This window comes from Grampus griseus (assembly GCF_964374135.1).
Source record: "Grampus griseus genome assembly, chromosome: 6".
NCBI lineage: Eukaryota > Metazoa > Chordata > Mammalia > Artiodactyla > Delphinidae > Grampus > Grampus griseus.
Window position 1 is genome coordinate 21041859 of NC_139000.1, and position 133195 is coordinate 21175053.

Below are 133195 nucleotides of genomic sequence, written 5' to 3' on the forward strand. Positions count from 1 at the left end.
TCATTATGTGGACCTAATATTCAGCATCTGTCTCTTGGTCACAGTGGGCAGAATGGAAATGTGAATCAACATGGCCTGGACTTTTTTTTCTTTATAGTTTTACTCTCAAAGTGTGCATCGCTATTCACTACAGTTTGTCTGCTGTTTAGAAACTTTGCTGTCTTTGGAGCCCATCACAGCTGCGTTGGTGGTGGAGCTCACAGCTGCCATCCCTGGAGGCATCCAGCAGGTTCTTTCGGTCAGAATCTGCAGTTCTTTCTCCGGGCACATTTTTACTTGATTCCCATTGTTCTTTCAGGACTTTCTTTTTCTCTAGGGTTTCATTTGCTCTTTTTTTCCTTACTTGCTTTCTCTTCTCTGCCTCTCGTTTTTCTTTGTAAACAGGACTGTTTTCACCATTGTAGAAAACATCCACTTTCTCTTGCAGGATTCGCTGAGCTAGGTCTCTGTTTTGATCGACGGATCTAGTCTGGTGGCATGTGCAACTCTGGCCACATTTCTGCATCTGTAAAATGGAGGTACTACCACCTGACCTCAGGACTGGCCTCCCGGCGCCAATGTTCTGGGTGAACTGGCATCACCACAGGAGCAGGATTGCAAACGCCCCAGACTTCTTTTAGAGTCAAGTGGATGGTGGGAGTACCTTCAAGCTGACAAGTGTGGGTGGCCTGAATTAGCAAGATACAGGGCTGTGTAAAGACAACTGGGCAATATCTTTCCTACCTACAGCAAAGCCACCTACCATCATAGCCACCATCATCAAAACCACCAATTAGAAACTGATTTCTTCAAAACTGAGTTATTTGTAGTGAGGTGGATGGACCTAGAGTCTGTCATACAGAGTGAAGTAAGTCAGAAAGAGAAAAACAAATACTGTATGCTAACGCATATATATGGAAACTTAAAAAAAAAAAAGGTACTGATGAACCTAGTTGCAGGGCAGGAATAAAGACATAGATATAGAGAATGGACTTGAGGACATGGGGTGGGAGGGCAAAGCTGAGGCGAAGTGAGAGTAGCATCGACATATATACACTACCGAATGTAAAATAGTTGGCTGGTGGGAAGCAGCAGCATAGCACAGGGAGATCAGCTCGGTGCTTTGTGATGACCTAGAGAGGTGGGATAGGGAGGATGGGAGGGAGGCTCAAGAGGGAGGAAATATGGGTACATGTGTATGCATTTGGCTGGTTCACTTTGTTGTGCAACAGAAACTACACAGTATTGTGAAGCAATTATACTCCAATAAAGATCTATTTAAAAAAAAAAGAAACTGATTTCTTTTTATTACTCATGACACCTAATTTGAGAAGTGATGTCAGAATCAGATACTAAGGGTGGAGGATGGTTCTGGAAGGATGCCAAGAGACCTTTCAGATACATTCATAATTGGATATGTTGATTTTAAAGCACCAACCATGTGGTTTTAGAAGCTGTGGCCTGGATTATATGAAATTTAAGCCATATGTTAGTTCTGGTCTCTGGCCTGGAATTTCCTCACCTTGTTTTACACGTTTGAAAGTCCTAAGGAAGGTAGTTTAGAATTTCTTAGATATTTTTCTAAAAATGATTAAAAGTGAGCCCTTGAACAAATCTTTCTGGAACGTATGTGTATGAACACATGCTCTAATGTCATTTTAGCACAGGTCATTAGTCTAGACTTGCATAGAACTGGCCCAGTATTAGCAGGCACTGATGAATCAGCTATGCGGGGTGAGGGAGGGGTCAGGGTGCCACTTGGAGAGAAGAAGGGGGCATTGGCTGGCTGTAGAGTGTCCTCTGAGATGCCATAATTAGTGAGTAGATGGGGTCAGTGAATCTGCAAACTAGCAGAGGTGAGGTCAGGGGAAAGAGCTGGTTTGGATGAGGACTGTAGTTAATAATAGCTACCAATTAACTGAGGACAGACTATGTGAGCTGAGTTGAGTGCTGAATATACAGCAAAACTGAAGAGGCGGTTGGTTGGACTGGACAGTGGCAGTTGTGCAGAGAAGTTTCTAAAAGCCTTTTTAGTTGGATATGTTGTCAGTCTTTTACATATGTCATCTTACTACAACCATAGAACTAAGGTACTGTTACTGTTATTTCCATCTTATAAAATGTGAAAATTGAGTCTCAGAGGTTAAGTGAATTCTTAAAGGTTATACAGCTAGTAGTTGCTGGAGCCAAGATATGAAATTTGTCTGTCTGATGCCAGAGCTTGTGCATGGTGTATTGACTCACTGTGTACAGCACGTAAGAGAAGACCTATGGGGTGATGTGTATCTTGAATTCTTTTCTTGAATTCTCCTTTAGAAAAAAAAAAAAAAGCCTCTAAGTTCATCCCACTTTGTCTTAACAGACATTTAACAGGAACTTTGCCCTGACTGGAAATCTGCAAGTAGCTCTTAGGTTTAAGATTTGAGGATGGAATGAGAGCTGGTAGGTTCAGCATCCATCCAACAGTGAATCTGGGTGGGTTGCCAGATGGTTACACTCAGGCCCACATCGCACACATGATGCCATTTCAGCAGAGGTGGCTTCTTTCAAAGGCAGGTTGTTCCATGTTTATAGACTGCTGACCCACAGCACTGGGAAAAAGTGTGGGTATTTTAGCAGAACCACAGAAAACTCAGTGTATATGACCTAAACATTGTTGACAAAGTTGTTAGCATTTCACTGTATATAAAAGAAAATTCTAAATTGAAACCCAAGATGAAATTATAGTGATAAAGTTAGCTCTGATTCAGATGGTTCTGGTTTTATTCTTGGACCTATGGGTGGGTAGGCATTGTTTATGTGGGGAGTTGTGTTCCTAGAAGTCACTGTATATATCAAATTGCCCCAAGTGGGGACTATAGACTATATGCAACCCCCCTGATAGGTTTAAAGCAGGACTTTGGAGTAAGATTTCATAACTGAGGGAGCACTGAGGTTTGTAGTTGATTAAGCACAACTGCAGACTGCATTACAGAGATTTTGAGTTATTGTTACTTCGGGGCCTTTGTCGATCCCTCATCCCCTGCCAACACACACATGCACACACACCCAAACACACAGACACACACAAGGTTTTTGCTGCTCTTGTTCTTTCTAGCAAACTGATTTACCACTTCTAATTTTAATTTCTAAGAATGGGATTTTTTTTTTGGTGTGTCCCTCTACCCCATCTTATTTCCTCTGTTGATTTCAGCTTTTTCAGTATTGATCGATCGTTGCCCATCCCTATTCCCATGTATACAGAGTCAACAAGATGTAATGGTGACTCTGATATTAGTGCTGAGGGATTAACATATCTCTGAAGGAGAGGACTGTGTGGTGCGGGGAGATTTGAGAAGGGTCTAATAACAATGCTGTTGAAATAAAAGGTGGATGGATCCAACCAAGAATATGTAAAAACTCAAAGCCAAAGCATGGGCAGTAGAAATGGACAGCAGGCATTGGGTTTTTTTCATATGCTTACAACCACTTATAAATTTTTGGCTTTGGGACTTCACTGGTGGTCCAGTGGTTGAGAATCTCCCTTGCAATTCAGGGGATGCAGGTTCGATCCCTGGTTGGGGAACTAAGATCCCACATGCCACGGGGCAACTAAGCCTGCACACTACAACTAAAGAGCCTGCGTGCTACAACTACAGAGCCCATGCACGCTGGAGCCTGTGCGCCACAATTAGAGAGCCCATGCACCGCAACTACTGAGCCCATGCACTCTGAACCCTGTGCGCCACAACTAGAGAGAAACCTGCATGCCGAAACGAAGAGCACTCGTGCCACAACGAAAGATCCTGTGTGCCACAACGAAGACCTGATGCAGCCAAAACTAAATAAATAAATATTTAATTAAAATAAATAAGTAAATAAATTCTTAGTTCTGGTGAGCCCACACTTGAAGGAGGTCCAATTTAGTAACCAGCTGCAATTTGTGCCACACCTTGGAATATTAGGAGAGAGTGTAACTGAGAGAACTGCTCTTTTGCAGTGGGGGTAAAATAAATAACATAAAATTTACCATCTTAACTCTCTTTAAGTGTGCAGTTCATTGGCATTAAGTACATTCACACTGTTGTGCTACCATCATTACCATCCATCCACAGAGAGCTCTTTTATGATGCTATGGAAAAGTGAGAAGCTTTCCATCATAAAGATGTAGTGTGGTGTTGTCCAGAACTTTCTGTGATGATGGAAATGTGTCTCCCTCCCACTCTCCCTATCTGACCCCTCTAGGCAGTCACAAAGTACCGAGCTGACCTCCCTGTGCTTTACAGCTGCTTCCTACTAGCTATCTATTTTACAGTTGGTAGTGTATATATGTCAATGCTACTCATTTCGTCTAACTTACCCTTCCCCCTCCCTGTGTCCTCAAGTCCATTCTCTATGTCTGTGTCATTATTCCTGTCCTGCCCCTAGGCTCATCAGAACCTTTTTTTTTTAGATTCCATATATTTGTGTTACTATATTTGTTTTTCTCTTCTTGATTTCACTCTGCATGACAGATTCTAGGTCCATTCACCTCACTACAAAATAACTCAATTTTGTTTCTTATTATGGCTGAGTAATATTCCATTGTATATATGTGCCACATCTTCTTTATCCATTCACCTGTCAATGGACACAGGTTGCTTCCATGTCCTGGCTATTGTAAAGAGTACTGCAATGAACACGGTGGTACATGACTCTTTTTGATTTATGCTTTTCTCAGGGTATATTCCCAGTAGTGGGACTGCTGGGTCATATGGTAGTTCTATTTGTAGTTATTTAAGGAATCTCCAAACTGCTCTCCATCGTGGCTGTATCAATTTACATTCCCACCAACAGTGCAAGAGGGTTCCCTTTTCTCCACACCTTCTCCAGCATTTATTGTTCGTAGATTTTTTGATGATGGCATTCTGACCGGTGTGAGGTGATACCTCATTGTAGTTTTGATTTGCATTTCTCTAATGATTAGTGATGCTGAGCATCCGTTCATGTGTTTGTTGGCAATCTATATATCTTCTTTGGAGAAATGTCTACTTAGGTCTTCTGCCCATTTTTGGATTGAGTTGTTAGTTTTTTTGATATTGAGCTGCATGAGCTGCTTGTTTATTTTGGAGACTAATCCTTTGTCAGTTGCTTCGTTTGCAAATATTTTCCCCCATTCTGAGGGTTGTCTTTTCGTCTTGTTTATGGTTTCCTTTGCTGTGCAAAAGCTTTGAAGTTTCATTAGGTCCCATTTGTTTATTTTTATCTCCATTTCTCTAGGAGATGGGTCAAAAAGGATCTTGCTGTAATTTATGTCATAGAGTGTCTGGCCTTACATTTAGGTCTTTAGTCCATTTTGAGTTTATTTTTGTGTATGGTGTTAGGAAGTGTTCTAATTTCATTCTTTCACATGTAGCTGTACAGTTTTCCCAGAACCACTTATTGAAGAGGCTGTCTTTTCTCCACTGTATATTCTTGCCTCCTTTATCAAAAATAAGGTAACCATATGTGCGTGGGTTTATCTCTGGGCTTTCTATCCTGTTCCATTGATCTATATTTCTGTTTTTGTGCCAGTACCATACTGTCTTGATTACTGTAGCTTTGTAGTATAGTCTGAAGTCAGGGAGCCAGATTCCTCCAGCTCCATTTTTCTTTCTCAAGATTGCTTTGGCTATTCAGGGTCCTTTTTGTTTCCATACAAATTGTAAAATTTTTTGTTCTAGTTCTGTGAAAAATGCCATTGGTAGTTTGATAGGGATTGCACTGACTCTGTAGATTGCTTTGGGTAGTATAGTCATTTTCACAGTGTTGATTCTTCCAATCTGAGAACATGGTATATCTCTCCATCTGTTTGTATCATCTTTAATTTCTTGCATCAGTGTCTTAGTTTTCTGCATACAGGTCTTTTGTCTCCTTAGGTAGGTTTAATCCCTAGGTATTTTATTCTTTTTGCTGCAGTGATAAATGGGAGTGTTTCCTTAATTTCTCTTTCAGATTTTTCTTCATTAGTGTATAGGAATGCAAGAGATTTCTGTGCATTAATTTTGTATCCTGCTACTTTACCAAATTCATTGATTAGCTCTAGTAGTTTTCTGGTAGCATCTTTAGGATTCTCTTTGTAGAGTATCATGTCATCTGCAAAGAGTGACAGCTTTACTTCTTCTTTTCCGATTTGGATTCCTTTTATTTTTTTCTTCTCTGATTGCCATAGCTAAACCTTCCAAAACTATGTTGAATTACAGTGGTGCGAGTGGGAAACCTTGTCTTGTTCCTGATTTTAGAGGAAATGGTTTCAGTTTTTCACCACTGAGAACAATACTGACTGTGGGTTTGTCATATATGGCCTTTATTATGTTGAGGTAGGTTCCCTCTATGCCTAGTTTCTGGAGAGTTTTTATCATAAATAGGTGTTTTTTGTCAAAAGCTTTTTCTGCATCTATTGAGATTATCACATGGTTTTTATCCTTCAATTTGTTAATATGGTATTTGTTAATATGTATCACATCACGGTTTGTTAATATGTATCACATTGATTGATTTGCGTATATTTGCATTCCTGGGATAAACCCCACTTGATCATGCTGTATGATCCTTTTAATGTGCTTTTGGATTCTGTTTGCTAGTATTTTACTGAGGATTTTTGCATCTACGCTCATCAGTGATGCTGGCCTGTAGTTTTCTTTTTTTGTGACATCTTTGTCTGGTTTTGGTATCAGGGTGATGATGGCCTCATAGAATGAGTTTGGGAGTGTTCCTCCCTCTGCTATATTTTGGAAGAGTTTGAGAAGGATAGGTGTTAGCTCTTCTCTAAATGTTTGATAGAATTTACCTGTGAAGCCATCTGGTCCAGGGCTTTTGTTTGCTGGAAAATTTTTAATCACAGTTTCAATTTCAGTGCTTGTGATTGGTCTGTTCATATTTTCTATTTCTTCCAGGTTCAGTCTCAGAAGGTTGTGCTATATTTTCTAAGAATTTTTTCATTTCTTCCAGGTTGTCCATTTAATTGGCATATAGTTGCTTGTAGTAATCTCTCATGATCCTTTGCATTTCTGCAGTGTCTGTTGTTACTTCTATTTTCATTTCTAATTCTGTTGATTTGAGTCTTCTCCCATTTTTTCTTGATGAGTCTGGCTAATGGTTTATCAATTTTGTTTATCTTCTCAAAGAACCAGCTTTTAGTTTTACTGATCTTTGCTATTGTTTCCTTCATTCCTTTTTCATTTATTTCTGATCTGATCTTTATGATTTCCTTCCGTCTGCTAACTGTGGGGGTTTTTTGTTCTTCTTTCTCTAATTGCTTACACCTAAGTGTAAGGTTAGGTTGTTTATTTGAGATGTTTCTTGTTTCCTGAGGCAGGATTGTATTGCTGTAAACTTCTCTCTTAGAACTGCTTTGGCTGCCTCCCATTGGTTTTGGGTCATCGTGTCTGTCATTTGTTTCTAGGTATTTTTTGATTTCCTCTTTGATTTCTTCAGTGATCTCTTCGTTAGTAAGTAACATAGTATTTAGCCTCCATGTGTTTGTATTTTTTACAGTTTTTTTCCTGTAATTGTTATCTAGTCTCATAGTGGTATGGTCGGAAAAGATACTTGATACGATTTCAATTTTCTTAAATTTACTGACGCTTGATTTGTGACCAAAGATATGATGTATCCTGGAGAATGTTTCATGAGCACTTGAGAAGAAAGTGTATTCTCTTGTTTTTGGATGGAATGTCCTATAAATATTAAGTCCACCTTGTTCAATGTGTTATTTAAAGCTTGTGTTTCCTTATTTACTTTCATTTTGGCTGACCTGTCCATTGGTGAAAGTGGGGTGTTAAAATCCCATACTATTATTGTGTTACTGTCAATTTCCCCCTTTATGGCTGTTAGCATTTGCTTTATGTATTGAGGTGCTCCTATGTTGGGTGCATAAATATTTACCATTGTTATATCTTCTTCTTGGATTGATCCCTTGATCATTAGGTAGTGTCCTTCTCTGTCTCTTGTAATAGTCTTTATTTTAAAGTCTGTTTTGTCTCATATGAGAATTGCTACTCCAGCTTTCTTTTGATTTCCATTTTCATGGAATACCTTTTTCCATCCCCTCACTTTCAGTCTGTATGTGTCCCTAGGTCTGAAGTGGGTGTCTTGTAGACAGCATATATACAGGTCTTGTTTTGTATCCATTTACTCAGTCTGTGTCTTTTGGTTGCAGCATTTAATCCATTTACATTTAAGGTAATTATCGATATGTACGTTCCTACCAACATTTTCTTAATTGTTTTGGGTTTGTTATCGTAGGTCTTTTCCTTCTCTTGTGTTTCCTGCCTAGAGAAGTTCCTTTAGCATTTGTTGTAAATGGTTTGGTGGTGCTGAATTCTCTTAACTTCTGCTTGTCTGTAAAGGTTTTAATTTTTCTGTTGAATCTGAATGAGATCCTTGCTGGGTAGAGTAATCTTGGTTGTAGGATTTTCCCTTCATCACTTTAAATGTGATTTTCCCTTTATCACTTTAAATATCCTGCCACTCCCTTCTGGCTTGCAGAGTTTCTGCTGAAAGATCAGCTGTTAACCTTATGGGGATTCCTTTGTATGTTATTTGTTGCTTTTACTTTGCTGCTTTTAATATTTTTTCTTTGTATTTAATTTTTGATAGTTTGATTAGTATGCGTCTTGGCGTTTTTATCCTTGGGTTTATCCTGTATGGGACTCTCTGTGCTTCCTGGACTTGACTATTTCCTTTCCCGTGTTAGGGAAGTTTTCAACTATAATCTCTTCAAATATTTTCCCATACCCTTTCTTTTTCTCTTCTTCTTCTGGGATCCCTATAATTCGAACGTTGGTGCATTTAATGTTGTCCCAGAGGTCTCTGAGACTATCCTCAATTCTTTTCATTCTTTTTTATTCTGCTCTGAGGCAGTATTTCCACTATTTTATCTTCCAGTTCACTTACCTGTTGTTCTGCCTCAGTTATTCTATTGATTCCTTCTAGAGAATTTTTAACTTCATTTATTGTGTTGTTCCTCATTGTTTGTTTGCTCTTTAGTTCTTCTCGGTCCTTGTTAAATGTTTCTTGTATTTTCTCCATTGTATTTCCAAGATTTGGGATCATCTTTACTCCCATTATTCTGAATTCTTTTTCAGGTAGACTGCCAATTTCCTCTTCGTTTGTTTGGTCTGGTGCATTTTTACATTGCTCCTGCGTCTGTAACATATTTTTTTGTTGTTTCTTTTTTTGATGGGTGGTGCTGTATTCCTGTCTTACTGCTTGTTTGGCCTGAGACGTCCAGCACTGGAGTTTGCAGGCCATTGGATAGAGCTGGGTCTTGGTGCTGAGATGAGGACCTTCAGGAGGCCTCACTCCAATTGATATTCCCTGGGGTCTGAGGTTCTCTGTTAGTCTAGTGGTTTGGTCAAAGGCTGTTTTAAACAGGATTTGGGTAAATCAGTGAATTTGATGAATATGTTAGTCAGGTAGATGAATCCTTCCTTGCATTAGTTGTACAAAACCAGCCTAAAATTGCAAAACTAAAAAAAAGTTTTTTAAACTTCTTTAAAGAAAAGTTAAGAGAATTTTGGGGGGGAGTGAAAAAAATCTTGAAAATGTTTCTATATCTGCTTGGATTCACCCAGATGCCAGAAAAGGATTCCTTTGGCAAATTTCCAAAAGCAACTGAAATGCTACCTTTACTTAAACTACATTTGGGATATATTTTCACTAAAAATGATTAAAATCTTAAGTTTCGTCCAGGAGTTAAACTTTAATTATAGAGAAATTCATTAATGTAGAGTTTCTTGTTTTCTCAAGATGCCAGATAAATGAAGAATATTAATGAGTCATAATTGTCATGAATGTTAACAACCTGAGTAATTCAGAAAAGAATTAAACTCTCTGCAACAAATATACATGGGCTTATCACTATACTATAAAGCAGATAAACTACAAAAGCTATTAATCAAATTACTGCATACCTTAATTTTTTTTTTTAACCTACACAGATATCTGTCCCCCTTGATCAACAGGAAAAAAATAGTTTCCAACATAATAACAAAAAATCATTCTAGGAATAAATAAGGACTTCTAAGCAAGCAGGATAGAATCAGAAGCTTAGTTCTGAACTCTCCTCATATCTATTCATAAAAACAGATGGAGCCGACCAAGAAATAGACTCACACATATGCTCAACTAACTGTTTACAAAGGTGCAAAAGAAATTCAATGGAGGAAGGATAGCCTTTTCAACAAATGGCACTGGAGTAACTGGACATCCACAGGCAAAAATGAACCTCAACCTAAACCTCACACCTTAAATAAAAGCTAACACAAATTGGATCAGAGACTTAATTGTAAAACAATAAACTAAACAAAACAAAACAAAAACTGGTATAAAACTACAAGAAAATCTCTGGGATCTGGGGCTAGGCAAAGAGTTCCTAGACTTGAAACCAAAAGCAAGATCCATAATAGGAAAAATTGGTAAAATTAAAAATTTTTGCTCTGCGAAAGCGCATGTGAAGAGGATTAGAAGACATCTATAAACTAGAAGAAAGCATCTGCAAACCAAATATCTGACAAACGACTAGCATCTAGAATAGATAAAGAACTGTGAAAACAGTAAAACAAGCCAACAAAAAAATTCAATTAGAAAATGGACAAAAGACATAAACAGACATTTCATAGAAGAGGATATACAGATGGCAAATAAACACATGAAAAGATGTATAACACTAGTCATTAGCCAAAACCACAATATTACTAAACACACATCAGAATGGCTAAAATAAGAAACAGTGACAACATCAAATGCTAACAAGGATGTGGAGAAACTAGATCACTTATATATTGCTGGTGGGAATATAAAATGGCACAGTCACTCTGGAAAAGTTTGGCAGTTACTTAAAAAATTAAATGTGTAATTACCATATGATATAGCAATTACATTCCTGGGTATGTTTCCCAGAAAAAATTAAAAGTTATGTTCATAACATCTTTATTTGTAAAGGTCAAGAAATGGAATCAACCTAGATGTCCTTCAGCAGATGAATGCTTAAATAAACTATGATAAACCCATGGACTACTACACAGGAATAAAAAGGAACAAACTATTGATACATGCAACAACCTGGATGCATCTCCAGGGAATTATGCTTAGTGAAAAAAGCCAATCCCAAAAGGTTACATACTGTATGATTCCATTTATATTTTTAAATGACAAAGTTCCAGAAATGGAAGACCTCGTAATGGTTGTCAGGGGTTAGGGAAGGGGTGGCAGGGTGGGAGAATAGAGGGGCTGGTAGAAACAAGTACATACACAGGTGATAAAACTGTACTGAACCTAATACACACACATATGAGTAAAAGTAAAATTGGAAATCTGAATAAAAGTGGACAATTGTACAGATGTCAATGTATTCATTTGCTAGGGCTACCGTTACAAAATAAATACCACAGAGTCTTAATTAAGTCTTAATTAAGTCACTTAAGTTAAGTTAAGACTTAACTTAAGTCTTAATTAAGTCACCCACTTAAACAACAGAAATTAATTTTCTCAGTTCTGAAGGCTAGAAATCCAAGATGAAGGTGTTGGCAAATCCGGTTTCTTCTGATGCCTCTTTCCTTGGCTTCCAGATAGCCACCTTCACACTGTGTCCTCACATGGTCTCTCCTCTGTACACACATCTCTGGTGTCTCTTTCTGTGTCCAAATTTCCTCTTACAAGGACACCTGTCAGAATGGATCATGGCCACCCCAACAGCCTCGTTTTAACTTAAGCACCTTGTTAAAGGCCCTAGCTCCAAATACAGCCACATTCTGAAGCATTGGGGGATCAAGGATTCAACATATGAATCAGGGGGAATGCAATTCAGCCCATAACAGTCAACAGCCTAGCTGTGATATTATAATTTTATAAAATGTTAACCATCAGGGGAAACAGCAAAGTATGCAAAGAATCTATTATTTCTTACAATTGCAAGTGAATCTACAAGTACATGGGGTGGCAGGGGTGGGGGCAGATAAAATAACTAGGATAACAGAAGGTAAGATCAACAGAATTAGGTGATGAAGTAGCCCCATGAACCTGAGATGAGCAGGCAGAAGCTAAAACACTCACATAAACAGGACTCACACAGGATCAAAAACTGGGCAGGTGAGGAGAGAAAAAAAGAGGAGTTCTGATAATTATATAACCTGGAACAAGAAATTACCAACAATTACTCTCAAAAAGAAAGGATCCCATTTAAGTGAAACTGGATGAGAGAAGAGTAAAGTCTCTCAGGCTTCTAGAGAAGACTACAAGACCATGGGGACCTACTAAGAGGCCTTAGAAAGAAAACTGCTGGGGGCCTTCCCTGGTGGCCCAGTGGTTAAGACTCGTCACTTTCACTGCCGTGGGCCTGGGCTGGATCCCTGGTCAGGGAACTAAGATCCCACAAGCTGTGCAGCGTGGCCAGAAAAATTTTTAAAATTAAAATAATAAAAATTTTTAAAAAGGGGACTTCCCTGGTGGCGCAGTGGTTAAGAATCTGCCTGCCACTGCAGGGGACATGGGTTCCATCCCTGGTCCAGGAAGATCCCACATGCCACAGAGCAACTAAGCCCGTGTGCCACAACTACTGAGCCATGCACCTAGAGCCCGCGCTCCACAAGGAGAAGCCACCACAAGGAGAAGCCTGAGCACCACAACTAGAGAAAGCCTTGGCGTAGCAATGAAGACCCAACGCAGCCAAAAAAAAAAAAAAAAAAAATTTAGAAAAAGAAAACTGTTGGGATTAAAATCTAAATCAAACAAAGAGGCATCACTAAGGATAAAGGATAAAGATTCCCAAAGGAGGCCAATCTCAGAGAATATCACAGCAGAGACTAGATAAAGAGGACATATTTATTCCTGTATGTTGAAATATAATATACAATTAGAAAAGAGCAGAAATAATAAGTGAACAAGCTGCTCATATTTCACCTTTTCACAAACAGAAGACATTTATGTAACCAGCAACCAGATCAAGAAACAGAATATTACCCGCACTCCAGAAGCCTCCACTTTTCTCCTTTCTAGTCACTAATTCCTCAACAGATCATGCTTGCTAATGTCCACTGGCCAAAGTAAGTTATGTAGCCAAAATTAGACTCACTGCAGAAAGAGACAACACACGGGTGTAGACACCAGGAGATGTGATTTATTTGGGGTCATCAATATAACACCCTACCACATATTATACTGATGGTCATTTGGGCACCCTTCAGTTTGGGGCTATTACAAACAGTACTATGAACATTCTTGTACATTTATTTGGTAAGCATTTATCTTCAAGTGGAATTACTGAGTTATAGGATATGCATATGCAGCTTTAGTAGATACTGCCAAACAACTTTCCAAATTGCTTGTATCCATTTATATTTCTATACCAATTTACACTTCCAATAGCAGTGCATGAGAATTCCAATTACTCTACATTCTCACTTGGTATTTTTCATTTATTTCATTTAGCCATTCTAGTGGGTATGTATTGGTATCTCACTTTGATTTTGAGTGGCCATATTTTTAAATACTTCACATAAGAAACCAAGGAGAAAATTTCAAACCTTAAAACTAAGAAAACTACCTTGGTCCACTTCCACCCCCATCACAGAAACCTCCTGAAGTACAGGTAAATCCTTCTAACTTATACATGAACAAGAGAAAAGAATACAACATAGCCCTATGAAAAGTACTGTGAGAAAAAAGATTAAAAAGAACCAAATTACGTACCAGTAGTCAATGAAGGAACATCACAAAAATATGGCCACAAAGCAGATGAAAACTGTAATATAATATTTCAATAAGAATTGAAAGAAATTAAGGAAATGATAGGATGCTATGAAAGAAAGCATACATCAGAAATAGAAAAGCTAAAAAAAATGACAATGGCTAAATAACAAGAGCATTTAAAAGGAGAAATGACAGAGTTCAGTATGGAATAGAAAAGGAAAAAAAAAATTCAAAAGGAAGACAAAACTAGAAGGAACACTAGGCTTAATAGATAGACACCATGGAAAGTACATTAAAGAGACTAAAAGAGAAAAAGAAAAAAGTACAGCAAATATAAAAAATAAAATAAAAAGAATTTGAATAAAGTATAGACATAAATGATAAGCAAAGAAGATTCAACATTATGTAACAGAAGACCTCAAGGAAGAAAATAAAAATAATGGAAAAGAATAAATATATAACTGATGAAAATATTTTTTTAAAAAATTTGAGCCAACATAATAAAACATCCATTGTGTATCTGGAAAAATTAACAGAGAACAGCCAACACTTAAGATGTATTCTAGTAAAATTATTTGCCTTTAAAGATGAAGGGAGACTTCCCTGGTGCGTGGTCCAGTGGTTATGCAGGGGGGCTGGGTTCAATCCCTGATCAGGGAAATAACATCCCACATACTGCAAGTAAGCCCACGCACCACAACTAGAGAAGCCCCGCAAGCCACAACAAAGAGCCCATGTGCTACAACAAAGACCCAGCACAGCCAAAAAAAAAAAATAAATAAATAAATAAAAGGTGTGTGGTGGGGGGGGGGAATGTCCTTTGGGCATCTAGGAAAAAAGATAAAGACACTTAAAGAAGAAAGAAAATCATATCGGTATTAGACTCTGACAACATTTTTTATCAGAATACAGTACAGTAGGACTCAGCAAACTATGGCTTATGTACCAAATCTAGCCCACTGTCCAGTTCTGTAAATAAAGTTTTACTGGAACACAGTCATGCTTGTTCATTTATATATTCTCTACGGCTGCTTTTGCACTGACATGGCACAGTTAAATAATTGTGACAGTGACCTATGGCCCACAAAGCCTAAAATAATTACTATTTGGCCTTTTAAAGAAAAGTTTTGTCAAATCTTAAAACAGAATAACATATTTAAGATACTTGAGGAAAGGGGAATTCTCCAGTGGTCCAGTGGTTAAGACTCTGCGCTTCCACTGCAGGGTGTGCAGGTTCAATCCCTGGTCTGGGAACTAAGATCCCGAATGCAGCGCAGACATAAATAAATAAATAAAATAAAATTACTTTTAAAAAAAAGAGAGATGTAAACATTAAAAGAAAAAAAAAGGTATTTGAGGGAAGAAAATGCAGGCTAAGTAATTATATTCAGCCAAAATGCCCTTCAAGTTTAAAAGCCACAGATGAACAGTTTTAAATATGAAAGACAGAAGATATTACTCACACAAGCTCTTTATGTGGATTCATTGAGCTTCAGACTATCAAATGATGATTATAGAAGCCTTAGCACAAGGACTTACGTTGTACACTGAATATATTCAACTGTAGAACTAAAACCAATGATGGGCAAAGGTGACAGAGTAGTTTGTGACTTGTATGGGGTGAACAGACAGAACTAAGAAATCTTAGGGAGCAGGAATTGACTGGTCTAGGCACTTGATTATGTATGGAAGACAGGACTGAGAATAACGGAGGCATCACAGATAACTCCTAAATTTCTGGACTGGGAAAATGTATGGAAATAGTACCACTCACTAAGCTAGGGAACACAAGAAAAGACAGATATGAAGAGAAAGATAAATCAAGTTTTGGGCATGCTGAATGTGAAGTGTTTGTGGCAGATCAAATGACTGTGTCCAGTTGGTTGTTGTATACATCTGGATTTCAGCAGAGAGGCCCTGAGTGGATATCAGATTCAAGAGTCATCAGCCAAGGAAGGTGTGAATTGATCAGAATGGCGTGTAATTTACCATGCAAGTAGCAAGGCCAGTATCTGAAAAAGAGCACCAAAAGAAACATGTCCTTAGAATTCACAAGAAAACAGCATCAGCAGTTTCACTAAATTTGGCTACACTGAGATTCTCCTGCATTTGAAACCGATGATTAAGAATTTTCTACTTTAAACTATCCAAAATAAAGTATTTAAAAATAATATGAAGAGTGAATAAAAACAAAATAAAGCCTTTAACTCCCCACTTTAATTATTTTTAATGGCATACGAAGTTGATCATATTGCTGTCTACTGGACCTTGCACTCAAGTGAAAAAATGCCAAGAGAGTAAAAAAGGTATAAAAGATGAAAACCACTATAAAATTACACATATGGAATGAAGTATGTATGTATGTATGTATGTATGAAAGACATTGGTGGAGGAAGAGGCTGTATTATCAGCTGAATTGTGTTCCCTCCAAATTCATACACTGAAGTCCTAACCCCCAGTACTTCAGAATGAGACTGTATTTGGAGATTGGGCCTTTAAAGAGGTAATTAAGGTAAATGAGGTCATTTGGGTGAATCCTAAGGATATAGACTGATGTCCTTACAGGAAGAGAGGAGATTAGGTCACAGAGGGGCACATAGGAAGGACCATGTGAAGATACCTAAGGAAAACAACGATCTACAAGCCAAGGAGAGAGGCCTTAGAAGAATCCAACCCTGCCAACATCTTATAGCTTCCAGAACTGTAAAAAATAAATAAATTTTTGTTGTTGAAGCCACCCAGTCTGTCGTACTTTGTTTCAGCAGCCCTTAAAAATGAATACAGGCTAGAGAGAGAAAGTAGTCCTAGTTGGGTAAGAGTTCAGATATTGATAATATTCCACTAAGTATGAAGCCTTGTAACAGAAAAAGTAGAGCTTTTGCTATGTGGTGATTATGGCTTATATGCAACAATAAAATTTTTTAAACAGTTAAGTATTTACAAGGGAAAACAGGGAAGATACTGACAAGGGAAAAGTGAAGGGACACAATATTGGCAAGTAGAAAAGGACGGAAGAGGTTAAAGTAGTGTCAGTTTTGAGAAAAATCAAGAAGAGAGAAATCCAACCGAGATATGTCCTATTCCTGACATTTTAATGAACTAAAAAGGTAAATAAAATAACCCAAAAACAATTCAGCCAAGGAAGGGAGAGTAATGGAGGCAACTCTGGATAATTCTCTAGAACTCAAAAGAATTTAAAAAAAAAATTTCAGCTAATGGAATCCTTGATGATTAACAAATAAAAAAAAGTTTTCAGGTATCAAACGAAAAGATGTTTGCAATGGGTATTAATGGAATTCTTTGAAAGTTATTTTTGTGTTTTTTGTTTTTGAACAAACAGGTAATCATTACTAGCAGCTGCACTACTTCTTGCCCTGCATCCAGAGCTACAGAGGCCCAAGAGGAAGTAAGGTGGAGGGGAAAGCAATTCTCCAACTTGAAGCCCTGCTCCCTTGTGCCAGGCTGGTCAACATTCAGGCAGATCAGAGGGGGAAAAAAGCTGGAAGAAAACTGCACCATTTGTGGTAAGACTTTCAATGTTTTAAAAAGTTTCTTAAATGATTTAATGTCTTCTTAAAGTTTTTTAAATTTATATTTAACATAAAGTTGCACAATTTATCTTTTGATGCTACTTTTCTTTCAGTACAAAAGGACCAATTACTGATGTCCTAGACCACATCCCTTTGCTTTCTATATTACTTTAAGTGTGATAAAGTGTTTCTTTTTTTTTTTTTTTTTTTTTGCGGTACACGGGCCTCTCACTGCTGTGGCCTCTCCCGTTGTGGAGCACAGGCTCCAGACACGCAGGCTCAGCAGCCATGGCTCACGGGCTCTGATAAAGTGTTTCTGAAATACATCTTCTTTGTCACTAGAGACACTGGTTTTACCAATATGCAATACTCAAAAAGCTCTCCAACGGTTTAAGTGTGAGACTCTGCAAAACAAACATGAATACTGCTGCATAATTTGCCTTTCTCCAGAAAAGGGTATTACACTTTGTTGACACTGCATACAAAATAAAATGCAAAAATTTGCATTTTCAGTACTTTTGGTTTCTTGACCTTTATTTGAATTTGAGACTAAGCTTTACCAAACAACAGAATTTACACTGTAACTAGCCAACCACAGTCCTCATTATGGAATCTGTGCAGTGCATTTGTTACCTAGGAAACAGAGGAGAGCACAGGCAGAGTGCAATTTCAGTACAGCAAAAGAATTCTCCAATCATGCTGGTAAATAAAGTCCATAAATCAACTAATCAGAAGCAAAGTCAAGAAGTACCATGGAAGAGTTAAGCTCTATGGAAACTTTCTTCAAGGCAAAAAAGAAACCTGTGGGGTTTCTTCAGGCGACTATGTAGGTCTCTTCACTAAATATTATGAGCAGGTTTCTTTACAAACACAAACTGTCAAAAAGTAAACTGTTCAAAATAAATGGCTTCTCTCCAATCTTCAGCTTCTCTATTTTTGACAGTATTTAAGAGAAAAAGCTTCTTTAGAGCCAGCCTCATACATCTGGTAGCAGAATATTAGTCCAAGAATGAATTCTGCATTTTCGGCAAGCAGCAAGGGTATGTACTGCTCTTAAACAACGCAGGACGATAAAGGCTGGAACGAGAGGTCACTGTCCGCACCTCTCACAGTCAGGCCTACTTTCCCAAGCTACAAAAAACTTTAGGGAAAAGAACTTGAAAGTCCCAGATCTTTTATAAAGAATAAAATTGTTAACTTTTCAGCTTTCCCCCTGGTTATTACTAATGATAATACTAGTCGTTTGAGGGTTCCAGGTAACATAAAGTGAACATTTTAAGTGTCTTTTTTTTTTGCGGTACGCAGGCCTCTCACTGCTGTGGCCTCTCCCGCCGCGGAGCACAGGCTCCGGACGTGCAGGCTCAGCGGCCATGGCTCACGGGCCCAGCCGCTCTGCGGCATGTGGGATCTTCCCGGACCGGGGCACGAACCCGTGTCCCCTGCATCGGCAGGCGGACCCCCAACCACTGCGCCACCAGGGAAGCCCCATTTTAAGTGTCTTTTAATGGTACCACACTAATAACTAACAAACAGGAAAAGACTAGAAAAGTCTATGGATTTTAAAGCCTATCAAATTTAACCGTGGAGAGCTTAGTGTTGTTAAAAAAAAAAAAACTGGTAAATATCAGATTCCACTGCTCAGCTACTGATACATTTAAAACCCAACTTTACGCAAATTCAAAATTTCTGGAAGCATTTGTCATAGTATCAAAAGCAGCAGAAAAAAATTTCAACGATGAGATGTGAAAAATAATTTACATGCCTTCCTAAACACCAACATACCAGACGAAAAATCAGATGAAAATATGAAAGAGTCTCTGGAATGCTTCTGATTAACTAAAATAGTACCGTTAATTATAGAAAAACAAAGCACAAAACAAAACAATTAATATCTACATATCACAGTCAAACAACAAAACAAAAAAACCAGGTGTTATCTTTTAGCCAGCCTAAGTAAACACACCATGCCAATCCCAGAAAACTGTTAGACACAGCTACAACTCTGTCAAGCAATTCTCAATGCAGGCCACACTCTTAATGTTTAGTTTACACAGTGACTCCATTAAACCTTAATGCTACAACTGACAGCCATGTAAACAAATACATAAACATGCAATTCAATTTGTTAGCTTATCTTTTTTAATACTGGGAAGAGCTGATGAAGAGTCTGTATCTAAAGAGCTGAAACTCTGGAAGTGTTTTAGAACTCTATACCACCATTCATGGTAAAGTCTGAACAAATTTCAACACTTAGCCTCTTTGGGCCATCCTTATTAGAAAAGGAAGAGGTATCTTGCTCAAGGGCCTACCAGCACCTGACACTGAGCTCTGTGCAGAGTTTAAATTCATTTATCTAATCTAGAACAGAAGTCAAAACAGGAACTAATCAAAGAGGCTGGCATGACCTTTGTTAGATGTACCCTCTTCTAAGTTTTAAGTAAAGTGTACAAAAATGTACACTCCAGGCATTTACAAAATAAGGCATGAAATAATATTAATGTGTTAATGTAAAACTAGGACAAGAATCTAGGATACATTTTTCTCCTAGAAAAAGACCACTATTTTAGGCATACTAAACTGTCTCCTCTTTATAATGACAAAAATCAGTTTGCCTAGTTAACACTATATTAAATTGTATATTGTTTTCTGACAAATTTCTACATGTTACTTGACAAAAATTTAAATAGCAAATATTTTTTCCACCATAATAATTTTCCTTCATGTTTGGATGATAATACTTTTATTTTTTAAGAAAGACTACATTTCCTACATATAGCTGTACATATAACTGCGTGTCCCCAAAACTGTGTTTTCTTTTTTGATCTCCTTGGTAACCATCAGATTTAAGTTTGTCAATATGGATTCTCAAACAATAAGCAAAAAAAAAAAAAGTCTCCAGAAATGAGCAGTAGATAGAGGTGAATGCAAAGATATAAATCCACACCTGCGTTAAACTCTGAATCTGGAAGGGCTTCCTTGGTGGTGCAGTGGTTAAGAATCCGCCTGCCAATGCAGGGGACACGGGTTCAAGCCCTGGTCTGGGAAGATCCCACATGCCACAGAGCAACTAAGCCCGTGCCCCACAACTACTGAGCCTGTGCTCTAGAGCCCGCGTGCCACAACTACTGAAGCCCACGCGCCTAGAGCCCAAGCTCCGCAACGAGAAGCCACTGCAATGAGAAGCTCGCCCACCACAACGAAGAGCAGCCCCCCCCCGCAAGTAGGGAAAGCCCGTGCAACGAAGACCCAATGCAGCCAAAAAAAAAAAAAAAAACCCATTAAAAAAAACTGAATCTGGAAAATTAATTTTCTGGGTGCTTATGCAACTTCATTTATTATCTGAGTATCTACAAATACATAGCAACTGTTCATAAAAAACATATAAATAATACAAATCAGAAATATCACTTACAGTGCTTTTCAAAAGTTATATCCACCATATACAACACAGTCGTTGGGTTATAAACAGAGAATACATAAATATATATAATAAAATAGGGAAAGCACAATCACAGGGAGAGATGATCAGTTCTAACGTTCATGTTCTCCCCATATGTCGTGAAAGATCTCATATCTTAAACCAGCAAAAATAAAGGTTTTAGCCTGGACAGAAAGTTAGATAATTGTTTATCGCACTCCAGTCTAACCTCCACTGTGGAAGTGACTTACTTGTTAACTGTTTATTTAATAGGTAGAAGATTCTGTCATGTTAAACCTAAGGAGTCTGGGAAATAACAAAACTTTACCTCCAAAAGTTATACATATATGTAACCATCACAACCATATTCATCTTTTATTTCTTGCCTTTAAGTCCTTATCAGAAAGAAAGAAGAAAGAAAGAAAGAAAGAAAGAAAGAAAGAAAGAAAGAAAGAAAGAAAGAAAGAAAGAAAGAAAGAAAGAGAAAGAAAGAGAGAAAGAAAGAAAGCCATCAGAATACTAAAAAACACTGATTTTGGTCAGCCCAACCTTCTCCTACCGAGGGAAATCTATTTCTCGATGTATTTGATAACAAACACAAATCACTGTGCGCAGCCTCAGACGGGTTGGGGGGCGGAAGAGCCCTTCGGAGAAAGCCCTTCTCCGTCAGAAACAATAAATAAGGGACGCAAGCGATGCACGTTCCTTCACACACGCCCCAAACGCACCTTGGCGTGCCTCGCGGGAGGGAAACAAGTCTGGCAAAGCACCGAAACACCTCTCTCCCTCTCTCTCCATAACCTCCTCAAGACTTGAAAACTAAGAGAGCAGATCTTTTCTTTCCCCTTTCCCGCCCTCCTTCCCACCTCCAACAAACCCCAGAGAGGGAGCGGGCGAGCCAGACCCACGCAGCGCGCCCGCGGCCGCGGCGGCGACAGGAGACGCTGGGCGGCGGGCCGGCCCCAGAGAGACAACCCAGAGCCGCGGCCGCCGCTCGCTCGGCCGCCGGGGGTTTCTACCCCCTCACGCCCCCGAGGCCGTCGCCGGCGACGTCCGGCCGCCCGGCTCTCAGCCCTGACTCTCGGCCTTCTCGCGCCACCCCCCCCACAAGCCCAGAGGAACAAAAGGAGGGTTCAGCCGGGTCACTGCTAGGCCGCCGGCGGGGGGGAAGCGGCGCGGACGCCAGTGCGACCGCCCCCCACACAAAGGGGCTCCCGGTCCCGGGCGCAGCGTCGGCGCGCTCGTCCCCGCCCCGCGCGCGGGCTCTCACCCACCTGCAGGTGTCTGTGCGTCTGTCCATAGGAACGCGGGCAGCGAGGGGGCCTGTAGGAGCCGGGCAGCAGGGGCTGGAAGGGGCGGGACGGAGGGAAGGGAGGGAGCGCGGCCACAGGGCCGGGGAGCGAAGGCAAGTAGAACGGGAAGGCGCCGGACGGGCGACGGACCGAGGGGCTGGGGGCGGGGGCGCCAGCCTGGCTCCGCCGACCGGCGCGCGCCGCTCCGTGCGCCCCGAGCTCCGCGCGCCCGACTCCGAACGCGGCGGGCAGGCGGGGGGCGGGGCGCGGGCGGGGGCGGGGCCGGCGAGCGGGGCGGGGGCTCGGACCCCGGCCTCCAGCCGGCACCGGAAACGCGCTGTGGTCCGGGAGACCCACAGGAAGTGTGTAACGGCCCTCCCACGACGCGCACCGAGCTAGCGGCGGAGGCTGTCCGGAGGAGGTGTGGACCGACCCTCCTGCTACAGACACGCGACCACGAGCTCGGTCTCCGCAGCCCGACAGGCGTGGGAGCCACGATCCCCTCAGCGTTCTCAACTGGGCAGCACCCCCCCTCCTGCCACACGCCCCAGGCCCGCGGCCCCCGCTGCCCTTCGCAGCTCCGTACAGCTCCACCTAAACGCCAGAATCAGACCTCCTTGCAAGACCCTGGGTTTGCCAGGCGTGTGATACCTGTTTTAACGCGCTGAGTGGAGTCACTTCTACATCCAGGCATGTGCAAGAACACCTCCGATCGACAGACGTACAACCCACAGTCACCGCTACCCGGTGGAAGTTTCTAATACAGCTACAACCACACGCACCCATCCCGTGGAGGGAGCCGGTCTGCTGAATAACACCTAAAACACACTAAGACCGGGAAGCATATAATAAGACCACCTGCACAGCTCGGCACAAGGGAGGTAAGGCTGGACCAGGCGCCCTCCACCTTTATCTTATCCACCAAACACTTTCATAGTACTTACACTAAGTGCTTAGCGAATATTAATTTGCTTAATCCTAAGAACTCTATGAAATGGGTCTTGTTAGCATTGCTGTTTTGCACATGAGGAAACTGAGGCACAGAGACAGTAAGAAAGCTGCCCAAGATCACATAGTAGGAGGAACCCAGATTCGTCCCAGGCAGTCTGTCTCTGTGCTCCTTTCTACTTACAGCCCTATGCATCTCCAAAATAATAATAATGGCAATAACTATCATTTAAAGCATATCTGATTAGCCATATGTAGTGCTGACATCTTGGCCTCATCCCAGCTGTGACAGGGAAACCTCATTCCCTCCTACCCTGGGGTAAGTGAGGGGAGAAAAGAGTATGACTGAGCAGAAAAAGAGACTAACTTCTGAACAAAGGAGAAAGGATTCCTAACACCTGTGTCTATCAACACTCCTCCTGGCTGAATTTAAAAATCTTTAAACATTTTTGATAAATAATGTGTCCAAAAAAAAGAAAAAAAACCAGGGACTTTCCTGGTGGTGCAGTGGTAAGAATCTGCCTGCCAATGCAGGGGACACCAGTTCAATCCCTGGGCCAGGAAGATCCCACATGCCACAGAGCAACTAAGCCCATCCACCACAACTACTGAGCCTGCGCTGTAGAGCCTATGTGCCACAACTACTGAGCCCACATGCCACAACTACTAAAGCCTGCACACCTACAGCCTGTGCTCCGCAACAAGAGAAGCCACTGCAATGAGAAGCCCGCACACCGCTACGAAGAGTAGCCCCTGCTTGCCACAACTAGAGAAAGCCCACGTGCAGCAACAAAGACACAATGCAGCCAAAAATAAATAAATAAAATAAATTTATTAGAAAAAAGAAAAAACAGTTAATCGCCACATGTTTCAAGTACATAATCCTGTGGGAAAATTGAAATCCTGTGCATTGCTGGGAGAAATATAAAATGGTGCTGCCACTATGGAAAACACTATGGAGGGTCCTCAAAAAACTAAAAATGGAATTACTGTGTGATCCAGAAATCCCACCTCTAGGTATATATATCCAAAAGAATTTGAAGCAAGAACTTAAAGAGGCATTTGCAACCCATGTTCACTGCACCATTATTCACAATAGCCCAGAGATGGAAGCAACCAAAATGTCCAAGGATGGATGAATGGATAAACAAAATGTGGCATATACATACAGAGTATTATTCAGCCTTAAAAAAGCAACCCTGTCACATGCTACAACATAGATGAACCTTGAGGACATTACACTAAGTGAAATAAACCAGCCGCAAAACAACAAATACTGTATATAAGGTACCTAGAGTTGTCAAAATCACTTATATAAGGTACCTAGAGTTGCCACAATCATGGAAACAGGGTATTATGGTGGTTGCCAGGGAATGAGGGGATTATGGAGAGTTGTTGTTCCATGAGTATAGAGTTTTAGTTTTGCAAGATGAAAAAGTTCTAGAGATCTGATACACAACAATGTGAGGATAAACCACTGACCTGTACACTTGAAAATGGTCAAAGGGATAAATTTTGTATTATTTGTTTTTTACCACAATTAACTATTTAAATGCAGTCCCATTTGTTTAAAGGATATTTCCACCTTGATGAGTTTTTTAAATGATGCAGGCTTCCAGCTATGATGAGGTACCTTGTTGAACAAACTAACTCTCCCACTAAAAGCTATAAAAAGCTGCATTAAAAAAAAATAAAAGCCTGTTTAAACCTGTTATACAGCAATCCACGCAGCCAAGGCCTGAGATTCCCAAGAGCCCAGCAAGAAGGGAAACATGATGAAGTGAATCCTCCATCCTAAGCCATGTTTCCTCCTTATGGCATTGTTGATCTGTGTCTAGGAGTATAGAAATCTGAGAGAGGCATCCTAGAGCTTTCAATAGTCTGATTGGGCTGGAGATACAAATTTTGGAGGTCAAGTCTATCAGGGTAACTAGGGCTTGAGATGCTAAGATCCCAGAAGAAAGGCAATCACAGTAAAAGGAGTCAGTCATTCTACATATTTTCCCTCAAAGCATTTGCTGATTCCTAGCCTGTTCATGCAAGGGGCAAGAAGCCAGGAAATCAAGCAGAAAGCAGTTGTTAACAGGAAAAAAAAAAAAAAATCTAAGCAGAAGTTTTTGGCTGTCTTACTGTGCTGGAAAGAATTAAATAGAATTAAAGTTCTTAGACTTATAGTAGTAGAGACTGGCTAGGATGTGACTGCCTTATAATCATTTGGTACTTTCTCAGATAAATATATGGTCAATTGTGTACACTTTTAAGTTGCACTAACATTGCTTTTGTGCTTTTCATGACTAAACAATATTTTTCATTAACCTTACAGTAATGGAAACCTCAACTTGTATTATGGAAAAGTTTTTTAATGTATTATATTTTTTAATTTCTGAAGTTCTATTTTTATTTTATTCTGCTGTTTTTCAACAAATGATGCTGGAACAATTGGATTTCCCTAGTCAGAAATATGAAATTTGATCCACACATTGCACATGTACAAAAATTAACTTGAAATGCTAAATACACCTAAATGCAAAACTTAAAACTGTAAAACTTCCATAAGTTTTCAGTTAGGCAAAGATTTCTGAATTATACCGAAAGCATGATCCAGTAAAGAAAAAGATTGATAAGTTGAACCTCATCTATTTTTTAAAAATTTTATTTTTGGCTGTGTTGTATCTTTGTTGCTGTGCGTGGGCTTTCTCTAGTTGCAGCGAATGGGGGCTACTCTTCGTTGCAGTGCGCGGGCTTCTCACTGCGGTGGCTTCTCTTGTTGTAGAGCATGGGCTCTAAGTGTGCAGGCTTCAGTAGCTGTGGCATGTGGGCTCAGTAGTTGTGGCTCACAGGCTCTAGAGCGCAGGCTCAGTAGTCGTGGTACATGGGCTTAGTTGCTCCACGGCATGTGGGATTTTCTCAGACCAGGGCTCGAACCTGTGTCCCCTGCAATGGCAGGCAGATTCTTAGACACTGCACCACCAGGGAAGCCCAAACCTCATCTATTTAAAAAAATTTTGTTATTCCTGTATCACTGGTAAGAGAATAAAAAGACAATCTATTGAAAGGGAGAAAATATTTGCAAATATCTGAAAAATTACTTGTATCCTGAATATATAAAGAGCTCCCAAAATTCAATAATAAAACAAACAATGGAATAAATGTGGGCAAAGATTTGAGCAGACACTTCATCAAGACGATATACGCATGTCAAATAAGCACATGTAAAGATGCTCATCCTCATCAAGGATATGGAAGTTAAAATACAATTAGATACTACTACATACTTATTAGAATGGCTAAAATTTAAAAGGCTCTACATATCAGGTGTTGATGAAAATGTGAAGAAATGAAATCCTATACATTGTTAGTGAAATGTAAAATAGTATAACCACTTTGGAAAAAAGTTTGGCAATTTCTTAAAAAGTTAAATATATGCACACCATATGATCCAGTCATTTCATACCCAAGAGAATACAGGGACTTGGTACATGAATGTTCACAGAAGCTTTATTTGTAATAGCCAAAAGCTGGAAACTACCCCAATGTCTATCAACAGGTGAATGGATAAACAAACTGTGGTGTATTCATATAATGGCAAACTGCTCAGCAGTAATACAAAAGAATGAACTATTGATATATGTAATGATAAGAACAAATTTCAAAGTAATTACGCAGATTGAAAGAAGCCAAACAGAAAATACATACTGTATGGCTCCATTAATGTAAATTCCAGGAAAATGTAAACTAATCTATAGTTATAGAAAGCAGATCAGTACTTGCTGGAAATGGGATCAAGGATGGGCATAAATGGCTACAAAGGGGCAGAAGGAAACTTGGATATGTTCATGTGTTTGGATAGTTGGTGATGGATAGGTTGACAGTGCAAAGAGTAAACATATAGGTAAATTTAAAGACTTTTTTCTCATTTTTTTAATCTTTAAAAGGATAATTCACTGTTATCAAAAATATTAAACAATATACTGTAGAGTTTAAAACATATGTGGAAATAAAATGTATGACAAAGTAGTACAAAGGATGGGAATGGGAAATGGAAATATTTTGTGAGATTCTTTCAAGGAAGACAGAAAGAAATAGAAGACCAGAAAAGAAGAACAAAGATATACAGAACAGATGGAATAAAGCAAATGGTAATTAATAACTTCCCAAAACAGAAAGCACCAGGTCAAGATGGGTTCACTGATGAATTCTAACAAACATTTAAAGAAGAAAATTATACCAGTTCTCTACAGTCCCCTTCAGAAGACAGAAACAGAAAATATTCCTAATTCATCCTGTGAAACCAGCATTACCCTAGTACCAAAACCAAAGAAAGACATTTCAAGAAAACTACAGACCAACATCTCTCATGAACTTAGATGCAAAAATCCTCAACACAATATTAGCAAATTGAATCCAACAACATATAAAAAGACTTACATAGCACAGTTGTCTTAGCCTGTTCAGCCTGCTATAACAAAAAGAGACTAGGTGGTTTAAAAACAACAGAAAGTTATTTTGCACAGTTCTGGAGGCTGGGAAGTCCAAGACCAAGGCACAGGCAGATCTGGTGTATGGTGAGGGCCTGAGCTCTGATTCACTGGTGGCACCTTTTTGCCATGTCCTCGCTTGGTGAAAGGGACCAGCTAACTCTCTCTGAGGTCTCTTTTATAAGGGCATTAATCCCAGTCATAAGGGCCCCACCCTCATGATCTAATCACCTCCCAAAGGCTCCTTGGGGGGTTAGGATTTCAATATATGAAATTTGTGGGCATAAGAACATATAGGCCATAAAAACAACCAAGTGGGATTTATCCTAGGTTTGCAAGGATGGTTCAACTTTCAAAAGTCCATTAACGTAATCTACCACATCAACAGGCTGAAAGAGAAAAATCACATGATTATACAAATAGATGCACAAAAAGCATTTGACAAAGTCCAACACCCACTCATAATAAAATATTTCAGTAAGCTAGGAATAGAGGGGAACTTCCTCAATTTGATAAAGAATATCTACAAAAAACCTACAACTAACATCACACTTAATGGTGAGAAACTAGAAGCTTTCCCATTAAGATCATGAATAAGGCAAGGATGTCCCCTCTCACTACTGCTTTTCAACATCATACTGGAAGTGCTAGCTAATGCAATAACTTAAAAGGAAATAAAAGGTATACAAGTTGGGAAGGAAGAAATAAAACTCTCTGTTCACAGATGACATAATTGTCTATATAGAAAAGCTATAAAAATTACCAAAGAAACTTCTGGGAACTAATAAATTATTATAGCAAGGTTGTAAAATACAAGGTTAATATACAAAAGTCAATCACATTCCTATATACCAGTAATGAAGTGAAATTTGAAATGTAAAACACATTATCATTTATATTAGCACTCAAAAAATTTAAATATTCAGATACAAATCTAACAAACTATGTGCAAGATCTATATAAGAAGACCTACCAAACTGTGATGAAAGATATCAAAGAATAACAATAAATTAAGAGATATTTCATGTTCATGGATAGGAAGACTCAATACTGTCAAAACATCAGTTTATCCCAAGTTGATATATAGATTCAACTCAAAGCCAATCAAAATCCCAGCAAGTTATTTTGTGAATATGAAAAAACTTATTCTAAAGTTATATGGAGAGGCGAAAGAACCAGAATAGCCAACTCAATATTGAAGATCAAAGTTAAGATTGACATTACCTGACTTCAAGACTTACTATAAAGCTAAAGTAACCACATAGCGTGGTATTAGTGAAAGGATAAATAGATCAATGTAGGAGAATAGAGAGCCTAGAAATATACCCACATGAATATAGTCAACTGACCTTTGACAAAGGAGCAAAGATAGTCTTTTCAACAAATGGTGCTGGAACAACTGGATATACACATGCAAAATAATAAATAAACAAAGGCTTTACACCTTTCACAAAAATTACTCAAAATGGATTACAGATCTAAATGTCAAATGCAAAACTAAAACTCCCTAGAAAATATCATAGGAGAAAACCTAGATGACCTTGGGTATGGCAATGACTTTTTAGATACAACTCCAAAGGCATGATCCATGAAAGAAATGACTGATAAGCAGGGCTTCATTAAAATGAAAAACTTCTGCTCCGCAAAAGACAATGTCAAGAGAATGAGAAAGCAAGTCACAGATTGGGAAAAAATATTTACGAAAGACACATCTGATAAAGGATTGTTATCCAAAATATACAAAGAACTCTTAAAATGCAACAATAAGAAAACAACCTGATTTAAAAATGGGCCAAAGACCTCAACAGACATCTCACCAAAGAAGATATAGAGGAAAGTAAGCATATGAAAAGATGTTCAACATCATATGTCACGAGGGAATGGCAAATTAAAGCAACAATGAGATACTACCACACACCTGTTAGAATGACTAAAATCCAAAAACCTGGCAATACCAAGTGCTGACAAGGATGTGGAGCAACAGGAACATGCTGCTGGTGGGAATGCAAAATGGTACAGCCACTTTGGAAGACTATTTGGCAGCTTTTTTTTTTTTTGACAGTTTTTTTTCTATTTGGCAGTTTCTTACAAAACTCACTCTTACTGTACGTATATTTTCCTTCCTACAGTTTCCTATCCTAGAAACTGAAAGTCCTCTTTGTCTTGTTCCTTCACAAAAAATTTTATTGTTCATTGTTGTATAAGCTCAAGTTCTAACCACATCTTTGAGTTACTCATGTCTGAATGCTTCCATGTTTATGTGCAATGCATATGTAAATACTTCTATTTGTTTTTCTCTTGCTAATCTATCTTTTGTTAGTCTAATTTACAGGACCCCAACTGAAAACTTAAGATAGGTAGAGGAAAAAGACTTCTTTTCTTCTACTTAAGAGGATTATTTAAGAGGCACTATTTAAGGGAATTCCCTGGTGGTCCAGTGGTTAGGACTTGGCACATTCACTGTTGGGGCCAGGTTCGATCCCTGCTCGGGGAACTAAGATCCCACAAGCCGTGTGGCACAGCCAAAAAAAGAAAAAAGAAAAAAAAGGCACTATTTAAGAGGATTTGTTAAAATATAGGATTACTAGCAACAAACCATCTTTAAAATGTCTGAATAACTTCATCAAACACTAAAAAGCCAAATGGCATGGTTTCCCTCCATACCATTCTATTTCAGAAACGGGTCAAATGGATACTGAACCACACACAAAATGGCCATTCAAAACTTCTGGGAGACTCTACAACCTCAGTGCAGTTAATGGGCAAGATCCAAGAGAAGGGAACACATGAATTCATTAAGGCAGCTGGGGGATGTGGCAAGAGAGAAAGCTTTAGCAATGTAGCTGTGGTACCTTTATTTCTGATAAAATAGTACAGACTGCTCACTACTTCTTAGTGATAATAAGCGAAAGCAGGCTGCAGAGGACCTCATCCAACTCCCTCAATTACTGATATGAAAACCAGGGCCCTGTGGAAAGATTTTCTTCTGATATCCTAAGGCCTTTTAATTAGCAAGTTCATGTTTTAGTAACCAAACTCCAGAATTCCTGCCTCACAATATTTTCTAGTTTTTATTTTCCCAAAGCTTTGAAGCCATGTGGAAAATGCAGAGAAAGAAGAAAAGTCTTTAGAAAATTTCAGTAGAAAAGGAGTCTGCTGGCAACATCTGACAGGGATCCTAATGTGGCTGGAAATGAACAGGAGAGGCCAAGGGAGTTGTGAGCCTGCCATATCAAAGTCAATCTATCTGGGCTTCAAGGAGGGGGAAGTGGGGTCTTCAAGTTCTATCCAAGGCCAATGTACTGGGAGGTTGTTGGAAAGGGCTTGTTAATTTTGACCTTGGGCTAGTCCTTTCCTATCTCTGATCCTCTGTTTCCTGATTTGTAAAATACAGATTAAGTGCTCCTAATGTTATGATTCTACAAAATGTCAGAATTAGCTAAGTTGCTTAACAGCACAATAATATTAAAGTGAGTGGAAGGTGAGAAGTGAAAGAATTACACTGAACAAGTATTTTTAACTGATTAAAAGGAAAGATAGGAGCTTAAAAAAAATAAGTTTAACTTTTTTAAAAAAAGAAATGAAACAGAGAAGGACCCTGTGGGGCCATCCTAGGTACAAAGCCTTTCTGTATCCCCTATTTCTTGTTTGTAGGAAATAGGCTTCATTCAGCCTCCTTGACCTTCACTGAGTTACAAAGGGCAGATTCAAACAGTTGCTAATCAGGGAAGGGAGGGAATGCAGAAACAGGGGAGGAGCAGTCAAGAAACAATAGTGCAGCCTTGGGGCAGGGTCCTGGTTCCTCTTCAAGGAATATATATAACAATATCTTTGCATTCTTCTGTAAGAACTAACGCCCCCACCCAGGTGGAGGATGGTAACTTCAGGCTGAGCACAAGATTTCTGAAACACCTCTCTGTTACCTCACCACCAACCAATCAGGAGACAGTCACACAGCGCTCACCCCAAATTCTGCCTATAAAAACTTCTCCCTGAAAACCATTGGGGAGTTTGGGTTTTTTGAGCACAATCCACCCATTCTCCTTGCTTGGCCCTGTAATAAACCTTTCTCTGCTACAAACTCCAATGTTTCAGTTTGGCCTCACTGTGTGTACTGCATAGGAACTTGTGTTTGTAACAGAAATACAAACAAACTATTGCATTAGTTTACTAGGACTACAATAACAAAATACCACAGACTGAGTGGCTAAAGCAACAGAAATTTCTTACAATTCTAGAGACTAGTCTGAGATCAAGGTGTCAGTAGGTTTGGTTTCTTCTGAGGCCTCTTTCCTTGGCTTGCAAATGACTGCCTTCTTGCTGGTCCTCACATGGTCATTCCTCTGTGTGTGCCTCCTTGGACTCTCTTTTGTGTCCAAATTTCCTCTTATAAGGACACCAGTCAGACTGGATTATGGCCCACCCTACCCTAAAAGCCTGGGTTTTACTCACCTCTTTAAAGATCTTATCTCCAAATACAATCAATTCTGAGATTCTTGGGGTTAGGACTTCAACATATGAAGGGGGCATACCATTCAGCCCATAACAGCCATCTATTCTAATGTTCTCATTTCAAAACACTGTGACCAAGTGCACACTTCTGGGGAGGAATTATCTTAGGATATTTTTACATACTTTAAAATAGGATATATATACTGCAGTTAGTTGAATTACATCAATAATATTTTCCTATAGGTAAAATACCTTACACTTAGAAAGGTAGTTAACAAAATATACTTTTTGTTTAATTTGTCTTCACAAATAGTATTTATTAAGTAGTTTATTATGTGATTTCTATGAAAATGTAATATAGAAGATTTTCTTTAAAACAAGTTTATAAAACTCTAAAATATCATTAGTATACAATCCTAAACTGAAAAGTTTAAAACAGACTAGTCTCATTTTACGTGGGAAAAAGATATGAAAAAAGTAATGTTGCTGCTTGACCCCAATTGATTACTAATAATACTTTTCCCAGAAGATGATGGTGTATGAGATACAGGACTCAGAGGGCAAAACTCACAAAATAAGAAAAATAGAATATCTTAGAATTCTACTTAATGATGCTTATGTTTGGTTGGCTAGCTGTTTTAATTACAATTTCAAGTCTTATAGATACAGAAATTCTATTTTTTCCAGAACAAACATGTATATCCTTATAATAGGGATGAAAACAAACATTCAATTTTAACTATTGAACCCTTTTACTTTTTGAGCTTAGCGGTCAACATTTTTTTTCTCTTCACAGCCTGGCATTCATCTGATTCATTAGCTTCTCCAATTTGATTGCTAGGGCCATGTTTCCTTTAATCTTCAATCTTCCTGACATGAATGCTATTGTTGGTTTTAGTTTCCCTAAAAAGAGAAAATGAGAGAGGAAAAATCAGTCATTAGTGCCCTTAGGGATGTACCGCTTCAAGAACATGCTTATAAAAAGAATCTCTGAGTTCTATAAACCTCTGAAACACAGAAATTTCTTTTATAGCATCTTTTTATCAGTATCTTGGGAATCCCAATTCCTAGATTTAGATTTTAACAATATCTTGTAATATGAGAGATAATATAAAAGCAACAATCAACAAAAGATTATACCAAAAAGCGGAAGAGGTGACATGTACAGTACACTAAAGAATAGATGGCCCTCAAATGAACTGTAGTAAACAAATACTATCTATTTTAGTTATTTTCCAATCTATTATAGTTCATTAAACTCTTAATATTTCAAGTTTAGAGTCAAAAAATCAAATGGTATAAATGCATATAATTTTCTTAAGAAATGACATTAAAAGTATAGTGTATGGACACAGAAGTACATCTTAGCAGTATTTTAACCACAGGAATGCCAGCATGTAAAATGGTGGGCATTAAAACAGAATTGTAGCTAATAACAACATATAATAAATAGGAGTGCCATGAAAGGAGAGAACTTTGTTTTTATTTGCTACTCTCATTTCCCAATCTTTTCACTGTTAGGCTTCAGCTAAAAAACTGGCTCCTTGCTCTCTCACTCTACAGTGAAACCCACCAGTCCACAGCCCCACTCATGCATACACAGCTTCCAATCAGCTTTACATAGCCTTGCTTGTTAAAGATGAATGGGCAGCAAATGGAGACCAGGAAAAAAAAATCACCCCAAAACCAAAAACAAATCAAAGCAATTTGGGGGAAACAGAGACTGCAGGCATAGAAGAAACAGAAACAAAATAAATGAACAAATTAAAAATTCTGTAATTCATGTCCTCATTGATAAGACAAGCTGTGACAATGTGTCAACAACAGGATGCTGGAAGAAAAGGGGTGAGGAGGAGAAGCACAGGAAATGGGTATTGAAAAGAGAGGAAGTGGGAGAAGCAGGTGAAGGGGAATGGAATGGGGTAGAGTGAGGAGGAAGAAGGGGGCAGTAAGAGAAGAAAAAAGAAGCTGAGAAAACATGAGTGAACTCTTGGAAATTAAGATTTTGACATATCCACAATATCAGAATGTAATAGAAAGGAGACACTTGCAATCTTCTGGTCACAGCAGTCTCTCTATTGCAAAATTCCCCCTACTGCTATTACAAAAGCCTCTCTCTATGAACCAGCACCCCCCCACCACAATAATCTTTTGAAATAAAGTTTTCCTTACTATATATACATATATATTTTGTTAAAGGAAAGAATAATGCCCTAAATATAACATGATTAAATCAGAGATATAATGTTTTCTTCAGAAAGTGGGAACTGAGAAAACTGAGATAGCTATCAAAGAAATAATATAAGATACATTCCCAAAGAGCCCATCAAGTATTCAGGAAGATGAATGAAAAAAAGCCTTGTATCATTGTGAAATTTCAGAACACTACAGAGAAAGAGATCATTTTGATTCCAAAACTTTCAGAAAGGGGAGTGGTGGATACAAAAGATTAAGAATAGTATCAAATCCTCCATGGTAATCTTAGAAGATGGAGCAATGACTTCATTTTCTGAGGGAAAATGAATTGCAACACAGAAATCTCTACCCAGACAAATAATCAATGTGCTGGGATAATACAGGTAGTTTTAGATACGAAAATTGCCTCTTATGTATCCTTTCTAATGAAGCTACTGGAGGATGGGTGCCACCAAAATGAGGATGTAAACCAAGAAAAAGAAAGAGATACAGGAAACAGGAGATTCAATGCAGGAGAGAGTTACAGAAATTTCTAGGATCACAGCTGTGTAGCAGACTTAATGAGCTATCTGTTTAGAACCCATTTCTTTTTCTTTTCTTTTCTTTTCTTTTTTTTGGCCATACCACACACCTTGCAGGATCCCTGACCAGGGATTGAACCCAGGGCCCCAGCACTGGAAGCGCGGAGTCCTAACCACTGGACGATCAGGGAATTCCCCATGAGTTATCTGTTTGGATTGTAATAAGAAGACAAAGAGCTCCAGAAAAAAGTACACTGACAGGTAATCTGACACAGGGAGAATGAATTCTTAAAACTCAAAAAAAAAAAAATTAAACAGATAAAAAAATCCAGTTACAATGGGAAAAGGACCTGAATAGACATTTCTTCAAGGAATATACACATATGACCAATAAGCACATAAAAAAAAGTTGAACAGCATTTGTCATTAGGGAAATGCAAATCAAAACCACAATGAGATATTACCTCATACTCACTAGGACTGCTATTGTTAAAAAACAAAAAACAAAAACAAGTGTTGGTGAGGGCAAGGATACAGATAAATAGAAACCCTCATACGTTGCTGGTAGGAATGTAAATGTTCAGGTGCAATGGAAAACATTTTCACAGTTCTTCAAAGAGTTAAACATAGAATTACCATATGACCCAGCAATAAAGAGAAATGAAAACATAAATCTACACAGAAACTTGGACACAAATGTTTATAGCAGCATTGTTTATAACAGCCAAACAAAATATCTTTCAACAGATAGTCATAGAAAGAAATGAAGTACTGACACATGCTACAACTTAGATGAACCTTGAAAACATTATGCTGAGTGACAAGAGCCACACACAAAAGGTCACATACTGAATGATTCCATTTACATAAACTATCCAGAATAGACAAATCCCCAGAGAGAGAAAGCATATTAGCAGGTCCCATGGGAGGGGGGAGGCTGGAATGGGATGTTACTTAGATGGTATACGGTGTTCTTCTGGGGTGATGAAAAAGTTTGGAAACTAAAGAGAAGTGGTAGTTGCATAGCACTGTGAATGCAGTAAGTTAAACACCACTGAACTGTACACTTTACATGGTTAATTGTATGTTATGTGAATTTCATCTCCATTTTTAAAGAACAGAATTAAATACTGATACACGCTACATCCAGAATGAAACCTGAAAACAAGCTAAAAGAAGAAACACACTGCAAAGAAGCCAGTCACACAAAAAAATTCCATATATATGATTCTGTTTATATGAAAGTCCAGAATAGGGAAATCTACAGACACAGGAAGTAGATTAGTGGTTGCTTAGGGCTAGGGGCAGGAGATGGGGGATATGGGATTAACAGTTAATGGGTACTGGGTTTCTCTTTTTGAGGTGATGCAAATGTTCTAAAATCAGCTGTGGTGATGGTTGCGAACATCTGTGAATATGCTAAAAAAAAGTCAATTGTTTACTTTAAATGGATGAATTATATGGTATGTGAATTATATATCAATAAGTAAAAAAATAAAAAAAGCTACTGACATAGAACAATAAGTCAAATTGGTAATTAAAAATTTTCCCACAAAAAAATCCCAGGCCCAAATAGCTTCACTGGTTAATTCATAGGATATAAAATTTACACAAAAGTCAAATGTATTTATGTATACTAGCAACAAATAATTAAAAAAAAATTAACACAATAATTTCATTTAGAGTAGCATTAAAAAAGAATGAAATACTTAGGGGAAAAAAGCATGAACCATAAAAGAAAAAAATGACACATTAGACTATCAAAACCAAAATTTTTGTAACTCAAAAGATACCACTAAGAAAATGAAAAGATAAGTCACAGATTGAGAGAAAATATTTTCAAGTCACATGCATCTGAAGTTTATAAAGAACTCCTACAACTTAATAATAAAGAGACAAGTCAATTAAAAAATGAGCAAAGCGGGCTTCCCTGGTGGCACAGTGGTTGAGAGTCCGCCTGCCGATGCAGGGGACACTGGTTCATGCCCCGGTCCGGGAGGATCCCACATGCTGCGGAGCAGCTAGGCCCGTAAGCCATGGCCGCTGGGCCTGCGCGTCCGGAGCCTGTGCTCCGCGACGGGAGAGGCCACGACGGGAGAGCCCACAGCGGTGAGAGGCTCGTGTACCGCAAAAAAAAAAAAAAAAAAAAAAAAAGAGCAAAGGGATTCCTTGGTGGCGCAGAGATTAAGAATCCACCTGACAATGCAGGGGACATGGGTTCGAGCCCTGGTCTGGGAAGATCTCACATGCCGAGGAGCAACTAAGCCCATGCGCCACAACTACTGAGCATGCGTGCCACAACTACTGAAGCCCGTGTGCCAAGAGCCCGTGCTCCGCAACAAGAGAAGCCACCGCAATGAGGAGCCCGCACACCACAACAAAGAGTAGCCCCTGATTGCCACAACTAGAGAAAGCCCGTGCACAGCAACAAAGACCCAACGCAGCCAAAAAGATAAAATAAAAAGGAGCAAAACATTTGAATAGACAGTTCATCAAATATAAACAGCTATTAAGCACATGGAAAGATGCCCGATATTATTAATCATTAAGAAAATGAAAATTCAAAGCACGAGATACCACCACACACCCGCTAGAATGGCTATGATAACAAAGACACTGCCATTTGTGACATAATGCATAAACCTCGAGGACGTTATGCTGCATGAAATAAGCAAGACACAAGAAGACAAAAACTGTATGATCTCACTTATATGTGGAACCTAAATAAGTCAAACCCACAGAGGCAGAGAGTAGAATGGTGTGATGTTGGTCTCAGGGTACAAACTTTCAGTTATAAGGTGAATAAGTTCTAGGGATCTAATGTTCAGCACGGTGACTATAGTTAATAATACTGTACTGTATACTTGAAATCTGCTGAGAGTAAATCTTAAGTGTTCTCATGACAACAAAAAAAAGGTAACCATGCAAGGTGATGGATGTGTTAGCTTGAGTATAGTAATTTCCTAATGTATACAAATACCAAGTCATCATGTTATACACCTTAAATATATACAGTTTTTATTTATCAATTATACCTCAATAACACTGTAAAAAAATAAAAGGCAACTAGTAAGTGCTGGTGAGGATTTGGAGAAACCTGAACCTTTATACAATGCTGACAAGAATATAAAATTAGTGCAGCCACTTTAGCAAAGCTTGGTGGTTTATTAAAAAGTTACATATCAACTTACCACATAACCCAGCAATTGCACTCTTAGAAATCTACCCAACAGAAATGAAAATATATATCCACACAAATATGTGTATGAAAATATTCACAGCAACATTATTCACAATACCCCAAAACTTGAAACAACCCAAATATCCACCAGCTGGTGAGTGGATAAATACAACGGAATACTACTCAGCAATAAAAAGGAACTGAACTACTGATACATGCTACAACATGATGGATGAATCTCAAAAGCCTTATGCTAAGTAAAAGAAGCCAAATACGAAAGACTATATACTTTATAATCCCATTTATATGAAATGTCCAGAAACAGCAAATCTATAGAGACAGAAGGCAAGTTAGTGTCTGGCTGGCTGGGCAGTAAAAAGGGGGATTGACTGCAAACGGACAGAGAATTTTGGAGGGACTGATAGAAATGTTCTCAAACTGGATTATATTTACTTATTTATTTATTTATTTTAAAATCTTTATTGGAGTATAATTGCTTTACAATGGTGTGTTAGTTTCTGCTTTATAACAAAGTGAATCAGTTATACATATACACATGTTCCCATATCTCTTCCCTCTTGCGTCTCCCTCCCTCCCACCCTCCCTATCCCACCCCTCTAGGTGGTCACAAACCACCTAGCTGATCTCCCTGTGCTATGCGGCTGCTTCCCACTAGCTATCTATTTTACGTTTGGTAGTGTATATGTGTCCATGCAACTCTCTCACTTTGTCACAGCTTACCCTTCCCCCTCCCCATATCCTCAAGTCCATTCTCTAGTAGGTCTGTGTCTTTATTCCCATCTTACCACTAGTACCACTAGGTTCTTCATGACCTTTTTTTTTTTCTTAGATTCCATATAAATGTGTTAGCATACGGTATTTGTTTTTCTCTTTCTGACTTACTTCACTCTGTATGACAGACTCTAGGTCCATCCACCTCACTACAAATAACTCAGTTTTGTTTCTTTTTATGGCTGAGTAATATTCCATTGTATATATGTGCCACATCTTCTTTATCCATTCATCTGTTGATGGACACTTAGGTTGCTTCCATGTCCTGGCTATTGTAAATAGAGCTGCAATGAATATTTTGGTACATAACTCTTTTTGAATTATGGTTTTCTCAGGGTATATGCCCAGTAGTGGGATTGCTGGGTTGTATGGTAGTTCTATTTGTAGTTTTTTAAAGAACCTCCATACTGTTTTCCACAGTGGCTGTATCAATTTACACTACCACCAACAGTGCAACAGTGTTCCCTTTTCTCCATACCCTCTCCAGCATTTAATGTTTCTAGATTTTTTGATGATGGCCATTCTGACCGGTGTGAGATGATATCTCATTGTAGTTTTGATTTGCATTTCTCTAATGATTAATGATGTTGAGCATTCTTTCATGTGTTTGTTGACAATCTGTATATCTTCTTTGGAGAAATGTCTATTTAGGTCTTCTGCCCATTTTTGGATTGGGTTGTTTGTTTTTTTGTTATTGAGCTGTATGAGCTGCTTGTAAATTTTGGAGATTAATCCTTTTTTTTTTTTTTTTAACATCTTTATTGGGGTATAATTGCTTTACAATGGTGTGTTAGTTTCCGCCCCACAACAAAGTGAATCAGCCATACATATACATATGTTCCCATATCTCTTCCCTCTTGTGTCTCCCTCCCTCCCACCCTCCCTATCCCACCCCTCCAGGCTGTCACAAAGCACCAAGCCAATATCCCTGTGCCATGCGGCTGCTTCCAACTAGCTATCTACCTTACTACGTTTGTTAGTGTGTATATGCCCATGACTCTCTCTCGCCCTGTCACAGCTCACCCTTCCCCCTCCCCATAACCTCAAGTCCGTTCTCTAGGAGGTCTGCGTCTTTATTCCTGCCTTATCCCTAGGTTCTTCATGACATTTTTTTTTCTTAAATTCCATATATATGTGTTAGCATACGGTATTTGTCTTTTTCTTTCTGACTTACTTCACTCTGTATGACAGACTCTAGGTCTATCCACCTCATTACAAATAGCTCAATTTCGTTTCTTTTTATGGCTGAGTAATATTCCATTGTATATATGTGCCACACCTTCTTTATCCATTCATCCGATGATGGGCACTTAGGTTGTTTCCATCTCCGGGCTATTGTAAATAGAGCTGCAATGAACATTTTGGAACATGACTCTTTTTGAATTTTGGTTTTCTCAGGGTATATGCCCAGTAGTGGGATTGCTGGGTCATATGGTAGTTCTATTTGTAGCTTTTTAAGGAACCTCCATACTGTTCTCCATAGTGGCTGAACCAATTCACATTCCCACCAGCAGTGCAAGAGTGTTCCCTTTTCTCCACACCCTCTCCAGCATTTATTGTTTCTAGATTTTTTGATGATGGCCATTCTGACTGGTGTGAGATGATATCTCATTGTAGTTTTGATTTGCATTTCTCTAATGATTAATGATGTTGAGCATTCTTTCATGTGTTTGTTGGCAGTCTGTATATCTTCTTTGGAGAAATGTCTATTTAGGTCTTCTGCCCATTTTTGGATTGGGTTGTTTGTTTTTTTGTTATTGAGCTGCTTGTAAATTTTGGAGATTAATCCTTTGTCGGTTACTTTATTTGCAAATATTTTCTTCCATTCTGAGGGTTGTCTTTTGGTCTTGTTTATGGTTTCCTTTGCTGTGCAAAAGCTTTGAAGTTTCATTAGGTCCCATTTGTTTATTTTTCTTTTTATTTCCATTTCTCTAGGAGGTGGGTCAAAAAGGATCTTGCTGTGATTTATGTCATAGAGTGTTCTGCCTATGTTTTCCTCTAAGAGTTTGATAGTGTCTGGCCTTACATTTAGGTCTTTAATCCATTTTGAGTTTATTTTTGTGTATGGTGTTAGGAAGTGTTCTAATTTCATACTTTTACATGTACCTGTCCAGTTTTCCCAGCACCACTTATTGAAGAGGCTGTCTTTTCTCCACTGTATATTCTTGCCTCCTTTATCAAAGATAAGGTGACCATATGTGTGTGGGTGTATCTCTGGGCTTTCTATCCTGTTCCGTTGATCTATATTTCTGTTTCTGTGCCAGTACCATACTGTCTTGATTACTGTAGCTTTGTAGTATAGTCTGAAGTCAGGGAGACAGATTCCTCCAGCTCCATTTTTCATTCTCAAGATTGCTTTGGCTATTCGGGGTCTTTTGTGTTTCCATACAAATTGTGAAATTTTTTGTTCTAGTTCTGTGAAAAATGCCAGTGGTAGTTTGATAGGGATTGCACTGAATCTGTAGATTGCTTTGGGTAGTATAGTCATTTTCACAGTGTTGATTCTTCGAATCCAAGAACATGGCATATCTCTCCATCTATTTGTATCATCTTTAATTCCTTTTATCAGTGTCTTATAATTTTCTGCATACATGTCTTTTGTCTTCTTAGGTAGGTTTATTCCTAGATATTTTATTCGTTTTGTTGCAGTGGTAAATGGGAGTGTTTTCTTAATTTCACTTTCAGATTTTTCATCATTAGTGTATAAGAATGCCAGAGATTTCTGTGCATTAATTTTGTATCCTGCTACTTTACCAAATTCATTGATTAGCTCTAGTAGTTTTCTGGTAGCATCTTTAGGATTCTCTATATAGAGTATCATGTCATCTGCAAACAGTGACAGCTTTACTTTTTCTTTTCTGATCTGGATTCCTTTTATTTCTTTTTCTTCTCTGATTGCTGTGGCTAATACTTCCAAAACTACGTTGAATAACAGTGGTGAGAGTGGGCAACCTTGTCTTGTTCCTGATCTTAGTGGAAATGGTTTCAGTTTTTCACCATTGAGGACGATGTTGGCTGTGGGTTTGTCATATATGGCCTTTATTATGTTGAGGAAAGTTTTCTCTATGCCTACTTTCTGCAGGCTTTTTATCATAAATGGGTGTTGAATTGTGTCGAAAGCTTTCTCTGCATCTATTGAGATGATCATATGGTTCTTCTCCTTCAATTTGTTAATATGGTGTATCACGCTGATTGATTTGCATATATTGAAGAATCCTTGCATTCCTGGAATAAACCCCACTTGATCATGGTATGATCCTTTTAATGTGCTGTTGGATTTTGTTTGCTAGTATTTTGTTGAGGAGTTTTGCATCTATGTTCATCAGTGATATTGGCCTGTAGTTTTTTTTCTTTGTGACATCTTTGTCTGGTTCAAACTGGATTATAAGTGATGGTTGTACAACCCTATACATTTACTAAAAATCATATATACTTAATAATGGGTAGATTTTATGGTATGTAAATTATACCTTAAAAAAACTGTTCTAAAAAATAACTTTTAAACAAACTACTAGTAAGAACAATTTTATATGTATGTGTGTGTGTATATATTTCTCTTCCCAATATATTAATCAGGTAATCTTGTACAATATATTTTCTTTCTATTATAATGCTTTACTATACAGTGGCCTCTACTAGCCAAAAAGAGAGATTTTGAATAGTTGATCACTAGTTGCTTTAATTTTTTATATTTATAACATATCCACTCTATAGATTAGGTCACAGAAATGGCTATGGCTTCTTAAAAGAGTATGTTTAGGATATAAGGTCTAAATTGCGCCCATTCAAAAGACAGTAGATGGGATAAAGAATAAGAATGAAAAGACGTAAGAAGCAGAAGCAAAGTTATTTGCTCCCAATCTGAACTGCTGCTATAAAATAAACCTTATAAGGGACTGTCCTGTCAGTCCAGTGGTTAAGGCTCTGCGCTTCCACTGCAAGAAGTGTGGGTTCGATCCCTGGTTGAGGAACTAAGATCCCACGTGCCACTTGGCGTTGCCAAAATAAATAAATAAAATAAAATAAACCTTATAAGAATATATATATATTTTTAAATCACTCATTTAGCTCACTGACCTCCCCTAGCCTATCCAGGAGCCTATCCAGAAAGATATAAATGGAAAGCCCATTACAAGTTTATGCTACACAAATAAAACGTAAATTAAGGAGGTAACTTGATTCTTTCACCTTTGGAGGGCAAAATAGCATAATTTAGAAGTGCATGAGCTGGCGAGTTAGCTTGGATTCGAATTCTAACTCCAACATTGACTCACCCACCAAGTGACTCTGGGTTAATTATTTAATTAAGCAATACTTCAGTCTCCCTTTTTATAAAGTAGAGAAAATCTTTTATCTCAAACCATTATTGGGAATATTGCTTAACTCAACAGTAATCATATACGTATTAGCTATAATTACTGTTATTTCTGTTTTCAAATTGACAATAATTTTTTTTATTTTTAAAGGTCTTTAAGTTCAAAATATTGCATATTTATAAGGTTCAAATTTACAAAACGTTTATTTAGCATCCAAAGCACTATGTTTAAGCCCTATAGAGAAAGAGATTTTGAAACACTAAACAAACACTAAAGAAACTATTAAAATGATTAAAGAGGGACTTCCCTGGTGGCACAGTGGTTTAGAATCCGCCTGCCAATGCAGGCGACACAGGTTCGTGCCCTAGTCCAGGAAGATCCCATGTGCCACAGAGAAACTAAGCCCGTGTGCCCCAACTGCTGAGCCTGTGCTCTAGAGCCCATGTGCCCCAACTACTGAGCCTGTGCTCTAGAGCCCACGAGCCACAACTACTGAAGCCCGCATGCTTAGAGCTCGTGCTCCGCAATAAGAGAAGCCACTGCAATGAGAAAACCGTGCACCGCCACAAAGAGTAGGCCCCGCTCGCCACAACTAGAGAAAGCCTGCACGCAGCAACAAAGACCCAAGTCAGCCAAAAATCAATCAATCAATATATTTATTTTTAAAAAATGATTAAAGCGATAACTATTCATTATCATTAAAAGACGTTATAATGTACTAAATACTTTTAATGTACTTTTAAGTACACTAGTACTTTTAAGTACTAAGTACTTATAATGTACTAAGTACAAAGTGAAAAAAGTTACCAAACAGCAGTAATGCTATAATCTTGTTTTTATAAGTACACTTATATATTTATATACATTCATAAAAATATATATATGACTTTAAACCAAAAATCAACTGATGGTTATCTTTCAGTAGTACAATAAAAAATAATTTTATTTATTTTCTTTTTTCCTAAGCATATTTTCTAATTTTTGTATCTTGAATATTTAGCACTACCGTTTAAAAAAAGGTGGGGGGAAGTTGAAGAAACCTCAATCATTAGTAACATCACATACAAACTGGCTCAGATAGTATGTAGGCCATTAGCATCCTGGGTTAGAAATGGAAAGTGAGACTTACAGGGCACAGAATACATTATGATCTTCAATTTATGAAGATTAAAACAGAATAAAGAATAAATAACATTTATAACTCATTAAATAAATCTTTAGGATCTTCAGATTAAAATGTTACAATACTTTTGTTTAAAGTGCTGCTTCTGGGACTTCCCTGGTGGTGCAGTGGTTAAGAATCCGCTTGCCAATGCAGGGGACATGGGTTCGATCCCTGGTCTGGGAAGATCCCACATGCTGAGGAGCAACTAAGCCTGTGCGCCACAACTACTGAGGCTGTGCTCTATAGCCCACGAGCCACAACTACTGAGCCCGCGTGCCACAAATACTGAAGCCCACGCACCTAGAGCCCAAGCTCTGCAACAGGAGAAGCCACTGCAACAAGAAGCCCACCCACCGCAACAAAGAGTAGCCCCCTGCTCTCCGCAACTAGAGAAAGCCTGCACGCAGCAATGAAGAACCAATGCAGCCAAAAATAAATTAATTAAAAAAAAATTTTAAAGTGCTGCTTCTAATAAGTACATGTGTTAATTAACTTACTATCTAGAGTAGTGTTTTAAGAGTAGAAAATAGAAAAAAATTACCCTTAAAATTTTTCTGGCACATTTAGAGATACATGGGCAGAGCAGAAAATTATGCAGACCCTCTTCTTAGTGATGGATTCCACAGAAAGCAGGGTCACTGGGCCATGGGAGATGGCTGCAGTTTCCTATTACAATAGTTGGCAAGACTGAAGCATGATCTTACTCTTGATAAACAAGCTGCAGCTAAGTTCAGCACCTCTGGTAACCAATGTGTTATTGGAAATGATATCTTAGTCCAACTAGTAGAAATGAAGCCTACCTAATAGAATTTTCCTTGAACAATCAGTAAACAAGTGAAGTTAAAACTCACCTGAAAACATTTTTACAAAATCATCAGTAGACATACTCATCACCACATCTGCCCGATCAGAGGGCTCTCCATGTCCGACATTGCCACCCTTGCTTTTAAGATCAAGAAACCATGTTCCACCATCTTCACCTACACAGAAAAGAAAGATACAGAAATAAATGTTAAAGAAGCCCTGTTTTTCTTAAACTTAATAACTGTACAATTAGAATAATCATATATAATGCCGTTACCCAGGTTGAAATCCCCAGGCCTCTAAGAAATTCAGCCAGTATTTATTAAATACTTATTATGGGCCAGGCACTTGGCTAGGCTCTGAAGACTCTTCAATAACATGGTTCTTACAAAACAGGAAGTGGAGGGTGATGTGGAGTCAGGAAAGCCCAGCTGAGATTTAAAAGTTAAGTAAGAATTTGCTAGATGGGGGACTTGCCTGGTGGTCCAGTGGCTAAGACTTTGTGCTCCCAACGCAGGGGGCCCAGGTTTGATCCCTGGTCAGGGAACTAGATTCCACATGCTGCAACTAGAGTTTACGTGCCACAGCTAAGAGTTCGCATGCCACAACTAAGAGTTCACAACTAAGGATCCCACACGCTGCAACTAAAGATTCTGCACGCGGCAACGAAGATACCATATGCCTCAACTAAGACCCAGTGCAGCCAAATAAATAAATAAATAAATAATATTTGCTTGATGAGGACCTGAAAAAAGGAACAGAAGGACTGGAATGTACAAAGAGAGTGGATGGTGGCCTCAGATAAGCTTGTTAGGCAGTCCAGATGCAGAGCACAGTAAGCCATGTAAAGGGTTCGCTGATTTCATCCATACGCCATGGAAGGAGAATGACATTAGGTTTGTATTTTAAATAGATCACCCTAACAGCAGTGTAGAGAAGATATTGCAGAGGGATAAAGAGGATACAGAGGACAATTTAGGAAGGTACTGGGGTTGTTCAGGAGCTTGAGGATGTATGCCTGGGTCAGGATCGCAGCAGTGGAAATGGAAAAAAGTCCGCATATTTGAGAGAGAACTTCAAAGCAATATCACAAAACTAGGTAACTGATTGAATGAAGAGGAAAAGGTAGGGAGGGTGCAGAAGAACGATCTGCTTTGCTAGTTTCTGGCTTGGGAAGCTGGGTAAATATTGCTGTGTTTTTTATTGAGAGGACTACTGAAGAAGAGCAGATTTAACAAGTAGTGCCAAAGGCAGGTATTGGGAATGGTGAGTTGTTACGGACATTTTCAGATTGAGGTACCTTTGTGACAGCCAAATGAAAATGTCAACTGAAGTCTGACTGGGCTAGGAAGACAGATACATAAGGAATCAGCCCCTATGGTCACTAAAGCTATGTGAGGGGTTGGGGTTTTCCTAGACAAAGTCTGTAGAGTATAAAGAGTGCTAAGACAGTGACCTGAAGAATATCAACATTTAAGGAAAGGATGGAGAAGCATCTAGCACAGGAGACTGACAAGACATGATTACAGACGCAGAAAAAAGCAATGGAGCGTTTCCAGAAGGAAAGAGAGGTCAACAGCATCAAATGTTGCAAAGTGGTGACAAGGTAAGAATGACAAATGCCCACTGGTGACACAGAAGCCACCAAGGACCTTGGTGAGAGCAAATTCAGTGGAATGGAGAAAAATGACACCAGAACAGAGTGAATTGTAGATGAAAATAAGTTTGGCTCTGAAAGGGAGAAGAAAGATGGGGGGTGGGGGGTGTGATTGGGAAGGTTGTTACTGTTGGTTTTTTTTAAAAGATAGAATAGACTTTGGGAATGTTAAAAAACCACTGGGAAGGAGGCTTCAGGATGAACAGGTGGAAGAGACAGCACACATTTCCTGAGGAGACCAGAGGAAATGGGATCTAGAATTTTGCTACTCAAAGTGTGATCCATGAACTGCAGTACCGTCATCACATCAGAAAAGCAAACTTCAGACCCTACCTCAAACCTACTGAATCAGATTCTGCATTTTTAGCATGCCCAGCAGTGATCAGTATGGACATTAAAGCTTAGGATGCACGGATGTGGAGTTGAGCTCTGCCTGTTGGGAGAGGAGGAAGAGAGGTCAATGCCTACAACAGTATGCTATCAGATGGCAGGAAGGTGAAGCAATTCCTGTCTGTAGGCTTCTCTTATCTCTGTGGAAGAGGAGGTCACCTTATCTGCTGAAACTGGCAGGGAAGTGGTGAAGGGAGAGATGGGAGACTTGAGGAACACTGAGAGGTTTAAAAGAGTCACTGTGGAAAATGAGGCAATAAGCTGACCACAGAAACACAGAATGCTGACATTGGAGAGGAGGAGTGATGAATTTTTACTGATACAGATTCACTGGGTGGTGTGATTCCACCCCCCACCCCCTGCCATTTCTCCAGCAAGACTTAGCAGCCTGGATGCAAGTGTGGAGCAGCCAGAGAGTTTGATTATCCAGGACTAGGATTATGACAGTTGGTGACATAAGCACAAGGTCAGGAAGTTTAGGATACAGGTAAAAGAGTGATTGAACCAATGGACCATGGGTTCTAAGAAAAGTAAAAACAGGAAGATGCAGATGGATTAAGATAAAATAGAGGTGACAAAGGATAAAAGAACTGATAATGTCAAAGTTTGCATACAATGGGACTGTGTTAGCTAATTCTTAAAACTCTTGTCAACATGCATTAATACTATGCTGAGAAGAAAAATACTGAGAGATTTTAAAAGCTGACTGCATTCAGACTGACCTGAATAATCTCAAAGGTGAAAAATGGCAAGGGAGTTCCCTGGCAGTCCAGTGCTTAGGACTCGGCACTTTCACTGCTGTGGGCCCCGGTTCAATCCCTTGTCAGGGAAGTAAGATACCATAAGCCCGTGGTGCAGCCAAAAAAAATAAAAAAACAGGCAAGGTGCGCATGGTTGATAAATGACTGTATTATACTATCTGTCATGATCCATATATCCTTCTAAATAGGATTTTCTCTCAATTACATACACTAAAGAGTTATTTACCACTGGAAGTATCTGTAAGGGAATTTTATTTTACATATGTCCATATGCACTGATATTAACTTAAAAATACAAATTGGTAGAACAGAGAAGAACTACAAAAACAAGTAGAGGGCTTCCCCGGTGGCGCAGTGGTTGAGAGTCTGCCTGCCGATGCGGGGGACACTGGTTCGTGCCCCGGTCCGGGAGGATCCCACATGCCGCGGAGCGGCTGGGCCCGTGGGCCGTGGCCGCTGGACCTGCGCGTCCGGAGCCTGTGCTCCGCGGCGGGAGGGGCCGCAGCGGTGAGAGGCCCGTGTACCGCAAACAAAAAAAAAACAAAAACAAACAAAAAAAAAACAAGCAGAAAACAGGTCTATCACCTATATGTGGAAATACCAGTTTAAAACAAATAAATATAATTATGGATCAACATATATGAACCCCATGGTAACCACAAATCAGGAACTTAATAGACGGACAAAAACCAAAAAGAAAACACAAAAATACAAATCAGTAGTTATTTGCTATTCTTAAATGTCTACATTCTCGGGTAAGGGTCTGGATATAGCCAACTATTCCAGGTTATTACTACTGGAGGCTGATATACTTCCAAGGGAAATATCCTACTTTGTTTCATAAAAGCTCCAGATTACCAGAAGTAATCCTTACCTGAGAGTTCAAACTGATAGATTGCTTGGGTGGCTTTAACAATATCATCACTGAGAGAGTCCTTAACAATTCTAAATGTCCCTTCCACAGCTCCAGAACGTGGTTTTGGTGGTGGCTGCGCCTCCTTTTCTTTCAATTCTGGAAGAGCACCTATAAAATGTTATTGATATAAGTACCTTTAAAGCCTAGGCAATGTAAGGTCACACACAAAATTAATTCATTAGCAAACAGACTTGCTACCAATTAGACCCATTTAACCAAAATGACCTTAAATACATTCAGTGGCATCTTGAAGCATAAAAGCATAAATCAAACTGATGGAATAACAGCCAAATATGTCAGTTACGATTATAAATGTAAATGGTTTATACTCTTCAAGTAAAAGACTACCTCTCAGATTAGCTTTTAAAAAAACCCACTAATTTATACAGTGTTTATAATAAACAGATTTAAACAACCTATCAGAGTTTTAGTGGTAACAATTAATCACTCCTTTATCATTGTCCCTGAGTTCCAAAAACAAATGAGAAAAGACAACTGTGGAGTCAGAGAGATGGAGATCAGAATATCAACTGTGTAAATGGGTGGAGATGAATTGGCGACTGTAGCTTAAATCAACAGCCAAGTGAACTTCTCAATAACTTTACCTCTAAATTAAATATATTAACCTAGTCTTTTCATCCCTGGATTGAACCTGCCTCCTCCCATTAAGGAATGAAAATGCCTCTGTAAGTAAAGATCGTGTGAAAACTGAGGATAGTCTACTCTGAAAGAAAGAAGGCTCAAAAGGGTCCAAACCACACAAACTCGTTTCTTCTCCCAATCTCAATCAGACTGGTCCCTCCCACTAGATGAAGAGGTAGGTCAAACCACGTATTAGTCTCATGAAGGCCCCACTACCTAGAAACGCAAGGTCAGGAGAATAGAGGTTGCAACATTTTAAAATTTGTATTCACTGGGCTTCCCTGGTGGTGCAGTGGTTGAGAGTCCACCTGCCAATGCAGGGGACGCAGGTTCATGCCCTGCTCCGGGAAGATCCCATATGCCACAGAGCAGCTAAGCCCGTGCTCCACAACTACTGAGCCTGTGCTCTAGAGCCATGAGCCACAACTACTGAGCCTGCGTGCCACAACTACTGAAGCCCACGTGCCTAGAGCCCGTGCTCCGCAACAAGAGAAGCCACCACAATGAGAAGCCCGCACACCACAACAAAGAGTAGCCTCTGCTTGCCACAAGTAGAGAAAGCCCCACATGCAGCAACGAAGACCCAATGCAGCCAAAAATAAATAAATTAATTAAAAAAAAATTTGTATTCACTTAAACCATTGGCCATAACCATTCAGCATATGATGAGCCAGGGGAGATCTGCAGTGCATAGGACTGTTCGAATCCCATAGCATGAAGCTGTCCCCCAATACCAACCTCTGTGTCTTTATTTATCCTCCTGGAATTATTTGTGGGCAGTTTGGCTGCCCCCAGAAACAGTTGAGAATAATTTGTTATTTAAACTAACTCAAAGGACAATCTGTACTCTAGGCTGAAGATTAACTCTCCACCTATCTCCCAGCTCAAATTATACCCAGCCATCTTGTCCAATATAACTCACAAAGGCTATTAAATAAAATCTAACTGACAGCATAAAGATACTCCAGAGTATAACATAACCAATTCGAAAGTATCCTAAATTTATTGAATATAAACTACCTTCCATTATGATGTTTCCAGACACAAATAAACAGTAAAATCCTTCTCACAAAGTTCAGCAGATATTAAAGATGAAATACTTAAGATCCAATGGAGCAAAGAATACATTATTATTATGGTATTTTGAAGACACTTTAAAAATCAGATATGTATTTCAATATTTAATGCTGACAGTGTAGTGAGGGAGGTACTCATATAATGCCAATATTTATAATTCTGGAAGGAAGTTTCATAGTATGTATCAGGAACCCTCCCACTGATTATCAACTTTCAGTGATCCACTATAAGAAAATCCTGTAACATTTATAAAATGAAACAATTACAAGCCACTAAAATAAATATTACATTCATGTGATACAATACTAAGTTGCCAATTTCAAAACTTTGTTTTTGAAGACCTGGATAATATTCACAATATAATGTTAACTAAAACAAAGAATATACAATTAAATATAATATGATCCACTCAGGTAAAGTATTTATTTGTAGATATGAATTTTAAGTTATATTTTCAAAAAATAAGAGACTGGAAACAAATAAGCCAAAATACAGACAGTATTTATACTTGGATGGTGGGTCACATGTGATTTAAAAAATTTTCTTTATGCTTTTCTGTACTAAGCTTTTCTATACAAATTAATTTAAAATGGTATCAAAATTGATTAAATTACATTACAAAATCTATTGGATGTGGCCAAAGTTACATTAAGGGGGTAAATGCACAGTCAAAATTATTTTATTATTTTTAAAGGAATAAAAATGAATATTAGCCTAACAAGCAAGAAAAGGAACAAAAACGTGCAACCTCAAAGAAAGCAGAAAAAATAATAAAGCAAAAATGTTTAAAGTAATGAATCAAATGGTTGCAGAATTTTGTGAATATACTAAAAATCACTTAACTACATACTTTAAAATGGTGCATTTTTGGTATATGTAAATTATACCTCAAAGCTGTTATAAAAAGAAATAATCAGTAAAGAGAAAAGCAGTAGAATGAAAAATGAAATAAAATTTAAAATCTGGTTCTTTTGAGAAAAACCAATAAGATACAGTAAAATATGGCAACTTTCTGGAAAATTTAATCAAAGAAAAAAGGAGAAAAAAAACTTTAAAAAGAGAAAAGGGATAAAATAAATATGAAAAATTTTAAATTATAAATGAATACTACATGTCAACCCTTAAATAAATTTTAGAACTTCAAATGGACAGTTCTAGTTTTTTTATTTTAGAAAAAGTCAATAATTGAATGACAAAATAAAAACATTTTCAAAGAAACAACTTCAGAAAAGACTCAAATAACCAAGTAGGTGAGATATGTCAAAACTTCAAGGAAAAGAACATAGAAAAAAGAAGTTACCCAATTGACTGCCATACTCAAAATATAACAAAAAATAAAATATAGAAAATATATAATAAAAATGTAGACATTAATCTAAATAACTGATAAAAAAAATCTTAACCAACATCTAATACCTTACTTATGGGTAAAATCTAAAGATTTTCCCATTAAAATTAAGAATAAAATAAGAATACCTAAAATAGTTTCAATAAATATTTCCAAATTCTCCTGGAAGTTCGAGTCAGTATATTAAGAAATATGCCAGAAATAATCCTGTAAGATACTATTATTATATGTAGACAGTAAGTTTGGGCATTTAGGAAATTCAAGATAATTACTCAATGATAATTATATCAACTAACATTTATAGGGGACTTACTATATAAATTTCACAATATGATGCACTATCTATTATACTTAATCCTCATGATACTCACATAAGGAAAGTGAGACCTGAGAAAACTGTTTCAGAGAGCTGAAGTGACTTGTCCAAGGTCACAGATATAAGTGACAGGGACAGGACTTGTACCCAGATCTGTCTTATCCCAAAGTCTAGGCGTTCAGTAACTGTCTATTAGAAACTATTAGAAGTCTAAAACAAGATAAAAACTCATGAAGGTGACCAGATATAAAATAAATATAAAAAGTTAGTTTCCCCCTTCTTATTTATAACGTGTCTTGTTTAAGAAAGCATTTCAATATGTCTAATAAAATAAACACAATTCAAGAGTAAAGTAAAAAGGAGTGAGGTTTTAAAATGGCAATTGGAATACTCAGTGACACACCTAAGGTTACATGGCAGTATGTGGCACAGCAGGAATTCCAACCCAGGCAGTCTGACTGGGTAATGCTTCCTCTTCATTTTCTTCTATGTCTAACTATGTAATTTTATATAGCCAACATAAAGGCTGAGCAGAGAACCAAGACCTAAACTCAGCAGAACTGGACCAAGCAGAGGCTGCTAAAAGTGAGGAAAGCAAAGACACAGGCTTCCTTCAAGTTTCTGGAGGCAGAAAATATATAGGAATGTATTTGGTTTTAGTAGGTATAATACCAGACAGAACTAAGTTTGTCATATAATAACTGCTGGAACTCCTACTTCAGGTGATTTGTCTATTAATCAATATATCATCTTTATCATCTGAGACGCCAAGGAGATGGCAGCAAAAACTACAGTGTAGCCTTGAAAGACACTTGCCAAGAGATAAACTGCATCATTTATCACCTGAAATATTTAGACATAGTATGATGACTCTGCACAAGACAATAAAACTTTAGGAGACAAAAAAAACCCCAGTAATATATTTGAAAGGTACATTCAGTACACAACAAATATGGAAACTTTTGGGAAACAAATGAAACCAAGTTCCCCTAAAACAAGTTTACCAGGTTTACGATTAGTCTCTCTATCCAAAACTTTATTCCCTTTTTTAAAAATAATATTTGTCTTCCTCAGTCAAGCAGTAATTTTTTTTTAATTTATTTATTTTATTTATTTTATTTTTGGCTGCATCGTTGGGTCTTTGTTGCTGTGCGCTGGCTTTTCTCTAGTTGCGGTGCAGGGGCTTCTCATTGCACTGGCTTCCCTTGTTACAGAGCACGGGCTCTAGGCACGCGGGCTTCATTAGTTGCAGCACACAGCCTCGGTAGTTGTGGCTCGTGGACTCTAGAGCGCAGGCTGCTCAGTATTTGTGGGCCATGGGCTTAGCTGCTCCTCGGCATGTGGGATCTTCCCACACCAGGGCACGAACCTGTGTCCCCTGCACTGGCAGGCGGATTCTATTTTTTTTTCTTTAACATCTTTATTGGAGTATAATTGCTTTACAATGGTGTGTTAGTTTCTGCTTTATAACAAAGTGAATCAGTTATACATATACACATGTTCCCATATCTCTTCCCTCTTGCGTCTCCCTCCCTCCCACCCTCTCTATCCCACCCCTCTAGGTGGTCACAAAGCACCGAGCTTACCTCCCTGTGCTATGCGGCTGCTTCCCACTAGCTATCTATTCTACGTTTGGTAGTGTATATATGTCCATGCCACTCTCTCACTTTGTCACAGCCTACCCTTCCCCATCCCCACATCCTCAAGTCCATTCTCTACTAGGTCTGTGTCTCCATTCCCATCTTACCCCTAGGTTCTTCATGACCTTTTTTTTTCTTTCTTAGTTTCCATATGTATGTGTTAGCATACAGTATTTGTTTTTCTCTTTCTGACTTACTTCACTCTGTATGACAGACTCTAGGTCCATCCACCTCACTACAAATAACTCAATTTCATTTCTTTTTATGGCTGAGTAATATTCCATTGTATATATGTGCCACATCTTCGTTATCCATTCATCTGTCAATGGACACTTAGGTTGCTTCCATCTCCTGGCTATTGTAAATAGAGCTGCAATGAACATTTTGGTACATGACTCTTTTTGAATTATGGTTTTCTCAGGGTATATGCCCAGTAGTGGGATTGCTGGGTCGTATGGTAGTTCTATTTTTAGTTTTTTAAGGAACTTCCATACTGTTCTCCATAGTGGCTCTGTCAATTTACATTCCCACCAACAGTGCAAGAGTGTTCCCTTTTCTCCACACCCTCTCCAGCATTCATTGTTTCTAGATTTTTTGATGATGCCCGTTCTGACCGGTGTGAGATGATGTGTCACTGCAATTTTGATTTGCATTTCTCTAATGATTAATGATGTTGAGCATTCTTTCATGTGTTTGTTGGCAATCTGTATATCTTCTTTGGAGAAATGTCTATTTAGGTCTTCTGCCCATTTTTGGATGGCATTGTTTGTTTTTTTGTTATTGAGCTGTATGAGCTGCTTGTAAATTTTGGAGATTAATCCTTTGTCAGTTGCTTAATTTGCAAATATTTTCTCCCATTCTGAGGGTTGTCTTTTGGTCTTGTTTATGGTTTCCTTTGCTGTGCAAAAGCTTTGAAGTTTCATTAGCTCCCATTTGTTTATTTTTCGTTTTATTTCCATTTCTCTAGGAGGTGGGTCAAAAAGAATCTTGCTGTGATTTATGTCATAGAGTGTTCTGCCTATGTTTTCGTCTAAGAATTTGATAGTGTCTGGCCTTACATTTAGATCTTGAATCGATTTTGAGCTTATTTTTGTGTATGGTGTTAGGGAGTTTTCTAATTTCATACTTTTACATGTACTTGTCCAGTTTTCCCAGCACCACGTATTGAAGAGGCTGTCCTTTCTCCACTGTATATTCCTGCCTCCTTAATCGAACATAAGGTGACCATAAGTGCGTGGGTTTATCTCTGGGCTTTCTGTCCTGTTCCATTGGTCTATATTTCTGTTTTTGTGCCAGTACCATACTGTCTTGATTACTGTGATTACTGTCTTGATTACTTGATTACTTGATTACTTCAGACTATACTTTGTAGTATAGTCTGAAGTCAGGGAGCCTGCTTCTTCCAGCTCCATTTTTCGTTTCCAAGATTGCTTTGGCTATTCGGGGTCTTTTGTGTTTCCATACAAATTGTGAAATTTTTTGTTCTAGTTCTGTGAAAAATGCCAGTGGTAGTTTGATAGGGATTGCATTGAATCTGTAGATTGCTTTGGGTAGTAGAGTCATTTTCACAATGTTGATTCTTCCAATCCAATAACATGGCATATCTCTCCATCTATTTGTGTCATCTTTAATTTCTTTCATCAGTGTCTTATAATTTTCTGCATACAGGTCTTTTGTCTCCTTAGGTAGGTTTATTCCTAGATATTTTATTCTTTTTGTTGCAATGGTAAATGGGAGTGTTTTCTTAATTTCACTTTCAGATTTTTCATCATTAGTGTATAGGAATGCCAGAGATTTCTGTGCATTAATTTTGTATTCTGCTACTTTACCAAATTCATTGATTAGCTCTAGTAGTTTTCTGGTAGCATCTTTGGGATTCTCTATGTATAGGATCATGTCATCTGCAAACAATGACAGCTTTACTTCTTGTTTTCCGATTTGGATTCCTTTTGTTTCTTTTTCTTCTCTGCTGTGGCTAAAACTTCCAAAACTATGTTGAATAAGAGTGGTGAGAGTGGGCAACCTTGTCTTGTTCTTGATCTTAGTGGAAATGCTTTCAGTTTTTAACAATTGAGGACGATGTTGGCTGTGGGTTTGTCATATATGGCCTTTATTATGTTGAGGAAAGTTTTCTCTATGCCTACTTTCTGCAGGCTTTTTATCATAAAGCGGTGTTGAATTGTGTCGAAAGCTTTCTCTGCATCTACTGAGATGATCTTATGGTTTTTCTCCTTCAATTTGTTAATATGGTGTATCACGTTGATTGATTTGCGTATATTCAAGAATCCTTGCATTCCTGGAATAAACCCCACTTGATCCTGGTGTATGATCCTTTTAATGTGCTGTGGATTCTGTTTGCTAGTATTTTGTTGAGGATTTTTGCATCTATGTTCATCAGTGATACTGGCCTGTAGTTTTTTTTCTTTGTGACATCTTTGTCTGGTTTTGGTATCAGGGTGATGGTGGCCTCGTAGAATGAGTTTAGGAGTGTTCCTCCCTCTGCTATATTTTGGAAGAGTTTGAGAAGGATAGGTGTTAGCTCTTCTCTAAATGTTTGATAGAATTCGCCTGTGAAGCCATCTGGTCCTGGGCTTTTGTTTGTTGGAAGATTTTTAATCACAGTCCCAATTTCAGTGCTTGTGATTGGTCTGTTCATATTTTCTATTTCTTCCTGGTTCAGTCTTGGCAGGTTGTGCATTTCTAAGAATTTGTCCATTTTTTCCAGGTTGTCCATTTTATTGGCATAGAGTTGCTTGTAGTAATCTCTCATGATCTTTTGTATTTCTGCAGTGTCAGTTGTTACTTCTCCTTTTTCATTTTTAATTCTATTGATTTGAGTCTTCTCCCTTTTTTCCTTGATGAGTGTGGCTAATGGTTTATTGATTTTGTTTATCTTCTCAAAGAAGCACCTTTTAGTTTTATTGATCTTTGCTATCGTTTCCTTCATTTCTTTTTCATTTATTTCTGATCTGATCTTTATGATTTCTTTCCTTCTGCTAACTTTGGGGTTTTTTTGTTCTTCTTTCTCTAATTGCTTTAGGTGCAAGGTTAGGTTGTTTATTTCAGATATTTCCTGTTTCTTGAGGTAGGATTGTATTGCTATAAACTTCCCTCTTAGAACTGCTTTTGCTGCATCCCATAGGTTTTGGGTCGTTGTGTCTCCATTGTCATTTGTTTCTAGGTATTTTTTGATCTCCTCTTTGATTTCTTCTGTGATCACTTCGTTATTAAGTAGTGTATTGTTTAGCCTCCATGTGTTTGTATTTTTTACAGATCTTTTCCTGTAATTGATATCTAGTCTCATAGCGTTGTGGTTGCAAAAGATACTTGATACAATTTCAATTTTCTTAAATTTACCAAGGCTTGACTTGTGACCCAAGATATGATCTATCCTGGAGACTGTTCCATGATCACTTGACAATAATGGGTATTCTGTTGTTTTGGGATTGAATGTCCTATAAATATCAATTAAGTCCATCTTGTTTAATGTATCATTAAAGCTTGTGTTTCCTTATTTATTTTCATTTTGGATGATCTGTCCATTGGTGAAAGTGGGGTGTTAAAGTCCCCTCCTATGAATGTGTTACTGTCGATTTCCCCTTTATGGCTGTTAGTATTTGCCTTATGTGTTGAGGTGGCAGGCAGATTCTTAACCACTGTGCCACCAGGGAAGTCCCAAAACTTTATTCCCTTGCTTGTCTCCTCTGACCTTAGCGCCTTTGTTGTCCAGTCTGACCTCAATCCTATGCTAATTGAACACTAATCAACCAGAGTCAGATGACTAAAACTGCTGTCGATAACATCACTGATGTACTAAAACTGCTGCTGTAGATTGCATCATTACTGTACAAACTCAGAGCAAGATGAATTAACAGGCTCCTGAGCCATGGACACCCTGGCCAGAGAATCATAAACCAGAGACATTCTGACCCCCAAAACTATGATTAAGAAATGTCACAAGAACTCCTTCACATGAAAACTAATATAAAACAAGGGCAGAAAGTCATATATAACTGGCTGAGATGAAAAAACAATAAAATAAAATGAAAAAGGAAATGGGAAACATGACAAACAAAAAGTATAATAGCAGAATTAAAATAAACATTAGGAGCAATATGGAAGAGAGATGAATGTGCCTAAAATCTTATCAGTAATACAGAGTACAAACTTGAAAAGGTCTCTCAGAATGCAGAAGAAAAGAACAAAAGTATGGAAATAGTAACAAAGGATAGTGAAAACTACAGGGGAAAGGGACAGGGTAGCCAGACTAAGTGTTTCTGAGGGGAATCCAGAAAAACTGGAATAGAAGCAATTAAAACTATAACTAAAGAAAAGAAGAAAAAATAAACTGGAGGTTGAAAAAAAGACTGAGTGAACTCCCTGTGTTGCAATGGGCAGGAAAAATCAATGAAGAGGGCTTCCCTGGTGGCCCAGTGGTGAAGAATCCGCCTGTCAATGCAGGAGACATGGGTTTGAGCCCTGGTCCGGGAAGATCCCACACGCCAAAGAGCAACTAAGCCCGTGCACCACAACTTCTGAGCCTGCGCTCTAGAGCCTGCAAACCACAACTACTGAGCCCGCGGGTCTAAAGTCCATACTCTGCAACAAGAGAAGCCACCACAATGAGAAGCCCGCACACTGCAACGAAGAGTAACCCCCGCTCACCGCAACGAGAGAAAGCCAGTGCACAGCAATGAAGACCCAACACAGCCATAAATAAATAAATAAATAAATTCATTGAAAAAAATAATAATTACATATATGTTATACAAAATAAATACACAAAGCACAAATACCAGAAAAAGTACAAGGCTGTCAATATTTTCCTCCCCCTTTGGAAATGAGGGATACACATTGACCTCTGGGAGAGACACTGTGAAATCAACATACAATAGATCTGGATATGGATGTAAAAAGTCACCTGAAAGAGCTAAGTTAGATCTCAGGCCAGAAATACTGAGCTACTACGTATATGACTATATTAATGTATCTACAGAAAATGTCAAGTAGAATTGCAGTTGACTGAAACATCACTTCTCCACTTAATTTTTTGTACAGGGAAGAGAGGCTTTAGCCAAAGGAATTTGAGAATTCTGACCTCAAAGATGAAGGCATCCCGCCTGCAGAGATGGATATAGGGATTGCAGTCAATGCACCTGACATATTCTGATCCCAAAGACAAAAATCACTCCTATCAAAGCCCGATGTCAGTAAACATTCTTACATTCTGCTTATCTAACCCATCTTATTCTGAGTCCATGGTCATGAAACAATCTTCTGACTATGATTCTGTTCTCTATGTCATTATGCCCAGAGGGAGAGAATGAGCTGCTCACAGCAACTCCATGTTTAGTCTGTGAGATGGCAACTCCTCATTATAAAATAAATTGGATTACTGGGGGGAAGATATGCTAATACTTCAAGTATTCAGGAGTTAGGAAATTAAGTTTACTGGTTAAGGATATGGACTTTAGAATCAGAAAAATACGAATTTAAATTCTGGCTCTGCCACCTGCCAGCTCTGTGATCTCCAATGTAAAATGAGGACAATGATACCTGCCTTGTAGGATTGTAAGTATTAAATGAGACAATGCATCCAAAGTACTTAGCACAGTGTTTACCATATGGTAGGTGCCCAATAAATATTTGTTGAAAAACAACATGAATGTATGTGATTGATAAGTGGTTCTCATTATTTAAACTTGGTATTTAAATAAGCTTAGTTTATACGCATCTTCCTCTAAAACACAGATCCAATCTTAGGGTACTGGGCAAAAATCTGGATTTCGGACTTGCCTATCTTGAAGATAGACTCTTCTAGACTTTGATAAGCTCTCTAACTAATTTCTGCCATTCTGTATGAGGCCTTTTGAGGAAAAGACTGACAGCCTTGTTTTAATACTCTGATATATCCATGTGGCAACCAAGTCAAAGATCTAATTTTTAAATTTTTTTAAAATTTAAATTTTATAAGGAGTTATCTCTAGGTGATGGGATTATGAGTGACCGTTTTCCCTTCTATATTTTTCAAATTATCTATAATACAAAAGAAAAGTTGTCTTTTTTATTATTTAATTTTTTGAAATTGCCTCCAAAAATTCGGACAAAGAGAAGATAAAGATAGAAAAGATGAGATTAAGCTAGAAGTAAAGTTTGTCACCGAAATGCATTATGGTAAGGTTCTATAAGTTTCCTAAAGGTACAGAAGAAATGTTTTCCTAAACTTTCTAGCCTCCACCTAAAGAAACTATGGTCACTAAGGAGATTCACAGAGTCTATAATGTAAAAATAACGTAAGGTCCCAGAAGCACTGCTATTCTTGTTAATAAACCATGAGAGAGGTCTCTCCTGGCGGTCCAGCAGTTAAGACACTGCACTCTCACTGTGGGGGGCGTGGGTTCGATCCCTGGCAGGGGAACTAGGATCAGTGCAGCCAAAAAAAATAAACCACGAGAGAAATTCTTCTCATGGGGTTTCACTGAAGAGTGTTTCTTCTGACATCTTTCAGTAAGTTAGTGGCATCATGCCAGAACACAAAGATTAAAATGTAAACTCTGGACCAATTCAAGAAAGCTATTGTTTCTAAACTACAAAAACAAAACAGGGCTTCCCTGGTGGCGCAGTGGTTGGGAGTCTGCCTGCCGATACAGAGGACACGGGTTCATGCCCCGGTCCGAGAAGATCCCACATGCCGCGGAGCGGCTGGGCCCGTGAGCCATGGCCACTGAGCCTGCGCGTCCGAAGCCTGTGCTCCGCAATGGGAGAGGCCACAGCGGTGAGAGGCCCACGTACCGCAAAAACAAAACAAAGCAAAACCCAAACCTCCTTTGCAGATAATTTCTCCCATAAAGTAGTCACACTGCACAAACTCTGAGAATGGTGTAAGATGTATTTTGATGTGACACATTTTTCCTCAAAATAAAGTATCAACACAAAACACCTAAAAACAATGCCAAGGAAAAGAAATAAAACCTTTAAAAAGGTGTATTTTAAAGACAACTTTTTTTTTAAATCAAATGAAAAGAATATATCAAAAACTTCTTACTGGTAGAAGGAAAAGACAACCTTCTTTGCTAGAATTAACTAAGACATTACTTGTCTAGTTTAAATTACAAAATAGGGAATTCCCTGGCAGTCCAGTGGTTAGGACTCAGCACTTCCACTGCCAGGGGCCCAGGTTCTATCCCTGGTCAGGGAACTAAGATCCCACAAGCCTCATGGCACATCTAAAAAAAAAAAAGAAAAGAAGAAAAAGCTTAAAAGCAGAAGGCGGAAATGTTCAGTTCTACATCTGGAAGAAATACATAAGTTAGTAACTTTATTTTCCTACAGAAAATATGGTCTACGTCTTACCACGTGTTGCTGGTTCCTTGGTAACTGTAACTGGCTGTTCATCCAGGAAGAAATCTGGTAACAAAGGATGGCCTGAAAAATTGACCCCAAAAATAATTAGGTTAATGTAACAACTTCAGTATATTAAGATTTTAACACCTGTTTAATAAACGTTACATGTTTTTATTTTATTGATCATTCTGGTGCTGTGGAAAAGACTCCCATGAGAAGTGTCAAACTATCTGACCTTCATTAAGCTAAAACACTTTTCCTGTAATCCAGTTATCCTCCTCTCCCTCAATAAATTTCATCTTTAAGATCCAACCAAAGAGTTGCCTATTATGTTAAGCCCTTAACTGCTCTCCCAAGAGCTTTTGCCCCTTCTCTCCTATCCATGCAACCCTTCTGTGCTACATCCCTCCAAAATGCTCTGGACTCATTTCCTACCTGGCGCCCCAGAGAGAAGGTGGTTCCTCATTAAGAAGAACTTGTTTCCCATCTCTGTCAATGTGTGTCTGTCTTTCCCTCTCAGAAGATTAAAAAAACTGGAGGGCAGAAATGCACCAGTCTTTGTTAGATCCTAACACTTAATCATAATTCCATAATCATATTAAGTTCTCAACACTCGATAGGATTTTTAATTTAAACCAAATTTAAAATTTTGTGCATAGTGCCATTGTGTCTTTAAAACCTAAAGTGATACTTACTGAGTACTATGATTGTACCATAAGCCAGGTACCGTGCCCAGCACATTATATACTTTATTGCATTTAGTTCTTACACAAATCCTGTGTAGAAATTATCTTTCCCTTATTTTAACCAAAAAGGAAAGTGAGGCTCAGAGAAAACAGGTGACATGCCTAAGGCCGCCCAGCTAGTGAGCAGCTGAGCAGAAATGGGAACTGGGTTATCTCCTCCCAAACTCCACTTGTTCCTAATCACTATACAATATTGCTTCCCTCACAGGATTGCTATGAAGGCTAAACAGATACTGTATATAAAGGTGTTTTTTAAAACTGCAAAGAGCTATTTAATTCAATTCAGTTCAAACTGAAGAGACAGGGATGATACAAATAGAAACGTGGTTTCTGTCACCTAGAAGCTCAACCTAATGAATAATATTTAAAATACACTTTTGCACAAATAAATACAACTCCCATTTGGGGCTATATTGTCTATTATATAGTATACTTTATACATAAATTAAAAATGCATCATCATCACCATCCTCACCTACAGTTACAACGGTAAGAATTATTTTTGAACAAGGGGCCTTCTGAGATCTTCTCAAATACCCCCTTGTACATGGGGTAGACCCTGTTCATTCACCTTCACCATTCATCATGAAGTTACTCTCAGACTGCACTTAAGAGACAACATTTGGAAAGCCCATAATCTTAAAAAGTTTTTGTAAAAAACTCACCACTGTATCATCTGTTACCATATCCTTGAAGAAAATTTTTACTGTGTGATTTTAAGGCCAACTTTGAAAACTAATTTTCATTTTTGGTTTCAAGATTTGGAAATGGTTAGAAGCTGATGTGACCTTCTCTATCTGTGCATCACTTAAAAAGCCTTCAACTCACTTCTATTTTCCCTTTCTCTGTTTTTCCAGTTGTGTTGGTCTGGGTTTTTCCTTTCACTAGGAGCACAGCTTTTAAAAGAGCATATTAATTTTATAATCACATAAACATGCACACAAAACAGATGTATGTCCACTGCAGAAAATGTGGAAAAACACATCACTACTTTTGAAAACTATATGCATTACCTGGTGTAACGGCATAGACGTCAAAATTTTTTATTCCTTCTTCTTTTAAGATATTTTCATCAATAATAAAGTTGCCAGTAAAACTTTTTGGCTTTTTGAAAATGCAATATGCAGCATCTGCCATGATATCAACTTTTCTACATTGGCTTTCAATACCAGATCCTCCCAGCATATCCATAGCAGCAGTGTATATGGCTGTAGAGAAAACAAACATACACATATGTAACTCTAAATCAAGTAATAGGACTATGGGAGTAACAAGCAAGACAAATAATCTCTTTATAACTCAGGTGATGAGAAAAAGGTCCAGAGAGCTTAAAGGATTTGCCAAATGTTTTACTGACATAACTGGGTAGACAACACATATTCCTTGCTCTGCACAACACTGCCTTATACAGTACTCCTTCATGAGACTATGGCAAAATTCAATTAGATTTCTGACTAAGAATGCTCAAAGAATTTGCATACCATTCTTGAGAGACAAGAAAGCCAGTGAGGAATAAGCAAGAGCACTGAGCTGTAAACCAGGTGACTGACATTTTTAAGCCAACTATGCCGTGACTTTCGGCAAGCTACTTTAACATCTTTCGGCCTCAGTTTCTTGTTTCTAAAATATGGAGCTCCTTTCCTAAGCTTATTTTCTCTTTTTCCTCTACTAGAATATAGAGACTCTGCTTTTCTTGTTCATCACTGTATCCCTAGCTCCTAAAACAATGACAAATATACCATAAACATTCAACAGATAATGGCTGGACTTGGGGGTCCCTTTTAAGTTCAGATACTACTTTCATTTAGGAAATACTAGAAAATAAAGAAAATTAAAAGGAAGAAATTTTGTTTTTGGCCACACACTGTGGCATGCCAGATCTCAGTTCCCCGACCAGGGATCGAACCTGTACCCCCTCCAGTGGAAGCGTGGAGTCTTAACCACTGGACCGCCAGGGAAGTCCCAAGGAAGAATTTTTAAATTATCTATAATCCCCCTGCCCAGAGATAATTACTATTTTTTAAATAAATTTACTTATTTGGTTTTAGTTTTGGCTGTGTTGGGTCTTCGTTGCTGTGTGTGAGCTTTCTCTAGTTGCGGTGAGCGGGGGCTACTCTTCATTGCGGTGCATGGGCTTCTCATTGCCATGGCTTCTCTTGTTGCAGAACACCGGCTCTAAGCGCCGGGCTTCAGTAGTTGTGGCATGCAGTCTCTAGAGCACAGGCTCAGTAGTTGTGGCTCACAGGCTTAGCTGCTCCGTGGCATGTGGGATCTTCCAGGGCCAGGGACCGAACCCATGTCCCCTGCATTGGCAGATGGATTCTTAACCACTGCACCACCAGGGAAGCCCAGATAATTACTATCAATATTTGCATATAATTCCCACTGTTTTCAGTGCATATAAATTTTAATTTTATTTATTTATTTATTTATTTTTGGCTGTATTGGGTCTTTGTTGCTGCACACGGGCTTTCTCTGGTTGCAGCCAGCGGGGGCTACTCTTCACTGTGGTGCGTGGGCTTCTCACTGTGGTGGCTTCTCTTGTTGAGGAGCACAGGCTCCAGGCGAGCCAGCTTCAGTAGTTGTGGCACACGGGCTCAGTAGTTGTGGCTCACGGGCTCTAGAGCACAGGCTCAGTAGTTGTGGTGCACAGACTTAGTTGCTCCGCAGCATGTGGGATCTTCCCGGACCTGGGATCGAACCCGTGTCCCCTGCACTGGCAGGCAGATTCTTAACCACTGCACCACCAGGGAAGCCCCTAATTTTTAAATTACATGTTTTTTATGAAGTAACTTGAAACTCTACCATTAATACATTATTAATTACACATTGTCAAAGTTGTAAATAGTAACAACTCAATTTACATATGTATTTTAGCTTACATTTAAAGCAATGAAAGTCAATTTGTTTAAATGTACTTTAGGTGTCAGAGTTTCTAGTAATTTAGATAAACTCTCCATTCCACTATTAAACCATCCTGAAATCATTACATACTGGAATAACTTACACATTTCAGTCCACAAGATGAAAAGTATATAGCTTTTAAGAGCCACTGACCCTTTTCACTCATTCAACAAATAGTTATTGAGCCTTACAAAAAAAGGAGGCACTCTTGGAGGTATTGGAGCAGATGAGTGGACAAAACAGACAAAAAGTCCCTACATTCACAGCAATTACATCCTAGCACACATCGCTCTTTCAAAGAGTGCACATTAACTTGGGGAATTTCCTAATAGCATTTAAATAGAAGATACTTCTCCATATTGTAACTAAAATTCCTTTACTAGGAATAATTTTTTTTACTTTACCAATAGCGCAAGAGCTCTGGCCTCACTCTTAACGTGGTAGCTTATTAATAAAAAATAGCAGGGACTTCCCTGGTGGCACAGTGGTTAAGAATCCACCTGCCATTCTGAGGGTTGTCTTTTGGTCTTGTTTATGGTTTCCTTTGCTGTGCAAAAGCTTTGAAGTTTCATTAGCTCCCATTTGTTTATTTTTATCTCCATTTCTCTAGGAGGTGGGTCAAAAAGGATCTTGCTGTGATTTATGTCATAGAGTGTTCTGCCTATGTTTTCCTCTAAGAGTTTGATAGTGTCTGGCCTTACATTTAGATCTTGAATCGATTTTGAGCTTATTTTTGTGTATGGTGTTAGGGAGTGTTCTAATTTCATACTTTTACATGTACCTGTCCAGTTTTCCCAGCACCACTTATTGAAGAGGCTGTCTTTTCTCCACTGTATATTCTTGCCTCCTTTATCAAAGATAAGGTGACCATATGTGCGTGGGTTTATCTCTGGGCTTTCTATCCTGTTCCATTGATCTATATATCTGTTTTTGTGCCAGTACCATATTGTCTTGATTACTGTAGCTTTCTAGTATAGTCTGAAGTCCAGGAGTCTGATTCCTCCAGCTCCGTTTTTTTTTCCCTCAAGACTGCTTTGTCTACTTGGGGTCTTTTGTGTCTCCAAACAAATTTTAAGATTTTTTGTTCTAGTTCTGTAAAAAATGCCATTGGTAGTTTGATAGGAATTGCACTGCATCTATAGATTGCTTTGTGTAGTATAGTCATTTTCACAATGTTGATTCTTCCAATCCAAGAACACGGTATATCTCTCCATCTATTTGTGTCATCTTTAATTTCTTTCATCAGTGTCTTATAATTTTCGCACATAGGTCTTTTGTCTCCTTAGGTAGGTTTATTCCTAGATATTTTATTCTTTTTGTTGCAATGGTAAATGGGAGTGTTTTCTTAATATCACTTTCAGATTTTTCATCATTAGTGTATAGGAATGCCAGAGATTTCTGTGCATTAATTTTGTATCCTGCTACTTTACCAAATTCACTGATTAGCTCTAGTAGTTTTCTGGTAGCATCTTTAGGATTCTCTTTGTAGAGTATCATGTCATCTGCAAACAGTGACAGTTTCACTTCTTCTTTTCCAATTTGGATTCCTTTTATTTCTTTTTCTTCTCTGATTGCTGTGGCTAAAACTTCCAAAACTATGTTGAATTATAGTGGTGAGAATGGGCAACCTTGTCTTGTTCCTGATCTTAGTGGAAATGGTTTCAGTTACTCACCATTGAGGATGATGTTGGATGTGGGTTTGTCATATATGGCCTTTATTATGTTGAGGAAAGTCCCCTCTATGCCTACTTTCTGAAGCAACTGACAAAAGGATTAATCTCCAAGATTTACACGCAGCTCATGCAGCTCAATAACAAAAAAACAAACAATGCAATCCAAAAATGGGCAGAAGACCTAAACAGACATTTCTCCAAAGAAGATATACAGATTGCCAACAAACACATGAAAGAATGCTCAACATCATTAATCATTAGAGAAATGCAAATCAAAACTACAATGAGATATCATCTCACACCAGTCAGAATGGCCATCATCAAAATATCTAGAAACAATAAATGCTGGAGAGGGTGTGGAGAAAAGGGAACCCTCTTGCACTGTTGGTGGGAATGTAAATTGACAAAGCCACTATGAAGAACAGTATGGAGGTTCGTTAAAAAACTAAAAATAGAACTACCATATGACCCAGCAATCCCACTACTGGGCATATACCAAGAAAACCATAATTCAAAAAGAGTCATGTACCAAAATGTCCATTGCAGCTCTATTTACAATAGACAGGACATGGAAGCAACCTAAGTGTCCATCATCAGATGAATGGATAAAGAAGATGTGGCACATATATACAATGGAATATTACTCAGCCATAAAAAGAAACGAAATTGAGATATTTGTAGTGAGGTGGATGGACCTAGAGTCTGTCATACAGAGTGAAGTAAGTCAGAAAGACAAAAACAAATACCATATGCTAACACATATATATAGAATCTAAAAACACACAAAAAAATGGTCATGAAGAACCTAGGGGCAAGACGGGAATAAAGACGCAGAACTACTAGAGAATGGACTTGAGGATATGGGGAGGGGGAAGGGTAAGCTGTAACAAAGTGAGAGAGTGGCATGGACATATATACACTACCAAATGTAAAATAGATAGCTAGTGGGAAGCAGTCGCATAGCACAGGGAGATCAGCTAGGTGGTTTGTGACCACCTAGAGGGGTGGGATAGGGAGGGTGGGAGGGAGGGAGACACAAGAGGGAAGAGATATGGGAACATATGTATAACTGATTCACTTTGTTATAAAGCAGAAACTAACACACCATTTTAAAGCAATTATACTCCAATAAAGATGTTTAAAAAAAAAAAAAAGAATCTGCCTGCCAATGCAGGGGACATGGGTTTGAGACCTGGCCTGGGAAGATCCCACATGTTGCTGAGCAAGTACACCCATGTGCCACAACTACTGAGCCTGCGCTCTAGAGCCCACGAGCCACAACTACTGAAGCCTGTGCACCTGGAGCTTGTGCTCTGCAAAAAGAGAAGCCACCACAGTGAGAAGCCCACGCACCGCGACAAAGAGTAGCCCCTGCTCGCCACAAGTAGAGAAAGCCCGCACGCAGCAATGAAGACCCAACCCAGCCAAAAAAACACAAAAAACATAGCTAACATTTATTATGTGTGTCCTGTGCTGGGCATGCTGCTACATACTTTACGTACATTATCTGAATGAATTCCATGAGGTATGTACTGTTATCCTCATTTTACAGATGACAGTACTCAGGCACAGAGGGGTTAAGTAACTTGTCCAAGGTTACAGGAGCTAGAATTCAAACATGTGGCTGCTTGACTCCAGAGCCAGGCTTTTAGCCACCATGTGACTAATGGGCATACTTTGTTAATCAACAGTTTTGAGTTCAGTTATCATCTTACTCGCATAAACTGCAGAATTTTTCTGTAAATATTTCAGTATGGTCTACAATGAGACTATATGTATACATACACACTCCAGTCTCACTGTAGACTACATGAATGGCATGCAAATTCTTAAAAATTATTAATTAAGAATATGCCATGTAAGTATATACATGTCATGTATGTGTGTGTACATCCATACACACACACAATGTAAGAACAAGAATGGTATTCCCAGACAACCTACTGTTACTTTAATGACCTTTCTACGGAAAATACAAAGAAGGCACAAATAAACCCCCCAAATCAGGAAATGAGCCAAACAGTTATTCTCAACAAAGTTTCTACGATGTGAACAGGCCAACCCAACAGGCGATAAGACTTACAATAAAAACAGATTAACAACATGATCAATCAAGTCAAATTCCCTGATGATTTCTGGAAAAAAATATATATATATTCAAGATTTGTAATACACCCCGGATCACAAGAATCCTAAAAGTAGCCCTAAAACTTAAGTCTTATTAAGAAATAATTGGAAAAGTATCTGTTACCTTTTGAGTGATTCTCCTGATTACAGCTTTTTTTTTTTAAAGATGTTTTTGATTGAGGAACATTTTTTTAAAGTCTTTATTGAATTTGTTACAATATTGCTTGTTTTATGTTTTGTTTTTTTGGCCATGAGGCATGTGGGATCTTAGCTCCCCCACCAGGGATTGAACCTGCACCCCCTGCATTAGAAGGCAAAGTCTTAACCTCTGGACTACCACGGAAGTCCCTGATTATAGCTTGTTTTATTGGAAATTTGGAAAAGTATGTGAATAAATTTCTTTATGTTTTCTAAGCACAAGAAATAATTTCCGCTTTTCTTTTTTTAAGTATTTTATTGTGGAGATAAGTATGTATTTTAACCATTTTTTACCACATGTATATACATTTTAACCATTCTTTTTGATGACTTGGGTGCATTTTATTGGTTTTCTTTCAGGTTAACCTTTTTGTTAAAACATTTGGCTTAACTAGCCAAGAGTTTTGTTTTTAATTGATTTTTTTTTTTTTTTTTTAATTTTTGCTTGTGTTGGATCTTTGTTGTGGCACGCGGGATCTTGCGTTGCGGTGTGCGGGCTTCTCTCCACTTGCTGTGTGCTGGGTTCTCTCTACTTGTGGTGTGCAGGCTTCTGTCTAGTTGTGGCATGCGGGTTTTCTCTCTCTCATTGTGGCACGCAGGCTCCAGAGCGCATGGGCTCTGTAGGTGAGGCGTGCAGGCTCAGTAGTTGTGGCGCACGGGCTTAGCTGCCCCGTGGCATGTGGGATCTTAGTTTCCTGAGCAGGGACCGAACCCGCGTCCCCTGCACTGGAAGGCAGATTCTTTACCACTAGACCACCAGGGAAGTCCCAGATTAACGATTTTTAAGTGTACAGTTCTTTGGCATTAAGTACATTCACAATGTTGTGCCACTATTACTGCCATTCATTCCCAGACTTTTCAAAATATCTTTTAAAAAATTTACTGGGTTGGCCAAAAGGTTCGTTCGGGTTTTTCCATAACATCTTAAATAAATTTGTTTATTATATTATAGATGTTTTGGGACTTCCTGGTGTTCCACTGTAATGAAAAAGATCCCGTATGCCTCAACGAAGATCCCACATGCCGCATCTAAGACCAGACGCAGCCAAAAAATAAAAATAAATAAATTTTAAAAAATTATAGACGTTCCATGTGTTTAACATTTTATTTGGACTTCTGTATACACTATAGTATGCTCACCATTAAGTTTACTTTCCATTCATCACCATATAGTTGATCCTCTTTACTTACTTCACCCTCCTCCTCCCTTTCCCCTCCGGTACCCACTACTCTGTTCTCTGTACCCACACACAAACGTACACTCTTTTTTTTTTTTTAATAAATTTATTTTATTTATTTATTTATTTTTGTCTGTGTTGGGTCTTTGTTGCTGCATGCGGGCTTTCTCTAGTTGCGGCAAGATGGGGCTACTCTTCATTGTGGTGTGCGGGCTTCTCATTGCGGTGGCTTCTCTTGCTGTGGAGCACAGGCCCTAGGCGCGCAGGCTTCAGTACTTGTAGCACGCGGGCTCAGTAGTTGTGGCTCGCAGTCTCTAGAGAGTGCAGGCTCAGTAGTTGTGGCGCACAGGTTTAGTTGCTCCGCGGCACATGGGATCTTCCTGGACCAGGGCTCGAACCCGTGTCCCCTGCATTGGCAGGCAGATTCCTAACCTCTGCGCCAGCAGGGAAGCCCCCACACGTACATTCTTGTATGTACACACTGAACCGAAGATACCACTGATTATAAAGTGTACCACTGACAGGGACTTCCCTGGTGGCACACTGGTTAAGAATCCGCCTGCCAATGCAGGGGACATGGTTTCGACCCCTGGTCCGGGAAGATCCCACATGCCGCGGAGCAACTAAGCCCATGCACCCATAACTACTGAGCCTGCGCTCTAGAGCCCATGAGCCACAACTACTGACACCATGTGCTGCAACTACTGAAACCCATGCGCGTAGAGCCCGTGCTCCGCAACGAGAGAAGCCACTGCGATGAGAAGCCTGTGCACCGCAATGAAGAGTAGCCCCCGCTCGCCACAACTAGAGAAAGCCTGCGCGCAGCAACAAAGATCCCACGCAGCCTAAATAAATTAATTAATTAAAAAAGAAAACAGTGTACCAATGAGGAAAAAAACCCTGCCAATTAAACTACAATATATCATCAACTGTAAGAGCGACCTGATATCAAAGATGTAAAAATGTGAAAACATGGGCATCTCAGAATCAGTGAAATACGGTATAAACTGCTTAACCTTGTTGGTAAGTAGGTCCCTTGAAAAACAGAAACCAGTTTTGGTTTCTAGTACCAAGAGAGGCCAGCTGCCACCCTGTCACCTTGACCTCCCTGGTTAGCTGAGTTCCCACGTCTACATGTAATGTGGTCCAGGTGACAGAGGACTGCAGCTATTCTGTGATGCTTTTGTCATCTTCCTCTCCACTGCCATTGCCAAGTTCAGGAGCCACCAGTTCCAGACTCCCCACCCCAGCTCACATGAAACCTATCCAAAAGTGGACCTTTGGGACTTCCCTGGTGGTCCAGTGGCTAAGACTCCACACTCCCAGTGCAGGGGGCCTGGGTTCAATCCCTGGTCAGGGAACTAGATCCCACATGCTGCAACTAAAGGTCCCGCATGCCGCAACTAAAAAAATATCCCACATGTTGCAATGAGGATCCCGCACGTGGTAATGAAGATCCCGTGTGCAGCTACTAAGACCCAACACAGCCAAATAAATAAATATTTAAAAACGAAAGTGGACTTTCCTCTTCTACCACACTTGTTCTGACCAATCCAGACGCAAGACGCAGCAGGCATTTTCAATAGCAGCCCTCATCCCTCCTCCCCTCCCCACCCTCCACGTCAGCAGAAACTATGAAATGGGTTTTGTAAAATGAGAAAATTATAGTTTTGAAGGTGACATAGTCGGGTGCTTGAGATCCTCATGTTGTGGAACTACTAAAGGCATGCTTTCTAGTCCGTTTTCTGGATGTGTTGAATTCACTGGCTTGAAAGTTCTAGACCCAGAAGGGGTAACGTAGCCAGTGTAGAGAAGGAACACCGAGCCAGGGAGGACGAAAAGTGTGGACCAGGACACTGTTTTGATTGTAGATAATATATGTCACACCGTACTCATTTCATTAAGTGCAATAAATCTCCTCTTCCTGGAAGGGCAGTAATGTTGGGAGATTGCTTCTGGTTCCAGCAAGCATAAAGAAAGAACCACTCTACTCAGTCCAGAAAGAAGACATGTGTTTTTAAAATAGAGGCCTCCCAGACAGCCAGGAGCATGAACACCGTCTCAAATCCATTCTCATTGCCTCCATCATGAATAATGCAATATTCTAGCTAGGTTTCCTGCCTCCTCTTTCCACAAACTTACAAGTCATCCTATATTCAGATGCCAAATTAAACTTCCTAAACCTCATCAACAAACCACTGCTCCTCTTTTCTTTCTTCTTCTTACTGTTCTCCTGCTTCTAAAATTCTAAAGTGGCTCTCCGCTGAATAAATTCAAGCTCCCAAACTCGGCAATCAAGCCCCTTGGGCTTAGTTTGTCCATCTTCCCCACAACCTCATACCCCCCGCCAACGTTCAGGCCAATATGAACCCATTTGCAGATCCTCAAGTTCAGAGGGAAATAAATAGCCCACAGCCCATCATGGGTACAGTATATTAAACCCCTTGTAGTTCCACCAAACACATGGTATTGTCCCATACTGCAGCCTTTTTTGTTCGCTCCGCCAGGAATGCCTTGCCCAGTCTCCTTCTTGCTAACTCCAATATTCTCTTGTGGTCTCATTTCAATTGTTCCATTAGAAAACAACCTTTCCTAACCTTTCATCTGAAATACATGGCCCTCTTGTTACGTTTTAAAAGTATCCTGTACATAATTCATTATGCCGTGTATCATATGGAACATGACCGTCAACTGAATTCACTATGCTATACAAATCTAGGACCCAAATGATACCAATGGTTCCAAGATGTCTAGTCAATCTAAAATGAACATCTCTAAGCTAAAGCAAAGTCTCAGCAGTGAGCTGATTTCTTCTTCCAATCCTGATACTGTCCTCCACGTTCCCTGTCATACAATGTTCTCCCCCTTCCTTATATAAGCTTTGTTCAGAATGCCTATCTTGGACCTAGGTAGAAGGAAATCATACTGCACTTTCATTCATTCATAAAATACTTATTTAATGTCTACAATGACTATAATAAAATGAACAAAACAGATACTGTCTCTACCTTCAAGAAGCTTTTCTAGCAAGAAAGACATTAAACAGGGACTTCCCTGGTGGTCCAGTGTTGAAGAATCTGCCTTGCAATGCAGGGGACGCGGGTTCGATCCCTGGTCAGGGAAATAAGATCCCACATGCTGCGGGGCAACTAGGCCCACACACCACAACTACTGAGCTCATGCGCCTCAACAAAAGAGCCTGCATGCCACAAACTACAGGGCCCACACGCTACGGAGCCCGCACCACAACCAGAGAGAGAAAACCCACACGCCACAGCTAGAGAGAAGCCCGCACGCCGCAGCTAGAGAGAAGGCCACACGCCACAACTAGAGAGAAGCCCACGCACCGCAACGAAAGATCCCTCATGCCTCAACGAAGATCCCGCATGCCTCAACGAAGATCCAGTATGCCGCAGTGAAGATCCTGCATGCCACAATGAAGACCCGACACAGCCCCCCAAAAGAAGACATTAAACAATTATAGTTATAAAATCAGCAATTTAATTTCAAATGTTGTAAGTGCTATGAAGGAGATGTCCAGATTACTAAATCTAGTGGTCAGTCCCCATCTTGTAAGAGCTATGAGCGGCATTTGACACAACCGATCACTTCTCTTCTTCCTTGAAACACTTTCTCCAATTGGCTTTCAGGACATCATACTCTTTGATTTTCTTCCTACCTTACTCTCCTATGTGGATTTTTTTCCTCTTCTTCCCAACCTCTTAACATTGCAATTGCCAATGATACTTTCTCTTCTTCTATTCACTCTCTAGCTGACATCATCTAGCCTTGTGACTCTATATGCCATCTATATGCTGAAAATCCACAAATTCCATCTCCAGCCTGGACCTCCCTCATGACCCCCAGACTTCCAAACCCAAGTGCTTACTGACCATCTCCACTTGGATGCTCAATCACAATACCCCAAACTGAATTTGTTCCCCAACCTCCCTTGTCTGTAGCATTCCCTCATCTCAGTTGATGGCAACTCCATTATTCCAGTTACTAAAGCCAAAGTAATTTTGGAGTCATCCTTGGCTCTTCTTTTTGTCTTATATCCTGTATCTAATCCATCAGCACATCTTGTTGGTACTAACTGCAAAAAATATCAGAATCTGACCACTCTCTGCCTCTGCTATCACCCTGGTCACAGCTACTAATATCTGTGCCTAGGTTACTCCAATAGCCTCTAAACTGGTCTCCCTATTTCTCCTTTTGCCCTATGAGAATCTATTCTCAGCAGAGCAGCCAGAGAGATTCTTTTACAAATTTAAAAGAATCAGGCCCCTCCTCTGCTCAAAACCTTGCAAAAGCTCCTCATTTCACTCATAGAGTAAAAACCCAAGTCTTGGCAAGACCCTTACAACATCTGACCATTTCCTCATAAGCATCATCTCCTCACTTCCTACCACTCTCCCCTCACTCCAGCCACACTGGCCTTCTGCCTGCTCTTTCATCATTGCCAAGCAGGCTCACCTCAGAGGACCTTTCAAGGGCCTATGTCTTCTGTCTTCAATGCTTTTCCCTCAAATACCCCATTGACTAACACACCCCCAAGGTGAACTCCATCACCTCCTTACTTGAAGACTTCTACACTCAAATGTCACCTCAAAAAGGCTAAACCTTTCTACCCTATTTAAAATTGCAACTTATCCGCCCTAACACCTGAGCCTTCTAATCTCCCTTACCTTCTTCTACTTTTTCCATAGTATTATCACCTTCTAGCATATTACATAGTTTGTTATTCATTAAGTTAAATGTCTGTTGTGTCTCTCCCAATTATACTATAAGTTCCATAATGGCACATATTCTTGTCCAGTTTGTTCTCTGATGTACCTTAAGCAACTAGAACAGAGCTTAGCACATAATAGGTGTCCAGCAAATATCTGCCGATGAATAAAATCTCAAATTTTTAGCGTTAGACCAGGCTTCTTCTCACTTTGTTACCCCAGAATCCCAAAGACCTAAAGATTAGAGGAGTGGAGGCAAGGAAAGAAGGACAAAGTGTAAATGATGGCAACAAACTCTTTCATCTCTCGCATTGAGAGGTAAACTCTCTGAAGGTAAGGACTGCATCACATTCATCTTCGTACCCCCAGGTACCTTGTGCATAGTAGATACTTAATAAATTATCTGTTGAGTACATAATGAATAAATAGCACAGAGAACTGTGCCTGGCATATAAAAATGTTTGGAAGATGAATGAATATAAAGCGTCAAGTAACATAATAGAGGTACCAAGAGGGAAACACTATGCTCAGACTTTATCTCAGAGACCTCCCTTTCTAACTGCCTGACTCTCACTATCTATCAACTCTGGTAACAGCAATGATTAAGGCAGGGGGAGGAGGTTGAGAAAGGATGAGAGAAGGAAAAGAAGTTGAAAAAAAAGAGGCACAATAAAGTGTGAGCTTTTAAACTTTTTTACTGTGATTCACAAGTAACACTTTTTATCAGCATGACTAAAAACACATAATACCTACACATATACACTCACAAACATATACCTATTTCACTTATATATGACATTTATATATGAAAAAAGTTTATGAAACAACATTGACTCTTACTATATGCAATGCTCTCTAATATTTTCTATTTTATTCAATTAGAAATAAAATGAAACAACAACAGAATTCTGGCTGCTACCTAGTAGATTTCACAATCCACTAAATTGATTTCGTGCCTCACTAAATTGATTTCATGACTCACCAATGAGTCTTGACATGTAGTTTGAAAAGTATTGTAGAAGCAGTTTTTTCACTCTCATCTTTGCCTCACTGCAATGAATATCACTCTCCAGAAAATCTTAAAAGAATTGTGTCTGCTACAGTAACATAAGGGAAACGAAGAAGCAATAAATCATGGTTCTGATCCCACAGTAGGTCAGGGCATAAAGAATCTTAGTCAAACTTCAGATGGAATTTTAAAAAATTGATTCCTCCTTAAAAAATTAAAAATAGAACTACCATATGATCCAGTAATTTCACTTCTGGGTATTTACCCAAAGAAAACAAAAACACTAATTCAAAAATATATATGCACACCAATGTTCACTGCAGCATTATTGACAATAACCCAGATATGGAAGCAACCTAAATGTCCATTGATGGATAAATGGATAAAGAAGATGTGGTGATACACACACACACACACACACACACACACACAAAATGGAACATTACTCAGCCATTAAATAAATTAAATCTTGCCATTTGTGACATGGATGGATCTAGAGACTATTATGCTAAGTGAAATGTCAGACAAAGACAAATATCATATGATCTCACTTATATGTGGAATCTGAAAAACAAAATAAACAAACAAAACAAAATGAAAACAGACTGATAGATACAGAGAACAAACAGGTGGTTGCCAGAGGAGAGTGGGGTGAAGGGTGGGGAAAAATACATGAAAGGGATTAAGAGGTACAACCTCCAGTTATAAAATAACTAAGCCACAGGAATGTAATATGCAGCATAAGGAATATGGTCACTAATACTGTAATAACTTTGTATGGAGACAGATGGTTACTAGACTTATCGTGGTGAGCATTTCACAATGTATGCAAATGTCAAATCACTATGCAGTACACCTGCAACTAACATAATATTGTACATCAACTATATTTCATTTAAAATTTTTTTTTAATTCCTGGAGTTCTTATGAGAAAAGAAAGATAGTGGCTAGAGAGCTGGCTGCAACGGCTAAATTTTCCTAAGAGTTGCATTAGCAACATACCCCAGGGCTCCATAAATTCTCACCCACAGCCCCTTGTTCTCCCAGCTTCAATACCATAGACCATTAGGTCTTTCACTACTGCCTGGAGCTGAGGAAATCTCCTCACCTAGTATACAGCAGATAGGAAGAAAAAGAAATCCATCATTTGTTTCTAAGCTACAACTCTGGGTACAGTTCACACTGCTATATGTGGCAGTTCCGTTCAAGAGTACCTCTAGGGCTATCATAACTTGCAAAAATACTGAATTAAGTGTTCTTCTAACAGACAGCAGTGTTTGTTGATTCTTCCTGTGTCTGGACATTGGATCGCCTTAGCTGCACAGCACTTTTTGTCTTTTCACCGCTCTATTCACCCTTAGATAATTTAAACAACGGCAACCTTGGCAGCAGGGGCAAGTGGAGCGGTCTCTGCCCCACGGGTGGGTAATACAGCAGATGTACCAGTTACTGAATCCATTTGGAGGCCTAAAGGAGAATTCTCCCTGGTCTCCTCACTGTTCAGCCTTAAGGGTAGGAACTACTTTTCTCACCTGTTGAATCAGCCAGGTGAGGGCCTCAGATCCTCCATGGGCTGAGCTCTCTCCAGGAACTTCTGAGTATTAATTCTCCCTCCAATGCTCTCTACTGGCCCCATTCTGTCCTCTGGCCCAGAGGGGAATAACCTCCTTCAAGCTTCTCAGTTACTCCTCTTACAGAATCAATGTCTTGCTCATTCCTTCCATGTCCTGCCTGCCTGCCACCCCAACAACCTGCTCCACTCCGGGGAGTTGCCTGGTCATTGGAAAGGGTGGACAGCAAGGCCATAAGTTTCAACAGTCACCTTCTCAGAAACCCCCTGTACCCTCAAATAAGTGAAAAGATTCCAGTCTGCAATCTGTATGTTTCAAGGAATATAATGAAGAATATGAAGATACTTTCAAAGGGAATCCAAAATTATCATTCATTCAAAAAACACCTAAGTGACCACTGAATGGAGGGCACTGTCCTAGGAGGAGACACACCAGTTTGACCCCTAAGGAGTTTCCTTGGAAAGGGGTCACACTAATTTACATGTTGGAGTACTGATGTTAGTGCAACAAAGGTTCTGTTAAATACATAAAATGAAAAAGTGATTCCCACTACATTTTCCCTTTATCATACTTTTGTGGGGTAGGATTGTCATTTAGATTTAAGAGGAAAGTAGTTAAGGTTTTTCACAGGCATTATCTATTAAATATATGAAAAAACATATAATAGATATAGTTTGTCTTTTCTTTTACTTCCTTTAAGCTGTTTTGATATATAAGTGGAGAATAAGAACCCACAAGGACAAGCTTTCCCTTTCTGTCATTTTTACTGACTTTCCCTCATGTTTATACAACATATTCCCTAGCCTGCACCCATCAGCTTCCATCATACACTTAACTCTAAAGCTGCATACCCAGCCATATGCAGGTTATTCTGTCACCTAAAGGGGATCTAGGCACTCTGTGAACTCAGAACTCATGTGAAAGTACAGAAAAGTTGGTTTTTCATAAAGAAAAAAGACAAAGTAGTAAGAATACCAGAAAGTAAAGAAGCATTTGCTAGGATGTGTGAGGAGAAAACAAAAGTATGAGAATCTATAGAATTTTCTGAGGTACGAAAGATAGTGATGGAAAAAAGGTTAGGGAAACGCAGATGGCTTCCTGTTGGCTTTAATGAGACTCTTCAAGTGTTCCTGGGTTCAGTGTTTCTAGTACAGCAATCAAGTAGTCATGCAGATCAAGTCAAAGCTAGAAGATGACTGAAAAGGGCCTTTTATGCACAATAAAAAGTTGAATTTTTTTCCCAACAGACAGACTGAGGTTACCTTTGACAGTCTACTCACTCGCACCCCACCCCACCCAGCAAAGAGGGTCAAAGACAATAAATGAGAATCCAATAAATGGATTTTTTGTAAGTACATACCTGTTTTAGGCCACAATGCATTGACTGCAATTTCACCTTTAAATTCTTCTGCCATTCCAAGCACACACATAGACATACCATACTTAGCAATGGTGTAAGCTGAAAGAAACCACCAAGAATTTAATTAAGAAAGAAATTAATCTGTGAATTTAAATAACCAATTTCTTTCTATTACTATTCCTTCCTCGATATATTTTTTCAGAATTATTTAATAATAATACAAAACATAATTTTAATTTACTATTTTTAAAAGAACAGTTTTTAAAGAAGTAACTGTAGTTTTATGGAAATGGTTTTTATATATATCAGGGATGAACCACTTTTACATACTTCCATCCTAATATTAGATTCAAAGAAAAAAGACAGTAATAAACTTTCACTTCTCTTAATATTATGGGAGTAAGTTACATTATTGTTTCTTAATCTGGTTTTTTTCCTTTTCTTTTTTAAAAAAATGAAAGTGACCATTTAAAGGAAAACTACTACTAGTAAAACATAAACAAAAGGTTGCAAATTCATTTAACCTAGTCTATTAAAACAAAACTCCTTTTGGTTTTGTTCTATGGGTTCCTACTTCAACTGCCTTCCTTTCCAAATTTTACTGAATTATGTTGAAATAAGGATAAGTATCTGACACAACTATTTCAAAGGAGGCACCTATACATAAATCTTGTTATTTAGCATACTCACCTTAAATCACTAGTTTTCTGTGAAAGGTAAAGTATTCCATGGATCATTTTCACCAACTTTACTGAAGAATAAGTTACATACAATAAAACACACCCACTGGGACTTGAGAGAGCTTTCTAGGACAGGGATATCCATATCTCCATTTGATTATTGGTTATACAGGTGTATACGTTTGTCAAAACTCATCAGACTGAACCACTAACATCTGTGCATTTTATTTAATGTAAATTATACCTCAATTTTTTAAATTAAAGATAAAAGATTAAGAATCTACTTACAAAATGCTATCAATTTCTGCATAGAAAATTTAATGTTGAACGCTATGTACAAATTGTGATTACATCATAGATATACTGGTTTAATACAAAACCAACTGACTAAACAAGCCATCCCCTCATCCTACCACCTACCACAGTGCTGTTTGAACCACAGTGGATTTAGGTTCAGCGGTGGGCTGAGATTGAGGATATGAGCAATTTTACTCTTTTTCAAATAAGGAATGCATGCTTTAGATCTGAAAGCAAAAGAAAACACAAGTCAAGTTACTAGCTTTCTAACAGCTTCATTACTTTCTTAAGTTATATTTTAAACTACTTCTACAGAGCAACTGAACTTGTTCAATAACCGGCAGGGTACTTCTGTTGGTTTTCTTTGTTGTTGTTCCCCCACTTACCTGGAATGCAGATAGGAAAAGCAACTAATATTCATCCTTTGAAGCTATGCATAAAGGCCTGACAATATGATCTGCTTGATGAAAATAATCAATTCCGTGGCACACTAGCCTTAAATCCAACTTAGATTATCTTCAACCACATCCTTCCAAGTCAGACAGACCTAGGTTCAAATCCTCCTCCTGCCCTTCATTGTGTAATCTGGGGCAAAATATATAGTATTCTAATTCTTAGTTTTCTCACTTGTAAATGTTGGTAATACCTGCTACTATCTAGGATTGACCAAGGGATTAAAATGAGATGATACATATGAGATACTTAGAACAGTGCATATATTAAACATGAAATAAACAACTGCTATTATTAGTATTACATATTCTGATTCTTTTTCATCTTAGTAGGTATAGTATTCCTACCACACTGGAACTGTAATTTAATACATGAACTCCCAATACATAACCAAATTTAATTTGTACCAATATGCAATGCAATGTTCCTTTGCAGGCAATATTTAGTTGTTTGTTTTTTAAACCCTTTCAAAAAGGTAGATAATTTATTTTACAAAAGACACAGGTCCAATATTTGGAAATGTTTAATTATTAAGCTATAGTATATAGCTTAATAACATATTGTAGCTTAATAATTTTAGTTTTTAGTTTTATTTCACATTCAATAACTTCTAGGACTTGAAACTAGTCCATTCTTCTTAAGTCTGTTCCTTTATTACCAATGTACAACATTCTTGTTACCATCTACAATGTCTTTTTAAGTTTATAAACCAAATACAATCAATATCACTAAAGGGTTTTTGTACATATTGTTTTTCTATTACAAAGGTGCTTCACTCTTATCGGGGTGAGGTAGAGAAGGGCAAACAATATTACAGCTGTTTGTCATTACAACAGTGAAGCTGCACGTCAAAGCATCAACAGGAAACAACCTATTCCAAGCAATGAGACCATATTTCACACTCAAGGGAAGGAGTTCATTTCATTTACATTACAAACATGAGCTTCTCTAATATATTAGACAAAACCTTTCCACCTGCACTTTGCTTGCCTAACCCTCAGGGTTACTAACCCTAATCAGGTACGTTTTCCACGGCAACATGCCCTATCTTACACATTATATTGAAAATTCTTAGCACCACGCTTAGATACTAATACCTTGAGCTTAATAAAAGAGCTAAGTTTACTAGAAACTTACTGTATGCTAGGCACTGCACTTATTAGTTATTACCTTCACATGAATTATTTTACTTAATCAGGGTTGTAAGCTCCAAGGCCTATAGGGCATTTGAGTAAATGAATAAAGTGAGCTGGGTATAAGAAAGAGCAACGGTTCAGAAATACAATTGAGCCTTATTACTGAATTTCTATAAGCATTTAACATGATACAAACACATATAATACTGGAGATTATATATTTAATTAAAACTTAGAAATACAAATCAGGATCTGCATTCTACCTCCTGTCTTCCAACCCTGTTTCTTTAAACCACTAGAACACAAGACACAGGCCACAGGGCCCTGGGCACCAGGGATCAGGAAGCAGCTCCAGATCCTTGCTGAAATCTCCAAATAGGTCAGTTCTTTGGGCCTTCCCCTACTCTCTCCCTGAGGATGCTTCTCAGGCTTCCCTGAGAAAACAATCTGTACTTATCTTCTGTGAATGAAATGAGTGTCACTAAATAAAAAACAAAACAAAAATTTAAATGGAAATGTCTCATTATGAATTTCTCTTTTATAATGTATGCCTTTCATAGAGGGCCAAAAACCTGACACCCTTTTTTTGGTTCAAAGGTCAATGTCAGGTCTTTCAATTGGCATTGTAAAATGCCTTTAACTGGGAACAATTTTATTTAAAATTAGCTGTTAATAGGGACTTCCCTGGTGGCACAGTGGTTAAGAATCCACCTGCCAATGCAGGGGACACGGGTTCAAGCCCTGGTCCAGGAAGATCCCACATACCACAGAGCAACTAAGCCCCTGTGCCACAACTACTGAGCCCACGTGTCGCAACTACTGAAGCCCGTACGCCTAGAGCCTGTGCTCCACAACAAGAGAAGCCACTGCAATGAAAAGCCCGTGCATGGCAACAAAGAGTAGCCCCCGCTCACCGCAACTAGAGTAAGCGCATGCGTAGCAACGAAGACCCAATGCAGCCAAAATAAATAAATAAATAAATTTTATTTTTAAAAATAGCTGTTAATAAATATAGGAACTTTCAACAGTGAATAGAATCTTTGCTTTTAAAAAGGGTTTTAGGGCTTCCATGGTGGTGCAGTGGTTGAGAGTCCGCCTGCCGATGCAGGGGACACGGGTTTGTGCCCTGGTCCGGGAGGATCCCACATGCCGCGGAGCGGCTGGGCCCGTGAGCCATGCCCACTGAGCCTGTGCGTCCGGAGCCTGTGCTCCGCAACGGGAGAGGCCACAACAGTGGGAGGCCCGCGTACCGAAAAAATAAAAATTAAAAAAATAAAAAAGGGTTTTATTTCAGGGTATCTATTCCTGAGATATTTGTAGATCTATTATTCCAACGTACTCATATTTAGTTTTTAGTACCTTAGTGCCCTACAGCTTATGTATTCCATTTGTAGTTCTTCAACTGCACAAATAGTTTTCATTCATAAAGGTAATTTTAAAGTTAGTTCATTTTCCTGTATCGGATTTTTTGGTTTTGTTTTGAACTGAACAAATCTATAAACAGGAGTGTAGTTTAGGCCATCACTTTCATTTTTGGAAAATGATCTTGTTATAGGAAAGGGGACAAATTATCCTTGACAAATGGGTTTTCCAAAGACATAATTTCACAAGGAATGAGCAATGAGAATCATATACTTGTGTTTCCGTAAGTCATAATGTCAGCTAATAAAGCCAAGTCTTTGACCCAATCTTTGCTTGGGAACTGAGTTAGGAATTTTCTCTTGGGTGGCAAAAAAGAATTGATTTCTTTCTAATCAAAAACAAAATCTCTACAACAGTACACCACAACCACACAACCTTGTCACAGAACTGACAGTCACTTTGTATTCAACATGAGTAAAGCACTGAATAGTCTGTATTTCAAACCACGGAAGTCTATTTAATGCTTAGAATTCATAACGGCCCGTTTTCAACTTTTTAGCAAGAGCTATTCCTAGTGAACAATACAATGAACAAACTTAATTTCTACACCTCTGTGAAACACTTCTACATTAGTTTAGACTTGTATAAGTTTAAAGTTAACCTTGACCATCACAGCCACACTGTCTATACCACTTTTTTTTTTTATTTACTTTGGGCTGCATTGGGTCTTTGTTGCTACGCGCGGGCTTTCTCTAGTTGCAGCCAGCGGGGCTACTCTTCGTTGAGGTGTGCAGGCTTTCCATTGTGGTGGCTTCTCTTGTTGCGGAGCATGGGCTCTAGGCACATAGGCATCAGAGTTGTAGTGCATGGGCTCAGAAGCTGTGGCTCGCAGGCTCTAGAGCGCAGGCTCAGTAGTTGTGGTGCACAGGCTTAGTTGCTCCGCAGCATGTGGGATCTTCCAGGACCAGGGATCGAACCCGTGTCCCCTGCACTAGTAGGTGGATTTTTTTAATTAATTAATTAATTTTTTGGCTGCATTGGGTCTTCATTGCTGTGCACAGGCATTCTCTAGTTGCGGCGAGCACGGGTTACTCTTTGTTGTGGTGTGCGGGCTTCTCATTGCAGTGGCTTCTTTTTGTTGTGGAGTACAGGTTCTAGGCACACGGGCTGCAGTAGCTGTGGCACGCGGTCTCAGTAGTTGTGGCTCATGGGCTCTAGAGCACAGGCTCAGTAGTTGTGGCACACAGGCTTAGTTGCTCCACGGCATGTGGGATCTTCCTGGACCAGGGCTCGAACCTGTGTCCCCTGCATTGGCAGGCAGATTCTTAACCACTGCGCCCCCAGGGAAGTCCTGATTACCACTTTTGATAAACCCACATTACATTTTCTAAAACATTTCTCAATCCTCAAGTCATTTCCTGATGTTCATGTCATGAGTATCCAGTCTAAAAAACTTTAATCACATCAAAATTATCCTGACACCATAAATAAATATAACTGGGTGGGTGGAATATTTATTCCTGTGGCTTCGTCATCTATAATAGAAATGGCCACAAATGATTTAAGTTTTTCATGCATCATGCCCTTCTAACCCTTAATTCAGCAGGAATAGTATTCCTGGTTAGGTTTATATTTTTAAACACTTATTTAAATGAGTGTTTACATTCAATCAAAATTCTTTCACAAAGTTACCAGCTGTAAAATATTTTGATGCCCAGATAATTTCTTCTTGTAACACATAACTGCATCACACAGCAGCATTGCTTATTTTATTTGAAAGTAAACACAAACCTATTGAAATGTTAGTCCTCTTTCTAGTTCATTAAGTTTTTCACCATAATCTTTTCAATATGCTTGCCACAGATCTTACTATGGTTTGATTCTCTATGGTTCCCATTCAGGAGGAATATAGGTTACACACTGAATTTATAGAAATATGCCCCACATCTACAAAGAAGCAAGCTCTCAACCATTTTACTTGCACATATGGCCCTCTTGGCATATGTCTCATTTTCCCACTTCAGATAGAGACATGGGTATGAGAAATATTTTACTTTCTCCTTTAATAGAAGAAGGAAAAGTGCAAGCACAATGATAAGTGGCAACTTTTTAGCCTGCCTTCAGCATCCAGAGACAATGGTGCCCAGTCCCCATCTGATAACGCAGTTGATACTCTGCCACTGGGCTATGGTAGCTAACTGTTGCCACGTGGGAACGCTGTCTCTATGTGGCCAATGTTTCAAGAAAGCCAGAAATCGGGATTTTTGTGTAAATCTCCTGATTTTTTTCATGTAGGCAGCTAATGAAATTATGAATATAGGTAACTAATAAAAACAAAATGTTTAACACTGTCAGAGCCAAGTTTTGCTGATCCAAAAACACATATCCAAGGGCAAAGTTCAAAATTAAAGACAAATTTTATATTTAACCCTTATTACCAATCTTATGACATACTTCTCTATTATCCCCATTTTACAAATGAGAAAACAGACTCTGCAAGAGCTTAAGTTACTTGTACAAGCTCATGAAGATAGTGAGTCATGAAGGGTGGGGGTGAAATTTGAATCCTCAAAGGAGTCTGCCTCCAAAGCCCAAGTTCCTAACCACCTGTTCTATGCAAACGTATAAGGCAGATACACACAAGTACATATAAGGCAGATAAGAAAGTTCTGTGCTGATCTGCCCTTATATCCACATGAAAAATGGTAGAACCCGAAGGTAAAAAAACAGATAAACAAATGGACAAACAAACAAGAGTGGACTAGGTCTGACCAATCCAGAACACAACAGGACTACATTTGCTCTCATTCTATATTTGATATTTTCCCTGACACTGCCTAAGATAGCATTAGCCTTTTTCAATTACATTAAAATGGGATTCATAATGAGCTTCTTGTTATTTACATAACTAAAACTCCAGTGTTTTTCAGAGGAAGAGACTACTGCAGGTTTGCCAGAAGACTTGGTATGCATATATATATGTATTTACTCATGCAAATGTTTGAAAATGTTTGAGCTATACTTTAGTCTTTATTAGAATCACAGAGAAAAGGCACTCTGAATAAAACTATTTAAAATACTACCTACTGACTTGGAGCACTTTTAGGCCTTTATAAGGGTTGACTAGATTTTAAACTGTATTCCTAACCTATTCAAATCTGTTTACAACTAGTTCTCTGACAAAACACTGCAACACTCTCTCCCACAGGTCTTTAACTTACGTAAGATAGGTGCCTCTGGTGTTGATGTTCATCATCAAATCCACTTTCTTTGTAGGTGTTTCCAATGTGTTAGTCAAGCTAATAGCACTGGCATTATTCACCAGAATATCAATTCCTGTATTCAAATAATCATCTTCTTAGTAATGTAATTTAGACTTTATAACAAAAAAAAATAAAAAACATTCACTCTATATAGTTGAAGCCCGAGTTCACAAATACTTCTTTTAGATAATATGACTGACGAATACACCAATGCAAGACTCAGTAGGTATGTCAAAACAGCACCCAGATGATTTTCACTGGCACATGGAGACCATAATCAGGGCTCCACAGGAAACTGCAAGGAAGCTTAGTCCTTAGTGGTTTGTAGCTCCCATCCTTATCTGTTCTCTTCCTGGTCTTGCCTCCTTGTATCCAAGAACCTTAGGTCAATTTCCTTAAAGTTTCCCACCCCCCCCCCCATCATCTTTCCAAGGCCTGTCTCCCTTCCAAGCACACCGGTCTCCCTCGTCTCAAAGGCCCTTACTTAAATGGAAGAGCTCCTTTCTGGTCTTGGGAACTGGGAAAAGAGAAATGACCTAGAGTTTAAATTCCAGGCAAATCATGAAAATAGATCAGGTTTGTTTTGGTAACTTATACACAAAATAAATTTAGAATAATGATTATTTCTGCATATTCTATCCAGTGCTTATCCATATGTAACATTTACGGTTACAAGCTTAAACAATGTTAAATGAAAATGGTAAAATACAAAAGCATCTCAAACACATTTCTGCATTTCTACATGGCCTTCATAATTCTTTTCCTTTAAATTGAAGTACAGCTGATTTACAATGTTGTGTTAATTTCTGCTGTACAGCAAAGTGACTCAGTTATAGATATATATACATTCTTTTTTATATTCTTTTCCATTATAGTTTATTTCAGGATACTGAATATAGTTCCCTGTGCGATACAGTTGGACCTTGTTGTTTATGCATTCTATTCAATATATGTAATAGCTTGCATCTACTAATCCCAAACTCCCCATCTATCCCTCCCCCATCCCCCTCCCCCTTGGCAACCACAGGTCTGTTCTCTATGTCTGTGAGTCTGTTTCTGTTTCGTAGATAAGTTCATTTGTGTCATATTTTAGACTCCACATATAAGTAATATCATATGGTATTTGTCTCTTTCTGACTTATTTCACTTAGTATGATCATCTCTAGCTGTATCCATTCTTTCTAAAGAGCATTTAATATTCTATCAAATAGATATATGACAATTTCTACTGCTGGGGTTAGACTGTTGCCTTAAACGTCTTTTATTATCTTAACTTTGCTTTGTCCCTCTCTCACAATATGTGGGAAATGGTTTAAATAAGGTTATTATACTTACAACATATTAGTCATAAGCTCCCTTTCTTCATTTATAGTAACATTATAAAATTTTGATCACGTCCTCATTCCTCATTCCACAATTTCCATATTCTTTAGCACAGAGTTAGCACTACTAATGTTTTCTTAAAACGTGTCCTTAGAATAACTTTGGATTCAACTATATTACATTTTGTATCTTCGTTATAACAAAACTCAAACTCAAGTAAATCACCTGTATATATTGGACAAGTTTCACGTCCTGTGACTACCAGCTTTCCAGAATAAACAAAATGATGATGGTTTGCCTTCATAAGTAGCAAAGACCAGTGAGAGGAATTTTTAAATCCATGACATGCTTCTCAATTCACAAAACTAGATATTGCTCAATCTCATCACTAAGACATAATCACTGAGAGGCTACTCTGTATAAGGCATGCTGCTATGGCCTAAGAGACAAGGAAGACAATATTCACTAAAGAAAAAGCCAGGTGGGAGCAAAGCAAATTGAGTGTGGGTCTGGGTGAGATGCTGGACTGATGGGTGTGCAAACCACCTGTGTAGAATTACCCTAATTAAGGCGATGAAGCTAATGAGGGTTGATCCAATCAATGGATTCCTTGGACAAATCCAACCTTTATTGACTTCATCTCCCACTATGTGATAATAAGTGACAGCTATGTTAGCAGAGCAAACATCTGGGCCCAAAAGCAAAAGAAAGTAGATGAGTAATGAAGATATACTGACTGGGAAAACTCTATTTGACTTGCCAGTGATAAAGAGAAAAAAAACTGGGTCCAATTAAGAGATATCTTAAAATTTCTGAACTCAGATGGGCCAAATTAAAATGGATCAGGGAACGATGGTGGGAAATGATAAAGAAAAGGCATATATGTATGCCTGCTGCAGAAGAAAAAGGTGGCAGGAAAGATTACATCTGTGGTTTATGAAATAGCATAATTTACTCAAGGCCTGAAACACTCTGAAGATGAGGGAAGGCAAGGTGATAGGGAGTACCATGTGGCAGAGGCCCCCCAGGGCACAGGTCAGAAAGCACCATCCACTGTGCAGGACTTTGTTAGGGATAATTCCCCAGCAGAGAGAAATATCAGGGCAAAGGTAGAGTGTTCCCTAAAAGGCAGACTTCAAAGGCCTACAAAACTCCAAACCAGACCATATCAGTAGCAACCACAGTATGGAACTAAAACCAAACGAGCAAAATATAAAGACTTGGGAGATCTGTGGAAAAAAAACACAGAGGAAAAAAAGAGCAGGCTATGAATCATCTCATAAATGTGGCAGCCATCCCGATTAGGAGACAGCAGAAGCTGAGATGCTGAACAGAGCTCACTGAAGAATTAAAAATTAAGATTCTGCATTGTTATGCCAGAAAAGCAGAAGTTAATGGGCAAATGGAAAGCAAAACACTTTAAATACATCAAAGTGGATCCTAAGGAGGAGGGAAGGAAATGTTAGGATAGATTCCAAAATAAAGGTAACTCCACCACCAATTTGTAAATTTAGCAAGAAGATAGAAAGGTTTCAGGGCTTCCCTGGTGGCGCAGTGGTTAAGAATCCGCCTGCCAAGGCAGGGGACACGGGTTTGAACCCTGGTCCAGGAAGATCCCACATGCCGTGGAGCAACTAAGCCCATGCGCCACAACTACTGAGCCTGCACTCTAGAGCCCGCGAGCCACGGGTACTGAGACCGCATGCCACAACTACTAAAGCCCGCGTGCCTAGAGCCGTTGCTCCACAACAAGAGAAACCACGGCAATGAGAAGCCCAGGCACTACAACAAAGAGTAGGCCCTGCTCGCTGCAAATAAAGAAAGCCCACACACAGCTAAGACCCAACGCAGACAAAAATAAAATTAATTAATTTTTTAAAAAAAGAAGTGTTTCAGATGCCCATCTCAACAACAGGTAGCAAAATACATTGGGAGATTTTTTTTCCCCAAAGATATGAAAAGCATACCTTCTTAATTGAAGATTTCTAGCAACTGAGCTAAGTTCTAGGACATGAAGCCCAAATCAATAATATGGATCCACTGACTTTTAAAGAAACAAAAACCAAGATTTGCTTTTGTCCTTACCATTTTCTCTGTCTACTCCTGGAAAAGGACATCACGTGATAGACAAAGTTGAATTAATCCAACATTGAAGATGCTGAAGGAATGACACCAGGTTCAATGGAAGACAATCTAAGCTACAGTGGCTAAAAAAATGCAGACCATCCATGCACCTGAGTGAACCTCCTTGGCTGGGACAAAATAGAGTTAGAAAATTGGAGAGGAGATATTTCTGGGTCTTAATTCTTCCAAGAAAAAGATTTCAGTGTGGCTCTTTAAATTCTGTGGCAACAGTAGGAGAAGAAATCAATTTGTGAGACCTCAGTTTATTCTGGAGGATCCCAACTCTGGAAAGTGGAGCTGCTTCACATTTTGACACTCAGGAACAAATTTTTGGACTATGATGTCATTAGTACGTAACGTGTAACTCTTTCTGGTGAACCAGATTAGACAATGCAGCTAGAATTCAAGACGGGAAGTTAAAAGGTGGGTGAAAACTATTATATATAAGATGAATAAACAACAAGGTCCTACTGTATAGCACAGGGAACTATAGTCAATATCCTGTGATAAACCACAATGGAAAAGAATATTAAAAAAAGAATGTATACATGTGTATAACTCAGTCACTTTGCTGGACAGCAGAGATTGGCACAACTTTGTAAATCAACTATACTTCAATTAAGAAAAATAAAATTTAAAAAATACAAATGAAAATAAAAGGGGAGACTTCCCTGTTGGCACAGTGGTTAAGAATCCGCCTGCCAATGCAGGGGACACGGGTTCGAACCCTGGCCCAGGAAGACCCCACATGCCGTGAAGCAGCTAAGCTTGTGCACCACAACTACCGAGCCTGTGCTCTAGAGCCCGTGAGCCATAACTACTGAATCCCGCATGCTGTAGGGCCAACTACTGAGTCCATGTGCTGCAACTACTGAAGCCCACGTGCCTAGAGCCTGTGCTCCGCAACAAGAGAAGCCACTGCAATGAGAAGCTCGTGCACCACAACAAAGAGTAGTGCCCCCGCTCGCCGCAACTAGAGAAAGCCTGCGTGCAGCAACGAACACCCAACACAGTCAAAAAATAAAAATTTTTTTTATAAGTTTAAAATAATTAAATTAAAAAAATAATAAATGGGGGGGTGAATTGGGGGCCTATATAGTATGGTCTTGAGTATCTTTAACTAATGTCCATCTTGACTCATTTCAGAGGTTTCTTGGGACAATACCAGACAACAGCTGAACTGCTGATGTTCTCTAACAGAACTACAGGACAGAAATAAAGATCGAGAAAGGGCTCAGACAAAGCTGGTAGCAGCTCTCCCTAATATTCTGATGATTTCATTCTCCAAGAAGGATAAACTTGCCCTCAGTTGAAAAACCCAATGGATCAACAGAAAGAACTAAAACTGGATGAATACAGAGAAAGGAAAAGCTCCAGTCTTCCACCCTCACCCACCTTATCCCTTAATTCCTCCCTAAAAATGAATGGCTAAACTAATTAGGTTAAGTCCTAATTGGCACTAATTGCTCACTTTCACTAGTAGGTGAAGTCATTTTAGATAAAAGGTTCTGCACATGAATGTGGCATCCTTCCTTCCTTCTTTGCCACAAAGAAAGCAAACTACAGGACAATATCACTGATGAACATAGATGCAAAACTCCTCAACAAAATACTAGCAAACAGAATCCAACAGCACATTAAAAGGATCATACACCATGATCAAGTGGGGTTTATTCCAGGAATGCAAGGATTCTTGAATATACGCAAATCAATCAACGTGATACACCATATTAACAAATTTAAGGAGAAAAACCATATGATCATCTCAACAGATGCAGAGAAAGCTTTTGACAAAATTCAGCACCCTTTTATTATAAAAACCCTGCAGAAGGTAGGCATAGAGGGAACTTTCCTCAACATAATAAAGGCCATATATGACAAACCCACAGCCAACATTGTCCTCAATGGTGAAAAACTGAAAGCATTTCCACTAAGATCAGGAACAAGACAAGGTTGCCCACTCTCACCACTCTTATTCAACATAGTTTTGGAAGTTTTAGCCACAGAAATCAGAGAAGAAAAGGAAATAAAAGGAATCCAAATCAGAAAAGAAGAAGTAAAGCTGTCACTGTTTGCAGATGACATGATACCATATATAGAGAATCCTAAAGATGCTACCAGAAAACTACTAGAGCTAATCAATGAATTTGGTAAAGTAGCAGGATACAAAATTAATGCACAGAAATCTCTGGCATTCCTATACACTAATGATGAAAAATCTGAAAGTGAAATCAAGAAAACACTCCCATTTACCACTGCAACAAAACGAATAAAATATCTAGGAATAAACCTACCTAAGGAGACAAAAGACCTGTATGCAGAAAATTATAAGACACTGACGAAAGAAATTAAAGATGATACAAATAGATGGAGAGATATGCCATGTTCTTGGACTGGAAGAATCAACATTGTGAAAATGACTCTACTACCCAAAGCAATGTACAGATTCAATGCAATTCCTATCAAACTACCACTGGCATTTTTCACAGAACTAGAACAAAAGATTTCACAATTTCTATGGAAACACAAAAGACCCCGAATAGCCAAAGCAATCTTGAGAAAGAAAAATGGAGCTGGAGGAATCAGGCTCCCGGACTTCAGACTATACTACAAAGCTAGAGTAATCAAGACAGTATGGTACTGGCACAAAAACAGAAAGATAGATCAATGGAACAGGATAGAAAGCCCAGAGATAAACCCACACACATATGGTCACCTTATCTTTGATGAAGTAGGTAGGAATGTACAGTGGAGAAAGGACAGCCTCTTCAATAAGTGGTGCTGGGAAAACTGGACAAGTACATGTAAAAGTATGAGATTAGATCACTCCCTAACACCATACACAAAAATAAGCTCAAGATGGATTAAAGACCTAAATGTAAGGCCAGACACTATCAAACTCTTAGAGGAAAACATAGGCAGAACACTCTATGACATAAATCACAGCAAGATCCTTTTTGACCCACCTCCCAGAGAAACGGAAATAAAAGCAAAAATAAACAAATAGGACCTAATGAAACTTCAAAGCTTTTGCACAGCAAAGGAAACCATAAACAAGACCAAAAGACAACCCTCAGAATGGGAGAAAATATTTGCAAATGAAGCAACTGACAAAGGATTAATTTCCAAAATTTACAAGCAGCTCATGCAGCTCAATAACAAAAAAACAAACAACCCAATCCAAAAATGGGCAGAAGACCTAGACATTTCTCCAAAGAAGATATACAGATTGCCAACAAACACATGAAAGAATGCTCAACATCATTAATCATTAGAGAAATGCAAATCAAAACTACAATGAGATATCATCTCACACCAGTCAGAATGGCCATCATCAAAAAATCTAGAAACAATAAATGCTGGAGAGGGTATGGAGAAAATGGAACACTCTTGCACTGCTGGTGGGAATGTGAATTGGTACAGCCACTATGGAGAACAGTATGGAGGTTCCTTAAAAAACTACAAATAGAACTACCATATGACCCAGCAATCCCACTACTGGGCATATACCCTAAGAAAACCATAATTCAAAAAGAGTCATGTACCAAAATGTTCATTGCAGCACTATTTACAATAGCCCGGAGATGGAAACAACCTAAGAGCCCATCATCGGATGAATGGATAAAGAAGATGTGGCACATATATACAATGGAATATTACTCAGCCATAACAAGATACGAAATTGAGCTGTTTGTAATGAGGTGGATAGACCTAGAGTCTGTCATACAGAGTGAAGTAAGTCAGAAAGAGAAAGACAAATACCGTATGCTAACACATATATATGGAATTTAAGAAAAAAAAATGTCATGAAGAACCTAGGGGTAAGACAGGAATAAAGACACAGACCTACTGCAGAATGGACTTGAGGATATGGGGAGGGGTAAGGGTGAGCTGTGACAAAGCGAGAGAGAGGCATGGACATATATACACTAACAAACGTAAGGTAGATAGCTAGTGGGAAGCTGCCGCATGGCACAGGGATATCAGCTCGGTGCTCTGTGACCGCCTGGAGAGGTAGGATAGAGAGGGTGGGAGGGAGGGAGACGCAAGAGGGAAGAGATATGGGAACATATGTATATGTATAACTGATTCACTTTGTTATAAAGCAGAAACTAACATACCATTGTAAAGCAATTATACCCCAATAAAGATGTTAAAAAAAAAATCTAGAAACAATAAATGCTAGAGAGGGTGTGGGTAAAAGGGAACACTCTTGCACTGTTGGTGGGAATGTGCACTGGTACAGCCACTATGGAGAACAGTATGGAGGTTCCTTAAAAAACTACAAATAGAACTACCATATGACCCAGCAATCCCACTACTGGGCATATACCCTGAGAAAACCATAATTAAAAAAGAGTCAGGGGGCTTCCCTGGTGGCGCAGTGGTTGAGAGTCCACCTGCCAATGCAGGGGACACGGGTTCGTGCCACAGTCGAGGGGGGGGTACCACATGCCGCGGATCAGCTGGGCCCGTGAGCCATGGCCGCTGGGCCTGTGCATCCGGAGCCTGTGCTCTGCAACGGGAGGGACCATGGCAGTGAGAGGCCCGCGTACCGCAAAAAAAAAAAGAGTCATATACCACAATGTTCACTGCAGCTGTATTTACAATAGCCCGGAGATGGAAACAACCTAAGTATCCATCATCAGATGAATGGAAAAAGAAGATGTGGCACGTATATACAATGGAATATTACTCAGCCATAAAAAGAAACAAAATTGAGCTATTTGTAATGAGGTGGATAGACCTAGAGTCTGTCATACAGAGTGAAGTAAGTCAGAAAGAGAGAGACAAATACCGTATGCTAACACATATATATGGAATTTAAGAAAAAAAAAATGTCATGAAGAACCTAGGGGTAAGACAGGAATAAAGACACAGACCTACTAGAGAATGGACTTGAGGATATGGGAAGGGGGAACGGTAAGCTGTGACAAAGCAAGAGAGAGGCATGGACATATATACACTACCAAATGTAAGGTAGATAGCTAGTGGGAAGCAGCCGCATAGCACAGGGAGATCAGCTCAGTGCTTCATGACCGCCTAGAGGGGTGGGAGGGAGGGAGACTCAAGAGGGAGGAGATATGGGAACATATGTATAACTGATTCACTTTGTTATAAAGCAGAAACTAACACACCATTGTAAAGCAATTATACTCCAATAAAGATGTAAAAAAAAAATGAGAAAAAAATGATTTTTAATAATTATTCAATTAGTCATCAGATGATTTTAAGCTGTGCTTCTATATGAATAAATACCCATTTCTGGTTACACTCAAAAAGACTCAGTAAAAAATAATCAAAAGAAAATTAAATATAAAATCATAGTTACACCTATACTTTACCAATATTCAATAATTATTTCAGAATGAAGGCTGTACCTCCAAATTTCTCAACTGCTTTCTCCACTGCACTGCTGATTTGTTGTTCATCTCTCACATCAACAACACATGGCAAGGCCTTTCCTCCAGCTGCTTTGACTACAAAGGATAAACAAAGAAACATTAAAGCATTCAAATATTAAACCTTTCATCAATATCAAACCTCTGACACAAGAGTCAAAAGAAAAAAGTACCCCATTTTCAGAAAATCAATATAAATAACTATGTCTTATAACTACTAGCAACTCTGCCCTACAGTAGGACAGACTGATGAATCCAGCTGCAGACTAGCTAGGCCAACTCTATTAAAAAACCAAAAAGGAAGGTAATTTTTTAAAATGCTATTAAAATGGGGAAGGTAATTTAAAAGACCTTTATTATGGAAAATTTCAAAAAATCTACAAAAATATAAAGAATGTATAATGAACTATCATGAATCCATCTCCTATCTTCAATGATTGATAATGTTTTGCCAGTTATTTAATTTGTTTATCTACCCCCAATTCCATTTTGTTTTTTGCTGGTGTATTTCAAAATTAACCTCAGGCATCATTTCACTCATAATTTCTTCATATGTATTCCCCTAGCATAACCACAATACTATTAACGTAACTAACAAAACTAGCAATATCAACTGAAGCTGAAATTTAAGTCATTACTCCTGGCACAGTGCCTTGAATATAAGCACTCAATAGCTATTTGTGAACTGCAAATATTAAAATAATGACTTGTGAATTATGCAGAGAACAGTAACATGGAGTACTTTTTCAAAGTGTTCACACCATCCACCTCTCAAATTCTTTCCTCTACTTCCACTCCTCTACTCTCTGCTCCCATCCAAGAACCACTGCCCTCATGAGACATGATATTTAACGGGAGTCTCTCCCATCACTTAAAACTGCTGGGGAGAAAAATGGTTCCCAAACACTGCTGTAAGGTGACAAAATATTTCTTTAACCTGATAAAATTATTTTTAGGGTAGACTTCAGATAGATATAATTAAACTTTCCAGCAAATTCTCTATGTATTGAAACTCACTTTCTTCAGCAGCAGTATAGATTGTGCCTGCAAGTTTGGGGTGTGCCTGGGCAGTCTTTGCAGCAATGACTATATTTGCTCCATCCTTTGCTGCTTTCAAAGCAATAGCTTTGCCAATGCCACGGCTCGCGCCTGTGATGAAGACAGTACATCCTGCTAGCTTCCTACAACAGAACAAATGTGACCTTATTAGAAAGCTCAATGTTTTTATTTACTTACCAGTTTCAGGAATTCATGCACATAGTCACAAAACATGTTTCCTCCTCTATCAAACTTTCTATAAACCCTCCTCCCTCCCCATCTGATAGCTAATAACTCTACTTTACTCCCATTGTACAATGATGTACAAATTATTACAACTGCAGCGGCCAGATCTGCCATGACTTGGCAAACAAAATCTGCTCAAATGAGAAGTAAATCTTAAAGAGAAATGAGGAATTAATAAACTACATAAACGTATTTTTCTGACAGAAAAAGTGTTAACAAAGCTTATTCTTTTTTTTTAAAACACTTTTTTTAAAATTTTATTTATTTAGTTATTTTATTTAGTTATTTTTGGCTGTGTTGGGTCTTCGTTTCTGTGAGAGGGCTTTCTCCAGTTGCGGCGAGCGGGGACCACTCCTCATCGCGGTGCGCGGGCCTCTCACTGTCGCGGCCTCTCTTGTTCCGGAGCACAGGCTCCAGATGCGCAGGCTCAGTAGTTGTGGCTCACGGGCCTAGTTGCTCCGTGGCATGTGGGATCTTCCCAGACCACGGCTCGAACCTGTGTCCCCTGAATTGGCAGGCAGATTCTCAACCACTTCGCCACCAGGGAAGCCCACAAAGCTTATTCTTGAAAAAATTTTTAAAAGAGCTTATTTTTGAGTGGTGGGATTATGAATAAATTGTATCATATTCTTTATATTCTTCAGGATTTTTCAAATTTTCTTCAATGAATACATACCACTTAAAAGGAATTATGTAAGAGCTAATAATTTTTTAACAGATGCTCATCATTGCTTATAATAGCCAGAGTGGAAACAACATAAATGTCCATCAACTGATGAATGGAAAAATAAAATGTGATATATACATAATACAATGGGATATATTCAGAAATAAAAAGGAGTGAAATACTGATCTATGCTACATGGTTGAACCTTGAAAACATTATGCTAGTTGAAAGAGTCACAAAGGACCTCATATTGTATGATTCCATTTATATGAAATGTCCAGAACAGGCAAACCTATAGAGACACAAGAATTAATGTTTGCCTAGGACTGGGGGTGGGGGATTTGGGGGTTGACAGCTGAGGGGTATGGGGTTTCTTTTGGGGATGATGAAAATATTTTAAAATTGATTGTGGTAATAGTTGCACAACTCTGTGAATATACTAAAAAAATATAGTATACCACTTAATTGTATACTTTAAATGGGTAAATTGTGTGGTGTGTGAATTACATCTCAGTAATGCTGTTAAACAAACAAACGTAGAAAGATGGCAAAGAACTCAGGGTATTGTTCAAAAGATTCTGTGATCCAAATGTACTGAGGAAAGTTCTCTGTGTCCATTAAGTTTTCTATATCTACCCACCTTAACTTTTAACCTTCTAATTATTCAGTTGTTAGATGAGAAGAAAACCTGTATAAAGTCAGATAACAGTGAGGGAAACCTACTTTCTTGTTTACTCTCTAAAGGCAAATAAAAAGCTTGTTTAAGGAGAAGGATGGAGAGGACAGCAAAAGTGACAATGACAAAGAGAAAAAGGGACAGTAACCAAAGACAGGGGTAACAGATAAGTAGGCTTGTTAACAAAAGAACATAAAGCTCTTGCCAAGATCTGGAGAAATACACTCTAGAAGCAAATTAAGAGGTAAAAGTGGGAGGATTTCAAAATAAGGAATAAATGGTTTAGCAAGAAAGAAGGGGAGTGGAGAAGTGAGGAAGAGACAGAGGTGTTAACTATTTTTAGTGAAATAGCAAACACAAAAAGCATATAAACTAATGTGCATAGTTTAAAGAACAAAATAAGATAAATACCAAGAAATAGAAATAGAATATTACCAACGCCCCAGAAGCCACCTGTCTATTCCTAACTATCCTTCTTCTTCCTCCCGACCCACAAAGTGACAACTACTTTATTTTTATTTATTATACAGCAGGTTCATATTAGTTATCTATTTTATACATATTAGTGTATCTATGTCAATCCCAATCTCCCAATTCATCCCACCACCATCACCCCCACTCCACTTTCCCCCTTTGTCTATATGTTTGTTCTCTACATCTGTGTCTCTATTTATGCCTTGCAAACCGATTCATCTGTAACATTTTTCTAGATTCCACGTATATGCGTTAATATACGGTAGTTGTTTTTCTCTTTCGGACTTACTTCACTCTGTATGACAGTCTCTAGGTCCAGCCACGTCTCTACAAATGACCCAATTTTATTCCTTTTTATGGCTGAGTAATATTCCATTGTATATATGTACCACATCTTCTTTATCCATTCATCTGTTGATGGGCATTTAGGTTGCCCCCATGACCTGGCAAATTGTAGCGCTGCAAAGAACATTGGGGCACATGTGTCTTTTTTTTTTTTTTTAATGAGCTAACTTTTAAAAATAAATTTACTTATCTACTTATTTCTGGCTGTGTTGGGTCTTTGTTGCTGTGCATGGGCTTTCTCTAGTTGCGGCAAGTGGGGCTAATCTTCACTGTGGTGCGCGGGCTTCTCACTGCAGTGGCTTCTCTTGTTGCAGAGCATGGGCTCTAGGCACACGGGCTCAGTACTTGTCACTCGCGGGCTTGGTTGCTCCATGGCATGTGGGATCTTCCCAGACCAGGGATTGAACCCATGTCCCCTGCATTGGCAAGCGGATTCTTAACCACTGCGCCACCAGGGAAGTCCTACAAGTGTCTGGTGTTAGGGAGTGTTCTAATTTCATTCTTTTACATATACCTGTCCAGTTTTCCCAGCACCACTTATTGAAGAGGCTGTCTTCTCTCCATTGTATATTCTTGCCTCCTTTGCCAAAGGTAAGTGACTATGTGTGCGTGGGTTTATCTCTGGGCTTTCTATCCTGTTCCATTGATCTATATTTGTTTTTGAGCCAGTACCATACTGCCTTGATTACTGTAGCTTTGTAGTATAGTCTGAAGTAAGGGAGCCTGATGCCTCCAGCTCCGTTTTTCTTTCTCAAGATTACTTTGGCTATTCGGGGTCTTTTGTGTTTCCATACAAATTGTAACATGTTTTGTTCTAGTTCTGTGAAAAATGTCATTGGTAGCTTGATAGGGATCGCATTGAATCTGTAGATTGCTTTGGGTAGTATAGTCATTTTTACAATATTGATTCTTCCAATCCAAGAACATGGCATATCTCTACATCTGTTTGTGTCATCTTTGCTTTCTTTCATCAGTGTCTTATAGTTTTCTGAGTACAGGTCTTTGGCCTCCTTAGGTAGATTTATTCCTAGGTATTTTATTCTTTTTGTTGCAGTGGTGAATGGGATTGTTTCCTTAATTTCTCTTCTGATCTTTAGTTGTTAGTGTATAGGAATGCACGAGATTTCTGCACATTAATTTTGTATCCTGCAACCTTACCAAATTCATTGATTAGCTCTGGTAGTTTTCTGGTGGCACCTTTAGGGTTCTCTATGTATAGTATCATGTCATCTGCAAACAGTGACAGTTTTACTTCTTTTCCAACTTGGATTCCTTTTCTTTTTTGTCTCTGATTGCTGTGGCTAGGACTTCCAAAACTATGTTGAATAATAGTGGTGAGAGTGGACATCCTTGTCTTGTTCCTGATCATAGAGGAAATGCTTTCAGTTTTTCACCATTGAGAATGATGTTTGCTCTGGGTTTGTCATATATGGCCTTTATCATGTTGAAGTAGGTTCCCTCTATGCCCACTTTCTGGAGAGTTTTTATCATAAATGGGTGTTGAATTTTGTCAAAAGCTTTTTCTGCATCTATTGAGATGATCATGTGGTTTTTATTCTTCAATTTGTTAATATGGTGTATCACATTGATTGATTTGCATATATTGAAGAATCCTTGCATCCCTGGGGTAAATCCCACTTGATCATGGCGTATGATCCTTTTAATGTGCTGTTGGATTCTGTTTGCTAGTATTTTGTTGAGGATTTTTGTATCTATATTCATGAGTGATATTGGTCTCAAATTTTCTTTTTTTGTAGTATCTTTGTCTGGTTTTGGTATCAGCGTGATGGTGGCTTCGTAGAATGAGTTTGGGAGTGTTCTGCAATTTTTTGGAAGAGTTTGAGAAGGATGGGTGTTAGCTCTTCTCTAAATGTTTGATATAATTCACCTGTGAAGCCATCTGGTCCTGGACTTTTGTTGGAAGATTTTTAATCAGCTTCAATTTTATTACTTGTGATTGGTCTGTTCATATTTTCTATTTCTTCCTGGTTCAGTCTTGGAAGGTTATACCTTTCTAAGAATTTGTCCATTTCTTCCAGGTCATCCATTTTATTGACATAGAGTTGCTTGTACTAGTCTCTTAGGATGCTTTGTATTTCTGAGGTGTCTGTTGTAACTTCTCCTTTTTCAATTCTAATTTTATTGATTTCAGTCCTCTCCCTCTTTTTCTTGAAGAGTCTGGCTAAAGGTTTATCAATTTCGTTTATCTTCTCAAAGAACCATCTTTTACTTTTATTGGTCTTTGCTATTGTTTTCTGTTTCATTTATTTCTCCTCTGATATTTATGATTTCTTTCCTTCTACTAACTTTGGGTTTTGTTTGTTCTTCTTTCTCTAGTTCCTTTAGGTGTAAGGTTAGATTGTTTGAGATTTTTCTTGTTTCTTGAGGTAGGTTTGTATTGCTATAAACTTCCCTCTAAGAACTGCTTTTGCTGCATTCCATAGGTTTTCCATCGTCGTGTTTTCATTGTCATTTGTCTCTAGGTAATTTTGATTTCCTCTTTGATTTCTTCAGTGATCTCTTGATTATTGAGTAAGGTATTGTTTAGCCTCCATGTGTGTGTTTTCTACGTTTTTTTCCTTGCAATTGATTTCTAATCTCATAGTGTTGTGGTCGGAAAAGATGCTGGTTATGATTTCAATTTTATTAAATTTACCAAGGCTTGATTTGTGACCCAAGATGTGATCTATGCTGGAGAGTGTTCCATGAGCACTTGAAAAGAAACTGTAATTTGCTGTTTTCAGATGGAATGTCCTATAAATATCAGTTAAATCTATCTGGTCTCTTGTGTCATTTAAAGCTTGTGTTTCCTTATTAATTTTCTGTTTGGATGATCTGTCCATTGGTGTGAGGTGTTAAAGTCCCCCAGTATTATTGTTACTGTCAATTTCCTCTTGTATAGTTGTTAGCAGTTGCCTTATGTATTGAGGTGCTCCTATGTTGGGTGCATATATATTTCTAATTGTTATATCTTCTTCTTGGATTGATCCCTTGATCATTATGTAGTGTCCTTCCTTGTCCCTTGTAACATTCTTTATTTTAAAGTCTATTTTATCTGATATGAGTATTGCTACTCTGGCTTTCTTTTGATTTCCATTTGCATGGAATATCTTTTTCCATCCCCTCACTTTCAGTCTGTATGTATCCCTAGGTCTGAAGTGGGTCTCTTGTAGACAGCATATATATGGATCTTGTTTTTGTATCCATTCAGCAAGCCTGTGTCTTTTGGTTGAAGCATTTAATCCATTCACATTTAAGGTAACTATCAATATGTATGTTTCTATTACCATTTTCTTAATTGTTTGGGGTTAGTTTTTGTAGGTCCTTTTCTTCTGTTTTTTCCAATTAGAGAAGTTCCTTTAGCATCTGTTGTGAGCTGGTTTGGTGGTGCTGTGCTGAAGTCTCTTAGCTTTTGCTTGTCTACAAAGCTTTGATTTCTTGGTCGAATCTGAATGAGATCCTTGCCAGAGTAATCATGGTTGTCAGTTCTTCCCTTTCATCACTTTAAATATCGTGCCACTCCCTTCTGGCTTGTAGAGTTTCTGCTGAGAAATCAGCTGTTAACCTTATGGGAGTTCCCTTGTATGTCATTTGTCGTTTTTCCCTTGTTGCTTTTAATAATGTTTGTCTTTTTTATCAATTTGTTTACTATGTGTCTCAGTGTGTTTCTCCTTGGGTTTATCCTGCCTGGGACTCTCCACGTTTCCTGGACTTGGGTGGCTATTTTCTTTCCCATGTTAGGGAAGTTTTTGACTATAATCTCTTCAAATATTTTCTCGGGTCCTTTCTCTCTCTCTTCTCCTTCTGGGACCCCTATAATGCGAATGTTGGTGCATTTAATGTTGTCCTAGAGGTCTCTTAGGCGGTCTTATTTTCATTCTTTTTTCTTTATTCTGTTCTGCGGCAGTGAATTCTACCATTCTGTCTTTCAGGTCACTTATCTGTTCTTCTGCCTCAGTTACTCTGCTATTGATTCCTTCTAGTGTATTTTTAATTTCAGTTATTGTATTGTTCATCTGTTTGTTCTTTAATTCTTCTAGGTGTTTGTTCTTTAACTCTTTTAGGTCTTTGTTAAACATTTCTTGCATCTTCTCAATCTTTGCCTCCATTCTTTTTCCAAGGTCCTGGATCATCTTCAGTATCATTATTCTGAATGGTTGCCTATCTCCACTTCATTTAGTTTTTTTGGCGGGGGTGTGGGGTTATCTTGTTCCTTCATCTGGTACCTAGTCCTCTGCCTTTTCATCTTTTCTTTCTGTGAATGTGTTTTTTTTTCCCACAGGCTGCAGGATTGTAGTTCTTCTTGCTTATGCTGTTTGCCCTCTGGCAGATGAGGCTATCTAAGAGGGTTGTGCAAGCTTCCTGATGCAAGGAACTGGTGGTGGGTAGAGCTGGGTATTGCCCTGGCAGGCAGAGCTCAGTAAAACTTGTCTGCTGATGGGTGCAGTTGAGTTCCCTCCCTACTGGTTGTTTGGCCTGAGGCGACCTAGCACCAGAGCCCACAGGCTCCTTGGTGGGGCTAATGGCGCACTCCCGGAGGGCTCACGCCAGGGTGTACTTCCCAGAACTTCTACTGCTAGTGTCCTTGTCCCTGCAGTGAGTCACAGCTGCCCCCTGCCTCTGCAGGAGACCCTCCAACACTAGCAGGTAGGTCTGGTTCAGTCTCCTATGGGGTCATTGCTCCTACTGCCAGGTCCTGGTGTGCACACTACTTTGTGTGTACCCTCCAAGAGTGGAGTCTCTGTTCCCCCCAGTCCTGTCGAAGTCCTGCAATCAAATCCCACTAGCCTTCAAAGTCTGATTCTCTGGGAATTCCTCCTCTCGTTGCCAGACCCCCAGGTTGCGAAGCCTGACGTGGGGCTCAGAACCTTCACTCAAGTGGGTGGACTTCTGGGGTATAATCATTCTCCAGTTTGTGAGTCACCCACCCAGCAGTTATGGGATTTGATTTTATTGTGATTGCACCCTTCCTACCGTCTCATTGTGGCTCCTCCTTTGTCTTTGGATGTGGAGTATCTTTTTTGTTGATTTCCAGTGTCTTTCTGTTGATGATTATTCAGCAGGTAGTTGTGATTCCAGTGCTCTCCCAAGAGGGAGTGAGCGCATGTCCTTCTACTCCACCATCTTGAACCAATCTCCTCTCACAACTACTTTAAATATTATTACTCATTCCCTTGTTTTTTTACTATTCCTAACACTTACATATCTATGTCTAAGCCCAGGACTAAACCCAACCCTCCATCTGCTTTGTGCATAGTCCTAGAGTGAAGAATCGTTTTCACAGATTAACATTTATGATCAATTTGATGATAGGGAACACCAATTTTGAACCCCAATTAAGCAAAACATTATCTCCCTGTTATGGCTTGAACTGTATTCACCAAAATACAATTGTACCTCCCTGTCACAGATTGAATTATATCTACCAAAATGTTAGGATATGTTGAAGTCTTAACCTCCAGTACCCCCGAATGAGACCTTATTTGGAAACAGGGTTGCTGCAGATGTGATTAGTTATAATGAGGTCATACTGGAGTAGGGTGGATCCTTAATCCAATATGACTGCTGTCTCTTTAAGAGGACGAAAGACTATGTAAAGACAGACACACAAGGAGGATACCACATGATGACAGAGGCAGAGACGGGAACAAAGCAGCTACAAGCTAAGAACACAAGGACTGCCAGCTATCACCAGAAGCTAGGAAGAGGTAAGGAAGAATTCTACCCAGAATATCAGAGCATGGTCCTGCTAACACCTGGACTTCATACTTCCAGCCTCCAGAACTTTAAGAAAATAAATTTGTTTAAAGCCACTCAATTGGTGGTATTTTGTTACGGCAGCCCTAGGAAACCAACACACTCTTCCTTCTCCCCAGAAAAGAATTTCATTCTTGTCATTAGTAGATATGTATTACAAAAAAAGTACTTATTTTGAATTTCACCAATTAAAAAATACCGTGGAAATTGGTTTTCTCTCATTATACATACATCTCTTATATGTGATGTTATAGATACATCTCTTACACCTACATAATATCTCCAATTTTGCCTCTTGCCCAGGAAATCTAAAATATTTACTATCTGGACCTTTACAGATAAAGTTTGCCTAACCATGATCTGAACAATAAACTGTTTAATTTTTGCCTAATGTTGAATTTTATATAATAGATTCATACAGTATATGTTACCCTATGACTTGCTTCTTTCACAAAACATCGTTTGGAGACTTACCCATATTTTGGTGCAAATAGTTACACTTATTTTAATTAATATACAATATTTCACATATGAACATACTATAAAGTACTTATTCATTCTACTGTTTATGGACTTTGGGGATCGTTTCCAGGTTTTTTTTTTTCTATTATGAACAATGGTGCTAAAAATAATCTTGTACACTTTTTCCAGTCACATGTGCATGAGTTTCTCTAGGGCATACACCTACGGGTGAAACTGCCGGATTACAGGACACAGTTGTAGATTAAACATGACCACAAATCCTTTGGCATCCCTTCCATCAAGAGAAGGAGTATATTTTCCCCTTCCCCTTGGGTCTGGGTTCACCTTATGACTTTTTTGAGCAATAGAATATGATGAAATGATATTCTGGAATTTCCAAGACCATGCTATAAAATGGCTGGTAGTTTCCATTTTCTCCTGGAAGCCAAATGCTATGCTGTAAAGAAGAGAGACAGATTATCAACTGATGAGAGGCCATGGGAGAGAGGCCCTGGAGGGTAAGAGGTCATTTAGGATGTTTCAGCCCCAGTCAAGAATCCAGCTAAAAGGAGCCATATGAATGACTTCAACTTATACTATATAGAGAAGAACCCAGTCAACCCAGAGAAGTGTGAATAATAATAAAGCACTGTCATTTCAAACCATTAAGTTTTAAGGTGGTTTGTTAAAGCAATAGGTAACTGAAACACATGCTGAAGTTCAACTTTCCCAAATAATGCCAAACCTCCTTCAAAGTGGTTAATACTCCTACCAGCAGCAATATATGAGTACGAGTTCCTGCAGCTCCACACCTCCCCAACACTTGATGTCAGACATTTAAAATTTTTGACAATCTGGTACATATGAAATAGTATCTCAGTATGGTTTTAATTTACATTTCCCTTATTACTAATAAGGGTGAATACATTTTCATGTTAATAGTCACTATGTTCCTTCTTCTGAGTAATTCCTATTAATTTATTTTGCTCATCTTTCTACATGGTTGACTTTTTTCCTAATGACTCGTAAAACTCTATAAGCTTTTAAAGATTTAAAATCTTTTCATTTGTGGCTTCCTTTTCACAATTATAGTATATTTTGATGAGCAGAAATTATTTTCATATAGCAGAATTTATGAATCATTTCTTTTACAGCCAATGCTTTTGGGGTTAAGAAATCCATCTGTAACCAAAATTGTATTAATTTTCTTCCAAAAATTTTATGGTTTATCTTTTAAATTTTTGTCTTTAATCTACATAGAATGAATTTTTGTATAGGAATTGAGGTAGGGATCCAACTACATTTTCCCCCATATGGCTAACCAACTGTCCCAGTCTGAAAAGTCCATCATTCCCACAGATCTTTAATGTCAGCTTTGTCATAGACTGAGTCTCCCTAAATATACAGATCTGTATCTAGGCTCTCTATTCTGCTCCATTTGGCTACATGGATTGCACTGTCTTAAATATAACAGCTTTCTAGGATATACTTGGACCTTTGTCTTTCCACATATATTTTAGAATCAGCTTATTTAATTGCACAAGCAAAATCAGTTGGGATTTTGATAGAAACTGTACTGAATCTAGAATTCAATGTGGGAAGAACTGACATCTTTATGACACTGAGTGCTCCAATCCATTAACATGGTATTGCTCTCTATTTCACACCTGAAACTACACAGTGTCTCTCTGTAATCAAATGTAATGTTAATTTTGGCCATCCAACCACAGTGTTATCAGATTTTTCCACTGTGTAATTACTATTCTTTCCCTTGCAACTAACAACGCAAAGATGCTTAAAGACCATTTTTAAATTTTTATTATGATGTTTTCAAATATATTCAAAAATAGAGAAAATACTAAAATAAGCTCCCATTTTTATTTAACAATTCAATAATTATCAAAATTTGAAAGTGATAATCAGAAAGCCAATCTCAGAAGTCATATAATCTCACCTATAACTGCTTCAGTATGCATTTCTAACTTTTATATAACAATATCATTATCACAACTAAAAAAATTGACAATAATTCCTCAATATCAACTAGTACCTATCCATATGCAAAGTTTAACAACTATCTCAAAAATGTCTTTTTACAGTTGGTTTGATCAAATCAGGATCCTGTCAGGACTTCACATTGCATTAATTTGTTACAGACATACCTCGAGATATTGTAAGTTCAGTTCCAAACCACTACAATAAAGTGAATATTGAAATAAAGCGAGTCACACAAATTTTTTGGTTTCCCAGTGCATATAAATGTTATGTCTACACTGTACTCTGTTAAGTGTGCAATAGTACTATGTCTAAAAAAATGTACATATCTTAAATAAAAAATACTTCATTGCTAAAAAATGCTAACCATCAAAGCACGGTTGCCACAAACTTTCAGTTTGTAACACACAATATCTGCAAAGCACAATAAAGGTTAAAAACAATAAAACTAGGTATGCCTGTATATCTTATAAGTCTCTTTTAATCTATAACAGCTCCCCTTTCCATTTTCTTTATGCCATTTATCGGCTGAAAAATATAGATCATTTGTCCTGTAGTATAGCCCATATTCTGGATTTTGAACTTCTCATTTTCCTGCCATTGTACTGCATTTCTTGTTCATTTTTGCTTGTGTGCAGAAATCGAATTCTCCTCATTTACTTTTGTATCCTGAAAATTTGTCAAACTCTTATTAAATCTAATAATTTAGTTATACATTATTTTGGTTTTCTATGTAATCATATTATCTGCAAATAATGACAGCATTGTTTCTTTCAGTCCAATCCAAATATTTTTTCTTTCTTTCTCATGCCTTATTTACTACAGAAAGAAGAGAAGTGTTCCCAGATTGAAGGTCTGAGGTGCTAGAAGGAATAAAAGCCAAAGATATTAGTAAATTAAGTATGGAAATCTAAAAAAGTATTTATAATGATGATTATAATAATATAAATAATATAATAAATAATAGTATTTTGGAGGTTAAAAAGATAGAATTAAAATATATTGTTACAATAACGTAAGTTAAAAACTGAGTGACTGGAGTTCAACTTTTCTAGGTACTTGTATCGTTTGGGAAAATGGTAAAACTTTTTTACTTTAGACATTGGTAAGTTACATACATGTTAAACTTTCTAGGTTAAATACGATAAACAGAAATCCAAGACTTTAACAGTTTTTTTGACAAGAATGGGATTCTGACAGAGACATGGCTTTCTGGAAGAAAAAAGGACAAGAGCCCCCAGAGCCAGTTTAGGGGATAGAAAAAGACTCCAGTAGCACTCTCGCCCGTGGCTGAGAGGAGTAAGGATCCTCATCTGTTCTTCTGTTAAAGAAGCAGACCAACAAGAGGTAGGTACACTGTATACTGTAAGACACAATAGTATTCAAATCACTACACTAATACCACTACCAATAATAAATCTACTAAGTAAAGTTCAAGATTTCTTTACACTCTTTTTTTTTCTTTTAAAGTTATACTTTTTTTTGCATAGATGCTCCCCATTCTCCTCTCATTATTCATTTATTTGGTTGCGCTGGGTCTTAGTTGCAGCAGGCGGGCTCCTTAGTTGCGGCATGCATGTGGGATCTAGTTCCCTGACCAGGGATCAAACCTGGGTCCCCTGCATTGGGAGCGTGGAGTCTTATCCACTGCACCACCAGGGCAGTCCCTCTTTGCACTCTTTTTGTCTTTAGAGCAAATCCCTCTAAGAGTGTACAAATTACTATGTTAAAATTATTCGTGCCGCAACTAAGAAGCCTGCATGCTGCAACAAAGATCCTGCGTGCTGCAACTAAGACCTGGCGCAGCCAAAATAAATAATAAATAAATAGATAAGCAAATAAACAATCTTTAATTGGAGAGCTAAAAGTATAAAGAAGATTAATTGAATTATTTTTCTATGTATGTTTATGTGAAAAACGACATATAGTTAAGTTCCTCTGTTTATGGTAGCATTCCATTTTAGCTTACCTCTTTCCCCTCATCTTTGACGAGGGATGTTGTAAAACATGTACATGATTTAAAAGTCGAAACTTATAAATGTGTATATTCAAAGAAGTTCAATCCCTTGCCTATAGGTAACTAGATTCCTTAATTTCTAGCTTATCCTTCTCATACTTTTGTTTTGAAAAATATGCAAACACACACACACATACATAAGACACATCATGTGTGTATGTGTGTATAATTTTCCCTTCTTTTTATACAAAAGGGAGTATGCATAGAGTGTTAAAATGATTTTTTTAAACGTGAGTATTTAGATGGAAATGTCCCAATTGTTACTTTAAAAAGCCCTATCCCTAGCAGATGCAAAGTATTATATACAAGGTGGATAAACAACAAGGTTCTATATAGCACAGGGAACTATATTCAATATCCTGTGATAAACCATAATGGGAAAGAATATGAAAAAGAATGCATGTGTGTGATATATGTATAACTGAATTACTTTGCTATACAGCAGAAATAAAATAAATAAATAAAAACAATTTTTTTAATAAATTAAAAAGAAATGAGGAAGCAAAGAGAGAAAAAAAAAAGGTCTACCCCTTTGCCTTTGGTTTAGTTGGATTCATTCCCAGTAGGATAAAGGACATTTTCATGCTCAAGGTCTCAGGAATTGGCAGAAAGAAGGGCAAAGGCAGCTTTCCTCTTAACCTGAAGACCGGGCCTTAGTACTACTAAGGAACTCCTCCATCTGTAAAGCATTAGAACCAGAGTATAGAAGGCAAGAAAGAAAAAAGGTTCCAAATTCCTCAGTACTATTGGTAGACACCTAAAACTTGCTGAAGTAGAGTTAACCTACACTACAATTTACCAAAATTCTCTGGGACCTCAAAATCATGGTAAATGTGATGAAACTTTTAACTGTTTTAGGAAAGAAAAACAATCACTTAAAATTCTGAGAAGAAATCCAAATGAGGCAGGAACTAGCTTTCCAAGATACTAAAGCATTTTATAAAACTAGAGCAATTAAAATAGTTTAGTACTGGTACATGAATAGACAGACCAACGTAATAGAATTTTAAAAAAGACCCCTAGATATACAAGAATTCAGAGGTGGAATTTCTAATAGAAAGAAAAAAAATAACTAGTCAGCCAATGGTGCTGGAACAACTGCACAGCCAGCCATCTGAACCATAATAAGTGCGTTTCCTAACTCACTTCCGATGCCAAAATAGTATGCAAAACAGTATTTCATTTCAGGTAGATAAAAATCTGAGTGGGGAAAAAAACCCACAGAAATACTAAAAGAATACTTAAAAATTATAAAACAAAATACTTATTTTAAGATGGCCTTATAGCTTTGTCACAAAAACACAAAAACTTTAAAAGAACAGATTGAGGGGAATTCCCTGGCCGTCCAGTGGTTAGGACTCCATGCTTTCACTGCCAAGGGTGCAGGTTCATCCCTGGTCAGGGAACTAAGATCCGCATGCCACAGGGTGCAGCCAAAAAAAAAAAAGAATAGACTGATAACTCTGACTTGATAGAAGGACATGTTTCTGCATGGTAAACAAATTGGATAATCAAACTCGATGCAATGAAAAAAACAGAGAAAAACATTTCTAACACATATGATATAGAACAAATATTTTTACACTAGAGAGCTTAGAGATCAACCAAAAACCTAATTGTGTAAACCAGGCAAAGAAAAAGATACACAGCTGGCTTTAAACCAGGATTTCTCAATCTCTACACTACTAAAGACATTTTGGACAAGATAATTCTTCGTTGAAGGGGGCTATCCTGTCCATTATGTTTACCAGGATCTCTGGACTCCACCTATTAGACACCAGTAGCAACCCCCCTCAATTGTGACAATCAAAAATGTTCCCAGATATTGCCAAATGTCCTATGGGGGTCAAAATTGCTCCTTGATGAGAACTGCTGCTTTAAACATATAAAAAGATCCTCATTCTCACTCTCTGATACAAATTTTAACTATAATGAGGTGCCATTTTTTTCTCTAGTTAGATTTTTATTATCAAAACAAATATTTTTATTATCAAACATTTTGCTGTTTGCCAACGTGTTGGACTAGGAAATCTCATTCATCCTTTTGGATGTGCAATCTCTTTGGAAGGCTATTGGTATTAGCTATCAAAATTTTAATTACCTATACTCTTTGATCCAACAGCTTCATTTCCAAGAATTTATCATATGGATACACTCAAATATGTGCAAACAGGTGAATACAAGGATAATCATTGCAGCAAAGACGGAGTAACAAAAAACTAGAAATGATCTGGTATCCAATGATTGTTTGTTGGTTAAACAAACAGAACACCATGTAACTATTAAAAGGGAGGAAGATCAACATGTACTGAAAATATGTTCCAAGACACATTAGCTAAAAATACCAAGGCCCAGAAGGGACTTTGCTACTATTTTTTAAAGTGGGGTGTGTGTGTGTGTGTTTAGGACTCTGTACCCAAATATATTTATAATGCACAGAATATTTTTGGAAACCTACCAGAGAGTAAGTAGGAGGCTGAAAGTTAAGGATAAGGAAACTCAACCTTCTGAGCTGTTTAAGTGTTTTGGCAACGTACCTATATGTTTCAAGCAAATTATAAAACGGACTTGGCACTCAGCTCAAAACACCCATACAGTATAGCAACAAAACAGAATGAGACGGGGGTGGAGGAGTAGTTTAACTGGTATAGAGTTTGTTTCTCAAGTCGAAAAAGTTCTGCAAATTGGTTGCACAACAATGCAAACATACTTAACACTACTTAACCAACCGTACACTTAAAAATGGTTAAGGTGGCAAATTTTTCCTTATGTGTATTTTACAACTACATATCTTTTAAAAGTGAAAAAAAGTCCCCCCCCAAAGATACCCATATTTTAAGATTAGTTTAGTTTGTTACTAATTTGAAATCCCTTTTTAAACACCCCATTATTTTCTTCTTCCAGAATCGAGCGTTCCGAATAAGTGGAGACTCATTAAGCACACCAGTGTTCCAGTGACCTTTCACCTAGAACTCGCGGCCCTCGGCAAGGCACGCAGCTACGGCTAAACCCAAAGTGGGACCCGCCTGGGGGTCGGCGGGACACCTCACTCTGGATCCTTTACCTGTGGAAGAGATTGTAACATGACTGCCACCCTGAAGTACACAACTCTGCGTTACTTTTCACAAGTTACCGCAGATTCGAGGAACACTGTGTCCAGCGCGGACCAGCGTTCCAGACCTCGCCGGGCAGCTTCATTAACCCTCCCACCGCGGGGGCCGGGCCACCCATGCCATCCACTTCGCCCGGCGGGGTTTCTTCCCCACGGCTCCCGATTCCCCTTACCCCGTGTTGGGCAACATGACTGTTGCAGATTGGAGGCGGTGGCGACAACGGCCTCAGCGAGCGGATACTGAGAGGGTGACTTCTCCCCGCACTTGGCCCCGCCCCGAGGTCTGCGGGGAAATTGGGCGCTCCAAGAAACGGAAGGTGGCTGAGTGCGCCTGCGCACGCAGTGGGCCTCCGTGGCTCTCCGCGCTGGTTTCCGCCTCCCGCCTGCCTGGCCCCTGGAAACCGACCCTAAGCGCAAGCGCTGTGAGAGACAACTCCGCCCCGCCTCTCTTGCGGGGGCTCTACGGTGACAATTGGTCTCCAGCCCGCGGCTAGAATGCTGGACGCGTCAGCCGCTGAGTACACCTTTCCCCGGCCTGTGAAGGGTTCCTAGCCGCAGCGCTGAGTTCCTTTGCCGGGTTGGGGGCGTGGGGGGCGTTTGAGTCGTGCACCAGGGACCTTGAGGGCTGAGGTGCGGCTTCTCAGCGGACTTTGGCTCTCGGTCCCTTCGCCGTCCACGCCGGCACCTGGACGCCTGCCCAGCTGCACGCGCGCCCTCGGAGGCCCCTCTTAGGAACGCTTTTCCTGGGCAGATAAGCACTCTTCCGGCCAGCGGCGCATTTCGACTCTCCCGCGAAATCTGGACTAAAGCCGGCCGGACTATAGATAAACAGCTCTGTGGTGAGGGGCAGCTTCTGGATTAGAGATCTGCAATAGTCGCACCGAAGAACTAAATTAACTCTGATTTTTCGACTTCTTAGCCAATATCTCGGCGAGGAAATTCCCAGACTCAGTGGTTGAATAAGGTGAATTCTGGGAGCCGGTATTGCTTTTGGTAGTATACCTTGGACATAACTCAGCTACTCTAATGAACTAGAGACCGGCATAATATTTTTAGGTAGACGTGAAGAAATTCTATTTTGAAGAGGTAGAGCAGGATGATGAGGTTATGTGAGTAGATAAAGTAACCTGAAAAAAAAAAAAAAAAGGAAAGTAACCTGGAAATAGGATATGTACTCTCTCTTTTATTACAAGCCCTAAACGTCTATTTATTCATTTATATCACTTGCCAGTCTCATAGGCATTTGAATTTGAGATCTGTGATACGGTCCTTAGAGACTCCGGAGGAATTTACTTATTCAAGAAATATTAGCACCGAGTGGGTGCTGGTCACTGGAGATACAGTGGGGCAAAAAAAGGCACGTTCTCTGCTTATGTAGAAGGAACAAGGAGTAATCAATGTGGTGGGGTTTTTTTTTTCCTTAAAGGTTATCTTCATATTTATTTATTATTTGGCCGCACTGGCCGGCATAGGGGCTCTTAGTTCCCCGACCAGGGATCAGACGTGTGCCCCCTGCAGTGGAAGCCCAGATTCTTAACCACTGGACCGCCAGGGAAGTCCCCACTAATGAGTTCTTTAGACTATTGTAAATGTTAGGTGTTTTAGAGAGTGTGTTGATAGGGACTGTTAGATGAAAAAGCTTACTCTCCACTCATTCAAGAAAGTGAAGGCAACCTACAGAATGAAAGAAAATATTTGCAAATCATATATCTGACAATGTCTAGTATCCAGAATCTATAAAGAACTTTTACAACTCAGCAACAAAAAGATGAACCTCCAATTTAAACGTGAGCAAAGGACCGCAATAGACATTTCTCCAAAGAAGATAAACGAACAAGCAAGCACATGAAAAGATGCCCAACAGCAATAGTTATTAGGGAAATACAAATCAAAACCAGCGAGATTCCACTTTACATCCACTAGGATTGCTGTAATAGAAAAGATGGAAAATACTAAGTGTTGGCCAAGATGTAGAGAAATTGGAACCCTCATACATTGCTGGTGGGAATGTAAAATGGCACAGTCACTTTGGAAAACAGTTTTGCAGTTTCCCCAAAGGTTAAAGTATGGTTACCAGCTACTGGGTAGCTACCCTACAAAAGAGCAATTCCACTCTTGAGTGTATAACCAAGAGAGAGGAAACTTCTTGAGAGTAACCACTAGATGGCACTGGTATTTTAAAATTCACAGTTATACAATACTGCAAAATGTTAATTTATTAACAATATTGTGACGTTATAATCTGACTTGGATTAAGCCAAAAATAGCATGAGGTTCCTTATAGGACCCTCATAAAGGGGAAATAAGAGGAGGCATAAATTTTAAATTCCTTAAAGAAATACTTTTTATCATTAGAACAAATTGTCATAAAATAGTCAAACTTATCTTCACTTTTTGTGACTTCTAAAGTCTATCAAGGGACTCCCCTGGTGGTCCAGTGGTTAAGAATCCGCCTTCCACTTTCGATCCCTGGTCAGGGAACTGAGATCCCACATGCTGTGGGGCAACTAAGCCCTTGCGCCACAACTACTGAGCCCAAGCACCACAACAAAAGATCCCGCATGCCACAACAAAGATCCGGCGTGCCACAACTAAGACCTGGCGCAGCCAAATAAATAAATAATAAATAAATAAATACAGTCTATCAAGTTTGGGACTTCCCTGGCGGTCCAGTGGTTAGGACTCTGCGCTCTCACTGCCGAGGGTGGGGGTTTGATCCCTGGTCAGGGAACTAAGATCCCACAAGCCGCGTGGCACAGCCAAAAAAAAGCCTATTAAGTTTAATTCTCCAATTTTAAAAAGTGCTTTTCAAATACATAGGAGACTGAAAGTGCCAACTTGAATTGCAATATCAAAGGATATGACACTGAAAACAAGTTTAATCTTACTGTCAAATTAGGACTCTTCTAACCCTGACCTTGCATAAGGGTATATTTTCTTAAAGTGTAGAATGCAGCGTAGAATTCAAATTTGTTGACCACAGCCCACATACATAAATTTCTCATCCAGACCCTGTACACGGTTTTCTATTTTATTTGAATCTATTATGTAGTACCCCGTTTTTTGGGTTTTTTTCAGTTGATCATAACCTACAAAGTTATTTCAATGCCTCATTCTTGGATCATAACCTACCATTTGGAAAACACTGCTTTAGTGTGTTGTAATTTGCCGTTGTGATTTTTCAACTTGCTTTTTAAGATATTCTAGGCTTCTTCAGTCAAATATAAAATTACTAACTGCTGGTCAAAGGCCAGCAATCCAATGTGACTAACAGCAGATGCTTTCAAGCGCATTGGAAGAGTCAGGGATCTGTTGAAACTTTCCATTCCTTTCACCCCAAGGGAAATCCTTGGGGTTTTGAGGGTGTAGCAGTTGCTTCTGACAAGGTACCAAATCTTCCCAATAGGACCCCTAACTGCACCTTTTATTGCTCAGTGAATTGTTGCCAGTCATTTAATTAGTAAATGTTGGATATTAACTTCATTGCTGTATTTTAATGTCTATATTTTTCTGATAATACATTATTCCAACAACTAAAGAAGGTGAAAGTTTCTAATATCACCCTTCATTGTTAACAGTTCGGCATGTATCCTTTAAGACTTCGAAATTTTTATATAGATTTTGATTGATTTTAAAAAAGCATAGGGGAAATTATATATATTCTATTGTTTTGGAAACTTTTTTTGTTTTACTTAATGTATCATAAACATCTTTCCAAGTTTATACCCAAAAGTTCACCTTAACTTTTTTTTTAATAGGTGTGTTACCAATCTGGGTCCTTGGACTCTTTAATCAATAGAAATTGATAAGAGGCCAGAGGAGAAATTCAGGCAAGGCTTTATTGGGAGTGAAAACAAGAAACAGGTGCCCTTGCTCACTCTCCAAGGAGGGTGGGCTGGTTCCTTAAATAGAGCGAGGGTAGGGGCAGATGGTGAATCGGGCAGGAGGGGCGGCTTAGATGGTCTGCCCACCCCCATGGTGGTGCTGTGTGCAGGGATCATGCGCAGTACCCTGCTTCTGCTCCAGGCACTTCACAAGTGGCAGTCGGTTTGTGGCCTTTTTGTAACATTGTTCTTAATCACTCCGCTGCCATGCATGCAGTTATTTTTAGTCCCTTATAGTTTCTCTGTATTCTGTTGCTGGAGGAGACATTTGTGCAGTAAAGGGTCCCACATCCCAGTTCCCAGCCTATCTTAGGTGCATAGTTTTCTTTTACATGAATGTACTCCATATTAATTTTACCATTTGTGATGGACATTTTAAGGTGTTTCAATACTGTCTATATTATAAACAATATTGCAATAAAAGGCTTTGTGTGTACATCATTGTTCACCAGTCAATGCCTTGTTTAGCAGCTGGTGTTTTCTAGTTCTGGCAAATGTGAGGTCTGCTCGGAAAGATTTTCTTAAAGTTTTTTCTTTCTTAAAGAGACCACAGAATAGATTGCCTCTTTTCTTCTATTGTTATTTCTGGATGTGATGCTTGGAACAGCTGCATCTATCTTGCAACCACGAGCAGAACTAGCCTTCCCCTTTCCATAGCTCCTTCAAGGGTGAACTTTCTCCTATAACATATGAAAGAAAGTTTGGGGTTGGGGAGCAGTTGTCTCAGAACCCTCCTGAGTCTCCCACCTAGCTTTCTAATTCTCCCCCTGCTCAAAGGCACACTGTGAGTTTTCCTCACTTTGCAGCTTGGCCATCTTGTAGAATTCCAGGAAACAGTTCCCTCAGCAGACAACTGCTCCCTCTCATGAGTGCAAGTAGTGGAGTGGGTGTGTGGACCACGCCATATTCCACTTTTTTGCTCTGTTGGCTTGTTTTTTGGGATGTTTTCCTTTTTAAAAATATTTATTTATTTTTGGCTGCATTGGGTCTTTGTTGCTGTGTGTGGGCTTTCTCTAGTTGCGGTGAGCAGGGGCTACTCTTCGTTGTGGTGCATGGGCTTCTCGTGGTGGCTTCTGTTGCGGAGCACAGGCTCTAGGCGCATGGGCTTCCGTAGTTGTGGCACGTGGTCTCAGTAGTTATGGCTTGTGGGCTCTAGAGCGCAGGCTCAGTAGTTGTGGCGCATGGGCTTAGTTGCTCCGCAGCATGTGGGATCTTCCCAGACCAGGGCTCGAACCCGTGTCCCCTGCATTGGCAGGTGGATTCTTAACCACTGTGCCACCAGGGAAGCCCATTGGTTTGTTTACTACACCATCCCCACACAACTCTTTGTCAAAGAATTGAGGTTTATATGAGGGAATTACTATCTATATATCTATATCTATATATATATATAAATAATAACTTTATATAACAACTGCTATGTCAACTGCCTACCCATTACACATTCTCCACTTCTTATTAACAGTATATCTCTATTATTAGAGGTGGCAGTATGCCCAGCAAAAGCAGTGAATCTCTCAAGCCTCCCCTGCAACTAGGGGTGTCCATGTGACCAAATTATGGCTAATGAGGTAAGCGGAAGATGTTGGGGAGGACTTTGGGAAAACTTCTTTAAAGGGCTTCCAGACATTTTGTGACCTTAAGACTGAAAGCCATATACTCACATAATAGAACAAAAAGGAGACTGGATCTTTGATGAACATGGAGTGCCATAACAGCCCTGAAACCATTACTTCTAGGCTTCTTTTGCATGATAAATAAATTTTTATCTAGTTTAAGGCACTGTTATTTTTGGTTTTCTGTTACATGCATCTGGACCTAACTCTTAAATGCAAAAGTATCAAAAGACTATAAACCACTGCAAGGGGTTCCCTCTTGAACACAGCCAAATCGCTAGCGTTGCTCCTCGTCTTCATATCTGCTTTTCTCCCTGCGAGTATCAGTTTTGTTCAAATTTCCTTCTTTAAAATTGTCTTTAATATCTCTACCCCCTTTCAGGAAATCCCATGCCCTGCTCACAGGAGTTGGTCTCATATATTAAGATCCATCCTCTTTTCCTAAGCCAAACATTTTCCCAAGCATAAATTACCCATTCTATTTAGAATATGACTTTAGCAAGAGAGTCCACGATGGGTGTAGGTGTTCCAAGTCCAATTCCCTTGGAGATATTCCCCCCTAATTCTTCCTGGGGTCCAGTAAGTGACTATTATGTCAAACACACCCACACCTCCCAAACTCAGGCATTAATTCGGAGACACAGTACTCTACTGTGAGTACACGTACTGTTTCCAAGCTGAGAAAGAGAAATATTTGATTCTTCTGTTATCAACATAGCTTCAACCCTGCTCACTATAGAGATAGCATTTGATGATTTTATATTGCAGAACAATACCAGTTATTTTTTAATCCTCTAGCTTTCAAACTGTGCCTACCAGGCATTTAAAAAAAAAAAAGACATTTGAAGTTAGCTTAAGAATCAGTCCCATAATTGAGCCATCTATCTCTTAATGGCCACTACTTTGCTACACAAATACCAAACTTTGGAATTACCCCATGTCTTTCCTCTATGCCAAATTAAATTCTTGTAGGTGTCATCCTCCTACTACCCTCTACTAAATTAAATTCTTGGTTAAGGTCTCATACTCCTACTGCTCCAGTAGAAGACAGGCTATATGAAGACATTATCCTCTGATACAAGTAATCCTCCACCTCTAAGGGGGATGGGAAGGAGATTTGCTTTTCCAGTTACATGAGCAACATATTCTCATAGAGAAGTCCTCCAGATTGTTCTTTTGTTTTGCTTTTCTGCTACTGACCTTTTGCTTGTTTACCTGTTGAAGGTTGAATATTTGCCTGGTGCCCTGCAGGATCATATGAAGTAAACATCTTTAGAACCATACTGGGGAGGGAGGGCAGTAGTTCTATCCAGTCGTCTGGTATCGCAGGAACCTTTCCACTGACCTTGTAAACTATGATCAGATTTTTGCACAAGACTATTTCCACAAAGGGCAAATAAGTAAAAATAAAATAATATACTCTAACCAATCCATCTGACTCCTTGTTAAACACTTATATCAAAAATTTTAGGGGAAAAAGAAAAAAAAATTTTAGAGAAAGGTTTCACTTAATGGCCAAAGCAAAGGCCTTGTTCTAGTCGCAAATAAAATTTATCCTATTAAAGATATGGTCTCAGATTCCTAAGAAGGGACTATTTTGTCCCATAGAAGAACATTTACAATATTATAGGCATCTATAATATGTATCAACTTCATATATCTGTAGACAAATGGAATACCAAGGAAAGGCACATCAACTCTTATTATAGGAAGCTAACTTCAGGGCACAAGAGTTATAGGTAACAGGTTCTTGGAAAGGGAAAAAAAGGACTTGTCCTTTTTCTTCTGTTATCCTACTCACAGCTATTCCTCCACCTCCACTTCTTTGAAAACACTGGGGTGAATCACACATTAGTTAACTGGTTAGGAATAGGTAAGTTAAGGGAGAATCATGATAAGGGCTGGTGAAAGACAGTATTCAAGGCTGCTTGAGAAGAGCGGAAATACTTAATCAAAGTCATTAATTGTTACAAAACTTCCAGGGAAGTGAACAAAAATGAACCTAAATCAGAGAAGAAATTTCAAGTATAATGAAACTAGGAAACTGACACAACCCTACCAAAAACTATGAAGAATACCTTCCAATTTGTATCCAAATTAAGGAAAGCAGTGAGATTTGACAAGCATTTCTTCTAAGTAATAACTCAGTGCCATTTTTTAGAAAGTAAATGAGATTGTCCTAAAAGTCCAGCAGTAATCTGAAATTTGAAGAAATAAGGACTGGTGACTTGGGTGGACCAGGGAAAAATTAAGAACGCCACCCTTGGGAGGTCTATTCCAAGATGGTAAATAAGGTAGAACTGGGGCTTCCCTGGTGGCGCAGTGGTTGAGAGTCCGCCTGCCGATGCAGGGGACACGGGTTCGTGCCCCAGTCTGGGAAGATCCCACATGCCGCGGAGCGCCTGGGCCCGTGAGCCATGGCCGCTGAGCCTGCGCATCCGGAGCCTGTGCTCCGCAATGGGAGAGGCCACAACAGTGAGAGGCCCGCGTACAGCAAAACAAAAAACAAAAAACAACAAAAAAAGGTAGAACTGAAGAAGAGACAATATGACACACATTTTGGTTTTCCAGGACTCAGTTTCCTGACCCATAACTGAAACTTGGAATTTAGGGGCTGCTGAAGGGTTAATAATGAACTGCAAGACAGGTGTGCAATTGTTGTCCAAAATAAACTAAGCAGAGTAAATAAACACTGATTATAAGATAAAAATCCTACAACAGGGTGGGTCTCTCCAAAACACTCAAACTAAAAAAAGATTTTTTTTCTTTTAAATCTTATTTCCAGTAGAAATGAGCACGTCTCATACTCAGATCTTGGTTTCTAACCCTATACTCCAATAAAAGGAACCAGGGTTTCTTGGAGAAATGACTCATTTTAGGACTGGGGCAGAAAATATACAAGATGATCCTGGAGCATCTTGTAGTGCCAGAAAGTAAGGGAGTACTCAAAACAGACCAACAAACAAACCCAAAACAAAACACCCCACATTGATGGAGGTATGTCAAAGGAGTACAGAAGTCAACTGAAAGATCTCTCAATGGCTAAAACTGAAACACTTTGAGCAACAAAATAAAGTGGTACTGGATTATAATCAAAGTATAAAATAAATATCCATGAGTTGATACTGATATAATTATATGATTGAATTAAAAATGAGGAGAAATGACAGAATTCCTGTACAGAAGAATGTGAAATAATTTCTGTAAATACAGCCTCCTCAAGGAGGTACAGAATAACTCTCCATTCCTTGAGTGTGGGCTGTACATAGTGACTTCTTTCCAAAGAGTACAGTATGAAAAGGGGAAAAAAATAACTTTACAGTGAAGAAAGCTGACAAACACCAACTCAGTCAGGTGATCAAAGTCAACATCAACTGTGATAAGCCATGTTGATAATAGGTATCCTTGATATGATGTGAGGAAATGGTACTTTTTCTCTGTAAACCTCCCCAAAACCTATAACTCTAGTCTAATTGTGAGAAAAATATAAGACAAATTGCAACTGAAGGACATTCTACAAAATACCTAACCAGTACTCCTCAAAACTGTCAAGGTCATCAAAAAGAAGGAAAGTCTGAGAAACTGTCACAGCTAAGAGGATCCTAAGGGGATATGATGACTAAATGTAATATGGTATCTTGGATGGGATCCTGGAACGGAAAAACAACATTAGATAAAAACTAATGATATCTTAATAAAGTATGGATGATAGTTAATGACAATGTATTAATATTGGTTCATTAATTGTAACAAAGGTATCCTACTAATGTAAGATGTTAACCATAGAAACTGGGTGTAGGGCATATAAGAAGTCTCTGTACTATCTTCACAATTTTTCTGTAAATCTAAAACTGCTCTAAACAATAAAGCTTAAATAAGAACCTGCTGTAAAAAAAATAAATAAAATAAAATTCAAAACATAAAGCTTATTTAAAAATTTTTAAACCTTATAATAATGCTACATAAATTTTTAAAAACCCACCATTTTAAATGATTGGATTAATTGGAAGAAAATACAGATATCCCTAAGGCAACGGTTCTTAATGGAACTGGCATCCCAGGGAATATTTGTGAATATCTGGAAACATTCTTAGTTGTCACATTTGTGTGGGGGATGTTATTGGCATCTAGTGAATAGAGTCCAGGGATGCCACTAAACATGCTATAATACACAGAATAGTACATCCCATCCTCCCGAGAATATCCCATCCAAAATGTGCTGAGGTTGAAAAATGCTGCCCTAATTGATGAGGTTTGGGGACCTATATCAATGCTGACAGAAACAGGCTAGATTTTGTGTGTGTGTGTGTGTGTATGTATAAGATACATTCAAAATATGTATGATATATATGTAAATTATGAGATAATAATAAACATCTGTGAAACCATCACCCAGCTAAAGGACTGAAAATGATGAGTCATGTGCTTCTCTGGATTCCATCTCCCTGCCTCCTCCCGAGAAGTAACCATTGAGTTTTGTGTTTATCTTTCCCTTGTCATCTTTTATAAAATTGTGTGTGTGTGTGTGTGTGTGTGTGTGTGTGTGTGTGTGTACACAATATATTGGTTAGCTTTGCTTGGTTGTGCTTCCTTTTTAACTTTATAGAAATGGTATCGTAGTATATATAGTTTTCTCAGATTTACTTTTTTTGTTGTTTTTTGGGTTTTTTTGGCCATGCTGCGCAACATGTGGGATCTTAGTTCCCCAACCAGCTATTGAACCTGCGTCCCCAGAATGCAGAGTCTTAATCACTGGACTGCCAGGGAAGTCCCTGATTTGCTTTTTCATTCAGTATTTTGATTTATCCATAGCATTGCCTATTGTAGTTTGTTCATTTTTCACTGCTGTATACTATTCCATTGTGTGACTATGCCACAATTTATTTGCCCATCTCTCTTGTTGATGGACATTTGGGTTATTTGCATATCATGTTTATTATATAGAACAGCGGTGCTATGAATATTCTTTCATATGTCTCCTAGTGCACATTTCAAGTTTCTCTAGGTTATGTACATATAGGAGTGGAATTACTAAAGTGTGGATGTCTTTAAATTGAAATTATGTTTAAGAACTCATTTTCTATCCTGAAGTCATAAAGATAGTCTCCTAAATGTTATTCTAAAAGCTTAAAAATTTTGCCTTTCCTTTTTGAGTCACCTGGAGCTGCTCATTGTATGTGGGTATGAGGTTGATATCTATTAATATATTTGTAATGAGGTAGAGATAAACTTCCACTCTTTTCCCCATTGACCTAAATGCCTTCTGTGTCCTACATCAAGTTTTCATATATACCCATATCTGTTCCATTAAATAATTCGTCTATCCCTATGGCAATACTACATTTTTCTTGATTATTTGACTTTATAAATTTTAAGATTTGGTGAGGCAAATCCTCTCACATTGTTATTCTTCAAGATTGTCTTATTCTAGAAATCATTTCATCAAATTCCTGGGAATATTGCTTGGGATTGCTTTGAATCCATAGATCACTTTGGGAAACTATATCTTTAAATTTAGTGTCTTCTACTCCATACATGGTATGTCACTTCTTTAGGCTGGGACTTTACTAATACAGTTTCATTTTTCTTTCCATAAGGTATTACAGATACTGGTTAAATCTATTCCTCAGTATCTTTTATTTTTGTTTTTATACACAATTTAATGGCATCCTTTGTGTGTGTGAGTGATAAAATGTACAGAACACAAATTTTATCATTTTAACTATTTTTAAGTGTATAGTTCTGTGGCAATGGGATTACCATTTCTAAGTGATATTTTCTTTTCTTTTTTTTTTTTTTTGGCCATGCCACTCGGCTTGCAGGATCTTAGTTCCCCAACCAGGGATCGAACCCGTGCCCCCTGCAGTGGAAGCGTGGAATCCTAACCACTGGATCTCCAGGGAATTCCTTCTAAGTGATATTTTCTAATTGTTGTTGCTGGTATGTAAAATGCAACTGATTTTCATGTACTCATACCTAGACTTCTTACTAAACTCATTAATTTTAACAATTTTGACATACTTTTGGATTTTTCTATATAATTATATTAATTGCAAATAATGGGAATTTGCTTTCTCCTTTCCAATATTCACATCTTTTACTTCTGTTTCTTGTCTTACTGTACAGGAACTATGGTATAATGCTGAATAGAAACTTAAGCAAAGGCCCAAAACATAAATAAAAAAAGATTGATACATTTTATTTTGCTAAAATTAAGAGACACTATAAAGAAAATGAAAAGAGAAGCCACATTCTGGAAGAAGATATCTACTATAGTTATTGCCAGGGACACCTAAAAACCAATGAGTAAACAACAATAGTCAAATAGAAAAAAATAGGTAAAATACATTACAGATATTATACTGAAGAAGATTCATGATTGGCCAGTAAAATATGACATGATATTCAATTGTATTAATAATTAGAAAATGAAAATTTAGGGCACACAAGGCATTTTTAAACTCACTGGCAAAATTTTAAAATTGTACAATACCAATTGAGAGTATGAGCAATTGGATCTCTCAAACACTTGATAATAGTGGTAGTGAAAATTAATAAAATCACATTGGAAACAAAGTAAAGATGAAGATTAGCAAATTCCATGACTCTGCAATTCCACTCCTGAACATATAACCTAGCCTGTAGGACCTAGAGAAATCTCTGTAAGTGCCTCAGGAGATAGGTACAAGAATATTCAGAGAAAAAATATTTATAATAACACAACAACAACAAGGAGAAGCTAGAAACCACTCAAATATCAATCAAGAGAATGGATAAATTGTGGCATATTGTCATAGAGAAATACTGCACAGCATTGAAAATTAATGAACTACATGGAATTGATCACAGAATCATAATATTGAGTGAAAAAACAAATGGCAGAAGAATATTAAAATATTCAACCATTTATATAAAGTTCTTATGGTTTAGGAATTTGCACAAATGTCTTAAAACTATAACGAAAGCAAGGGTATAGGATTACCACTCTTTACACTGGGGTGGGAGAAATCAGAAATGGGATTAGAAAAGGACATAAAAGGACCTTCAATTTTGCCTTTGAAATCAAGTTCTCCTTGGTGGTCATTTTATTATTATGCTTAATAATTTATGTATTAAATTATTTTGAAAAAAATTTAGACATTCAGAAAAATTGTAAAATTTCTACAGAGCATTCCTGAATACCCTCTGTCTAGCTTCCCCTAATGTTAATCTCTTGTATAACCAGAATACAATTATCAGAACTAAGAAATTAAATCACTCAATACTATTAAATAAACTACAGACTTTATTTGTGTGGTAGGCAGAATTCTAGAGGTTTTTCCCTCCAACAATATTCCCATTCCCTGGTTTTGTAAACACTAATTGTGGGTATGCTTGGAAGGGATTTTGCAGATGTAATTAAAGTTCCACATTAGCTGACTTTAGAAAATGGAGATTACCTGACTCAGATAACAGCCCTTAAAAGCTGAAGCTTTCTCTGGCTGATGGCAGAAAAGGAAGGCAGAAGAAGTCAGAGAAATTCAAAATACGAGAAGGACTAGCCTCACCAGTGCTGCTTTGAAAATGGAGGGGGCCACCTAAGAAGGAACACAGGTAGCCTCAAGAATCCCTGGCTGACAGCCAGCAAGGAAACAGGGATCTTGGGTCTACATTCATGAGGAACTGGATTCTTACAACAACATGAAAGAGCTTGGAAGCTGACTTCTCCCAGACAGTCCAGATAAAAGCCTCAGCTGGCCAATTCCTTAACTTGGGCATTGTGAGACTAAGGAGAGAGACCCAGTCAAGCCCACGTGGGCTTCTGATCTACAGAACTTTGAGATAACAAATGTGTATTCCTTTAAGCTTCTAAATTTGCACGTGGTAATTTGTTACACAACAACAGAAGACAAATATCATTTGTATTTTATCCATTTATCCACTAATGTCCCTTTTCTGTTGCAGTATCTCACATTGCATTTAGTTGTGTCTCATTAGTAACCTCCAACCTGTAACACTCCATCAGTCTTTGTCTTTCATGATACTGACGATCTTGAAGAGTGCAACAAACAAAAAATATTTTGTTGATTTCAAGTTTGCCTAGTGTTTTCTTGGGATTAGATTGAGTTATGTATTTTTGGCCAAAATACCATAGGAGCAATGTAAACTTGTCAGTGCAGTCTATCAGGAGTTCATGTCAACATGTCATATTACTGTTAATTTTAACCTTGATTGCTTAGCTAAGATGGTATCTGCTGAGTTTCTTTACTGCAAGATTACTATTTTTCTCTTTATAATTAATAAATATCTCAGGGGAGATACTTTGAGACTATGCCATCCTATTCTTAAAATTTTGCTAATTTTAGCATTCATTGGTGGATCTTGTCTGCAGCAATTATTCTAACAATGGTTTTCTATTTCCCATATTCTGTCTATGCGTGTTAATTAGAATTCATCTGTAAGGAAGAGCTATCCCTTTTCCTTCACTTATTTGTTTCTTCAACTATTTATTTGTATCAGTATTGGCTCATGGTTATTTTACTTTATGGGTTATACAATACTATTGTTATTTATTTTGTTGCTCAAACTATTTCCCTTTTGGTCACCAGGAGATCTTTCAGTAGACTCCTGTGCCCTTTTGGCATGTCCCTATCATTTTATAAGTACTTCTTTACTTTTTAGCGCCTCAAGATACTCTAGGCTCATTTAGTATTTTTGCTTCTGCAGCCCTGGAAACAATGACTTCTCTGAGGAGTCCTGGTTCTTTTTACTGGGGAACAGTATTTAGAAACTAAAATGTGGGCATAAGTTAATGATGTGTCATTGTTCGGCCTTCTCAGCAGGTAAAGCTTGGAAATATAAGTATATATACCTACCCATGCCTACACACATGTATATTTAATTGTGCTATATTGTATGTTATAGAATAGAACCAGTCCTCTGTGAGGAGGACCTTCTTAACTTAGTAAGAGTGAAGGGGAAAAAAAAAAAGAGTGGAGGGAAAGGTGCCCAACCAAATGTGGGTACTTAGCAGAATATTCAAAGTATTTTGTGAAAAGGTGTTGAGAGAAGGCATACCTTACTTGCCGGTAGTCTACTGATCTGAACCCTGACATAGTCACTCCCCCTCCACTATACCCACCAAGTAGTTGAAAGGTGAAACGAGAATATAAACCACTGATATCTAGCCCTCTAGCTGAATCAAAAGCAAAAAAAAAAAAAAAAAAAAATTTCAATAATTCACAGGTAAGTGGAGAGATTTATGATCTCTCAATGACTCACACTATTCTTTAGTAAATTTAATATCAGAATAGAACTACCATCACTCAAATATAAGGCACCCTTCCCTGCCCTACACAGACAAGGAAAAACAATGCTAGCAGAAACCCATGCCAGAAACAACAATCACAAATGAAGTAGAAGAATATAATATGTGAAAACATATGAATTGTACTTTTAAAGAAGAGCAAACACGGATAAGAGGAAACCTTTGGGCAAAATACTTCTTTGCCCTATTTAGGTAATTAAACAAGGACTCCATGAAACATGAGATTTTAAAATATAGGTAAGATGTAGGCAAAACATTCTCTGACATAAATTGTAGCAATGTTTTTTGGGGGCTGTCTCTCAAGACAAAAGAAATAAAAGCAAAAATAAACAAATCAAACTTATAAGCTTTTGCACAGCAAAGGAAACCATAAACAAAACAAAAAGACAACACACAGAATGGAATAAAGTATTTGAAAACCATGCAACTGGCAAGGGATTAATTTCCAAAATATACAAACAGCTCATACAGCTCAATATCAAAAAAACAACAACCCAATTAAAAAATGAGCAGAAGACCTAAAGTGACATTTCTCTAAAGAAGACATACAGATGGGGCTTCCCTGGTGGCGCAGTGGTTGAGAATCCGCTTGCCAATGCAGGGGACGCGGGTTCGGGCCCTGGTCTGGGAGGATCCCCAGATGCCGCGGAGCAGCTGGGCCGGTGTGCCACAACTGCTGAGCCTGCGCTCTGGAGCCCGTGAGCCACAATTGCTGAGGCCTGCGCTCCGCAGCGGGGGAGGCCACCGCAATGAGAGGCCCGCTCGCCGCGGCGAGGAGTGGCTCCTGCTCACCGCAATTAGAGAAAGCCTGCGCGCAGCAACCAAGACCCAATGCAGCCTAAAATAAATAATTTTTTTTTAAAGTGAATTGTTTAAAAAAAAAAGAAGACATACAGATGGTCAACAGGCACATGAAAAGATGCTCAACTTCGCTATTTACTAGAGAAATGCAAATCAAAACTACAGTGAGGTATCACCTCACATCAGTCAGAATGGCCATCATTAAAAAGTCTACAAATAATAAATGCTGGAGAGGGTGTGGAGAAAAGCGAACCCTCCTACACTGTTGATGGGAATGTAAACTGGTGCAGCCAGTATGGAAAACAGTATGGAGTTTCCTCAAAAAATTAAGAATAGAACTACCATATGATCCAGCAATCCCACTCCTGGGCATATATCCAGAGAAAACTCTAATTCAAAAAGATACATACACCCCAATGCCAAGACATGGAAGCAACCTAAATGTCCATCAACAGATAAATGGATAAAGAAGATGCAGTATATATACACAATGGAATATTACTCAGCCATAAAAAAATAAGATAATGCCATTTGCAGCAACATGCATGGACCTAGAGATTATCATACTAAGTGAAGTAAATCAGAAAGAGAAAGACAAATATCATATGATAACCCTTATATGTGGAATCTAAAAAAAATGATACAAATGAACTTTTTTATGAATCAGAAACAAACTCACAGACAGAAAACAAACCTATGGTTACCAAAGAGGAAAGGAGAAGGGATAAATTAGGAGTTTGGGATTAACAGATACATACTACTATACATAAAACAGATGAACACAAAGGCCTACTGTACAGCACAGGGAACTATATTCAGTACCTTGTAATAACCTATAATGGAAAAGAATCTGAAAAAGAATATATATATATATTTTATATATATGTATAGAATACATATGTGTGCGTATATGAATCACTTTGCTGTACACTAGAAACTAACACAACATTGTAAATCAACTATACTTCAATTAAACAAATGTAAATATGGGACTTCCCTGGCAGTCCATTGGTTAAGACTCCATGCTTCCACTGTAGGGGGGTGGGTTCAATCCTGTTCGAGGAACTAAAGATCCCCACATGCCGCATGGCATGACCAAAAAAAAAAAAAATGTATGTATGTAAGACAATAATGAGATGAAAAAAGAAAAAATCTGGCAGAGCTAGTGAAAGAATAAAGGGAAAAATTAAATTATATAATTTTAAAACACATTAAAAATAGTAAGGAATCAAATTAATACTATAGAAATCTGAGTTATAGTTGGAAAGAATAGGCTTGAGAAAATCATACAAAATATTAAGGGAAAAAAACATATGACATTAAATAAAAATAAGGAAACGATCAATCAGAGACCAATAAATAACTAGTTAGTAATGCTAAGGAAGAAAACAACAAGTTTAACACAAATTGAATACAGTAAATAATTTCCAAATCAAAAGAAAGATTGTCTCTGCCAGGTACAACCTGTATCTTATATTCATTTAATAAGATACTGGCTACTATGTGCTAGGCATTGTTCTAGTTGCTAAGAATACATCTGCAAACAAACACACACAAATATCACTGCTTTAACTGATTTTACATTTTAGCAAAGGGAGATGAACAATAAATAAAATGAGTAAGTTATATATGTTAGAGTAAGGAGAAAAATAAAGCAGGGAGGAGGAGAGATAGTAGGGTGAGTATGCATGATTTCCCATTCCAAATAGAGTGGTCAGGAAAGGTCTTAGTGGGAAAGTGACATGTGAGGAAGGATAGGAAGGAGCAAACCATGTGGGGAAAAGCATTCCAGGAAGAGGGAACAGAAGGTACAAAGGGCTCTGAGATGGGAACCTGACTGGTCCCAACTAGGAACTACCAATCTGATGTTCAAGGAAGAGTTCGAGGCTAGAGAAAAAAATTTGGTAATCATCAGGATATAGATGATATTTAAAACCTTGAAACTGTATCAAGAGAGTAAGTATAGTAAGAGAAGGTCAAAGACTGAGTCTTGAAAGTATCTGAATGCCATGAGTTCAGAACCAGGAAGGAAGATGGGAGTGGCCATAGAAGTACAAAAACATAACAAAAATGCAGTGTCCTGAGAACCAAGTGAAGAAAGTGTATCAGGAAGGAGGGAACTGTCAACTTCTGCAGATGGTTTGATTTAGATGAGGTCTGAGAATTGCCCATAAGATTGTTTCTAGAAAAATTAATAATGATTCAAAATAAGACATATCCTAAATAATTATCTAAATTTCAAAGATGAAGAAAAACTTTTCCAAGTATCTGCCCAAAGAAATAGTTTATACAGAAGGAAAAAGACTGGCTTCAGTCTTTTCCACCATAGTTTAATGATGCTGAAGGAGAGAAGGGCTATAGCTAGAGAGTTTTCTGGGGAGTGACTCAATAGTTCTTCATCCACTTAAGTTTTACCTTAGATAAGTAATAAAATTTGTAAGGACTCAGGAAACAGATAACCCAAGATCCCATCTAAAAAAAATCTTGAAAATTTATTCTACTAACTGGAAGATGAATTTAAAAAGCACAACACTGTCAGTTATGTCTAAATAAGTGTGATTATTTATAAAATGTAATGTGATGGTTATGACTCCATAGAAAATTTACATAATGTGAAAATAATAATTCCCTGGCAAAACTGACTATAAAGAAGGGAGAGAGTTAGTGGAGGGCTATTTTCTTTCATTTCTCAGAGTGGAGTACATTGAATTGAATACATTTTTGCTTCTGAAGTTGATGATTTAAGTATATTATTTAAAATTTAATGATAATCATTACTAGAACGAAAACTAGGTCTTCTAATTTACCCGAGGAAGTTGTCAGAATTCTGATACCAAAACTGTACAGAGAGACCACAAAAAACTCTAAAGTGATCCCATTTGTTAATAGAGATATTAAAACCGTAATAAAAAATATTAGCAAAACAAATGTACCAATGTATTTTTTAAAATGTACCTTGACAGAGTAGGGTTTATTCTGTGAATGCAAAATGGCCTGACATGAAGAAATTTATGAAAATAATTTGCTGCATTAAATGAAATAAGGAGAAAAGCTACACCATTATCTCACAATCATATACCCCATTACCAAGATAATTTCAAATGCCAAAATTCAACATCTACTTGATTTGTTAAATTGAATATCTACCTGATGAAATTCTTAGAAAGCTGGAAATGTCACTGAGCCAAACTTGGGTCTGCTGGCCCACATGCAATAAAGCCAATCTACCAACACTAGGTTGTGTGAAGGAAAGTGAAGCGTTTATTGCAGGGCGCCCAGCAAGGATAGGACAGCTAGTGCTCAAAACACCGGAGCTCCCCGATGGGTTTCAGCAAGGCTTTTTTTTTTTTTTTTTTTTTTTGCGGTACGCGGGCCTCTCACCGTTGTGGCCTCTCCCGCCGCGGAGCACAGGCTCCGGACGCGCAGGCCCAGCGGCCCAGCCGCTCCGCGGCATGCAGGATCCTCCCGGACCGGGGCACGAATCCGAGTCCGCTGCACTGGCAGGCGGACCCTCAACCACTGCGCCACCAGGGAGGCCCTCAGCAAGGCATTTTTAAAGGCAAGGTGAGGGTTGGGGGTGGTCGCAGGGTCTCTGATCAGCTCGTGCACATTCTCTGAATGGTTGATGGTGAGGTAACAGGGCAGTGTCACAGGGGCCAACATTATTCATCCTTACGTGCCAGCAGGTCTGGGGGCTATGCTCATGATCATCAAGTAGTTTTCTTCCATTTGATGGTGGTTTTAGCATCTGTAAAACAACTCAGGAAATGTGCATCAGATACTATTTTTTTTTTGGCCACTCGGCTTGCGGGATCTCAGTTCCCCAACAAAGGATTGAACTCCAGCCACTGCAGTGAAAGCCCCGAATCCTAACCACTTAGGTCACCTGGGAACTCCCCAAACACTATTATCTGGGTACTTCAGAGAGGAGCTAAAGCAGAGGATATGCAGGTGGGGTCTGTCCTGGAAGCCCCCATAGTGTCCTGCTCGGTTACAGAGACAGAAGAAAAGTTTCCTCTTGGTGCTAGTATACTTTTTCTTTTTAATCAATTTTTATCAGAGTATAGTTGCTTTGGTGCCAGTATACTTCTTACATCAATACTTTGTTGGTAATCTCCCTTTTTATTTTATTTTTTAATGTTTAATTTTTTTTTGGCCATGCCTTGCTGCATGCACGATCTTAGTTCCCCAGCCAGGGATCCACACCCCCTGCAGTGGAAGTGCAGTCTTAACCACTGGAGTGCCAGGGAAGTCCCTCTCCCTTTTTATTAAAAGGAGAGATAGGCCTCTGGTCCAGAACCTTCAGTAGATAATAGTATCTAGGTAGAATTTAATAACATTTTCTGTTTTCACTGTATTTGTTTTTATTTATGACAGCTCTTATGGCAAGTGATCGTGGTTTTTCCATTTATGATAGTGATATAAAAGAAAATAATTTTAAAATAAAAATATTGAGGTAAAAAAGTGAGGTGATTTAAAGAAAAATGTTAAGTAAACAAGAGTGAAGATGGTACATGGATAGAGTAAGAATTATGGAACTGGCATTGGAATGACTCAAGTTTGAGAACTGTTTCAGGCAAATGTTTCTTAAATAGGCCTGTGACTACATTCATGGAGGTCTGAGGGTTTTCTGCAACAATGTTTCAATTTGTCACATTTGTGTTTATAACATCTAAAATATCTTATAATGATACTCCAGATCAGGTGGATAACTTTCACAACAAAGTACTACCATGTGAATTTAGAGCCAATGTTTGTATTTCTATTTGCTTTCCTACACATTAGTGCCACTTTAATTGTCTTGCGCTAATGAGAAAAGAGCAGAGAGGCTTGATATGTAGATGATGCATTTGATTCAGATAGAGGGTAAATACCATGGCATGCTAAGAAATGAAAGTACATAGAAAGTTATTGATACAACTGAGTCTTTGCCACATTGCCCACTGTCGTGAAGTTATATCCATGCTGGTATCCAGCTAATATACAAAGGTTTGGCCCTACTAGTAGTTTAAGGACATTAATTGCGAATGGTTGATACCCAATTAGTGCCAGTTACTAAATATTTTGAGCATCTCCCATCTCACTGGCCAAAGAACCTTTGCTGCAGGAGTCAGCACTATATTCACATTGTGAACAAGGATTTTCTTTTAATAGTCAAACGATTTTGTCTTCTGAAATTAATAACTGTTAACTTGGATTTCTATAGCCTTTTGAATTTTTACATTTAATTTTTAAATCTATTTTGTTTACTGTTGGGTAAGAATCTAGTCTAATGTTTCTAAATATTTAACTGCCATTATAATAAAACTAAGTCAATGCTATTTTAGTCAATGCAACTATTTCAATCAATAGTTAGAAAATTATTTTGGGTCAACTACTTAAGTATCTTTTCTTTAAAAGCAGTCCAGAGGTGTAAATTACAAGGTTACATGGATGCATCCTTTTTTTAAAAAAAAACTGTAGATTTCAATGTATGTAAATTTTACCTAAAAGAAAATAATTGAGTGGAATGGTGAAGAGTGGGTGATGTTGTAGATGAGAAAAGAATGTCAGAATATTGATGTAGAAAGTCCTAGAGTAAGACTCTTAGAAAACAAGTGAGAAGAAAGAAAACTTCATAGACACTTAAGTTGCTCATGAGAAAAATGGTCGATGAAGCAACAATGTGAAGAGGGGACAAGGCAAAAATTCTGTTATCAGTTCTCAGAAGTAGATGCCTGAGAGTAACTGTGGAAAAGTACATTCTGTGCATTCAGGTTAGGAGAAAAAAAAAGTTATTAGGAATATAGTCTGCCTTGGGTTTAGCAAGAAACACATGCTTGAAGCTGAGGGGTAGTAGGGTTAGGGGTTGCAAAATAAACAGCTTTTGATGAAGTAGTGGCTACAGAAGAATCTTAGCCCTTTACATCAAGGACACTTAAAGTTTGGTTCCCATACTATCAGTGGCAACAGCACCAGCTAGAAATGCAAATTACTGGGCCCCACTCCTGAAGCAGAAACAATCAATTTGTTTAACAAGCCCTCCAGCAGATTCTGATGCATGTTAAAGTTTGAGAACTACTGCTTGCTCTACACTGATAATTTTAAAATTATCAGTGATTGGTAGTTGGGGATCATTAAACAATTCCATTTATTTTTATGTTTAAAATTTTCCACAATAAAAGATTAAAAACTCAAAAAGAATATATTCATATATTACTTATAAAATTAAAAAGTTAAAAATTGAACATAAAAGCCACTTCCCTGGCGGTCCAGTGGTTAAGACTGTGTGCTTCCAATGCAGGGGATGCGGGCTCAATTCCTGGTCGGGGAACTAAGGTCCCACATGCCACATGGCCAAGAGGTAAAAATTAAACAAACAAAAAACTAGACTAAAAAAAAAAAAATTGAACATAAGGGAATTCCCTGGG

The 133195-nt window shown here is 38.5% G+C and overlaps 1 protein-coding gene across 1 annotated transcript; it reads right to left on the minus strand.

Moving 5' to 3' along the window:
- Positions 1–23688: 23688 nt before the first annotated feature.
- Positions 23689–111689, minus strand: HSDL2 (hydroxysteroid dehydrogenase like 2). Its single transcript, XM_082655714.1, has 11 exons — positions 111351–111689; positions 95406–95569; positions 94368–94466; positions 85498–85612; positions 79449–79552; positions 78349–78447; positions 62612–62806; positions 60862–60933; positions 48444–48593; positions 44809–44937; positions 23689–32689 (listed from the first exon to the last, which is right to left on the minus strand). The coding sequence occupies exons 1-11, from the start codon at positions 111365–111367 to the stop codon at positions 32577–32579; spliced, it is 1257 nt and encodes a 418-aa protein (XP_082511840.1). The 5' UTR covers positions 111368–111689; the 3' UTR covers positions 23689–32576.
- Between the last annotated feature and the right edge of the window lie 21506 nt (positions 111690–133195).

Excerpts from the sequence above, each read along its gene's own strand:
- HSDL2 (XM_082655714.1), bottom strand. Across the intron at positions 79,553-85,497 it reads ACCAGAGGCACCTATCTTAC|ATCTAAAGCATGCATTCCTT; the intron begins GTAAGTTAAAGA and ends TTTTGCTTTCAG. Across the intron at positions 78,448-79,448 it reads GTGGTTCAAACAGCACTGTG|CTTACACCATTGCTAAGTAT; the intron begins GTAGGTGGTAGG and ends GGTTTCTTTCAG.